We start from the raw sequence: 119429 nt of genomic DNA, 5'->3' as shown, positions 1-119429 counted from the left end.
GGTGTCTGTCATGGTGGCATGAAGCCACCCAGGGAGGTTCACTAAGTGCTAACATTTTTCATGAAAAAAGAAAGGAAATTAACTATCAACATGAACACTTAAAACATTGGCCTGGGGCTTGAGGGAGAGCTCAGGGGTTATGAGCACTGGCAGCTCTCCCAGAGGACCTGGGTTTGATTCTCTGGGCCCACAGCTCACATCTGTCTGTAACTCCAGTGCCAGGGAATTCAATGCCCTCTTCTAGAAAAAGTGTTTTGCTTTTTCTTTTAAATCATATTTGTTCAAGCCAGCAATTTTACATGTTTCATACAGGTTTATTTCACACAGAAAGGAAAAAGCATCCGTATCTTTAAAGCTAATTTTAGTTTGTTTTACACACACATATCAACAGTAGTAGATGAGCCTGGTCATCACATGTATAAAATACCTTGGCCATGTCTTTAAACATAGATATTTGAATTCTCTCTTTAAGCCTTTTTCTGTGCCTCTTACTCAGAAAAACATTCTGTATTCCCTGCCACCTACCCCAACCCCCTCACCTTGCCAGGCTCACTGTAGTCTCCACAGTTTATTTTTGTTTGTCCTCTGGCAGTTATTGAAGTCAGAGGCCACTGCTGTTCACTGGCTAGCACACTGGCATCAGGGTGACACCCAGAAGTTACAGTGTCCTCAGTATTCTACTCAGGAAATAATACAGAGTCCACAACAAGCACCCAGAATTCCTAGACTAAGGAACTACTTTCTGAACTACAGACTTCGACTCCACCTCATCCAACTCCACTTGAACATAATACAACTGTTTTTTAAAATCTCAAGGAAAGAAACAGTACCAGTTGTATAAACCCTAATGCAGTAACCTAAGTAATAAAAAGAACAAGAAAACACACTTTCTCCAAAACCGACTAATACGACATACAAAATAGCTTAGAGCTAAATGGAATCCCCGACAGAGACCTCAAAAGAATGATTATAATTATGTTCAAAGAGGAAAATAAGCCCTGGATGAGGAAACCAATGAACAGCTGAATGAAATAAGGAAGACAATGAAAAAAATGAAAGAATTCAACAAGATAAAGAAATACTTAAGAAAAACAAGTCCAAACAAAACCTAATAAGCCAAATAAAAAATCCCCTGTGGAACATTTCACAAATAGAACGTATCAAGGACAGAGAGCTGGGCACGGTGGGGCACGCCTGTAATCCCAGTACTCGGGGGAGGCAGAGGCAGGCAGGTCTCCATGAGTTCGAGGCCAGCCTGGTCTACAAAGCGAGTCCAGGCCAGCCAAGGCTACACAGAGAAACCCTGTCTCAAAGGCTGGACATGGTGACACATGCCTTTAATCCCAGCACTTGAGAGGCAGAGGCAAGCGGATCTCTGTATCTCTGTGAGTTTGAGGCCAGCCTGGTCTACAAAGAGAGTCCAGGACAGCCAGGGTTCTGTGTAACAGAAAAATCCTGTCTTGAAAGACAACAACAACAAAAAAGAAAGAAAGAAAGAAAGTAAGTAAGTCTGTCTCAAAAAAACCAAAGCAGGGTTCAGGAACAGGTGCATACCGGCCACTCGAACACCAGACTCAGACTGATGGAAGGTTATTTGAACACTGAACAAGAACTGACCAGTCAGGGCCACAGCTTGCAAATTCATACTGTGACATTGGTAACAAGAACTGACCAGTCAGGGCCACAGTTGGAACTTGGGAATCAGAGGATGACGATGATCTGCTTCTAAGGCAGCTTTTTATAAGAAAAAGAGTAACCAGGTGGAAGCAACGGGGAGGGCAGCATCACATCATTTTGATCGGCTAAACATAAGAAGAATCGATTTGTTCTGAGCACAGTGTGACCAGGTGGCTAAACAAAGCACTTTAGGCTGATTGGCTGGGATGTAGGGTAGGGGAGCTCTTGGGGGCTTTCCAGCTCTCTAGGAATAAGGAACACAGCAGGGTGTTTTGGTCTTGACTCTAATAGAACATATGTTTATCTTTAACCCAAGCAGAACATGCATTTATCATCTAATTGCTTTTTTCTACAGAGAAAGCACTGGTTTCAGGCAAATAGGGCCTGAGAACTTAAACTTAATTTCACCTTCTGATCAAAATGGAGACTTGGATGCTAAAAGCTGGTGTCAACAGAAGAGCCATAGTTATGCTAGAAACTACAGCAGGTCTCAACAGAGGGGCTATAGAGTTTGAGCAGGCCGAGCAGGTCACAACAGAGCAGGAGCAGAAGGAGACTGTCCAAGCTGACAGAGATGGTAAAGGGACTGGAACAACCAGGCAAGGATTGGTAGAGGAGGGTAAGAGGGAAGCCGCAGAAACTCGGAGATAGGCATGAGGCACCGACAAAGCCAAACGTACAGGCTATAGGCATAGAAAAGGAAAAACCTTAGCCAGGCGGCAGTGGCACACTCCTTTAATGCCAGCACTCGGGAGGCAGAGGCAGGTGGATTGCTGTGAGTTCGAGGCCAGCCTGAACTACAAAGCAGTCCAGGACAGCCAAGGCAACACAGAGAAACCCAGTCTCAGAAAACAAAACAAAGCAAAGCAAACCAACCAACCAAACAAACAAAAAACCAAAGCTAGAAAACAGATGCCAATCCAGATACAAGAGGCATTTAGGACAGCAAATGCAAACATCGTATCATAATTACATACTAAATTACACACATAATTATAACTCTAGGTATATAAAATAAGGAAAGTATATTGGAAGCAGAGAAAAACACTAAACCACACATAAAGGCAGGTCCAGGAAGCTGGACAAATGGCTCAGTGTTTAATACTTGCTGCTCTTGCAGAGAACCCTGGTTCCACTCCCAGTACCCATGTGTGGCTCACAACCACCCAGAACTCCAGTTCCAGGGATCCAACAACCACACATGTGGTATACATGCATGCATGCAGACAAAAGCACTCATAAAATAATAAATCCAAAAGATTTGTAAGGCAAGTCTGTCAGATTATAGGCAAATTAGTTTATTAGATTAAACTCAAGCTTTAAAGGCCAGGTCTTGGAATAATGTATTTTCAAATTCTGATTTAAATGCTTTTAAAGAAATTTATAGGAATCGCAGGGGGTGGTAGTGCACGCCTTTAATCCCAACACTCGGGAGGCAGAGGCAGGCAGATTGCTATGAGTTCGAGGCCACCCTGGTCTACAAAGCGAGTCTAGTACAGCCAGGGCTGTTACACACACCAAAAAAAAAAAAAAAAAAAAAAAAGAAGAAGAAGAAAGAAAGAAAGAAATTTAGAGAAAAATAGATGGAACTGTAAAATATTATACTAAATAAGCTAGCTCAGGCCCAGAAGGACAAATGCTACCTGCTTTCTCTCATATGTGGATCTTAGCTGCAATTTTTAGATTTGTGTGTTTAACAAAGTGTCTATAAAGGTCAAGTAACAGAAAGGAAACATAAAAATGAGGAAGGGAAAAAGCCTTAAAGGGGGAGTGGATCATATAACACATGTGGAATGAAAGGAGGAAAGGATATAGTGGAAGTTAAAGGTCGAAGCAGGGAAGCCAGGCCACCTTTAACCCTAGCACTCAGGGAGACAGAGGCAGGCAGAGTTCTGTGAGTCCGAGGCCAGCCTGGTCTACAAAGCGAGACCAGTACAGCCAAGGCTACACAGAGAAACCTTGTCTCGGAAAAAAAAAACAAACAAAAAAAAACCGTTTTAGCCAGGGATGGGAAAAGAGGTGGGAAGAGGTGAGGTGGTTAAGCAAAACCAAAAGTCTTCATGGAAACTCACTATTGGTTTAAAAAAAAAAAAAAAAAAAAAAAAATATATATATATATATATATATATATATATATATATATATATATATATATATATATATATAAAGCTTGTTGTTGGTGGCACACACTTTTAATTGGGAGACAGAAGCAGGTGAATCTCTGTGAGCTCAAGGCCAGCTGGTCTACAAAGCTAGTTCTAGGACAGCCAAGCCTACACAAAGAAACTCTTTCTCAAAATATGTGTAATATGTGTGTGTAAATTTAAAAAAAAAAAAAAAGAGTCTGAATTTGAACACAGGATCCCTTAATGGATAGACAATGCTTTCCTCAGAAGAAATGAGTTACCAAATGTAAAGAAGTACCTGGCATAAGATGGCCCTGAGTTACTGACCAGGAAGTCCCCCGTGGTCAAACTATTGCCATTGCTCTTGCCTGCCCACTGGTAGCGAGATGGTAAAACCTGATTGCTGAAGACACAACACACTTTGGTTGGAGGTCAGAGAAACCAAACGGGAGCTGAGATGGAAACTCCCTCCCTGCTGACTATCTTTCATGGTGCTGGGAATTGGGCCCTGGAGGAGAAGGAGTGATCCATGAACCCACCTAACAGTGGACAACGGATGCTATGATGCCAGCCTACCAGGAATACTGCTGGTGCACTCACAGTGTGACTGTCATGGAGGTAACTATTACTTTCTGATTAGATTTGAGGCCTGCTCAGGGCAGTAGATGTATGGCTGGTACTGTAAACAGAGTCAAAAACACATGACTCAGGAGTTTATAGGCCCTAGAATGGAGCCTACTACTGTTTCGTTGTTAGCCTTCTAAATAATTATATCCATGGACTAGTGCTGCTTTCAACTTTGGTCGGAGAAGTTTCATTTGCAGTGAGCCACAGTCAGGGCAGACTTGAGAGTTAGTCCAAATGCTGAAAGCAAGCAACTGTTGAGTCTTTAGCCCTAAAGGGAACAATACACCAATGCCCCACACAACCCAAAGTGCATGGAACCTCGTAGAAGAGAGAGCAGAAAACATGTAAGAGGTGGAGAGGAAGAATGCTGAGAAATGTCTGCTGGACACTACATGGTCACTGGAGTCAGGAACTCACAGAAGCTGTGCTTACCTGCACAGGACCTGGGCAAGATCAAACCAGCAGGACTGGAGAGGTGGCCTAAGGGCACTGATTGCTCTTCCAGAGAGGTCCTGAGTGAGTACAATTCCCAGCAACCACACGGTGGCTCACAACCATCTATGTGATCTGATGCCCTCTTCTGGCCTGTAGATGTACGTGCAGGCAGAACACTGTATACATAATAATAAATAAATCTTAAAAAAAAAAAAAAAAAATCAAACCAGCAGCATCCCAGAATTTGGGGGAAGTTCATGAAGCTCCAACCCCAGTATGGCCCTAAAGATTGTCGTATATCCATAGGTCGACCATGTTCAGGTGCACGGCCCCATCCTGTGTAAGTACCACTAGTTAGAGTCAATGATTTATTAATAAAAAAGAAAGAAGCCAGGTGTGGTGGCGCACGCCTTTAATCCCAGCACTCAGGAGGCAGAGGCAGGCAGATCGCTGCGTGTTCGAGGTCAGCCTGGTCTACAGAGTGAGTCCAGGACAGCCAAGGCTACACAGAGGGACCCTGTCTCGAAAAACAAAACCAAAAACCCAAACAAAAAATGAAATAAAGAAGAGGCGAAGAAGGTACACGAGTAAGTATTGGGAGGGTCTGGAGAGGATCTGAATGTAAATATGTACAAAATTGTCAAAGAATACATTTTTTAAATAGCCAAAAAAAAAAAAAAAAAAAAAAAAGAAAGAAAAAGAAAAAAACAGCCCATATGGAAACCTATTAATTTGTAAGCCACTTTAAAAATAAAAATTAAAAATATTAAAATAACAGAAATAAAGATGAACAATAAAATGAAACAGAAAGTATTATGCTCTTGGGCAATGTGTCTTCCTGGCTGGGGAGGGTCCATCCTCTGTGTATACTGTGCTCTGTCTGTCAAGATATTGCTGCAAGCTCCATCACACACTTCCTTCGAGCTGGAGAGCCATCTCAAGGCAGCTTCCTGGTCATCACCAATTGCGCTTCAAAGCAGCCCTATGATCTTCAAGGGTTCCTGGGATCATCTGATTAGCCATGTGATTGGTGCATGCATATTGAACAGCTGCTACAACGAGGAGCTGATTCCTGCCTGCAGTGGGGCCTTGCCTTGAATCCCACCTAGGTTGTTGGCCCTACATAGTTGCCCATTCCCAAGGCCTTGCTTCATAACCTCTCTCTACTCTCCTCACAGATGGTCATGTCATAAATGAAGACTGTCCTAAACTACAGTACCCACCATCTTCCTTTACTTCTTGCGCATCTGTATCCCAACCATCAGATCTCTTGAGTATCTTAGTACAACGCTTTCTTCTCCTGGGCTGTCACCTGGAGGCCCTGTTCCTTTTTTTAAAAAATCAATTTAGATAGCTTGATGACAGAGGGCGTGCATGACCCATGGTGCATACATGGATATCAGAGCACAACTTTGTTGAGCCAATTTTTCTCCTTCCACTTTTACATGAGTACCAGAGACTGACCTCAGTTTTACTCAGTGTGCCACTTTATTGGCCCTGTCTACTGTCCATGGGCCTAACCAGTATAACTATGCCAACAATCTCCACAGCTGAAAAGCAGTCTAGAGTGATGTAAGAAAGAACTGAGTGGTGCTCATGTGTTAGAGCTTTGCAAAGTGCTAGGCAGATTTAGGGTGTTGCTAGTCTTGGCATTCTTGATGCAAGTACCTTGGGAATCATCATCTCTCTGTTCCCTGGATGTCCTGTGTGTCTCATCTCATCACAGGGGCTAGCCTTAGCTAGTGACATTCACAGTTATGTGACCTTCTCTGGATTCCCATAGTCCTGTTTTGCATTGTTCCTGGTGACATTTCCCAACAGGCTGGAGCTGCCAAGTGTGAAGCTGACCCCTCCATACATCCATACATAGTAGACAGATAGACAGCTAGAGATAGATAGATGGATGATAGATAGCTCTATCTGCAAATGGAAGGGGCTGACACACTCTTTTGGTTCTAATTTATTCATGTTTCTCACTGCCATCAGCGCCTAGAGCAGAAGTTCTCAACCTGTGGGGTCACGGCTCTTCGGGAATCAAACGACCTTTTCACAGGGGTCATGTATCCTATATCCTGAATGTCAGATAGTTATGCCTCACAACAGTAGCAAAGTTGCAGCTATAAAGTAGCAACAAAATAATTTTATGGTTGTGGGTCACCACAACAGAGAGGACGGGAGGGAAAGGGAGACAGAGGTGAGGAGAGTGAGAGAGAGAACAAATGAATGATGCGAGAGCGAATGACTGCATGACTGAGAGAGAAAATGAGAATAGGAATCAAACCCAGAACATCCACAAAAGCACAAAAAGCTTTTAACCGCTAGCTTCAGACGCCATATTTCTAAAACCACTCTGCCTTGTGCCCATAGAGGATGGGGGGGGGGGGGCAGTACTCCGCGGGGTGTCCTCTTCCGGAGAAAGGTCGAGTGAGCGCATTCTGGCTCCGACCTTTGGGGTGACGGTGGCAGCAAACCCAAGAAGCCGCTTGCTTAACTAACGCCACCTCCCAGCGCTGGCCCGCGCCAGGCCAGGTCTTTCGAGCCGTTCGCCGCAGAGCATGCCACCGCGCCAGCGGTCGCGTCACCCCCGCCCCGCATTCTGCAGTGACTAGCGAGCTGAGGTCTGGCCGCCAAGTCTGCGCAGGATTACCTCCGTGGAACCCCATAGCCGGTAGCAGTACTTCACCCTAAGTCAAGAAGGAGCGCTTCCCCTTGACCCGCGCGCCGGAAGTGACGTTGCCGTGTGGCGCGCTCCCGCCATGCTTTTCGCCGCCGTCTTGTGGCGGGAACCGCGGCAGCCCGGGGGACGGCGGCGACTGTAAGTGTCGGCTCTGGGTGTTCTCAGCCTGGGTGAGGGCTGGCGGGGACCGGGCTGTGGCCTCCGCCAGGCGGTGGTCACTGCGAGCCGCGGCTCGGGCGACACGGCCATCGGCAGCCCGCGGCGGGAGGAGGCAACCCGATGATGAGGTGTAAAGAAACTGGCCTTTTGCTGGACGGTCACCGCGTAGTGTGTTTTCTCCAGCATAGACCTGTGTGCAAGCTCGGAGCTACATGCTTGCAGCCGTTTACTTAATTTGCTCACGGAATCGGCGTTAGTCCGGTCTCCACATTTCATTTGGTAGCGGGTATGCCAAAGGTTGTGAAGCCAGACACGTCTAAGCACCAACTGTACAGCAGTGGGGAAAGAGAAAAGCAAGCAAGCAAACAAACAAACAAAATAGCATTGTCATCGATGCTAAGGGTTATCAGAGAAACCGGTGATTGGGGGGGGGGGAAGATAGATTAATGTGACGCCCCTGAAAACAATCTAGAAATGTGCTTATATATTGTAGTTAGGTTTTGTATAAATCTTGACATTTTCTCATTTTGAATTTATCGCAATAGATAGTACTATCCTTATTTCAAGATCCCACTTTTCCCTCCCCGCCCCCAAGTCTCTGAAGAGCAGCATCGGCCTTGTCAGTAACACCGGGGAGCTTAAGGCCCAGGAAGAGTACAGAGGCTTGCAGAAGTGGAAGAGAGGAGAGGCTTTCATACAGTTTAGTGCTGGGTGACTCGATGTTGGTCAACTGTTTATATTCGTCCCAGAATTCCTTACCTATATAGGTAGATATAAGCTCTGTAAGGACTTTAGCCTCTCTTATGACCCTGTTGACCCCGAGTGCCGTGCTTTCAAAGCATCCTAAACCAGGAAGTGATGCACCTTATTCAGTTAACTACTGAATGCTTTTGCACAAGCTGAGGTGTCACTCAAGGGGACCGTCCTCATGATAGTTTCTTTTTCTTTTGTCTCACACCAGGAGGGGAAACCATGCAGGCGTTTCTGAAAGGCGCATCTGTCAGTACTAAGGCACAGCTGACCAAGGACCGGGGGATACCTGCCACTGCAGGAAGCACTGGAGAAACCAAGAAAGCCAAACCAGTTCCCTGGGTAGAAAAATAGTAAGAACTGCTTGACCTTTTGTTGAAATAACTAATAAGTTACCTCTCTGATCAGTCCTATTCAGTTTTTTTTTTTTTTTTTTTTTTTTTCCTTAATGTAAGGGGGAGTTTGCTCTATTTAGATGCTATGTATGGCAGGGGGAAATCACCCAGTTATAAGTCTTGGGTCTTTGGACTGATAGTAGTTGAATTTAGTTCTCTTATTTTATAGACGAGCTAAAATTTTTTTTTTTTATAAATTGTACAGTTTTAGGGTCTTAGACACGGAAATGAAGAAAGCAACACTTCTGTGAGCTGGCTACAAACAGTGGTTCCAGTGAAACCCAGATTCGCACCCTCCCCTTTATTGTTAATAGTGGAAATTGGTGGGATTAGCGTAAGGAAATGAAGTTCTACTCAATTGTCATCAGCTGAGTGACACTAGAAGCGTTCCTAACTCTTAGTTAGATGTAGCCTCTGTGGTTACCAAGGGGTTTTCAGGTTATTTACAAGGCTAAACAGGGCCCACACGTTCTTTTGCTGTTTTAGTTTTATCAGGAAAATTAGGTGAGTGTTACATCTACGTCATCCCCACCCCCGCCTGCCCCAACTCATCCCATCGTCTGTGCCCCTCCCCCCCAAAAGCCAGTGCTTATAACAAGCTAGGTTTTGTTTCTAACTTATTGTGCACCCTGGAGAGGAAGGGTGCGTGTGCGCCACAGCCTCCATGGGACGCTCCGAGGACAGCTTTGGGGAGTTGGTTCTCACCTTCCACCTTGCTGACCCAGGCTCTCTTTATTTCTCTTGCTGTACGAACTGGCTCTTGAGCTCCCAGGCAGGACTCCAGCCCCTCCACTCCCACTGGAGGATATTGGTATTACAGATGTGTCTCACTAAATCTGACATAGCTATCCAGGCCCCATTGTTCAGATTTAGATCAAGAGCCTCTGAAGGCTGAGACGTAATTTACTTTTTTTCTTTTTTTAATTATTTATACATTATTCTGCCCACCACAGGAAGGCACAGATCTCATGACAGATGGTCATGAGACACCATGTGGTTGCCAGGAATTGAATACAGGACCTTTGGAAGAGCAGACAGTGCTCTTAACCTCTGAGCCATCTCTCCAGCCCCTAATTCATTTGTTACTGATGAAATAGCCATTTTACATGCTAGGCAAACACTCTACCACTGTATGGGCTGTTCTGGCTGCCTATACTCCAGCCGCAGTTCTTTTTTTCCGTAGTTCTATCCCCCCCCCCCCACATGTTTAGACTTTAGTGTTGAGGGGAGAGGATGCATGCCACAGCAAGCATGCCTTGACTGGCATGTACTAGTCAGGACAGCTTGGCAATAAGTACCTTTGCCTGCTGAGCCATCTCAACAACCCCAAAACTAGATTTTTTTTTTTTTTTTTTTTTAAATTAAAACGTATGTGGAGAATGAGGAATCCAGTTTTTCAGCTTCTCTGATCAGACAGCTCTGGCTATAAGCTCTTGCATGGTGCTCAGCCTGCTTCTCCTCTGCAGAAGGCTTTACATCACTATATATCTGCCATACTCCCTTGGATATTTTCATTGTTATCTATCTAATCCTAGGTGAGATTCTGGCTTTTTTTTTTTTTTTTTTTTTTTTTTTTTTTTTTTTTTTTTTAATTAATGTATTCTTGTTACATCTCAATGGTTATCCCATCCCTTGTGAGATTCTGACTTCTATAGCGCACACAATCATTCTTGCCCAGTATTAACCTGGTTTTTTTAAATATTTTTTTGTTTTGTTTTGTTTTTTGTTCTTTGAGACAGGATTTCTCTGTATAACCTTGGCTGTCCTGGACTTGCTTTGTAGACTAGGCTGGCCTCGAACTCACAGCGATCCACCTGCCTCTGCCTCCCAAGTGCTGGGATTAAAGCTGTGCGCCACCACCACCCAACTTAACCTGATGAATTACAAAAGAGTGGACCAAAGAATTTGGGGACCAGTGAAAGGGCTCAGTGGGTAAAAACACTTGCTGTGTAAATCTGACAACGTGAGTTTAGTCCCTGGAATACCATATTATGTCCCTCCCCCCTCCTCTCCCCACCTCCTTTCTCTCTCTCTCTCTCTCCCTCTCCCTGAAATACAACAGTATGCCCCCCTCTTTCACACACACACAGACACACACCAAATAAAATTTTTTGAATTATTTTAATTTTATTTCATATGAATTAATGTGTGGTCTGCGTATATACCTGCTCCCCGTATGTATACCTGATGCCCTTAAAGGCCCCAAAAAGAGCATCGTGTACCATAAGACTAGAGTTGTAGGTGATTGTGAGCTGCCATGTGGGTGCTGGGAATTGAACCCAGGTCCTCTGGAAGAGCAGCAGATATTCTTAACCACTGAACCATCTCTGTAGCCCCCATAAATCTTTCTTAAAAGAAAAATATTTTAGTAAGTTACTAAGTAGAAACCTTAATCATAGGTTTTGGAAGGACAACTTTGTCATAGTTTCTCTTAAAATTACTAATTAATGGCAGGATGTGGAGGCTCACGCATTTCATTTTGTTTGTTTTTGTGACAAGGTCTGACTGTAGCCTTGAGTGGCCTGGAATACACTATGTAGACCAAACCGGCCTTGAAACTCAGAGCTCTGCTTACCTCTGCTTCCCCTTTACTGGGATTAAAGAGGTGAGCCTCCACATCCAGTTCACTGAATTCTAAGTTTGCTCTGCAGTACAGGTAGAAGGCAAAAGTAATTTCACTCCAGTGTTCGTATTTGTTTCTGCCCACAGTTTCGTAGCTACTGTGTGAGAGCTACCCTCGGCATTTGGGTAAAAGGAACACATGGGTGTTCTGTGGCTCCCACAGTAGCTCCATAACCTCCCTTCCCTCCACCCTCCAGTCGTCCAAAGTGTGTGGATGAAGTCGCTTTCCAGGAAGAGGTGGTCGCAGTGCTGAAAAAGTCTTTAGAAGGAGCCGATGTAAGTGGACGGTGTTTGACGGCATTGGGAAATTAACATAGCTGTTCACCTTTTCTTTTAACCTTTGTCCATATTAAATACATGCAGTATTTGATGATATTTATAAAACCATAATTAGTTTGCCAGATCATCTTCTGTGTGGCATTATTATGTAGTATTAAATAAAGGTCACTCACCAAGATTGCTAGGACCCTTCCTCCATGAGCTTGTGTTTTATGAGAGGAAAGAGACTAAACAAGTAAACCAAGTAGGTATAAGCATGTTACAATTAATTACAGATGTGTGTTAAAAAAAAACAAGTTGGATTTTAAAATATATATAGTTGGCTGGGCATGGTGGCATGTGTCTTTAATTTCAACACTTTGGAGGTAGAGGCCAGTCTGCTCCACATAGTAAATTCCAGGCCAGCCACTGTGAGACCCTGTCTGAAACATGTATGTGTAGGAGCATATTTTTCTTTAACCTAGCTTTATGAAAAAGTAGAGCACTTATCTCTTAGAGCACTACATTTCCTGCTGTATGTAGGATAAACTTGTGTTTTAAATTATTAGACAACACAAACCCATTTGAAGAATTGCAGATTGGTTTGGTTGAGTGTTTTGGTTTTTTTGTTTGTTTGTTTGTTTTGAGGCTAGGTTTTATGTACCCTAAGCTAGCCTTGAGTTCCTAGCATAGCTGAGGATAAGCTCATATTTCAGATCCTCCTGTTTCTATCTTCTGAGTGACAGGATTGTGTGCGTGTGCCAGGATACCTAGCAGAGTAAGAGTTTTAAATTGTGTGTGAAGAAGTGTCCCTGTGTCTTAAGAGCTTAGGGGTGGAAAAAAGGAAGTAGTTTTTGCTTTGTCCTTAAATTCTGTTTCCTGACCCTGGCTGCCATTATTCATTTCTGACCTGACAGTACAGCTTGAGGAGTATTGCTTTTCCAGAATGACAGGAACCAAAGGTGTTTTGGAATTTGGGTTGTGTGTGGTTCCCCCCCCCCCCAGATTTTTGGAATATTTGCTCAGTTAGGCAACTTGGCATCTTTTTGACAAAATGTCTGATACAAACAACTTTAAAAGAAAAAGGGTTTTGACTTATAGTTCAGAAGTTTCATTGCTCATTAGTACCACAGGTTGATGATGGCCTTAGCATATGGGCCTTTGGGAAACATTTAAAACTCACGTATATTTGAGATGAGACACTCCCCACCCCAAATCAACACAGGATTTTTATTTCATACCTTATACTCATGCCTTGAGTTTTATCCAGTGGCATATGAATTGAGGGCTTTGTACCATCAAAAACAAAGTTGTAAATATCATACCACCCATGTAGGCAGTTGTGGATTAGTGTGACGTCATTACTGACTTTTTTCCTACTTCTTTGTTTGTTTGCCTTTTTGTGACAAGGTCTTTCTACCTGAATTAGAATTAATGCAGTAGCAGAGTACAGAAGCCTGAAATTCTAAGTGCAGACAGGAGGTTCAGGAGTTGAGGGTCATCTACAATTACATAACCATTTCAAGGCATATTTAAAACTTTAAATACTGTGATACCACTTTTCTTAAAACATTATTAGACATATGTACTCTCGATTAGGAAAGTCATTGCACCATTCCAGACAGTTGCATATTGTCAGTTTCACCTATTTTGTGACAACATTTAATCTGTAAAAATTAAATTTCAATTTCTGCAGCTTCCTAATCTCTTATTCTATGGGCCCCCTGGGACGGGCAAAACGTCCACAATTCTGGCAGCGGCTAGAGAACTCTTTGGGTAAGTTGAAGTTACATGGCGTCTCAGGCACCATGGCCAAGGCAGTAATTATAAAAGAAAGCATTTAACTGGAGCTTGCTTACGGTTTCAGAAGTTTAGTTTATTACCACTGTGGTGGGGAGCATGGCTGGATGCAGGCAGACATGATGTTGGAAAAGTGACTGAGCTACATACTGATCCGTAGGCAGAGAGCGAGAGTGAGAGAGTGCCTAGGTCTGGCATGGGCTTTTGAAACCTGCAAGCCCAGCCCAGTGACAGACTTCCTCCAACAAGGCCACGCCTCCTAATTCTTTTCACTTAGTGCTATTCCCTGATGACTAATCATTCAATAAAGGAATCTACCAGGACCTTTTTTTTTTTTTAAATGACAACACCAAAATGTTCCCCTCTTTCTCTGGGGTTCACTTTATTGCTGTTTGTTTTTCCTTGTTTTAAATCCCATGGTTCTGTTGTGGGCAACTTTTTTATTATAATTTTGGGGCCCAGAAGACAAGTCATATCCTCAGAATGATGCACATGTGTCTTTATGTGGCACTTGTCATGTACCTCGTAGGCCCTGCTATTAGTGGCCAGACCACTTCCTCGTCCTCAGATCCCCTGAGCATGAGCACAGTGAGTAGTAGTTGAAGTGTAATTTTAGGTACATTAGAAACCCTTTTTTTGGTGGCGCACGCCTATAATCCCAGCACTTGGGGGCCAGAGGCATGTGGATCGCTGTGAGTTCAGGTCAGCCTAGTCTACAAAGCGGGTCCAGGACAGCCAAGGCTACACAGAGAGACCCTGTCTCGAAAAACAAAAACAAAAAAACCCTTTTTTGGATCTGGAGAGATGGCTTAGAGGTTAAGGGTACTGGCTGCTCTTCCAAATGTCCTGAGTTCATTTCCCAGCAATCACATGGTGGCTCACAACCATCTATAATGAGATCTGGTGCCCTCTTCTGGCCTGCAGGAGTACATACTAGCAAAAACACTTCATAATAAATAAATCTTCCAAAAATAAAAAAAAAAAGTAGAACTAGTACTAGCTGTTCTAGTGTTTGAATTGTACAGGTCCTGTATATAGTGCTTTCTTTTAAGAATTTACAACAGCTGGGAGGTGGTGGCGCACCCCTTTAATCCCAGCACTCAGGAGGCAGAGGCAGGCAGATCTCTGTGAGTTCGAAGCCAGCCTGGTCTACAAAGTGAGTCCAGGACAGCCAAGGCTACACAGAGAAACCCTGTCTTGAAAAACCAAAAAAAAAAAAAAAAAAAAAAGAATTTACAAAGGTCTGGGCATGGTGGCACACACCTGTAATCCCAGCACTTGGAGAGTCAGAGGCAGTTGGATCTCTGTAAATTCAAGGCCACCCTGGTCTACAAAGCGAGTTCCAAGACAGCCAACACTACACGAGAACCCTGCCTCAAAGCAAACGAACAAACAAAAGACTTTTGAAAGGGGAAAAGTATAAGGAAATATGGTTCCAAGCCTGATGCTTTGTACGCGAGAGCAATCTTTGTTTCCCAGAGCTCTTATTCCCTGACTCAAAGATTCAAGCTGAACCAACTTTAGTGGTGTAATTGGAACAATTCGGCAGCACATTTTGGAATGAGTCATTCTACTTTATATATCTTCTTACACTATTTTAAAGACTGTGTTCATGGACAAACATTCTGCACATGGTAACAGTCAGGTTAAGGCCAACTTGGGCTACATGACAAGAACAGTTTCCAAAAGAATGTTGAGGGGGGGAGAATATTTGTAATACTCTTTTGTTTGTTTGTTTTCTGAGACAGGGTTTCTCTGTAACTCTGGCTGTCCTAGAAGTCACTCTGTAGACCAGGCTGGCCTTGAACTCACAGAGATTCAACTATCTCTGCTCCCAAGTGTTGAGATTAAAGGTATATGGCACCACTAACCCAGCAGTAATAATCTTTTAATTTGCTTTTTTGTTTGTTTTGGTTTGGTTTTTGTTTTTTCAAGGCAGGGTTTATCCATATAGCCTTGGCTGTCCTGGACTCTCTTTGTAGACCAGGCTGGCCTCAAACTCACAGGGATCGCCTGCCTCTGCCTCCCTGAGTGCTGGGATTATAGGCATGCCATTATGCCCTGCAGCAGTAATATTTTTGTTTTGTTTTTTGAGAAAGGGTCTCTTTGTGTAGCCTTGCCTGTCCTGGACTCACTTTGTAGACCAGGCTGGCCTCAAACTCACAGCGAACCACCTGCCTCTGCCTCCCAAGTGCTGGGATTAAAGATGTGCACCACCATGCCCAGCAGCGTAATATTTTTAAAGAACTTACTTTAATTGTGAACATCATACTTAGTTGTAATATGACTTTAAAAATGTGCATGCACTGAACTCCCTAAACGTTTAGACCCATAGAATATTTAAGAATGTATACTAAGAAAGAAAAATAAAGAATAAACTAAACCTTTGGCTTGAGAGATAGCTCAGCTTTATCAAAGGACTAGAGTTCAGGTCCCAGCACCCACATCAGGTAGCTCACATCAGCTCTAGGGGATCTAAAACACCCTCTGGCCTCTGTGGGCACAGGTACAGACACAGACGCACATGGTAAGTGATGGAACACTCCTATAATCCCAGCAAAATAATCTCACATTTGAGGCCAGTTTGGTTTTTCATCCCTGTAAATAGTGCACTAAAAAGTGGAAACAAGAGAATTGCAAGTTTAAGCCACTTTGGGCTACATAGAGAGTTCTAATCTAGCCTGGGTATGAGAATCTACTTTTTTTTTTTTTTTAAAGTTCCTAGTTAGGGCTGGTATATCTCAGTGTAGGTTGTGAATTCACGTAGCATGTGCAAAGCCTGCGTCTGATCCTTGCCCTATACAACCTACCCATTCATGGTTGTTTTTTGGGGAGGGGGGTGGTTACTTGCTTGTTTTGGTTTGGTTTAGCTTGGTTCTTGGTTTTTCTTTGGGGGAGGGGAAATTGAGATAGCGCTTCTTTGTATGGCCTTGGCTGTTCTGTCCTAGATTAGGTTGGCCTTGAACTCACAGCAGTCCACCTGCCTCTGCCTCCCTGAGTGCTGGGATTGTAGGCATGCACCACTGCACTAGGCTCTGTTTTTGGTTTTTCAAGACAGGGTTTCTCTGTGTAGACCAGGCTGGCCTGGAACTCACAAAGATCTATGTGCCTCTGTCTTCCAGAGTGCTGAGATTACAGGCATGCGCCACCACATCCGGCCTGCTATTCATAGTTTACTCCAGTAATTTTCCTAAAAGCAAGCTATTCTATGGGAATAAATCAAAATGTGCTAAATTATAACATTTAAAACTTGATAAATGAGCAGGTAGATCTCTGAGTTTGAGGCCAGCCTGGTCTACAAAATCCAGTCCAGGACACCCAAGGCTGCACAGAGAACTCCTGTCTTTGAAAAAAAAGGAAAAAAAAAAAACTCAATAAATGTCTAACAATTGAAGAATAAGTAAATTACCTAAGGAATATGTTAGTATGGTTTTAAGAGAAAATGTGTATTACACAAAAATGATAAATTAATGTAAATTTTTTTTAACATTTATTTTTAAGATTTATTATGTATACATTGCTCTGCCTGCATGTACACCTGCACACCAGAAGAGGGAACCAGATCACATTATAGATGGTTGTGAGCCACCATGTGGTTGCTGGGAACTGAACTCAGGTCCATTGAAAGAACATCCAGGGCTCTTAACCTCTGAGCCATCTCTCCAGCCCAATTTATTTGGGATTTTTTTTTTTTTTTGTCACAACAGTGTTTCTCTGGGTAGCTCTGGCTGTCCTGGAACCCTCTATGTAGACCAGGCTGGCCTTGAACTCACAGAGATTCCCAAATCTGCTTGCTTTTGCCTCCCAAGTGCTGGGACTGAAGGTGCCTGCTTCCTAGGTTTTTAGCCAGAATGTTAAATGCGTAGCTCTGTAAAGAAAGAACATGTGTGGGACTGCCTCTGTCTTGCTCACTAGGTGGGTTCTACAGTCCTGGGTTAAACCAGCATCCGCGCCAGCCGGGTGTTGGTCACAAACTCCTGTAATCCCAGCAGGCAGATCTCTGTGAGTTTGAGGCCAGCCTGGTCTACAAAGCAAGTCCAGGACAGCCATGTCTACACAGAAAAACCCTGTATCACAAACCCAAAAACAAACAGAAAGTAACACAGCATTGTCACCCAGGGCACTGTGCTCATGACGCTTTTCCTATTGACATAGGCCTGAACTCTTTCGGCTAAGAGTTCTTGAGCTAAATGCATCTGATGAACGTGGAATACAAGTAGTCCGAGAGAAGGTGAAGAACTTCGCTCAGTTAACTGTGTCAGGAAGTCGCTCAGAGTAAGTGACTTGTCTTACCCTCTCTAAAGTATAGTTCATTGTATTTGCTTAAATGTGGGCTGTGATTTGAATTTGGCCTCCAGCCAAGTATTGGAAACTTAATTTCCAAATTTATGTGGGAATGGTACTTAGAGGTTGGGTACTTGGTGAGATAACTTGATTAGAAGTTATCAAGGTAACTCCTCCTGCCAGGCGTGGTGGCGCACGCCTTTAATCCCAGCACTCGAGAGGCAGAGGCAGGCGGATTGCTGTGAGTTCAAGGCCAGCCTGGTCTACAAAGTGAGTCCAGGATGGCCAAGGCTACACAGAGAAGCCCTGTCTCGAAAAAAAAAAAAAAGGTAACTCCTCCTGCTATCTTTTTCAGATTACAAACCCTGCTTACCACGGTTACTCAATCTGGCCATGTTTGGTCAGAAAATCCTCAACAAATAAAATTTCACAATCTTGGGCTTCCTAATGTCTAGAACTGTGCGAAGTAAAATTTCATTTCTCTAAATTACTAGTCTCAGCTCCTGTGTTATAACAACACACACTAACTAGACTAAGACAAAATGCTGGCATGGAGAGTGCTTATGTCTAAAGTTAGTTGGGAGAGTGGGAAGTGGAAGGACAGCAGTTTAGGTTCCCTGCTCTTGATGCAGCCAGGCCCTGCAAGGTCTGGTTCTCCCTCAGCAAGTGGCCTTGCTTTAAGAGCCAAACCCCTCCCCTGCACACTGTGTTGGTTCTGCAGCTGGTTCTGCTCTCTCGGGTGGGTAGGGGACATGGCCCCTCCCTCCTGTTGTTCCACTGGTGTCAGCCAGGGCCCCATGCAGTAGCATTATGTATCAGTAACAGCCTGGCAGCATGAAGACTGAGGGTCGTTTTGTATGCTTCTAGTAGTTTCCTGAGTATCATAAAATGATCCTGGATAGACTGACTAAATGAACAGTAGAAGCCAAAAACAAAATTAAGTTTCGTTAAAGGAAAATGCTATAGGGAATAAAAACAAAGCAAAATCAATATACATACAGAAAATAAGAACCCACAAAATTGGAATAAATGTTTACAAATTATGTATCTTTAGAAAAGGACTTCTAGAGCCAGGCATGGTGACGCATGCCTTTAATCCCAGCACTCAGGAGGTAGAGGAAAGCGGGTCTCTGAGTTCAAGGCTAGCCTCATCTACAACGAGAGTTCCAGGGTAGCCAGGACTATTACACAGAGAAACTCTATCTTGAAAAAACAAAAAACAAAAACTCAATAAAAATACAACTACAAAAAGGGCAAAGATCATAGCCATTTCTCAACCACTACCATGGCTGAAAAAAAATTTTTTTAAGACAGAAAATAACACTTGTTAAGGAGAAACACTATAAACCTCACATATATTTATGGCTGGAATATACAATAGTAGAATCTTGGAAAACAGTTTGTCGGTTCCTTTAGAGAGTAAGCAGAATTGGGTTTAATTGAGTAAGGTGGCCAACAGTGAAGGAAGCCAGCCTCACAGACCTGCAACATGACTCCAATTCCATAGGGTAGAAAGAAAAGGTTATCCTCTGACTTCACAGGAATTCTGTGTACACACACATTTTTTAAAAGATAATTACCACATCACTCAACAATTGCATCCCTAGTATGCATGCATAAAAGATGAAAATTTGATTACCTAAAATGTGTATGCAACATTCATAATTATTCCTAGTAGTCAGTACACAAAAACATACGGAGCTCGTTAGTGGGTGAATAAAATATGACATACCCATCTGCCTACTTGGTAATAAAAAAAAGACGTAAGTATTGGTACCCACTGCTGTGTGGATTAGCCTGGCAAATACACTAAGTGATGGAACCCAGCTATAGACTGTGGTTCCAGAATATGCAGTGCTTAGGAGACAGGAAGTAAATTAGGGACTGGAGCTGGTCACCTTGAAGGGACTCCTGGGAAACAGCTGCTTTTTGAGGTGAAGAATCTAAATTTAGACTTGGTGATGGCTTTATAGTTCTTAAATATTATAGGTTCCTTCATACCCCTATCTTCAGTTACTTAATGTATGGGTAACTGGTTTGAAAATGACTACTGGAGAATTTCAGAAGCATGTGTTTTAAATTGCACACCATTCTCTGAGTAGCTTGTAGAAACAATGTCATTCTGATCTGTCTAGGATATAAATCATCTGTTTGTGGGGGGTTCTGCACTCTGAACTGGTGCAGTATGAAAGTGTTACAGTTACTCCCCTTTCTCTTCCTCACCCTAAAACACGAGAATAGTAATGTTATGGTTGTTAAATTTCACTATGTTTTCTCACTGTATAATTTTATTAATTAAACAATATAGATTTAGAGATGACTCAGAGGGAGAAGTATTTGCCATGCAAGCCTGACAACCTTAATTCCTTCTCCAGAACCCATGTAATGTTGGAAAGAGAGGACTACCTCTATTATGTCCACATGAGTGCTGTGGCATGGGTGCACCTACCCATACACATTAAACACAAGCCAGAAGTAGAATTCCAAAGTAAACTATAGTTCTATATGACCAAGAGTTTATAGGCTATGTACTACCACACACTGAAAGATACTATTGTGCACTATAACTAGGTGAGCTGTGTATTGTATCTCATTAAAGATACTGATCAATGTTCACCTCCTTTGTTTCTGACTTAGTGGGAAGCCATGTCCTCCCTTTAAGATTGTAATTCTGGATGAAGCTGATTCGATGACCTCAGCTGCTCAGGCAGCTTTAAGACGTACCATGGAAAAAGAGTCAAAAACAACCAGATTCTGCCTCATCTGTAACTATGTCAGTCGGTATGTAAACCTCCTAAGACGCATGCTAAGCAGACTATTTGAATTTGACACATAATAATGTTATGTATTTATGGGGCACCAGGTGACATGTCTGTACACACATTTATGTATAGTAATTGGGTCAAAGTCACTGTCTCTCACCTTGGCTTTGTAATGAGAACTCCAAAGTCCTCTTTCTATGCTGCTTTGAAATACACCATCATAGCGGGGCGTGGTGGCACATGCCTTTAATGCCAGCACTGGGGAGGCAGAGGCAGGCAGATCGCTATGAGTTCAAGGCCAGCCTGGTCTACAAAGTGAGTCTAGGACAGCCAGGGCAACACAGAGAAACCCTGACTCAAAAAAAAATTAAAAAAAAAAAAAAAAAAAAAGCAACAACAAAAAAAGAAATGCACCATCATAGCTGTTTTCAATCTTTTTCAGAATAATTGAACCCCTCACTTCTAGATGTTCAAAATTCCGCTTCAAGCCGCTGTCAGATAAGATTCAACAGAAGCGATTACTGGATATTGCTCAGAAGGAAAATGTCAAAATTGGCAACGAGGTGATTACTAATAATGATGGCTATAATTATTTTACAATACTAATCCTTTTGCGGAGGGTGGGTTGAGACGGGGTTTCCCTGTGTAACAGCTCTGGCTGTCCTGGAACTCGCTCTGTAGTCCAGGCTGGCCTCGAACTCACGGAGGTCCAACAAAATCAATGTCTAGATAGGACGTTTTTAGTCTCCTAAAGTGTAAAATGTATGTCCTTACCCATAATAGTTTAATATAATTTGCTTTTTAAAAAATATTTTTATTGCAGCTGGGCACAATGACACACGCCTGTAATCCAGCACTCTGGGAGGCAGAGGCAGGCAGATCTCTATGTGTTCCAGGTCAACCTGGTCTACAAAGGGAGTCCAGGACAGCCAAGGCTACACAGAGAAACCCTGTCTTGGGGGAGGGGGGATTGTTTTGAGACAAGGTTTCTGTGTAGCCTTGGCCATCCTGGACTCACTTTGTAGACCAGGCTGGCCTTGAACTCACTGATCCACCTGCCTCTGCCTCCCAAGTGCTGGGATTAAAAGCGTGTGCCACGTCTGGCCAAGAAAAGTTTTTAATTTATATGTGCATGTGCCTAAGGTTAGGGGTAGCCCCTGGAGCTGGAGTTACAAAGAGCTGTAAGCTGCCTGATACGGGTGCTAGGACTTGAACTCAGGTTCTCTCCAGAACAGTAGATGTTCTTAACCAGAGCCCTCTCTCCAGCCCCCTATGTATAAGTGCTCCATTCTATTTATTTTGATTCCTTTCAGAAGCAAAATGTCCATTTTGGACAGATGCTGTATCTCTATGAATCCAGCTCTACCCACACCTAGGGTTTTGTTCTGCTCATGTAGGTCAAAGGTTTACTCCTTACACTGGGTTCTGAGTATTTAACCCAGTTGTCAGGTTTGTGTGGCAAGCACCTTTACCCAGAAAGCCATCTGGCCAGCCTTATTCTCTCTTCAGGAAATAGCTTATCTTGTTAAAGTATCAGAAGGAGATTTACGGAAAGCCATTACATTTCTGCAAAGTGCTACTCGGCTAACAGGTGGAAAGGAAGTCATGGAAGATGTGATCACAGACATTGCTGGGGTTAAGTATACTAGTTACTTGTTAACCCTTCTGGCCATTCAAGTCTCTTCAAGCTAGAGACCTTGTCCTCATGATGCTAATACTTTTTTCAGGTAATACCAGCTACAACCATTGATGGAATATTCACTGCATGTCACAGTGGCTCTTTTGACAAACTAGAAGCTGTGGTAAAGGTAACTAAATTGTTTACAGAGAATGCTACTGGCTGGGCAGTCCAGACCAGCCAACCAAAACAAGTAAATTCTAATGGACATGACAATCACTGCACTCATGAACCCAGCAGTGGTTGTAAACACAAGTGGATGGACAATCACTTGAGATCCTACCCTTAACTGAGTTAACTATGATAGTTTAGCAGATCCATGTGGCACATCCCAGCACTCAGGAGGCAGGACTATCTACAAAGTGACTCCAGGGGCTGGCTGGGGGAGGGGGGTGGATACAGACAGCGTTTAACATGGGCATATATTTGTTGCAGGACTTAATAAATGAAGGACATGCAGCTACTCAGCTTGTTAATCAGCTTCATGATGCAGTTGTAGAAAATGAAAATCTTTCTGATAAACAAAAGTCTGTTATTACAGAAAAGCTTGCTGTAAGTATTGCACAAAGTCATCCTTAATGGTGGGTGGATGCCTTCTGGCCCAAATCTTGTTTTTCGAGACAGGTTTTCTCTGTGTAGCCTTGGCCATGATGGACTCACTTTGTAGACCAGGCTGGCCTCAAACTCAAAGCGATCCGCCTGCCTCTGCTTCCCGAGAGCTGGGATTAAAGGCGCCACCATGCCCGGCCCAAATCCTAACTTTAATTTTCCTTTGTAGGAAGTGGATAAGTGCTTAGCAGATGGTGCAGATGAACACCTGCAGTTGATGAGCCTTTGTGCAACAGTGATGCAGCAGCTAACTCAGAATTGTTGAAGACCTATTGTGTATAACAAATAAATGACCAAATTTATAAAGTGAATATACAATTTTATTTAACATTCAAACTTCATTAAGACATGTGCAATATGGCAATTTTACTGGGGATTTAACCCTACCTAGGATGATTGCTTGCTGAGGCTTAGCAACAGGGTCCAGTTCACACTTAGCACTAATTAAATACTTTATTGAATAAATACAATACCAACAAAATGCATTCAAATATTTCCTAAAAAAAATCACTTTAAAGGCCTTTCTAATCAGGCAAACACAATAAAGGCAGATATGCTAGTTTAACATAATTGGCTGATTTTATACAGCACTTATATCTTTTAGTCCACAAGTATATTATTAAATGATAGAGAACATCTAATACAACCATTTCTACATAACTAGTAAATGAATTTCTAAGAAAAAAAGATTTTACAGACCCCATCTTTTTATACCCACCCCCAACAGTCTAACTCTAAGAGGATAGGGCCAATGCCTTTCCTCACAAGAGCTCAGGACTAAAGTCGCTTTGCTATCAGAATCTGTATTTGTGATCCGTTATGAGCATTGAGACAAGATTCAAATATTCTCAAAGAAGCACAATGCACGTTGTGATCGCCTATTCAGCAACAGCGAGCACTGCATCCAAAACTATCTCATCCCAGGAATTAGATAAGGTCAGCCACATTCATGGGCATTTCCTCCACTGTAGTATTGTAGAAAGTCTCAATGTCACGAAGAATCCTCTTGTCTTCTTCAGTAACAAAGTTTATAGCCACACCTTTCCTCCCAAATCGACCCCCTCTGCCAATTCTGTGTAAGAAAAAGAAACCACAGTCAGGATGTTGCTTTAGTAATATTTAAAGCTACTGAATATGACGATCCACTTGTTAACCATCAGCTGCTGCTTACTTATCGGGGTAATAGTGCTTCTAAGTGGAGCACTAGCTGCTAAAACCAATATCCAGGTGGGAAAAACATCTTCCTTTGCAGTTAGTGCCAAAAGATTTCAAGGCTTGTCTGGCTGCAAAATGAGATAGGCGCCTTGAGCATTATAATAAAGCAGATGACAGTACTGTGTTTGGGGTGAAATTAAAGCCCATACCAAAGTGGGCCAGCCAGGAGCAGTTGTCAGCCTGGGACAAATGTAAACACCAGGGATAAAAGAAAACAGTTATAAAATCCATTTCGACGCACTTCTGGAACTGTAAAAACAAATGCTGCAAGGTTAACTATTTTCTAAAACTTACTTTTCCAGTGGGAAAACAAGTATTTGGTATGGTAACCCAAACTTATCACTGCTTTTTGCTCAGCTTTTCACACGTTATGCTCAAATTATTCAAACGTGTCACCTCCAAAACAGCTCTCTGCCTTCCTACAAAGTACCAGACAATACAAACCATCTAATCCTCCCTATCAGTAATACTAACATACAGAATTGCCTTGGGCTGGAACAACTTAAAATATCAAATAATCATGACAAAAGAAAATCAAATATAAATACCGACTCGCTCTTTATTCAAACAGTGAGTGCTGTTTCGCTTATGATTCCACGTCCTAAATTACGTCAACGCCGTTTCTGAGTGCCATCTCGTCATCAACTGCCGCTATCGACTCCTGTATTTTTTAAAAAGTCTTTTTTTACATCATATAACAAAGTACAATTCAATTTATTTAGGGATAAAAGCCACTATAACTAAACCAGGGAATCACTCAAAAATGCTACCAGCAACAACAAGAAAATCCCAACTATATAGAATCAATCACCAAGAAAAAAAGCACATGGCCACAAGAAAATCACTAAGAGTAAGGCTCAAACATAAAGACCAAAAAACTAAAGCAACCTAATCTGCATGTATGTACACACCACCTTAGCCACATTACAAGTTTTCCCACTTTGTTCTGACCAGTGTTCCCAAATACATTAGACCTTAGTAAAGTTACTATACTTTTACTGCAAACTATTCCCTCATTTGCTATTACCTTGGATGCAAAACACCGTAGGAAAAAAGTGTTTTAATTCTCCAATGTAAATATTGGAGATGCTTTCTTCTCACCTGTGAATATAGTTTTCACGATTGGTAGGCAGGTCATAGTTTATAACCAAGGACACTTGTTGCACATCAATCCCACGAGCCTGAAATATAAATGTGATTGTTAAATATACTGATTCAAAGAACTGGGCATCCCTCAATCAATGTAGGCCACAGAATAGTAATGAACTATACTAAGTGGTACAGCTCACTGTGGAGTGTGGTCATACTCATTCTGCCAAATAGCCTGAGTTGGTTAAGGTTATTTTAAAACCTTTCCCACAAATTTAGCTTTTGGTTATTTGGGAGAGGGGCTGGGAGAAGCAAGCAAGCAGACTTACCAACAAGTCAGTAGTGATCAGAACACGGCTTGACCCTGATCTGAATTCCCTCATGATAACATCTCTTTCCTTCTGGTCCATGTCACCATGCTGCAAATACAACAACCCTTAACTTAAGAATCTCTATTCAGGCATACAATTAATTCCTATCATGTATGAGACCAAGCGTCCCTGGCTGCTACAGGTGTAGAGCAGACAGGTATAGTTAAGAAACAATTGTTTTGAGCAGGGGGAACGACAACACAGCACTGAACAGCCATCTTGTAGTTAAATCCTGCTTAATGGATATAATTAGCATTACTAAATCCAACTCTTACCAGAGCAGAAACTGTGAAGTCCCTGGCATGCATTTTCTCAGTGAGCCAATCCACCTTGCGCCTTGTATTGAGAAAAATAACTGCTTGTGTGATAGTCAAAGTCTCATACAAGTCACAAAGAGTGTCCAACTTCCACTCCTAAAGTAGATTAAACAAAGTCACATAAAATTTCCATCTTTAAAAAAACGGTCCTAAAGTGGCTCTCACCTTTCTGGTAACTGCAACCCTCTAATACAATTTCCTCATGTTTTGGTGACTCCCTCACCCCAACTATTTTTATTGCTACTTCATGATTTTGCTGTGTAAGAGTCCTATCTGACCTGTCCACAAGAGGTCGGTCATGACCTGCAGGTTTAGAATCACTAAAGATGTATTGCACCCAATCTTATGACAAAGGACACTGGACATTAAGAAAGAGGTCCACCCCAGTCTTCAAGATCCAGTGCAGTTACTCTTCTTCTTGTGTGTACTCTGCTAGCATTATTACAAAAACCAAGATATAATCCTAGTTTCTGCAATTTTAGCACAGTGCTTATACAAGAAGGTGAAAAACTATTATTTAACAAGGAGACTAATTACCTCTCGCTCAACATTTATGTAAAATTGTTTGATTCCTTCAAGGGTCAATTCTTCCTTCTTCACCAGAATTCGAATTGGATCTCTCATGAATTTCTTGGTCACTTCTAACACATCAGTTGGCATTGTGGCAGAAAGCAACACAACCTTTAAAAGAAATGCTCGCTTTTACATTATGTATTTTGTAAACTTTCAGCTAATACTACAGGAACAAAAATGTTTGAAACCAAGCGTCTCTGCCTTACTATGGTAGAGCTAGGCAGAGATAGTAATGTATCAAATGCTTTCAGCAGGGGGAACGACAATAGAACACTTCAGTTATATTGTAACTGTACCTGCTGAAACCACACCCAGATGAGTAGAAATGAACCTTTACCTGAATGCTTGTGTTTAATTTTTGGAAAATCTCATAGATTTGATCCTTAAACCCTCGGCTCAACATTTCATCTGCTTCATCCAAAACAAACATTTTGATCCATTTTGGAGCTGTTAAAACAAAGTCATACCGCATCTCAAAGTTCTTGTAACCGTTTTTGAGAATAATAAAACAGGACCTTTTAAAGGCAATACTTACAAAGGTATCTTCTGTTCAGCATATCAAATACTCTCCCTGGTGTACCAACAACAATATGAGGGGCTTCAGCCTGCAACTTCTGCATTTCATTTCGAACATTTGTTCCTCCAATGCAGGCATGACAAGTTGCTCCCATATAATCTCCAAGAGCCAAAATTACCTTTTGGATCTAAAAGCCAAAAATCTCAAGTTATCACATTGTAAAGGTCAAAGACTAAGCTCTAAGGCATAACTGCACTATCTTGTATGACATAGCTTTTGTGCATGCATAACAAAAAACACATAATTCAAGCTAAAATTCACTCTTAAACTTATTGCTCCCAGGGGCTGGAGAGATGGCTCACCGGTTAAGAGCACCACCTGCTCTTCCAGAGGTCATGAGTTCAATTCCCAGCAACCACATGGTGGCTCACAACCATCTATAATGTAATCTGATACCCTCTTCTGCAGATAAAAGCACTCATATACAATAAATTAAAAAAAAAACTTATTGCTCCCTTCTGTCTTTTCAAACACCAACTAGGAACGAGAGGAAACAACATCTCTATGTTCTTCACTGTGTATGGCACAGAATGAAATTCTCATAAGGGCAAATTTTGGTAGTTTTTCCCCCACAAGGCATTAAGCCTTATGGTCTTACCAGAATAAAGCTTGCAGCTCTATTTCAAGTTACGTCAAAGCCAATATAGTGCTTTGAAAACATAGCATGCAACAGTTGCACCACAAACTACTGAGACAGTCAAATGTTTAACATGTCACTGCAGTTTTCATGTTGCACAACTGCATTCCAAGTTCTAAAATGGATACAGATCTAATCCACCCTTTGGGAAACCTACGGGTTCTCAAAAGCTCTGCAAGCCATACTTACAATACCCATTTTCTGCTTAGCTCTCACCAAAAACTCCCTCCATGCACAATTAAATTGGACCTGTGATAGACTAGGATAACTTATACAGCTTAACTTCTTCACAGTTGTGAAACCTGAAACCTATGCAACACGCAAGCAGTTTTTTGAACTACACTATCAATACCTGTTGAGCCAGTTCTCTGGTGGGGGCCAATACTAGTGCTTGGGTCTCCTTGAACTCAATCTCCAACTGCTGCAGGATGGAAATAGCAAATGTGGCTGTCTTGCCAGTACCTGACTGAGCTTGAGCAATCACATCATATCCTAAAAAAAGTAGGATACATATTTACTGATCCCACATCAAATTGTCACTTCTACTATATACACCATGTATTCCAGTTGGAACATTAAGTTATGCCCAAGTAAGTGATCAGCGAGAGTACTCTCCTCATTTCAGGTCAGTCCCGAAAGATGATTGCCATCATGTCACTTTAAGGAATACAAACAGGTGGTAGTACTTCCCCAAAGGTTACTTTCCCTCAGACATGCAGAAAACTTCTTCTCAATGTCAGTGAGCTTTACCTTTAATACAAGGAATAATAGCTCTCTGCTGAATAGCGGAAGGCTTCTCAAAACCGTAAGCATAGATGCCGCGAAGAAGAGACTCCTTTAAATTCATATCATCAAAGTTATCAACAATTTCATTCCAGTTGCTCTGTCAAAGTTAATAATAAAAACGGTGAGCGAGGCGGGAAAACACCTTCCCAAACCGTTTTAACTTTAAAAGTCTAAACCCATTTTCTTACCTCGATGACACCATCGGGGTCCATTCCCTCTGGGCCGCCATGTTCTCTGCTGGCAAGAACACTGCAGTTAAGACAGCATGCCCTTCTTCCAAGCCACTAGCAGACCCTAAAAGGCTGGCCCTCGCCACCCCGCGCCTCCTTACCCTCCGAGCACGTGTACTCTGCTGAAAGATGCCAAGAAATTGGCACTCCTGCTAAGTACCATTCGCTCTCCCCAATAATTGAGAATTAAACTCCTCGTGTATTAGACTCTTCCCCCACCCCCTTACTTAGTGCCCTAAGACCAGGCCCTCCCGATCGGAAAGCGAAGCTCTCGCGAGTGCTCCGCGCGCCGAGCTCCGCCCCTAACTCTGCGCAAGGCGGCGTGATTGACGCCGAGAGGCCCAGGCAGGACCATGCCAACGGTCCCGTCGCCCCGTTTACAGCCTGGTGCGACCGTCCCCATCTCCCACACCTCGACAGAACCCTAAGAACCCCAGCTCGCGCCACCGGGCGCAAATAAAGCTTCGGTGCCCGGTCACCCCTGCCCTAATCAGACTGCGCCATGGCACTGCTTGCCATGTCCCGCATGGGGAGGGGCAGCGGCCAAGATGTCACAATGTCTCCCCAAGAAAGGGCATCCTTAGCCCTCCGTTCTCTTACCGCTCCAGTATCCCCACCATCTGGAGTTCTACTATCACGGAAGCTTCTCGAAGGACACAAGGGGGCTTGTGTGTGTGCCCTATGGGAGAAGCCCGCATAGCTATACTGGGGCCGCCAAGCCACCCACCCCGACCGCGGGCCCTAGTGACCTTCACTGCGGGTCACGGGCCGCCCAGGGAGCACTGTACCTGTTGTAATCCGCGGAGCTACCAGACATGATCCGAAAACCCACTCAGCGCCCGACTGAAAAGACAGCCGGACGGCGCCGCCCGTTTTTTATAGGCTCGCGGCCGGATCCCGTTTTCCGCGGAGGAATTTTTTTTTCCCTAACCCTGTCGGGACGCCACGAAACTGTGCTCCTAGAGTTTGTTACTGCAGGTGAAATCCTAAGGGAGCCGATGACAAAACCCACATTTCATTATTAGTTGGTGTCACAGCGTCCCCGGAGATCCGCGGATCCCGTGTGGGACTGGGACTCTTTGCCTCCGGCGGAAGAATATTGCAGCAGCGCGTCCGCGCGCCGCGCTCCTCGACCGCCCTGTTCCTACGGGGTTTCCGCGGCCGTGCCGCAGAGGCCGGCGGAGCCGGGGGCGCCCTGGGCGGAAGCCGGGGAGGGGCGCTGTTCGCTGGCGGGCGGCGTCTCCAGGACGCAGCTCCGGGGCTACCTGCACGTCAGTGTGCCTCAGGGCCGGCCCCGCCGCGTGGCGCGCCCGAGCGGAATCGGGTCACGCAGCCCGTTCTGCTGCTGTTTAACGTGACGGGAAAGGACCACCTGGCGTTTCTCCCGGCCATTTAAATATCCATTCAGATCTGGAACGCGTGAATCCCCCTGCCGCGGAAAATGTCGGCCACCCAGCACATCCTAGGAAATCCGGTTTTCGCGGTCACTTTTTTTTTTTTTTAAGACGAGGAGTAAAAACGTGTGGTATCTTTAACTGATGTCCCTGGAGTGGCGATTTGATTTTCTTGTCTTTCTGGTCGTCTTTAGCTCTGGTAATAATTTTAACCTAACAGGTGTGGGAAATGATTGATAGAATCGTTACCGACTTTTACAAAGGACCGGTCATTCTTCATAACACAGAAATGTAAATGGATGCTTCTGGCAGATTCAGCCCTTAGCACTTCAAGGTTTGATTGCCTCTTTTTGTAAAACAAAACAAAAACCAGTATTTTAATCGCTTAATGTTGCTTACTGAAATTAATAGCAATACAGTTCTTATTGCCCGTAATAAACTTGCATGGCTGTTTGAGCCCAGAGATTTCTAGTCAACTCAGGCCCTCCTTGTTTAAAAATGTAAAGATAAGCCGGGCGTGGTGGCGCACGCCTTTAATCCCAGCACTCGGGAGGCAGAGGCAGGCGGATCGCTGTGAGTTCAAAGCCAGCCTGGTCTACAAAGTGAGTCCAGGATGGCCAAGGCTACACAGAGAAACCCTGTCTTGAAAAACCAGAAAAAAAAAAAAAAAAAAAAAATGTAAAGATATTTAATCATTGAATTTTAAAACATAACTCTCATCTCTGATCAAGATAGCATCATGAACACTCAAATTTTTTTCTCATTAATTTAGAACACTAACACCAAAGGATGGCTTACAGAAAATATTTGGCTCTAAGAAACATCCTTTTTTTATGATTACTTTCTGTTTATTGAGCGCGCACTTCCGGTGCCTGTGGAGGTGAGAGGGCAACCCTTGGGAGTTGGTTGGTCTCCTAACACGTGGATCCTACAAATTGATTCTGGGGATGGAACTCAGGTTAGCAGGCCCAATGGCCAGCGCTGATCCATTGTGCCAGCTTCAGATACCTTAATAAGAAAGACAAAACAAACCCCAAAAAACAAAGTTTACTTATTTGAAAGTTATTGTGACAGAAACTGTTACAAAATCAAGATGACAAAACAGAGGCCCGGTGTGGTGGCACAGACCTTTAACACCAGCCCCTGGGAAGAAGAGGCCGGTGGGTCTGGCTGAGTCTTAGAAGCTCCAGACCAGCAAGGGCTATATAATGAGTCCTTGCCTCTAGGAAGGGAGAGAGGGAGGGAGAGAGAGAGAGAAAGTGTGAGGAGTGAGTGTGTGTGTGTGTGTGTGTGTGTGTGAGTGTGAGAGAGAGAGAGAGAGAGAGAGACAAAATGGACTGACCATGTAACTTTACTGTTTCACTGAGGATGAAATAGGACAACACACTTGCCCATTGAATTAGTACTGCCATTAGGTGCCCTGAAGGATTTTTCTAAGTCTCTTAAGAGGAAATATTTAAGGGCTAGCCTTTAGGCTGCAGTTGTGGAAGAAGTTTTGTATTTAAAAAGTATCTTTACCCAGGCACAGTGGTGCAATAATCCCAGCATTCAGGAGGCGGTCAGCCTGGTCTACAAAGTGAGTCCAGGACAGCCAGGGCTACACAGGGAAACCCTGTCTCGAGAAACCAAAATCATCATCATCATCTCAGCACTCCTAGAGGCAGGTGGATCTCTTTCACTGAGTTTTGAAGCCAGCCTAGTCTACATAGTGAGTACCAGGGCAGACACCTACAAAGTGAAAACCAGTCTCAAAAATACCAAAAAATAATGATAGTAATGATAATTTAAAAATAAAAAAAGATAAAATCAAAGTATCTGTCATCCTATACTGTATTTCCAATAAATGTACCTTAAATGGCATCAAGTACCATGGGAGCAAAAATAAAGCATATATATTTAAGGTTTTGGAAATCTGCTGAGTTGTTTCCTCTTTTCAGTTTAAGGGAAGGGACTCAGCGTCTAAAATGAGCCTTCTCAAAGTTAGCTATAAATGCTCTTTAGCAATCTTGGAATTGTTTTGTTTTTGTTTTTCGAGACAGAGTTTCTCTGTGTAGCCTTGGCTGTCCTGGACTCGCTTTGTAGACCAGGCTGGCCTCGAACTCACAGCGATCCATCTGCCTCTACCTCCCGAGTGCTGGGATTAAAGGCGTGCACCACCACGCCCGGCTCAGCTATCTTGGAGGCCACTTATACTACAGATGATTTTAGAAAAACAAAAAAGCTGGGTATTGAGAGCTGGGGAGATGGCTCAGAGGTTAAGAGCACTATCTGTTCTTCCAGAGGTCCTGAGTTCAATCCCCAGCAACCACATGGTGGCTCACAACCATCTATAATGAGATCTGGCCTATAGGCAAACATGCAGGCAGAGCATTGTGTACATAATAAATCTTTAAAAACAAAAACAAAAAAAAACAATGCCGGGCATGGTGGTGCATACTTTTAATCCCAACACTCAAGAGGCAGAGGCAGGTGGATTGCTGTGAGTTCAAGGCCAGGACAGCCAAAGTTATACAGAGAAACCCTGTCTCAAAAAACCAAAAAAAAAAAAAAAAAAGTAAAAACTGGAGTGTGGTGGCACACACTTTTAATTCCAGCCCTTGGGAGGCAGAGGCAGATGGATCTCTGCGAGTTTGAGGATGGACTGGTCTACAGAGTGAGTTCCAGGACAGCCAGGGCTACACAGAGAAACCCTGTCTTGAAAACCCAAAAATAAATAAATAAAAGAGCAAGTTCCAAGCCACCCACTGTTGAACACCAATACACGTAAAATAAAATAATAAAAGTGTTTCAGTGATCAATTGATTCACAAAATTGTATGTAATTTTAAGAGCTACTTGAAATTTTAATAAGCTCACAGCCCAGCTGGGCGTGGTGGCGCACACCTTTAATGCCAGCACTAGGGAGGCAGAGGCAGGCGGATCACTGAGTTCAAGGCCAGCCTGGTCTACAAAGCAAGTCCAAAATAGCCAAGGGTACGCAGTGAAACCTTGTCTCGAAAAACAAAACAAAACCAAAAAATAAACTCACAGCCCACTACCTGCTGCTTTCTTAGTCTGTAATTTATCGGAAAAGAGCCGTTCTGGATAAGAACGGCTACCGCTGCCTACCTCTGTGTATTACTCAGTTGCCGGAGCAAATTAAGAAGACAGATTCCGCTTGTGTGCGGCAATGTTTCCCAAAGCCATTTAGACCATAGCATTTGTTGTCATGTTTTTCACAATAAGTTACATCTAAGCATTTGTGGGTCGACGAGAGGGCTCAGTGGGTACAGGGACTTGCTGCCAAGCCTGATGACCTGAGTTTGATCTCCCTATGCAGCCCTGAACTTGTAGCCATCCTGACTCATCATCCTGAGTGCCAGGATTGTAGGCTTCACCCCCACAACCCATGTATCCTTAAAACAAAGATACTTCATGTGAGCAGTGCATAGGTCAAATGCATTTGAAAGGTTTAAACTGTGAGCCCTCCTTTTTTTTTTTTTTAAGTCTCCCACCCCTCCCCACCAAGACAGGGTTTCTCTGTGTACCTTTTTGACTGTCCTGGACTCACTTTGTAGACCAGGCTAGCCTCAAACTCAGAGATATCTGCCTGCCTCTACCTCCTGGAGTGCTGGGATTACAGGTGTGTGCCACCATATCTGGTGTCCTTTTTTTTTTTTTTTTTTTTAATGAATTAATTTGTAAGGTTTTTATGTACTTGGTGTTTTGCCTGCATGAACACTTGTGTGAGAGTATCAGATCCTAGAATTAACAGACAGTTGTGAGCTGCCATGTGGATACTGGGAATCGATGTGGGTGCTGGGAGTTGAACCTGGGCCCTCTGAAAGAGCAGTCAGTCCTCTTAACTACTGAGCCATCTCTCCAGCCCCCTCCCCCCCCTTAATGGTAAAAAGAACTTGTTACTCATTTGTCCTTCTCCAGTCTTTTTTTTTTTTTTTTTGTTTTTCGAGACAGAGTTTCTCTGTGTAGCCTTGGCTGTCCTGGACTTGCTTAGTAGACCAGGCTGGCCTCGAACTCACAGCGATCCGCCTGCCTCTGCCTCCCAAGTGCTGGGATTAAAGGTGTGCACCACCATGCCCGGCCTTCTCCAGTCTCTTACTGCTCACCCCCAAGACCAAAGTAACCAACCACCTTTTGAATTTTGTTTCTTTCTTTTTCTTCTTTTCTTCTTCTTCTTCTTTTTTTTTTTTTTTTTTTTTTTTTTTTTTCTGTCTGATGGTCTTTTATTGAAATATTTTCTCATTGCTTCTTAACTAGCTGGGCATTCCACTGTACCACTGTTGATGTCATGAGGGTGGCGGCCATCCACATTGCAGCCCCCAGATTGTGCAGTACCCAGGATCTCCTTAATAGTTCCAGAAGCCTCCCTGGCTAAAGACCAGTGCCACATCTGCTTGGCAATGTTGACAGTCTCATCAAAAGTGATGTTTCCAGCCGGGTTGTGGTGGAACACGCCTTTAATCCCAGCACTTGGGAGACAGAGGCTGGAGGATCGATGTAAGTTCGAGGCCAGCCTGGTCTACAAAGCAAGTCCAGGACAGCCAAGACTACACAGAGAGACCCTGTCTCAAAAAAGCAACAAAAAGGAACAACAAACAAAAGCAAACAAACAAACAAACAAAACCCAAAGTGATGTTTCCACTGTGTTTAATGTTCTTCTGCTTCTTTCTGTCTCTTGGTGGCTCCTTGAGGGCTCTGATGATCAGAGCAGAGGCGGAGGGCACCGCCTCAGTCTGGGCCGGTCTGTTCTGGATGGTCTGTTTCACCGTAATTCTCAGACTTTTCCAGTCACTAGTAGCCTTGGCAATGTCATCACCGACCTTTTTTGGAGACAGACCCAAAGGACCGATCTTGGGGGCCAAGGCCGATGTGGTGCCGACCTCGCCTCCGGTGCACCTCAGGTACACGATTTTCATCTCGTTGGGGTCAAACTTGGGTGGCGTGGTGGAGGCGGCTGGTGTCGGATGAACCCGGATTCGGGAAGACCGAAGAAAGTGGCGCCATAGCCTCCTCCGAGCCGAAAGCCGAAAAGCGAATTCTATGTTTTCAACTGCTTTGCCAATATAGTCAAATCGCATACCAGTTCTAAACTTCAGGAAATAATAAGCTTTCGTCACGTAGTTAAAGTTTTAGGTCCTAGGACGGTAGGGTAGATTGATCTGCCAGTAACTTAGTTTTTATGAATGATGGTACAACTGGGGCTAGAAGATGGCTGAGCTGGTAGCCCAAGCATGCTGACCTGCGTTTTGATCATCAGAGCCCACCTGACAAGTATGAGGTATGTTGGGCATAGTGGCGCACTCCTTTAATCCCAGCAATCGGGAGGCAGAGGCAGGTGGATTGCTGTGAGTTCGAGGACAGCCTGGTCTACAAAGCAGTCCAAGACAGCCAGGGCTACACAGAGAAACCCTGTCTCGAAAACAAAAGGCTAGGGGTGGTGGGATGCAGCTGTAATCCCAGCTACGCCCAAAACAGTGCCCCCTCCCCCGCAGCCAGCTACCCTGGAGTACACAGCCAGGCAGAAGCAAGAAGAGACCCCACCCGAACAAAGTATAAGGAGGGGCGCTCTCAAGGACTCCTGAAAGCTGTCTTCTGACCCCCACACTTATGCCCATGTTCACACACACATACTCAAGCACACAACTTAAGTAGATTTTAAAATGTCTTAAATAGATCAAACAATTGCTTTACTTTAAAAAGAATTCATTTATTGTTGTTTTGTGTGGGGCGGGCACATGTTATGCAACAGAAGTCGGAGGAAAACACGCAGGAGCTGGTGCTCTCCTTCCATCATGCGCATCCTGACTACTGAGCTTCGGTCCTCTGGTTTGACTCCAGACATCTTTTTGTTTTGTTTTGTTTTTTGTTGTTGTTGTTGTTTTTTCGAGACAGGTTTCTCTGTGTAGCCTTGGCTGTCCTGGACTCACTTTGTAGACCAGGCTGGCCTCGAACACACAGCGATCTGCCTGCCTCTGCCTCCCGAGTGCTGGGATTAAAGGCGTGCGCCACCACGCCCAGCTGACTCCAGACAGCTTTACCTGCAGGGTCTGCTATACCTTAACCGCCTTCCTAAATGTTGACTAGGATGAAAGCAAAGCCAGGTGTGGCGGCACAGGTCTTTCATCCCAGCACACAGGAGGTAGAGACAAGATCTCTGTGATTTCAAAACCAGCCTGATCTACATAGCCAGCAAGGGTGAAGCCCTAGCTCAAGTAAAAGAGGAAGAAACACCTGGTCTACACAGCCGAGAAAAAGAGTTTGAGATTCACTGGCACAGAAACAACAAACTAAGAAAAAAAATTTTTGACATAGCTAAAGACAGTTGAAGTGTTGTAACCTGCGGTAACTATAGATCCTCCTCTGAGACTCTCTCTAGTTCCCAGCATAACTGTAGCTCCCGTGTTATCCCCTACTGTCCCTTTTAGCATATGAGAAGCCATTTTTTTTTTCTTCCAAATATCCATTTTGATCATAAGGGGAAATTAAGTTCAAGTTCGCAGGCCCTATGTGCCTGAGACTAGGATACAATTCAATAGTTCAATACTTGCTGCTTAGAATAAAACAATAGGTGACAAATGCATGCTCTGCTTGCATTAAAGATAAATGTATATTCTATTAGATTTAAGACTGAAACTAGCCGGGCGTGGTGGCGCACACCTTTAATCCCCGCACTCGGGAGGCAGAGGCAGGCGGATCGCTGTGAGTTCGAGGCCAGCCTGGTCTACAAAGTGAGTCCAGGATGGCCAAGGCTACACAGAGAAACCCTGTCTGGGGAGAAAAAAAAAAAAAAGACTGAAACTGTGTTCCATTCTCCTGGACCTGTGGGGAACTGGAAAGTCCCCTATAACTAACCAATCAACTTATAATGCTTGGTCTAGCTACTTAGACACGATACACTTGTAACAAAATTGATTATGCTTAGCTAGTCAAAATGGTGTAATGCAGCCCCCCTCTTGCTTCCTACACCTGGTTTGCTGGCTGTTACCGGGTTATGGTTTTTTTTCTGTAAAAAGCCTTAGAAACAGACCAGTGCCATAGTCTGGCTCCTGAGCCAAGATTTAGCCCCGCCCGGTCAGTTTTTGTTCAGAGTTTAATAAACTTCCATCCATCCGAGTTTAGTGTTTGAGTGGCCAATGTATGGCTGTTCTTGAACCCATAATGGAAGAAAGCTGGGTGGTGGCAATGACGTTAAACCCAGCACTTGAGAGGCTGAGGCAGGTGACTCTTTAAGTTCAAGGTCAGCCTAGTCTACAGATGCAGTTCCAGAACAGTCTCCAAAAAAAAATAAACAAGTAGCCGGGCGTGGTGGCACATGCCTTTAACTCCAGCACGCTGGAGGCAGAGACAGGCAAATCTTTGTGAGTTTGTTCCAGGACAGTCAGAGCAGTTGCACAGAGAAATAATTGAAAAACTAAAAGTAGTTAATAAGAATTAAAAATGAGATGCAGCTGTGTTGGATCTGTTTCTGGGCGCCAAATGTTGGATCTGTTTCTGGGCGCCAGATGTTGGCTCTGTTTCTTTACAATAAAATTTTATTATACAACCCAACTAGCTTATACAAGAAGGAAAAAGGTTAGGGACCAAAGAGTGAACCTTCCGGTAGCCGTTCCAGAGGACGGGTCCTTAGGTGTCTCTCTGGCCCGCGTGCTGGTCCAGCTGGTCCGCTGCTCTACACACTCTCTCCGCGCTCCCCCGCCCAGCTGACTTTGTTGTTCTCTCTTCCCCAACTCCCTGAGTCACGTGGGAAGGACCATCTCAGTCTCCCGGTGAGGGTCAATTAGAAAGACAATAGTCCAGGTGGGGTTCCCAGGTCGGGTTCCTGAATTCCAGGCCCAGGATGGCTCCACTCAGTCTGTCACAAGGTATTCATGGGGTGCCCCAAGGGTAAAGCCCGCCAAGACTGCTTCCACCTGTGACAAGGCTTATTCTTTCCCACACAGCTGTTTATTTTTACATAAAGAATTAAATCTCGGCTGAGTTTTTGATACTCGGCACACAGCATATCAGAATGTCCACAGTTGATTACTATTTGATTTATAACCATCATTTCTGATGGTTTGTTTTTATAAATATATAGTATAAGATAGCAGAAATGTGTTTAGGGTCATTTCAGAAACTGGTAGAAGTCCTATTGTACTCCTAAGGCAAAATACATTGCCTGAGTGTTAGGAACTTAAGCAGCCATTAAAAAAAAACATTTATTTATTTATTTATACAGTGCTCTGCCTGCATGTACACCTGCAGGTCAGAAGGGGGCATCAGATCTCATTATAGATGATTATGAGCCACCATGTGTTTGCTGGGAATCGAACTCAGCACCTCCCGAAGAGCGGCCAGTGCCCTTAACCTCTGAGTCATCCATTGTATATTTTTGTTGTCGTTTTTTGTTTGTTTTCTTTTCAAGACAGGGTTTCTCTGTATCCTTGGCTGTCTTGGACTCATTTTGTAGACCAGTCTGGCCTTGAATTCACAGAGACTGACCTGCCTCTGCCTCCTGAGTGCTTGGATTAAAGGCGTGTGCCATCCTCCTCCTCCTGTCCTCCCCCCTAGATTGTATTTTTTCATAGAATCTATTTTTGAAATTAGGACTCAATCTGTATCACACAGAAATCAATAATCCAAATGATGTTGATATTAAAGAAAAGAGTAATAAAACTGATGTGATAAAGAGCTAACAGATTTGCTTAAGAGACACTAAGTCAGCCGGGCGTGGTGGCGCATGCCATTAATCCCAGCACTCAGGAGGCAGAGGCAGGTGGGTCGCTGTGAGTTTGAGGCCAGTCTGATCTACAAAGTGAGTCCAGGACAGCCAAGGCTACATAGAGAAACCCTGTCTCAAAAAAACAAAACAAAACAATAAACAAATAATTAAATAGACAAGCTCTCTCTATGAAGAACAGGCCTCAAACTCACTGCAAGCCTGGCCCAGGTAGGAGGGAGGCAGGTGGGAGATACACACAATTTAGTATTGTCAGAATGATTTAAGTACACCAGTCTTTTGTTTTAATAATTGTTACCGGAAGAAGAGTTTTCCTGATAAGAGCGTAGAGGACTTAATGGTAGATGGAGAATTAGTGATGGTTATGACCAGGCTCTGCCCTACTTGAGTTGCCCACTAGAGGTTTGGCTTTGGTTTGGGAACAAGGGCCTAGCTGGTGATAAATCTCCTTTGTCATGGGAATGGAGCTTAAAGGCTGGTCAGTCCTGGTGAATAAACACACCCTAGCATCTAGATTTCCTTTATCTGTAGCAGGGCTAGATAGCACACTGCTTATCTTGGGGTATTACAGAGGCATTTGCCCTTAGCTAAATTCCACTTGTGTGACTTAGTGTCTCTTTTTATTTTATTTTTTTTATTTTTTGGTTTTTCGAGACAGGGTTTCTCTATGTAGCCTTGGCTGTCCTGGACTAGCTTTATAGACCAGGCTGGCCTTGAACTCACAGTGATGCGTCTGTCTCTGCCTTCCAAGTGCTGGGAAAGTTTCCACTTGAAATGTAGTTCTGAGTCAGCCTTCTTCTGAGTTGTGAAGTTTTGAGAAACTGTAAAATTCCAGCCGTGCTTGCCCAGTGGCCTGAAAACCTAAACTTCTGACCCCAGAGGCTTCTCCCAGTTCTCGGAACTGCTGACCTCAAGAGTTCCACCCTAGCCGGGCATGGTGGCGCACACCTTTAATCCCAGCACTCAGGAGGTAGAGGCAGACGGATCGCTGTGAGTTGGAGGCCAGCCTGGTCTACAAAGTGAGTCCAGGATGTCCAAGGCTCCACAGAGAAACCCTGTCTCAAGGGAAAAAAAAAAAAAAGAGAGTTCCACCCTAATTCCCAGAGTAGTTATATGCAAATTTGCAGATATCAGATGTCCTCAGAAGAAGTTCCTCCAGGCCAGATGTCCTAATGTCCATATGGATTCCAGTGATAAGCAACCCCACCTGCTTTGTGGTTTTTGCCTTTAAAAACTAGCCTGTAACAGCTACTCGGGGTCCTTTGCCTCCCGAGTGCTGAGGGACCCTGACACATCAACAATTGGGACTTCTGGTGTGTCAGTAATAAATTTTACCTATACCTCTCAGCTGGTGTGACTTGAGTGGCCTCTCGCGGCGACCCCCTTCCTGAATTGGACCCCCAAGGTCCAACATTTTGGACCAGGGTCCAACAGTTTGACCCAAAAGTGAAAAATGGACATTTTGCATCCTTTATTCCTAGGTCAAATAGACCTGCAGAGTCTTTGCCTGCTTTCTTCCTTTGCACACAATTACTCCATGAAAACTGTAGAATGCATAGGAGAAAACAGATGGGCTGTTTCTTCCAGCAATGTGGAGTCTCAAAAACTCTTCACTTAGTTTATATCTCTCTGGGGCCTTTGTTACCCCTTTCTGTTTATTAGGCATATCTTTTTGTTTGTTTGTTTGTTTGTTTTTGAGACAGGGTTCTTTAATCCAAAACAAAAAACTGTAGTAACCAAAGTAAAATGTACAAATATAAACTTCATTCTAAAGAAAATTAAATTGCTGGGTGGTGGTGGCTCTCATCTTTAATCTCAACACACATACACACACACACACACACACACACACACACGCAGTGAGACAGAGAAAGACAGAGACAAAGAGAGACAGTTAATAAAATGTAAATTTTTCTTAATTTTTCTTTCTTTCTTTCTTTCTTTCTTTTTTTTTTTTGGTCTTGGTTTTTTGAGACAGGGTTTCTCTGTGTAGCCTTGGCTGTCCTGGGCTTGCTTTGTAGAACAGGCTGGCGTCGAACTCACAGCGATCCACATGCCTCTGCCTCCTGAGTGTTGGGATTAAAGGCGTATGTCACCACTGCCAGGCGTGATGGCTTCTTAGTTTGTCCGCTAGTGCCAAAATGTTATTTTAAGCAATGAAAAATCCCAAAGGTTCGATTTTACCAATAAAGACTCAGGGCCATATGCTAGGTTGAAAGCCTGCTAGCTCAGAGAGAGAGAGAAAGCACCCAGGTGGCCTTCCTGCTTGGCTGATCTCCTAGAAGGGAAAAACTTACTAGCTCACCCAACCTTCCAGGAAGAAAAAGCCCAAAGCCCAAAGCCCAAAGCCAAAGAGCTTCCTAGCTCAGCTGACAGCGCAGGAGGAAAAGACCAGCTAGCTAAAAGCCAAAGAGCTTGCCAGGTCAAACCTCAAAAGCCTCTTCTTCTTATCCACCCTGTCTTAAATATCCTCCAACTCAAAGTCCCGCCTACTCTTTAATCCCCAATTCTCCTCCCCCTATTGACCTAGGATTAACTTTATTGAGGCCTGTGGACAGGAAGTCCTTGGAGTAAAAGTCTGTGCTAGGATTGAACCACTTTACAACCAGAAACTGGTTTTTACAATTCACAGTCTTGGGGGTTCACAACAAGATCAAATCTCCTGCCACAATAATGCCCTGCTGAAAAACTCCGGGAGTAAGTAAGGCATTGTGTGGCTGACGTCACAGCCTGTGAGGGCCTTCCTTAGCACAGATCTGAGGAGTGGTGCACCTTCCCATCAGCCTTTGAAGCCAAGGGTCCTTCTTCACCAACAGGTGCCCCTGCATCTTAAGTTTTTAGTTTCAGCAGACGCCTGTAGTTTCTGTGACCCTGAGGCTCTAGCAGAGAGTAACATTGGAATGCGGTAACTTTCCAGGAGAACGCTCCTGGCTGAGGCTGTCCTTCATCCTTTGCAGGGAACTGCTACCATGCTACCATGTCCCCACTGCACTCCCCATGCCCCCTGCCCCCCCCAGAGGATAAATTCATGGGTGGCCTTCTTTGTGGACTTGTGGCTACCCTGACAACCTCCTCTCTCTCTCTCTCTCTCTCTCTCTCTCTCTCTCTCTCTCTCTCTCTCTCTCTCTCTTGCTCTCTCTCGCTCTCTCTCACTCTCTCTCTCTCTGAGTTTTTCGAGACAGGGTTTCTCTGTATAGCCTTGGCTGCCCTAGACTCACTTTGTAGACCAGGCTGGCCTCGAATCCACAGCGATCCATCTGCCTCTGCCTCCTGAGTGCTGGGGTTAATGGCGTGCGCCACCATGCACCGGCTTGTTCTCTCTTCTTGATGAATGCATTTCATGCTGTGCTCACTGGTTTTATGTCAGCTTGACACAAGACAAGTCACAAGACAGGAAACCAACTGAGGAAATGCCTCCCTCAGAGCAGGGTGTAGGGTATTTTCTTTCCTTCTTTTAGTTTAGTTTAGTTTTTGAGACAGGGTTTCTCTGTGTAGCCTTGGCTGTCCTGGACTCGCTTTGTAGACTAGGCTGGCCTCGAACTCACAGGGATTGTCCTGCCTCTGCCTCCCCTAGTGGTGGGGTTACAGGTGTGAGCCACCACAATACAGAGTGTAGGGTGTATGGTGGCATATGCCTTTAATCTCAGCACTCTGGAGGCAGAGGCAGGCAGATTACTTTGAGTTTGAGACCAGCCTGGACAGTCAGGGCTATACAGAGAACCTTGTCTCCAAAAACCAAAGAAAAAAAGAAAAGAAATGAGACTTCCAGCCAGAATAAAACTGTAGCAGAGAGAAGAGCAGTGTTCTGCCCCCTGCTGCCCAGCTGTCAAAGTGCACCCTGGAACTTTCCCACCAGGAGATTTAGTCTACAAAGACTGAAACCTCAAATGTCTTCTCTACAGGGAGAAGACCAATGGTGTCTTTGCTTCTAGATGAAGTGTCTCAGCCTAGGCAGCCATTAAAACTGTAGTAAGCAAAATAAAATATACAAATATAAACTACATTCTAAAGGGAATTAAATTGCTGGGGGTTGGAGGGTAGTGTTGAGTCTCACCTTTAATGCCAGCTTGGGGCGAGGGGGGGGGGGGAGAAGGGGAGAGAGAGACAGATACAGAGACAGAGAGAGACAGAGACAAAGACAGAGAGACCAAGACAGACAGACAGAGACAGAGTGAGAGAGAAAGAGGGAGAGGGAAGGAGACACAGAGATAGAGACAGAGAGATACGGAGGGTTAATAAAATGCAAACTTTTTTTTTTGGACACAGGGTTTTGTGTGTGTTATCTTGGCTGTCCTGAACTCACTTTGCAGATCGGCTGGCTAGGATTACAGGCGTGCACTGCCACTACCCAGCTTCTTGTTAGTATTGTCAAAGAACATAGTTGGTCCAGATGTTTCAGATGTTTATATTTTGTAAAAAAAAAAAAAAAAAAAAAAATCTATCTTCAATTAAAAAATTTTAACTTTCATTGAATAATCCCCTTCTCTTTCAGTTACAAAACAAAGAGTCAAGGCAGGCCGGTGTACTTCAAGACAGCTCCAGGAAAAGGGAGAAGGAAAGAGGGGCCCGAGGGGAAGGGTGGGCCCCCTGCTGCTCAGCGATCCAAGCGAGTGGCTGTGCATGCACCAGAGGAAAAACAAAAGCTTTTAAAATGGGAATCTCCACTTTGCCTTTTGTCTTTTTGTACTAAGATTTTTTCGTTTGTGTGTCTTGCATACTCACAGCAAAGGATGAAGCAATTCCCTGCTAAGCAAGTTTCACATACTTGACCTATGACCTTGTCTGTCACATGCCCACATGATGATGATAGCAACTGGTTTACAGTTGTCATAACTGGAGATGCCTAGGAGTGTATGTCCAGGCTCAACCCGTGATTCCCGCAAGGGAATTCGATGCAGACCCGAGAAAGGATGAGGGAGTCCGTAGTATAGTGCCGTGAGACTGATGTCCCAAATACGTTCGCTCAGTGTTTAAGAGCACTTACTATCTAGCAAAGGCCTGGGTTTGATTCCCAGCATCCACATGGCAGCTCACAGCTGTCTGTCACTCCAGTCCCAGGGGATCTGACTCCCTCTTCCTGATTCAGCAGGCGCCAGGCACACATGTTATGCACATATCTTTGTGCAGGCAAAACAGTCATACACTTAAGAACAGAAAATTGGGGACTGGGGATGGGGTGCTGAGCATGACGGCACAATACCTGTAATCATGGCACTTTAGACAGTAAAGCAGGAACCCCAGCATGGAAGCCCACGCCTGTAATCCCAGCACTCAAGGAGGCAGAGGCAGGGGGATATCTGTGAGTTCGTAGTCAGCCTGGTCTACAAAGAGAGTTCAGGACAGCCAAGGCTACACAGAGAAACCTTGTTTCAAAAATAAAATTTACAGCCGGGCGTAGTGGTGCACGCCTTTAATCCCAGCACTCGGGAGGCAGAGGCAGGCGGATCGCTGTGAGTTCGAGGCCAGCCTGGTCTACAAAGTGAGTCCAGGATGGCCAAGGCTACACAGAGAAACCCTGTCTCGAAAAACCAAAAAAAATAAAAAATAAAAAAATAAAAATAAAATTTACCAAGAAGAGACTTGATACCCTATGAGCATATAAAGGGAGAGGAAATCCCCCTCAGTCACAGTCATAGGGGAGGGGAGTAAGGGGAAAATGGGAGGGAGGGAGGAATGGGAGGATACAAGGGATGGGATAAACACTGAGATGTAATATGAAGAAATTAATAAAAAATTTAAAAAAATAAAAATAAAATTTAAAAAAGTGAGAGGGGCGGGGGGATATTGGAGCAAGATTGCCATGAGTTTGAGGCCAGCCTGAGCTATAGAGAGATTATCAGACTAGGCATAGCTATCACATATCAAAACTGTCAAGACCAAAACAAATATAGAAAAATAAAGTATGCTGTCATTTTCTGAGGGAGAAAAGATCAAGTTTTCTTGCTTATGCATTAAACCACGTTACTCACAGAAGAAATCAGCATCGTGGGTTGAATCTTGAGAAAATATTAGGTTCAGGGAGATGGGGGGTGGGATTCTTGTGAATTTGTTGTCTATTCAATAATTAAACCAAGCCAGGCAAGGTGGTGCATGCCTGTAATCTCAGCAGTCAAGGAGCCATAGGTAGGCAGATCTCTGTGAGTTCAAGGCCAGCCGGGTCTACAAAGTGAGTTCAGGCCAGCCAAGAGTACACAGACAAATCCTGTCTCAAAACAAACAAACAAACAAACAAACAAACAAAATTAAATCAAGAGTTAGGTGTGGTGGTGCATCCCTACAATCCTAGCATTTGGGAGGTAGAGGAAAGAGAAAGCACAGCAAGACCTTGTCTCAAAACCCAAGTAATGGATGCCAGTAGGTAAAGCCACCTGTCACCTATCTGAAAGCCCTGAGTTGCATCCCCAGGGCCCACATGGCGGAAGGAGAAAGCCAGTTCTCACACATTGTTCTCTGATCCTCACGTAGGCAGTATGGCACTGGTGCAGCCAAACACACACACACACCCGAGCACAAAACAGGTAAGAGCCTGGAGAAATGACTCAGCAGGCGAGAGAGCACACTGCTCTTGCAGAAGAACAGCTTGGTTCCCAGCCCCCACCCGTGAAGGCTTATAACTCCAGCATCGGAGAACCTGATGCCTCTGGACTCTGCAAGAACCCGCACGTGCATGTACATACGGTCCCCCAACACACAAACGTATAGTTAAAGCAAATAAACCCACACATCATATGTAGTTCACAAAAACCAACCCATCAGTACAGTTCCTGAAGATACCAGTTATGGTTAAGTCATGACTGTAACATCACTGGGGATGCAAGATCAGAAGACCTGGCTCAAGGCTACCCTCGCCTACATTCTTACACTTCCCTCCCTCCCCCCTCCTCTCTCTCTCTCTCTCTCTCTCCTTTCTTTCTTTCTTTCCTTTTTTTTTTTGGTGTGTGTGTGGGGTGGTATTTTGAGACAGGATTTCTCTGTGTAATAGTTCTGGATGTCCTGGAAGTCACTTTTAGACCAGGCTGGCCTTGAACTCACAGAGATATGTCTGCCTCTGCCCCCCGAGTGCTGGGATTAAAGATGAGTGCCACCATACCTGGTTCTTTCTTTCTTTCTTTCTCAAGACAGTGTGCTGGGCTTAAAGGTATGCACCAGTACTGCCAGGCTAAAAATTTTATTTTATGAATATTAGTGTTTTGCCTGCGTGTATGTAAGTGCACTGCAAACATGCAGTGCCCATTGGTGCCAGAAGAGGATGGCGGATCCTCTGAAAATATAATTACAGACTCCTGTGAGCTACAGTGTAGTTACATCACCATTCAATACTGGCAATCCAACCCTGGTCCTCTGTAAGAGCAGCCAGTCCTCTTAATCACTGAGGCACTTATTCAGCTTGACACCCAACCAAACAAATGAGAAAGACCCTGAAAATTATGAAGAGGAACATAAATACTTCAGCCAAAGTCCAGTTGGCATCTCAGTAAGATCTACAGTGGCTTAGGATATAGCCTAGCAGTGTAGACTGGTGGTTTGTGTGGGCCCTGGGCTGATCATAGAAGTACAAACAAGAAAATGGTTTCTGTCTTGGCCATATTTTGGATTATGAAGGATGCTTCAGCAGAACAGCTTTGTAGAGCTGGACTAATTATTTTACTTGTTGTAGAGGAATTTTGATTCAGAACATAGTTGCTCCTGAAAGAATTCACATCGAAAGACCTTCTAGGTCTATGTGATTTATCTGGAATACAAACACACCTTTAATCCTGGAGACAGAGGCAAGCAGATCTGAGTTCAAGGCCAGCCTGGTATAGAGCAAGACTCAGGTAAAGAAAAGCTTAGGTAGGTCCAGGGGTGGTGGTCCATGCCTTTAATCTCAAACAATGAAAGTAAAGTCAGTTTGTAGAAGGAAGCACCCATGTCTGAAAGTGATGTCTAATTGAGTGGCAGAAAAAAGTGAAAGAAATCTGAGAAAGATTTGAAAGAATATCATATACCCAACTCTCATGAGAAGAAAGAGGAAAGGAAAGCTATGTAAGGAGCAATGCAGAGAGAAAGGAGGCAATCTTACTGGGACGGTAATAGAGAGGTTGCAGAGAGAGAGAGAGAGAGAGAGAGAGAGAGAGAGAGAGAGAACACTCAGGTGAAGACAGAACAAGCCAGAGAATGAGAATGAGACAGAAGATTAGGACAAATTGCTGGAGTTAGTTTGAGGCCAAGGCAGAGCAATTTTGGAGCTGAGAGAGAAGCCAGATTGAATAAGTCAGCAGGGAGAGGAGTTTGAGCCAGAACAGCTGAGTTGAACCAGCCATCCCAGACACAGTAAGAACAAGTAATGGTGAGCTTATTAAGCAGTAAGTCCCAGAGGCTGAAAACATTCTAGGCCTAGGTTAGATTGTATGGAGGCTGGAAACTTCCAGGACTAGGCTTAGGTTAGCAGACAGAGGCAGTAAGCTTCCCAGACAACAATTACCTCAGGAGAATAAAAGTTTTGTCTGTCTGTCTGTCTGTCTGTCTGTCTGTGTACCACGTGCATGCCTGGTGCATGCAGAAATCAAGAGAGGATGTTAGCAATCACATCAGCTGGACTGGCTAACATCAGGTTTCAGGGAGTCCAGAGCTCAGCAGCTTGCAGTCTGCAGGTGAGCCCTGGACGGACTCTGTCAGCCAAGTGAAAATCTGCCGAGACAAACATACACTAGGGGACAGCATTAAAATTTCCTAGTAACTGGGGAAGGTGGAAAATCCCAAGACCAGGAGGAAACTCCCATTTTCAGGAACAGGTAGGTGTACTTATCTGGAGTTTAGTTGATCTGTGGCAGGTGGATCCAGGTCTTAAGATTTTTGATCCCCTGAGGCGTATGTGAATTTTAGTTTACAAAGGAGGTATGTTAATAGTATCATTTTATTAAGATCTTTTTTTTTTTTTTTTTTTTTTTTTTTGGTTTTTTCGAGACAGGGTTTCTCTGTGTAGCCTTGGCCATCCTGGACTCACTTTGTAGACCAGGCTGGCCTCGAACTCACAGCGATCCGCCTGCCTCTGCCTCCCGAGTGCTGGGATTAAAGGCGTGCGCCACCACGCCCGGCTATTATTAAGATCTATATTTAGAAGAGGCAGTTAGCAGGTGTCTGTAAGGCAGCAGCAGTAGACTCGTGCCTTTGAGACCTACTAATGAGAAGCAGAAGTCTACATCAGGGAGACAGTCAAAGGGAAGTTAAAATCCTGAGCTTGTGACTGAATAATAAACAGTCGGTGCTCCATCAGCTTATCGGAGCTCTATTCATCAATGTTAAAATTTTATATATCTTAAAATATCTTCTCAGACCCTCCGGTCTTCTTAACTCACATTCACCAACCTTAAAACATTTTCTCTGACTCTTAAACACTTTCTCAGACCTGGAGGAGCTCCCCCCCACCCCAATAACTTGTATTTACCAACCCGAAAACACCCTTTTAGATCCTCATAACTTAAACTTTTATATCCTCAGACCTTATTTTATTTTTTTTTCGAGACAGGGTTTCTCTGTGTAGCCTTGGCCATCCTGGACTCACTTTGTAGACCAGGCTGGCCTCGAACTCACAGTGATCCGCCTGCCTCCCGAGTACTGGGATTAAAGGCGTGCGCCACCAGGCCCGGCTTACTCCCCATAATTTTTAAAAAGGATTTTGTTGTCCCTTTTTTTTCCCTTTAGGTGTAGCTTTAGTATATGAAGCCCCAATATCAACACATAAACAAATGTAATCTTCAATATCTTCTTTAATTTTTATTGAAAGGGATGAATGGCAGAGTGGCATTTAGCATTAATATTTTATATGCTAATTGCTTGAAAATAATCTTTCCTGCCTCTTTATTAATTATCAGGTAACTGACTGCCTGATATGGCTGACCATCAACTTGTGTCTCTTACTTATCCTTAACAATATGTAATAATTCAGTTATTTACATTTGTTTAGTTTTGAAGCAAATGTGGGATGCCAAATGAAGCCCAGTCAAGGTTATTTTAAAGACTACAATCATTCATGAGGCAACTGATCATCTGTATGTCTCAATTATCTTTAACAGTGCATAATAAAATGACAATAGCTGAACTGAAGTCCTCCAGCATCAAGATTCCATAACTACAGAGACTAGGACTTACCTGACCCCTACATGGCACATCACCAGAGAACACAACAGTTCCCTGTATGACCCAGTTTTATTTAAAAAAAAAAAAAAAACTTATTTCTTAATACTGCTAGTAAAAACAAGGAGGTTAAATATATATCTTTAAATCTGTCTTTGTTAGCCTGAAGAGACTTTATGAGCCAGTGACTCTCGTTTTTTGTTTTTTCTCCCTCGGGAGGAGTTTTACAGCTTGACTGACTAGTAGTCAGAGTGTTTTATTTTTTTAAAAGAGTTATTTATTTATAATTTGTACAGTAAGTATTCTGCCCGCATGTGTGTCTGCTTGCTAGAAGAAGGCGCCAGATCTCATTATAGATGATCATCAGCCACCATGCGGTTCCTGGGAAATGAACTCAGGACCTTTGGAAGAACAGACAGCGTTCTTAGCCTCTCAGCCATCTCTCCAGCCTCCAGAGTGGTTTTTTTTTTTTTTTTTTTTTTTTTTTTAAGTACAGAATTCAATTGGCAGGGATAGATGCATGTTGTTCTAAAACATAGATCAGATCATTTTTGTCCCTGGACATGTTTTAACCTATTCTTGGTCATGTTTAGTCATCATTGATAAACCGTGATAGAACAGAATTTTATTTTAAAGATTTAATTAATTATTTTGTATACAGTGTTCTGCCTGCTTGTGCTCCTGCCTGCCTGAAGAGGACAGCCGATCTCATTATAGATGGTTGTGAGCCACCACATGGTTGCTGGGAATTGAACTCAGGACCTCTGGAAGAGCAACCAGTACTCTTAACCTCTGAGCCATCTCTCCAGCCCCTAGAATTATTTTTTATAATCATGTTTTTATTAACCTGCAACCCAATTTTTAACAGTCTTGTAGTATTAAGGGTATATTTTGCCAAAGCATGACAGCCTGTTTCTGAGGCAGGTAGTTTTTGTGGTTTCAGGGACATTAGACAGAAAGCAAACATCCAGGCCAGCCTGGGCACATTGTCATGTCCCAAGAAGTGTATTGTCAACTTTTAATAGTCAGAGTGTAAATTGCCATTAGGCCCAAGAAAAGTTTGCAGGCCAAAGTTGCTGTAGTTATTATTAATGACATCACAGTGGCCCTCCATGAGCTAATGTTTTAAGAAAGGGGTCTAAAGATTTCACTGTGTGGGGCTGGAGAGATGGCTCAGCTGTTAAGAGCACTGATTGCTCTTTCAGAGGACCCAAGTTTAATTCCCAGCACCCACATGGCAGCTCACAGCTGTCTATAACTCCTGTTTCACGGGATCTCACACCCTCACACAGATGTACATGCAGTCAAAACATTAATTGTGACGCCCGCGCCACCGCAGTACCGAGTCGAGGGCGAGGGACTTTGGATTTAACTCATGCGCGCGCGCACGCACACGCACACGCACACGCACACGCACACGCACACGCACACACACACACACAGCGGTCCTTCGTGCTAAGAGAGCAGCAGCCGCAGCAGCAGTCTCGGCAGTGGTTTATTCTTCTCCTACCAGAGTTCCAAAGAGCCTTCTTATAGGCAGCAAAACGGGGAATCCTCCTCCCAGGTGAAATCCCTCAAGAGGTAATCGCACACCGGAGGAAAAGTCTCGAGGAAGGGAGGGGCGCGTTCTCAGAGCAGTAAACACGGCTAGCTAACCAAGATAAACACAGACATGGAAGCTGCTAGAAACAGGACATGAAACAGCAAGACAGGCAGGCAGCCCAGTTGTGCCTGGTTTCTACAATTAATGTACATTAAGAAAAAAAAAAAAAAAGATTTCACCGTGTGGCTTGTAGGGCATTTTTCAGTCCTCAGATGATGACTGGAATGACAAGATAAGCACAATTCCCAGATTTATTTCCAATTTGATGATAATAGACCACAAATTGTCCTGAGACAGAAGTTGTTAGAATCTGTTTGCAAGCTCAGAAGCTGAGGTGGACTCTAATTGAGCTGAACTAATAGCTTTAGTTTGTTAACATAAAGGTCGTATGTTTATGGATAACTCAGAACTGTTCCGATGCCCATGGAGGTGGCACCTAATCTGTGCCCAGGCCACCTTAAAAACATTGTATCCAATGCATCAGTGTCCGGGTCATCAAACCAAGGCTGGCTCAGATTTACAGGTTGATTTACCTGAACAAAAGTTCTCTTTTCCCCCCAAGAAAAGTTAATATAAGTGGCAACCATAGAAAAGGAATAATTTGTAGTAAAAAAGAACTATATCTATTTATAGATAGTCAGAGCATTTTTAGTTTATCTAGTTACCAAGATCATACACCAATAAAATTATTATAAAATAGTTGATAAAATTTAAAATGTCTTATAGGTTTATATATTTAACCACTTTTTTTTTTTTGAGACAGGATTTCTCTGTGTAACCGTGGCTATCCTGGACTCACTTTGTAGATCAGGCTGGCCTTGGACTCACAGTGATCTGCCTGCCTCTACCTCCCCAGTGCTGGGATTACAGGTGTGTGCCACCGTGCCTGGCTCTATTTAAACACTTTAAAAAAAAAAAGATATATTTATTTATTATTATGTACAGTATTCTGCCTGTATGTACCCCTGCAGGCCAGAAAAGGGCCTCAGATCACATTATAGATAGCTGTGAGCTACCATGTGGTTGCTGGGAATTGAACTCAGGACCTCTGGAAGAGCAGCCAGTGCTCTTAACCTCTGAGCCATCTCTCCAGCCCTATTTAAACATTTTTTAAAAGCTGTTTTTGCAATAAAGTATTTTTTCTAAGAGTGAAGTCATAGAGATAACCATAATCTTTAGAAGGCAAAACCAAATTTTAACAGTGTAAACAATTTAGTGTCTCTAAAATCAATACCAAGTGCATTGTTTTCGCGTTACAAAGTTTGGCTGCCAGCAAGAAAAATTCTTGTGTATGAACACACAGAAGGGCAGCTCTAATACTGCCACAGACATGAGGACAAGGCATAGAGCCTTTGATGGCAAAGTTCCAGAGACCTCCGACTGTCCAGCCCGATCTCTAGACATCCAGAGCAGCTGTTGAGGCTTTGCTTCACAAAGTTCCAAAGATCTCCAGCTGATCACCACTGCCCCTAAATATTCTGTATGGTTCAGGTATAATGTTGTTTAGAAATCTGTTCTGTCTCCTAAAACTGTTTTTTTTTCTCTCTCTCTCTCTATCTCTCTTTATTCCTCAGCCCATAGGAAATTCATACAGGGAAAACTTTTTCCCACAGAGAATGTTTAAAGAGGGCATCTGGCCAAAGGCTTGAGACAATGATAAGAGTTTTTTTGCTCTGACTGTGAGCACTCAAGCAGAAATTGCATGAAAGAAAGTTAAGACCTAAACTTAGCAGTATCTGGCTAAATACTGTTACCTGTAGAAACATTTCCTTAGAATCTGTTTTGAGAGCACTAGAAGGTGGGCTTGGAATGCCATGATTTACAGACATTTTACAATAGAGGACCCCTTGGCAGTTTGTTGAGGACAGGCCATATGGCCAGTGCTCAGCCATCTTGTCAGAGCCTACACCTTTAAGCTCCTATTTCTCCAGCAGTCTGTCATTTACCAGAAACCAGCTGACCCTGTCCTGGTTCAGCAGTTAGACATCTGTTGTGGTGTATTGTGGGAGACGGTCATTCTAAGACCCCTGAGCTCATAGTAAGAGCTACTCCTTTCTGGCTATAAACTAGCTTTTCCAGTAAGACACCTGGTAAAATCAGATTAAAGGCCAGCTGCCTGTGAGCAGCAGTTCCAGGAACTTTTTCCTGACTAACCACATCTTTTACAACTTCCCTTTCTCTCTGGAATTTCTCCTTCTTCTGTGATTATAGCAGTTGTAAAGGTAGACACCTGTTGGAGCATTCCAGACTTAGGTATCCATAGCAACCCTTGCTTACGCAAATACCCATGCTCCCATGACTATAAAAACTCTGTGAAATTTTTCAATAAACGGGGCTTGATCAGAATCCAGACTTGCCCTCATTTCTTTGTGTCTCCTGTCCCCCCACTTGTCTGCCCCCTCCACAGGCACCCATTGAAGACCCCGAGGGCTGGGACAGCAGTTACACGTAGACTTGGATAGCACACCTGTTGGTTTGGGACTGGGAGTAAGTAAACTTTTTCTTTATTAGAGAACATTTAGCTCAAGCTATGTCCCTACAACAATCTTGTAAACACAATGGCTTTAGCCCGGGGAAATTTATGATGGAACTTTTCTGAATATTGTTTAAGAAGTAATAATCAGGTTATGCTGACCATTGTGTGGAAATTAATTGACTTTTGTTGTATGCTTTGTTGTAGGTTACAAAACTTTTTGTATTTCCTTGTTACTCTGTTGAGTTTTGATTGCCCTAGTGATTGTGAAAGATGAAAAAAAAATTCATGATGTAATCTGTAATGAAAAAAAAACTGAACTTCATTTCAATAAAACACTGGGGTTGGCCCAAGGAGAAGGGGTAAGCAAGTAACAGACATGAGAGAGTAAGCTAGAGTGAGATGGGGAACAGCAAGAGAGTTTAAAAGATGGGTAACAGCAAGCAAGACGAGAGCTAGATAGAAAGATAGCAAAGAAGCAAGCAAGCAAGGAACAAGGAGTCAGGCAGACAGTAACCAAAATGTCTAAATTATATAGGAAGAGCCCTTGGACCAGAAAGTACATGGTAGGTGGCAGGCTATGCCAGCCATACTCTGTTAACAGGTAGGGACTGAGGGATGCTGGGAGAACCTGGAGGCCAGGTGCACTTTGATATGTCAAATAGGCACCTCAGCATGGGTCACAAAATATTAAAAAAATAAATAAAAAATTAAAAACTATAACCAAAGCTTCTAGTCATTTCCTTTGGCTTTGGGCTTCTAGTCATTTCCTTTGGTTTTGGGATTAAACTAGGTCCTGTAACTCCCCTGCCTCCCTTTACTTTCTTTTGGAGACAAGTTCTACACACACACACACACACACACACACACACACACACACACAATATAGAAGTTCTCTCTACATAGCCCAGTTTGGTACTGAATTTTCAAACCTCCTGCCTCTGCCCCCAAGTGGTGGAATAGGCGTGAACTTCCTTTTTTTTTTTTTTTTTTTAGTATATTTCTGCCTTTTCTGAATTACACTTTAAGATATAAACTATGAATAGTAAATATAACAATTCACATATTAGGAAACAGAAAAATAGTAATGAACATTTAAATAAATATATAAATGCAAAGTATCTCAGTACTATATTTTCTTTTCTTCTTTTTCCTGCGTCCCTTCTTCTTCTTCTTTTCTTTTTGCAGTAGAGCAAATGCAGATTTCTTAAGAAAAAGTGAGAATTCACAAGAGCGGTTGAGGCTGCAGAGAAGGGAGCTCTTCAGTACTATATTTTTTTCTGGCTTTTTAAAAAGATAATAAACTAGGCTGGAGAGATGTCTCAGAGGTTAAGAACATTGGCCAGGGTTCAATTCCCAGTACCCACAGGGCAGCTCACAACTGTCTGTAACCCAAGTTCCAGTGGATTGGACACCCTTACACAGACACACGTGAAGGCAAAACACAAGTGCACATTTTAAAAAGTCATAAACTTCCACCTTGTTTATATGTTTATTTTACATTGAAAATGTGGTGTGTGTCAGGAGTAGTGGCACACACGCCTTTAATCCCAGCACTCAGGGAGGCAGGGGCAGGCAGATTTGAGAAATCTCTCAGGTAATTTCCATAGTAACTATACCAATTTCTATCCCCACCAACAGTGTAAAAGTGTTCCTCTTTCCCCACATCTTCACCAGCCTTTGTTGTAATTTATTTTCTTCATAATGGATATTCTAACTGGGGTAAGATGGAATCTCAGATTGGTTTTGATTTACATTTTCCTGATGGTTATTGATGTTGAGCACTTAAATATTTTGTTGGGTTTAGTGTGTGTGTGTGTGTGTGTGGTGTGTTTGTGTGTGCACCATGTATATATCTGTTGTCGGTGGAGATCAGAACAGGGTGTCAGATTGCCTGAAGGTGGAGTTACAGATTGTTGTGAGCCACCATGTGGTGCTGGGAACGGGTTCCAACTCCGCTTCAAGAATAACAAGCGCTCTTAACCACGAGGTACCTCTCCAGCCAGTGAAGTTGAGCACTTAAAACACAAGTATTTCTTCCTTGAAAACTGATTCCATTTCCTTGCTACGTATTTTTCTGAGTTCTTCCTATGGTCTAGGCGTTAGCACTCTGTTAAATGTGTGGCCGGCAGAGGTTCCCTCCCACACTCTAGGATGCTTCTTCAGTGATCGACAGTTTCCTTCTCTGTACAGAAGCCGAAGTGCTCCCCCCCCCCCTTTTTTTTTGGTTTTTTTGCGACAAGATTTCTTTGTGTAGCCTTGGCTGTCCTGGACTCGCTTTGTAGACCAGGCTGGCCTCGAACTCACAGCCATCCACCTGTCTCTGCCTCCCGATTGCTGGGATTAAAGGTGTGCGCCACCACCGCCCGGCCTCCAAGTGCCATTTGTCAGCCGTTTGCCTTAGCAGCATTGGGTCCTACTCAAAAAGTCCTTACTCACGTTTTGCTTTGAGACCCTTGATCTACCCGGAGCTGATTTTTGTGTTGGGTAAGGGTTGCGGATCTTATTTTAGGCTTCTTTGTGTGGCTCTCCAGTTTCGCAGCACCATTTGCTGAAGATGAAATCTTTCCTCCAGTCTGGATTCTTGGCTGTAATTCTAGGGACTTCTATCTCCAGCGTCAGTTCTACCCCACTGAGCGGCTGGCCTGTGTTTATGCCGGCGCCACACTGGTTTTACTCCTATGGCTCTGCAGCAGGGTCTGAAGTGGGGTAAAGTGCTGCCTCCATTAGTGCTCTTTTTTTGCTGAGGATTGCGTTGCTTAACTGGGGTCGCTTGGGCAGGGATAGCATTTGGCAGGATGGTTATTTTCACAACATATATTGTAAACCCTGAGCACAGGCGGGTTTTTTCATCTTCTTGTGGTTTATTTCAGGATATTCTCCCTCTCTCCCTCCCTCTTTCCCTCCCTCCTCTCTCCTCCCCCTCTCTGTCTAGTTTTCCGAGACAGGGTTTCTCTGTGTAGCCTTGGCTATCCTGGGCTCTCTTTGTAGACCAGGCTGGCCTCGAACTCACAGCAGTCTGCCTGCCTCTACCTCTTGAGTGCTGGGATTAAACGTGTGCACCACCATGTCCTGCTCCAGGATATTTTCTTTGAAGCTTTTCTGAGTGAGATTGTTTCCTGAATTCTTTCTCAGTATGTTTGTTTGATCATCAGTACAGGGAAAGGCTACTGATTTTATATATTAATTTTATATAATGCCACTTTGCTGGAGTTCCCCCCCCCCCAATAGTTTTCTGATAGCATCTTTTCTTAATTAATTAATTTATTTATCCACTTTACATCCCAATCATAGCTCCCTCCCTCCTCTCCCCCAGGCCCACCCTCCCTTCCCCCTCCCCGTCCCCTACTCCTCAGAAGAGGGGAGCCCCGCTACCCACCCCAGCTCATTAAGTCACGTCAGGACTGAGTTTGTCCTTTTCCACTGCGGTCTGGCAAGGCAGTCCCATCAGGCGGAAGTGACAAAAAAAGCAGGCAACAGAGTCCATGTCTAAGACAGCCCCCACTGCCCTTACTAGTGGACCCACATGAAGCCTGAGCTGCCATCAGTTACATCTACGTAGAAGACCGAGGTCCAGTCCATGCATGGTCCTTGGTTGCCGCTTCAGACTCCACAGGCCCCTCTGGGCCCTGGTTAGTTGACTCTGTTGGTCTTCTTGTGGAGCCCCTGTCACCTCTAGATCCTTTTATCCTTCTCCCCACTTTTCCACCGGACTCCCCATGCTTCGTGCAATGTTAGGCTGTGAGTCTCAGCATCTGTTTCAAACTGCTGCTGGGTGGAGCCTCTCAGAGGACAACTCAGTTTTTTGATGGCATCTTTAAAGTCCCTCCTAATCTTTTAACATTACATTTATTTATATTTATTTATTTATTTAGTGTGTGTGTGTGTGTGTGTTCATGTGCCATGAAATGCATGTGGAGGTCTGATTGGTAACTTGTAAGAGTTTTCTCTCTCGGGACTGAACTCACATCATCAGGACTGGTCATAAGCACCTTTACCCACTGGTCCATCAGGCTTACCCTAGAGTCTTTTATGTCTAAGATCCTATGGCGTGCAACCTGGAGTACTTCAATTTCTTCTCCTCTTCAGATCCCTTTTCTTTTCTTATTGTTCCAGCCAAGACTCCCGAGAACTATGCTGGCCAGCAATGAAGGGAACTGCAACCTTATCTTGCTCGTGATTATAACGACACTGCTTTGAGTTTTTCTCCACTTAGCATGATTCTGGTCCTGTACTGTGTTCCAAAGCTCTCGTTCTTGTTTGTTTGTTTGTCTTGAGACAGGGTGTCACTCTGCACCCCTGGCTGGCCTGGGACTTGCTTTGTGGTGCACCAGGATGGCTCTTGAGTGCTGGGATAAAGGCATGTGTGACCATGTCTGGCGCTTTTCTTGGCTTTTTATTGAGGGGTATTAGATATTGCTTTGTGTTGGGTTAGGGTTAGAGTACCAGAGGGAGTTGGGATGAGGGCTCTATCTGTGGAGGGAACAGGTGTTCCAGGTACGTTCTAGAACTCTCTTTAGATCAGGCTAGCCTCAAACTCAGAGACCTGCTTGCTTCTTTCTCTCAAGGTCTTGGATTAAAGGCAAGCACCGACTCGCCTGGCTTGTTTTTTCTTTTTCTTTTTGTTTTTTATTTTATTTATTATTTTTTAAATTTTTTAATTAATTTATTCTTGTTACATCTCAATGGTTATCCCATCCCTTGTATCCTTCCATTCTTCCCTCCCTCCCATTTTCCCCTTATTTCCCTCCCCTATGACTGTTCCTGAGAGGGATTTCCTTCCCCTGTATATGCTCATAGGGTATCAAGTCTCTTCTTGGTAACCTGCTATCCTTCCTCTGAGTGACACCAGGTCTCCCCCTCCAGGGGTCATGGTCAAATATGAGGCACCAGAGTTCGTGTGAAAGTCATATTCTTTTTGTTTTTTAAAGACAGTGTTTCTTTATGTATCCCAGGCTGGCCTTGAACTCACTATGTAACGCAGGCTAACGTCAAACTTTCAGCAACTTTCCTTTCTCAGTCTCGCTAGTGCTGCGATGACAAATACATGCCATTGTGGTCACTGGGCACTTTCTGATAATAAGAAGTTGATAGACATCGTGTGGACATAGATTCTGTTCCATTTGGGTAATTACTCAGGGTTAGAAATACAAGTAAGCAAGTCTAGTTATTCCTAGCGTTGGTTTGGTGAGCGGAAGCAGGCTCAAGAAGAAAGAGCAAGTTCCTAGATCCGGCGGAAGTGCGGCTCACTAAGCCGCCACGTGGCCCCCGTGGTGTCTCCGTGGTAAGGAAGTTCTATCTAAGGGGAGAATGTTCCAGAATGGGAGTGTACGCTTCTGTGGCCAAACCCACGCTTTGGTGACAGCTTCGATGTGTACAAGATAGGTATGGCTGAAAGGAGACCACTGTGAACTCATAAAGTCTGAATTTTATTTCACCCCGGGAGCAGAGTGATGAAGGGACGTTCTTCCGTGTTATACATATCCCAGGATTCTTCTCGTCCCTTGCACTCAGGGCCGTTGCTGGGGCTATTGTGGCACGTGGGAAGATTCTGCCTTCCTCTCAGGTGCTGGCTCTGCCCTTGCCATTTAGTCTGCTCGTGTACTCGCAGAGCTTTAGGACCCTCTGTAAGTATAGTAAAACGCTGTTAATCTCGTTGCTCCTGCTCAGCTTCCGCAAATTGATGCACTGAGAATGTTTCCTGATGTCGTTGGTTCTTTATTTTAAGGTGTAGACAATGTTTGAAATGGAAGAAACACTCAAATCCTTCCAGTAATTTCAAACAGCAGCAGTACCCACATGCTGGTGTAGTTGTTTAAAGCCACGACCTCGTTTTTTTCTTCCTGCACTTCACTTTATTGCATCCTATATGTGTTTTGCTTTCTCTAAATTGAGGGTTTGTGGCAACTCTGCATTAAGTGAGTCCATTGATAATAATGTGGGCTCACTTCCTGTCTCACTTTTTTGTTTTGTTTTGTTTTTTGTTTTTTGAGTCAGGGTTTCTCTGTGTAGCCTTGGCTGTCCTGGTCTCACTTTGTAGCCCAGGCTGGCCTCGAACTCACAGAGATCCACTTACCTCTGCTGGGATTAAAGGCGTGCACCACTGAGCCCAACTACGTTTTGTTTACTCTTAATAGTATTTCAAACATTTTCATTTCTATGTGTTTTGGCTGTTTATTTTTAATACGCTAAATTTGTTCTTTGAGAATTTCATAATTCTCTCTCTCTCTCTCTCATTAATTATTCTTCTCCCTCACTCTGTTTTCTCCTTCCCACACTTGTCAGGGCCCCTTCTCCTTATAGGCCCATTTCTCATGTTAAGGCCGTGTGTGTGTGTGTGTGTGTGTGTGTGTGTGTGTGTGTGTGTGTGTGTGTTTGGTGACCACTGAATTTAACTAGACTGTCTCAGTGACCATGGGTATGGACTGTCCAATGGAGCCTAGTGGACTTATCGGTGGGTACAAAAAGCCATATCTTGTTTTTTTTTTCTAGGCAAAAGCACAGCATGGGTTGTAAAATGCACACTTCCCTCACATTTAAGGAAATGGGACATAATCTCTTTCTTTTTTTTTCTTCCAAAATCAATGGTCTTCAGTTGTCATAGCAAACAGATGAAGCAATTTTAAGGTGAAGCTAAGAAATTGGCTCATAAAATGTAGGAATGGAGTTTGCATCAAATCCCATGACATGCTTTTGTCATAATAAATAAGGTTGCCTTAATATTCTTTCCTTCCTTATTGTTAGACTTAGAAATTGTGAGAACTAAGGACTGCTCAGTCTAACCTCAGTAGCAGAAAACTCCTGCTTGCAGGCCTTGTGGCAAAGACTACTGAGAGACTAGTGAGGCCACCCTCACGCAGAAAAAGAATTCCAAGAACAAGCTGTCCAAGTGAGAGCCTCCTTGGATATAATTAACCTGTTTGAGACACATAAAGTCAAATAATTTATTCCCCTCCCCCATCAGCCTGTATTTCTGTTTTCTTATCTCTCTCTGACATCTGGATGTTTTGCTGTTATCTTTTCCCTATCTGTAAGCTCAGAATTCAGTCTCTTGATTTTCTAGACACAGAGTGCAGATGCCACAGTTCTGTATGGAAATGCTAATGTGCACCTTAAGGTACCCACTGGTTATCAGAGCAGTGAGTTCTGTCAGGCATCTTCTTGTATGGGCTTAGAAAGTGTGTGAGGCAGGCTCAGAAAGGATGCAGTGTTCTGGTAGTTTTTATTCGTCCACAGATTTATGAAGTCCCACTAAGAGGGTTAATGTTTCTAGGCTGTTCTGAGCCTCACGCTTTGCCGACTTATATCAAAATATTTATGCTTGGGCACTGGGGAAAGAGGCTGGGAAAGCGTGTGTAAAGATACCCAGGCTGTATAAGTTAAGAAAGAGCATCAAGGAGGTCAAAATCAGAAAAGCCTGTCGTTTCTGTGGTCGGATCCTTTCTACTAACTGGCTTCCATGGGCGTCCGGGACATTTGTGGGGAGTTGCTTCCGGAAAATCAGATATCAGCTTAAATGAAAGGCTATCTGGTTGTACGTGGATATCGGGGATTAAATCGTCAAGGATGTCTATGGCATATGGCGATGTGGTAGCCATCACACCAGTTAAATCTGAGTCCTGAATGCCAGAAGGGCTAACCGCTGTACTTGGCTGGGCTAGCGGAGGGTTAAGGGTGGGCCCTTCTGTTCCCCCCTGTGTCTGTGTAGAAGATGTTGTAGTGTCTTCAGAAGAGCTTGTCAACGGCTCTGTTCTGTGGTCAGTGTGCTTTCCGTTGCTTTTGTCTTTATTTTTGTGCTTGCCTTTGCCATGGCCATGGCCGTGACCGTGATGGTGCTTATGCTGTTTCTGGTGTCCATGGCCAAGGCCATGGCTCTCTCGGAACCGATGGCCTTGGTCATGGCCGTGCTTATGGCCATGGTCAATCTTATGTTTTGTTTGCTTTTCATGCAATGAGCCACTCCCATGAGTGGGTCCTCGATCATTTTCTGGATCCTGCTCTTCTTGCGGCCTGGCAATGAAGGGTGAACTTACACTTGTTCCTCCTTTTATTTCATGTTGGAGGAATGACCGGAAAGGTGAAAAGCCGGGAGGCCGTCTCATCATCCCAGTCTACATAGGAAACATTAACATGGACACATCGTCAGAACCGCGCTGTCACTGAAGAAGGAATAAGAAGTTGATGACGCCATCTTGGTTTACAATGGGGTGAGCCTTTGCCAGATTTTTAAATACTATATTAATTTTCTAGAAAAAATATATTAACTGCCGGGCGTGGTGGCGCACGCCTTTAATCCCAGCACTTGGGAGGCAGAGGCAGGCGGATCACTGTGCGTTCGAGGCCAGCCTGGTCTACAAAGTGAGTCCAGGATGGCCAAGGCTACACAGAGAAACCCTGTCTCGAAAAACCAAAAAAAAAAAAAAAAGAAAAAAAAAAAAAAGAAAAATATATTAACAATATTTCTTCTCTTTTGATGGTTCGTAAAATTTGTGGACTTTGTTGTAGTGCTGGGGGTCGAACTGAGGAACGTTGTATATGTCGGGATCTAACTCCAACACTGGGTTATATCTACAGTCCTGCCCTGACTATTAGTAATACTCTAAGGCTGAGTTTTTCGTCATTTAGAAAAGCTAAGGTGGTTAATGTACATAATCTCTAGGGTACATTATTTGATAACTGCGATCATTTCTGTTTTGTTTATTTGTTTGTTTTTCGAGACAGGGTTTCTCTGTGTAGCCTTGGCTGTCCCGGACTTGCTTTGTAGACCAGGCTGGCCTTGAACTCACAGCGATCTGCTTGACTCTGCCTCCCGAGTGCTGGAATTAAAGGTGTGTCCCACCACACCCGGCTCAGTCATTTCTATTACAATCATTTCTGTTTTTATTCTTAAAGGCCCGAGTGACTTTCTGCTTTTACTTTGTCTGACTGAGCCACCATAGGCCTTACAAGCTGGCCTGGGAGGCTTTTTACAGTGTGTTAGAGACGACACACAAACGACAAGAACCAGAACAAGACAGATGGCAGCTTGCACAAAAGTGCGGCTTTAAGGATGCTCCCCGCCTCCACTTTTCCCACCTGTGGGAAGGTGGCAGTTAAAGCCCGTGTTCAGAGGTAAAAGAACATGGGCTTCGGCATCAAATGAGATCTGATAATTGAGACAGTGACGGAAAAGGCAGGCTCTGCCCTTTGACCTGCACTCGATAATGTACACGCTAACTCCACTTTTCTGCAAACTAAAAATAACAGCCCCTGCCTCCCAGGACCCTAGGGCCTGATGAGAATGTTCAAGAAATTCGCTGTGCTGGGCGTGGTGGCACACGCCTTTAGGGAGGCAGAGACAGGCGGATTGCTGTGAGTTGGAGGCCAGCCTGGTCTATAAAGCGAGTCCAGGATAGCCAAGGCTACAAAGAGAAACCCTGTCTCAAAAAAAACCAACCAAACAATCAAAACAAACTCGCTGTGCAGAGCCTGGGATGAGGGACGTAGTGATTTATTCTGGAGCCTCGGAGCATTTCAAATCTTTTTTTTGTTGTTTTGTTTTGTTTTCTGAGACAGGATTTCTCTGTGTAGCCTTGGCTGTCCTGGACTCACTTTGTGGACCAGGCTGGCCTCGAACTCACAGTGATCTACCTGCCTCTGCCTCCCAAGTGCTGGGATTAAAGGCGTGCGCCACCACCGCCCGGCGCATTTCAAATCTTACTGCCCTATCTTTGGTGACTGACAAAGCACTAGTCATATTGGCGCAGTCTTTAAAGACGGAAAGGGGAGATGCGGAGTACTGCTTTTCCGAATTGAATCGTGTATGTGAACCCCCGAGAAGCTATTTTACAATGCAGGTTGGGATTCATTAAGGGTGGAAGGGGAGTGAGTCTGTCCACATTGCTCACAAAGTCCTTTCATGTACAAAGTAGAGCACAGCACGTGCTGCGTGCACCTCAGGCAGGCCACCGTGGAGGTCTGTGACTACTGTTAGTGCCAGGGCTGGCTCGTCACTACCAGCCATAGGGAGCACTGACAATGAGTTAAGTGACGGAGAAGAGGTCACCTATTCTCCTTTCCAGCCATAAAAATCGAGATGGGCATAGAAAGGTATGGCTTCTCACTATTTTCAGAAGGCAGCCCGTTCCCCAGTTTACTTTAGCAGTGATTCCTTTCCGATACCCAGAGTTGGCTTTTTGGACTATGCTGAATTGACCCCAAGCTGACCTTAGCGAAATACCTACCATTTCTAATGCTCGGCAGGTGACAGTCGGGTGGACTTTGTTCTCCCAAGGTCTCATGTACACGTTAGCATGGCAGTTGAGAATTTGCTAATTGTGAAAGAAGAAGCCAAGAGAAGGGTAAAGTCATCATTAGTCATGAGCTTTGTGAACAAGTGATCCTGAAAGCATCACATAGGTACAGCACTACTCACGCCAAAGTGATTGGTCTCACAACTTGCTGTCAATTCTGTGTCATTTTCCTTGGAACACATGGTTTCTCTGGCTGTGAACTCAATAAAATACTTTACTCCACCCACAACCTGTGAAATTAATTAGGACAAAAAAAGCATTTAGTGAGGATTTGTATAATAGAATATACTTTTTTTGTTTGTTCTAATGCGCTTAAAATTAGAATCTTGCTGGGCTTGAAGGTGCATTCCTTTGATTCCAGCACTGAGAGGCAGAGGCAAGAGGATCTCTGTAAGTTGGAGGTCAGCATGGTCTAAAAGGGGACCAGAACAGCCAGGGCTACACAGAGAAACCCTGTTTTGAAAAACTAAACAAACAACCCTCCCCCGCCATTTTTTGTTGTCTTGTTGTCAAATACTGAGTAGGTATTAAAAAAAAGATGTCTGTATGTATGCATGTATGTATGCATGTATGCATGTATGTATGTAAGCACTCTATTGTACATATGCCTGCATGGCAGAAGAGGTCATCAGATAAAAGAGGGCATTAGATTCCATTATAGATGGTTGTGAGCCACCAGTGGTTGCTGGGAATTGAACTCAGGACCTTTGGTTTTTTTTTTTTTTTGAATTCAGGACCTTTGGATGAGCAGCCAGTGCTCTTAACCACTGAGCTATCTCTCCAGCCCAGGTAAATTATTATGTAGATTAAATTATGCAGTTAGAAAAATATTTAAATTATCTATTGCTTCACTTATATATATATATTTTAAAGATTTACTTACTGATTATGTATACAAATCTCATTATAGATGGTTGTGAGCCAACATGTGGTTGCTGAGAATTGAACTCATGATCTTTTGAACAGTAGTCAGTGCTCTTAACCTCTGAGCCATCTCTCCAGCCCATCTTCACTTTTTTTTTTTTTTTTTTTGGTTTTTCGAGACAGGGTTTCTCTGTGTAGCCTTGGCCATCCTGGACTCACTTTGTACACCAGGCTGGCCTCGAACTCACAGCGATCCGCCTGCCTCTGCCTCCCGAGTGCTGGGATTAAAGGCATGCGCCACCACGCCCGGCTCACTTACATTTTTAATATGAAGAAACTTCTTAAATATTTAAACAAGTGGTTTTGCTGCATTTGCTGCATGCTTTTAATTCCAGCACTGGGGAGGCAGAGGCACGTGGATCTCTGTGATAGTTCAAAGTCAGCCTGGTCTACAGAGCAAGTTCCAGGACAGTCAGAGCTACACAGAGAAGTCTGTCATGGTCATGAACTCCCCTCCCCCAAATCTTTTGTCTGTCTGTCTGTCTGTCTGTCTATTTCACAATGTAGCCATGGCTTTCTTGGAGCTCACTATATATACACATCAGCTTGCTGGCCTCAGATTTACAGAACTCTCCTTGTCTCTGCCTCTTGAGAGCTAGGATTAAAAGCATGCTTCACCATCTAGGCGTGGTGGCCCACACCTGAAATCCCAGTATTCTGGGGGTGAGGGGGAGAGGCAGGCAGATTGCTGTGAGTTCGAGGCCAGCCTGGTCCACAAAGTGAGCCCAGGACAGTCAAGACTACACAGAGAAACCCTGACTTGAAAAACCAAAAAGAAAAGAAGAAAAAAAAAAGCTGCTCCACCATGCTCAGCCTGGGATTTATTTAGCTTTACTTATGTATATGGGTGTTCTTCATGTATATCTGTGCAACACATGCGTGCAGTCGTGTCCTCAGAGCTCAGAAAAGGACATCAGATGCCCTGAAACTGGACGGAGCCACCATGTAGGTCATGGGAACTGAACCCCTGTTGTAGTAACTATAAAAATATCTAAAAAGGTTTGTTATAAAATTAGCCTATAATTATTACAGTGGCTTTATCTAACCAGTTATCATAATCAATAAAGACACAGTAACTGGTGACATTTTAGAATAGCCTCATTTTACATGGGACTGGGACATGGGACTATAACTCCCATTATCTCCATTCCCCCCACCACCACCACCCCAGACAGGGTTTCTCTGTGTAGCCTTGGCTGTCCTAGACTCACTTTGTAGACCAGGCTGGCCTCGAACTCACAGAGATCTGCCTGCCTCTGCCTCCCAAGAGCTGGGATTACAGGTGCTTACCACCATGCCCAGCTTGTTTGACTCATTCTTGTCTGGGCCACTTCTCATGCAAAATCCCCAAATACTTGTTAATGTTCTTCACCTGGGCTGCTTTCCGCTACATATGCCGACCCAGCCATGTGCTTCTCCCATGCTAACCCATCACAACCTCTTTTTTCTTCTTCCTGCATCTGTCTCCTCTCTCATCTACCCAGTCATAGGCTTCAGCATCTCTATTTGGCCAATCAGGGATAATTGGGGACCATTCCTTATCATCACATGGTTACAGGAGATAGCTCAACATTCATAACAATGCCCATGGCAGGGCAGTCACCAGATCTCAGGGCATTGAAATCAGCATCTGAAAACACAGTTGGACCTTCCCTCAACAAACCCCAGTTCTCTGTAAGAGCAGTCAATCGTCTAAACCACTGAGTCATCTCAGCAGCCTTTCTATTTAAGTATTTAGTAACAGTTTTAGTCACTGCATAATGTCTATAAACAGTAGCTAATTTTGTGATCTAATTATATATTATAGAATTTAAATATATGTGTGTATATGTTTGGAGTATTACATTGTCATTGAAAAGAATGCATCTATGTGTGTTGACCTGGAAGGACAGTTCTTTCTGAAAAAAGGAAATATATAGCACTGATAGCACAATTCTATTTTGTAGAAAAGTAATGGAAACCTTTTCTAGATCTTTTATGTTTTCTTTTTAAGTGAGTGTTCTGCCCGCATGTATACCTGCAGGCCAGGAGAGGGCACCAGATCTCATTATAGATGGTTATGAGCCACCATGTGGTTGCTGGGGATTGAACTCAGGACCTCTGGAAGAGCAGCCAGTGTTCTTAAACCGCTGAGCCATCTCTCCAGCACACTCTTTATGTTTTTATTGTTTTGTTTTTGTTGTACTAGGGATCGGTGGGTGCTAGGACTCAGTTGGGGCTAGTAAGCTATATTCTCAATGTTTTAAGTTCTTATTTATTTATTTTTTAATTTGAGACATAGTTTCATTATGTAACTCAAAGTAGCCTGTAACAAGTGGTCCTCAACATCATGAACCTCCTTCTTCAACCTTCCCAGTGCTGGAATTATAGGTGTGAGCTACCATCGTGGCTTCCTGGTGTTGACAGCTCAGCTTAACTCAGAGCTTAGGGGGACAAATTTAACACACCTAGTAGAGTTTCAGGACTGCTTTCACACTGCCACCCACAGTGGGTTCCCCCCCCCCACAGTGGTTTCCTATGTATGAAATCTGAAGCTACTGTGCCCAAGTTTGTTTGTTTCTAGTGTATATTGACAGTGTATGTCAATATAAATTCCAAATGTATATGAAGTTAAAGAAAATGACTAATGAATTGATATTCATCTGAACCCAAGATATGGAGGAGCATTCTTAGGAGAAACATAGGGGGAAGAAGCCTAATGTAAAAGGAAAATGGTTAAATTGATAAACAATGATGAAAATAGTTTCTCCGGCTGGAGAGATGGCTCAGAGGTGAAGAGCACTGCTTTCTCTTCCAAAGGTCCTGAGTTCAATTTCCAGCAACCACATGGTGGCTCACAACCATCTATAATGAGATCTGGTGCCCTCTTCTGGTGTATATAATCAATAAATAAATCTTGAAAAAAAAATTGTTTCTCAAAAATCAGGGCAAGTGGCATGTAGCACGGTGGTGCATGCTTTTAATCCCAGCAGTTGGGAGCAGAGGCAAGCAGCTCTCTGTAAGTTCAAGGCCAGCCTGGTCTACATAGTGAATTCCAGGCCAGTCTAGACTATATAATGAGATTCTATCTCAAAAACTAAATAAAAATAAATGTGTTTTGGAATAGATCTAACCAAAGGAATCAAAGACCTCTACAATGAAAATTTCAAGATATTGGCAAGGAAAATTACAGAAGAGACTATACAGTGGAAAAGTAGTCCTAGATAGGGAAAATTAATATTATGAAAATGTCTACACTGCCAAAGTTAATACACATAATTAATGCAAAGCCTGTAAAAATTCCCATGTCATATTTCATAGGCTTAGAAAAAAATAATACAAGACCTCATATGGAACCACAGAAGACTTAATGGCCAAAGCAATCCTAAGGAATAAGAACAATGCTGAAGGCTTCTTGAAAAACCAAAAAAAAAAAAAAAAAAAAAAAGAAAAGAAAAACCAAAAAGAAAAATTCAACCTGGACTTTCCTTAAAAATAAATAAAAGAAAGAAAGAAAAGAACTACCATATAGCCCATGTATTTCATTGGTGTGCATATGCTCAGGGAACTCCACACCCTACCATAGAGATAGCTATATCACCATGCTTATTACTGTTTCATTATCATAGCAAAGAATTGGCACCAACCCAGGTGCTTATCAACAGACGAATGGATAATGAAAAATTGGTCTATACCATTATATTCCATACTCAACTCTAAAGAAAAATAAAATAAGACAAATCTGCAGGAAAATGCATGGACTTAGAATGTGTAATATTAAACAGGGCCACGCAGTCTCAGAAAGAAATATGCCACGTGTTTTCTCCCATATGCAGAACCCCGCCAATAATAATAATATATGTAAATAAATGTACATAAGATGAAGAGAGGAGAACAAGAAAATCTAAATATAAGGGGATGAGGAAGGACTGAGGGTAGGAAATGGACCCGAGCCACGAAACAAGACAAAAAGATAATTGTTTTTTAGTGCCAATTCTGTCGTAGACGTTTTTGATTTGGGCGATGAAAGACTACATAAAATCCATCCCATAATGAAAGTGTAAAGCTGAACGAGAAGCTTCACAGCATCTGTTTTATATCACATAGTTGCCAGCATAAAGTGTATTTTCATTGTTGGCTTTTTATTGAAGATCAGAACATATTGCCAAAGTTACTGTGAGGCCAAGCTGAGTGATTCAGTCAGAAGCTGAGAGAAGCCAGATTCAATCACTCAGCTTGGAGAGGAGTTTGAGCCAGGACAGCTAAATTGAACCAGCCAGCCGGAGGTTAGAAAGAAAGGTGAGTTTATTCAGCAGTAAGTCTAAGGCAGTAAGTCAGCAGTAAGGCTAAAACATTCTAGGCCTAGGCTAGATTGTACGGAGGCTAGAAGCTTCCAGGACGGGCAGTAAGCCTCCAAGACAATGATTGCATCAAGGAAATAAAAGTTTATTGTTACAAATGCCTTTGCCTTTATAAAGGCCAGGTGGTGGTGCACGCCTTTAATCCCAGCCCCTGGGAGGCAGAGACAGGCGGATCTCTGAGTTTGAGGCCAGCCTGGTCTACAGAGTGAGTTCCAGGACAGCCAAAGCTACACAAAGAAACCTTGTCTCGAAAAACCCCAAACCAAACCCAAACCCCAAACCAAAACACAAATGTGTTTATCATGTGAGCATCTCACTGGCCCTGCTGAGCAGTTTGACAGTTTACCAAGTCTTTTGTTCTGTTAATCAAAACGACAATGACTGTGGCTGCATACGAAGTCTCTTGTTATAGATTCCTAGAAATCCAAGTAGTAAGCCAAAAGTAAGAACTTTTAGGCGAGAATTCTACTAGATTTTGAAGATTGTGTCAGCTTCTGCAACAGCTTGGTTCTCTTTTGCTTACTTTTCTTTACCCTGTATCCGGGGAGTCTCTAGGGTGGGGAATCCGCCCTTGAATATTCTGTTTGTAGCCTGCCAGAGCTGTTAAGAGACTTTGCTTTTCTAATCTGGTGCCGCATGGCTGAACTTTTAATAACCACACAGAGTCACCGAGGACAGAGGGGATAGTAGACCTGACCCTCTGACCCCAGACCAAGGCAAATAGCCTTCCAGTGATAGAGTCCCTAGAGACATAGTTATAAGAGATGAAGGAATCCAGGGCCTAGGGAGGAGAGGGAGAAAGAACATGGCCACATGAGATAGGCTGTTAATGATGACTTGATGGCTGACCAGTGATGTGACTGAATCCAAGTGGCTTAGCATTTCTGTGTGTGTGTGTGTGTGTGTGTGTGTGTGTGTGTGTAGACAGCTATATAGTCCAAGCTGTTCTAGAACTTGTGCCAACTTTCCTGCCTCAGCTTCTGAGAGCTTGCATCATAGGTGTGCACCGCTCCTGGCAGAAATGTTCTTTTGAGAGATGTGTCTGGCAAGGCAGAGAATAAAAACCTTGTTTTTCCTAGCTGGGATTTTGCTAATTGCACGGTGCTTTCTAGTATCGTATAGCCCTTTGAAGTTTGGACTGTGTTTTTGTCATACATTACCTAATCTGAGTTTTGCCTCAGACATTTTCAAATATAAAACAGCTGAACTTTTTTGTTTTCGTTTTTTGAGCTGTCCTGGAACTTGCTCTATGGACCAGGCTGGCCTCAAACTCAAGAGATCTGCCTGCCTCCGCCTCCCAAGTGCTGAGATTAAAGGCGTGCGCCATCACAAGCCCAGGAAAAACCAAACATTTTAAAGATACTTGTCCAAGGCACTCACACACGCAGCGGAGTTGGGACTCGGAATTAAATCACCAAATCCTGATAGCAAGTACTGTTCTCCCAAGCAGAGCCAAGACCAGGGGTCAAATTAGCAATCGATTACACACATAGGCTATAGCTTCCCATCTTTGTAACCGTTTACTGACCTGTGAAGTCGCTTTTATCACGGTGCCAATCTTGAAAAAGAAAGTATGATTACTCTCTGCATTAAGCTTTGTGATGGAATGATTAAGTGCCTCTGTCAGTTCCGGGCTGTCTACAGGTATGTTCTTGGGGCAGCCAGGGCAATGCTTAGGAAGTGGTTGCACCAAATCCTCTCCTGAAAAGAATCAGATTTAAAGTCAGTAGATATACCCAAAGAGTAAGTCTAGTCTGGCTCCTGTCACTCACAAGCCCAGCATCCTCATCTATACAGGGTGCGAGATTAGCAGAGCAGAGTTACAGGAAGGTGGTCCATGAGACATTCACTTCTCCACTTTGCCCTGCTTGAGCCCAGATTTTTAGGGAAGCATGTTGGATCACGTTGACTTGACCCAGATGCTCTACTTGCTTTACTCCCCTGCCCTGAAACAAGACAGAGTCTCAATGTGTCCCAAGCTAGCCTTTAACTCTGTATGTAGTTGACCTAGAACCTCTGATCCCCGTGCTTCAGGTTCCTGAGTGACATGATTACAGGCGTGTGTGTTCTTGATGTAAACTGAAAAGAAATGTGTGACTTAGAGGAAGGTAATGGCGCGTCTCCTCTTGCTATAGTCACAAGGATTTGTAATGTGAGAGGGCCAGCCCTTTTATGGGAAATGCTGACCTAACCAGAAAAGCTTCCCACACACTCTCCCTCAGTCATACCACATGGGAAAGCCCACCTTTCCCTGGAAGGACTCCAGTGTGGGTGGTTAAAAACAAGATGCAGCTCTCTCCAACTCAAAACACCAGATATAAAGACATCTGTGTATAAGGAAAGGCAGCCGGCATTGTACCTGTACAAGGCTACCTTGTCTGGAGAACACACGTTGCTCCTTCTGTCTTTGTGCTGCCTTGCCCAGGCCCCACGGATTCCCCGTGGCTCCATATATGCTTTCTCACCTGGATAAAGGTTACAGCTCTGGGAGAATTCAGCAATTTTTTGATTAATATCCACATAGGCACTATCTCTACACTCACCGACATCCTGGAGGTTCAAAAAGCACAAACAGAGATCAATTTTGAAAGCAAAAGACTAGTTAAAAAAAAAAAAAAAAAGACAGTATGCCTACTTTACAAATCATTGCATAGGGAAAAGGAAAAAAGGAATAAAAGCTGAAAGCAAAACAGAAAATCAGAAACACACGACAGTATAGAACCAGAAGTGAAGAGGGACAGGTATGAATACAAATGCCCACTACCCAGTGAATGCATAAATGGGTTACGTGTGTGCACGTGAGCGCACAAACACGCAGACGCTTGAGGTTAATGAGAGGTCATTCTTTACTGGTTGAGATGGAGTCTCTCAGGGAACCCGCAGCTCTCCCATTCATCTGGGCCACTGAGCTCCAGGAATCCTCTGTCTCTCCTCCCCTTTGCTGGAAGCATGGGACTGCACACCCTCTCTAGACTCCGCCTCCCTGCCTGAGTGCTGGCGATTTGAACTCCTCCTGCTTCCACAGCGAGCGTTTTTTATTGGCTTGCTCTGTGCAGCCCTGTTTAGTGTCTTTTGATACTTAACTCTTTGAGGAAAAAATGTTTCCAGAGAGGCTGCACCCACCTATTTACTCCCACAGCAAAATACTAAAGTCCCTCCGAGTGTGGTGGCACACAGCTTTAATCCCAGCACTCAGGAGGCAGAGGCAGAGGCAGAGGCAGAGGCAGAGGCAGAGGCAGATGGATCTCTGTGAGTTCAAGGCCAGCCTGGTCTACAGAGCAAGTCCAGGACAGCCAAGCTACACAGAGAAACCCCTGTCTTGAAACAACAACAGCAACAATGTGTGTGTGTCTCCCATTTTTCAGCATTTCCCTCCATCCCCCCTTTCTTCTAGGAGATTAGGACCATTCTGTTTGCGTTTGCATTCCCTGCTGGCTAGTGGTCCTGTGGCTCTTCTGATGTGTTTATTGGCTGCCTGGAAATAAAAGAGAGAAGATGAGGAAACAAGCAGAGAAGGCTGTCCCACTCCTAATCCCTGGGAATGTGAGTACTTTACTGTGACCCATGCAGAGTCCTTGACCAGAAACTTGGGGTCCAAAGATCCCCAGTGGACACAAGAGTGAACATCTCATGAGAAATGACATCTCCACGGAGCTTGACAGTCCTGTAAGTGCTATTAGCAAAAGGTGAAGGGCCATCATTAAACTTTTGCCTACTTACGCCACCGGGAAAGGATTTGCAGTCTTGATTCAGGAATAGATAATGCTTCTTTGAACAATTAGTTTGCTCAATTGAGTAGGTCACTTCGTAATTCAGTCCAGCCACCACCTGAAATGATTTTAGGTTGAGTGACTACCTGAAGCTCAGGGTGAACATTATTCACAGTGCATGAAAGTTATAAACATCAAATTAGACATAAGAAGTGTTCAAGGAATACAAGCCATCATTGTTACTAGGCAAAAGTATCACTGAATAAATATTGAGTACTGATTGTCACTCTTTCTCTCTGTGTCTCTGTCTCTGTCTCTGTCTCTGTCTCTGTCTCTCTCTCTCTCTCTCTCCCTCCCTCCCTGACATTTCTAAGTAACTGCAAATGAAAAACAAAACACAAAGACTCCACAATCTTTCCTTAGGGTATGTTTCTCCCTGTTTTCTGAAGCTGTGATTTTTCTAGACAGGAGCAGTGTGAAAAGGGAGTGGCCTTTCCTGGCGAGTCTTCTGGTTTCAGGTTACCAATGTCCTGCTTTGTTCTTGGCAGGCCCCCTCCCCACTCCCATGCTTGTCACCATCTGTCCCCATGCACACCACCATCCCTGTGCTGTACGTGAACCCAGGTGGGGAACATACACATCTCCCATAATGGCAAGTTGAACTAAAAGTAGAGAATGTTGCTGACTAAACTGAAGGATTCTTAAGAAACAGAAATTCTCAGGACAGGGTGAGCTCTCAGAAAAGCCTCAATAAAGGAACCAATAAAATGATCAGATTACAGGACACTCCAGTGCCATGCCAGTGTGTGGCCAGGCAGGTTCCTCCTGCTAATGGTTTGTTTTAGGAGACAGAATGCTAATCTAACAGATTTTTTAACCGTATCACATGCCATGAAAAATGGAAAAACCAACCTGTCTTTTGGCTTGTTTTACTTCTCTGAGAGCAAAGAGGTGGGAGTGATTTGTGCGGTTGTTGAAATGCTGGATGGCGTGTTTCAGAATGGGCTCCAGATCCGGGTTATCGGTTGCTATGGGGTGCACACAACCCAGACAGGTGTACTCAGTTGTCACGACGGGGCCCTTACCTTGACAAAGAGCAGACAAAGAGACAGCATTAACAACTGAAAACACATCTCATATTCATGGTCCTAAACCCAAAGGTCCATTTAGAATGATTCTGATAAACTGACTTTCCTGTAACTTTTGTATGAGTTAAAGATAATGAGAGTTTAGGACTCCTGTGTAGTCAGAAGCAAAAATAGAGAGTATTTTTATGATTTATATATATATATATATATATATATTTTTTTTTTTTTTTTCCTTTCTTCTCCCACAGGGTCTCCCACAGGGTCTCATATGTTCCAAGGTTGGTCTGGAACCATCTATGTAGCTAAGGCTGGCCTCCAATTTCTGATCTTCCTCTCCTTTTTCTCCAGAGGCTTCTGTGCCTGCTGTATGGGGTGATGGGCACTAAACCCAGGCCCTCAGGCATACTAACTTGTCAGAACATGGTGAAGGAATGGAGCCCTGTGAGGAGAATTCTGAGTGCTTGTGAGAACACTCCATGAACACAAGACCAGAGTCTTGTGACCTCAGATTCTTCAAAACACACAATTGTTCTTGAGAATGAGTTTTTGTGCTCCTCCCGGGTGTGTTGGAAAGGAGTAAGTTTACTTTATATGATTCATCATTGATTGCTGTTGTTATTCAATTAGATGCTTCAACTGTCTTTTTATTTTTTATTTTTTATTTTGCAGATTATGACAAATTTTATGGTTAACTGATATTTGATTTCGAATGATACAAAACACAGGTTAATAAAGAGACCATTCCTGGGCCTGGAGAGATGGCTCAGAGGTTAGGAGCGCTGACTGCTCTTTCAGAGGTCCTGAGTTCAATTCCTAGCCAACCACAAGGTGGCTCACAACCATCTGTAATGTGATCTGACGCTGTAATGTGATTTGATGCCCTCTTCTGGCCTGCAGGTGTACATGCAGGCAGAGCACTGTATACATAATAAATAATTTTTTTTTTTTTTAAGAGAGACCATTCCCTATGAAAGGGGTAGCCTTTCCCCCCAATATTTCCTCAATTTTGTGTCAATTTAACCTTCAAACTTTTCATTTCTTCTTCCTAAAAGTTTGAATCTTAGTTAGCTACAGTATGTTGTGGATACCAGTGTTCTTGAAAGTCTCAACGTTTTCAACTATCTTTTCTATGCCTTGTATGGAAAAACATATTTTTGCTACATGTGGCTTGTTTCTGTGATTACATACAGCTTGAACTCATGAGAACTTAATTCAGGTAGTTTGGGGTGTGTGTGGGAGTTCCAAGACAGGGTTTCTCTGTGTAGCCTTGGGCTGGCCTTGAACTCACAGTGATCCACCTGTGTCTGCCTCCCTGAGTGCTGGGATTAAAACCTTGTGCCACAAGCTAGGTGACATTTCTTAACCCTCAGAGTATAAACTGTCTGATGCTCTGAATAAAGCTGGCTACTGCATGAGACTTTAGTCTGCCTCACTTATCAGCTCCACTCTCCCAGGTTCCATCACCTTAGAGCATTGACATTAGCCATGCCATGTCACCGCGCCCCTATTCTAAGCATTTTAATGAACACAATAATTTACTCTCTCACCATTTCATAAAAGGGAAGACATTACAGATACATCATTATTTCTCAGTGTTAATGAAAGCTCTTTGATGCGTAACTCCATTTGACACATTTTCTATCCTTGACCCTGACAGATTCAATCAGATGCTTCGGCTCGTGGAGGAGAGGCCTCCCACACAAGCTTGTCTTTCCACTTTTTATGTCACACAAAATTGCTAAACTTGTTCAGCTTTAGGTTCAGGGTCTCATCATCTAAAACAAGCCACTGGCAGGTAGAAAGCACGTGGCTGCGTGCTGGCAGGAAGGCAGTCCCCTCTGTTTTCATATGACGAGCACAGAAGGCAAGAGGCTTTCTCGTTAGTCAGTCCAAGAGGTGCCTTTTCTAGATGTCCATCTGCTCTTGCTATCACATGCCAGGCGCTGAGTCAGGGTATGGGGAGATGTTAAGTGTCACTTCTGTGAAGGAATAGAGGTCAGGTAGAAAAGACAAGACTGTAGACAGATCATTTCATGGGGTTTGGTAAGAGCTAGGAAATATAGGAGGCCAGAACGGGCTCACAGGAGACATCTAAGAAAAAGATGAAGATGCCTCTACTAGAAGGAAGAAGGTGGCAAGAGGTACCAACATGACATGTGAAGGCAGAGGAGAAGGGACAGGCGGCCCTGAAAAATCAGGATGTGCCAAGGAACACTACCACGGGAGACTACATCTATTCGTTTTACCAGAGCGTCCAGCGTGACACAGATGGGGCCAATTTGTGTTATGGACAGTCAGAGAGAGGAGGCTTTGCTCCAGGAAGAAGTTATTAATGACATTTAGAGTCATTATCTATACCCGAAGTTCACAAGTTCAACTTCTGAGATGGCTCAGAGGTTAAGAGCACTGGCTGCTCTTCTCAGGATCTAGAGTGTCCAATTCCCACCAACCACATGGTGGTTCACAATCGTCTATAGTAATGAGGTCTGGTGCCCTCTTCTGGCATGCAGTTGTACATGCAGACACAACAGTGCATACATAATAAACAAATCTTTAAAAAGGAGGAGGAGGAGGAGGAGGAGAGACTTGCTGATCTGAGCACTGTAAACAAACTCTGAGCTAGCCCTTTAGTTTTTAGCTCTACACACAGCAAATCTGATGAAAGCTGTAGCCTCACAGAAAATCCAAACAATGACATTTACATATGATTTTAGGATCCCCATAGACCCTCCGAAGTGAATGAGGAATACTTCACTGTGGTGTGAGGAGGACCCACTGAATGGTTTGCAGTAAAACGGTGTTAGGTCTTTTTTTTTTTTAAATAGCTTTTTATATGAAATTACCAAGGCAAGTGCCCTAGCAGATAGCGCTGACAGCTGCACAGTGAGTAAGATATGTGGCAGAGACAATACCTCAGGATTCAAGGCTTCCTTACCACTTGGGAACACACTTCCTGGGTGCTCACTGTTGTTGGGTCTCTCCCTCCACCTCTGTCTCTCTCTCTCTCTCCCTACCCCTCTTTTTCTTTTTGGGAAAAGGTCTCATATACTCTAGGACCATCTCCAGCTTGCTACGTAGTTGAGGATGACCCTTCTACTGGTAATCCTCTTCCTGCCTTAACCTCCCAAGTGTGGGATTTACAGGTGTGCATTACCATACTTGGATGTCATTGGATCTTAAATGTGGCCCAAAGCCCAATTCAGGTCATTTGTTGCAGGAATAGGGAGCTGACAGCACAATTGGTATAACCTCATCAGACCGACAGTCTTGGGCTGTGCCGCGGATACCTCTGACCTCAGCAGAGCTCTCCTCATGACTGCTTTGTGTACTGCATCTCTACTGGTGTCCAAAAAGAATTAGTGAGTAAACATGCCAAAGTTTCTCTTCTTGTAGAGGAAGTTCAATCAGGACACTGGGCAATAATAAAACCATAGAATTTGATGGTAAAGATGGGAGAATTACTGATCAAAAGAGATGAAACCACAGGAGTGGTTGAGATGAGGAGGGCTGTTTTTCTTTTTTCTTTGGTTTTTTGAGATAGGGTTTCTCTGTGTAATAGCCCTGGCTGTCCTGGACTCTCTTTGTAGACCAGGCTGGCCTCACTCACAGCAATCCGCCTGCCTCTGCCTCCTGAGTGCTGGGATTAAAGGTGTGTGCCACCACGCCTGGCTAGGGCTGGTTGCTTTTTGTTTGTTTGTTTGTTTGTTTGCCTCCAGCCAGCTCTCATTCAAAAGAGAGTGTAGTAGAAGAAACAGGTTTTGAAGATGGGGAAAGTTAAGAAGGACATCATTCCTTTCCTGGGTAACTGAATGTTTTCTGCCTCATCTCATGTTTTAGTTTTCTGTTGTTGTTCTTGTTGTTTTGGTTTGGTTTTTCAAGACAGGCTTTCTCTGTGTGGCCCTGGCTTTCCTGGACTCTGTACACCAGGCTGACTTCAAACTTACAGAGATCCCCCTGCCTCTGCCTCCCTAGTGCTGGAGTTACAGCCGTGTGCCACCACACCTAGCTTCTTGGAAGAGCTGAAGTTCAGTGCCTTTGCAGGTTCTGTAAGCACAACTAAGGCCAGTGTGTGGAAAACTTGCCCCACGGCGATTTACCATAGCAAAGCCTAAGGTGCTGCTCCAGGGGATGCTCTGTGTCTTGCTCTCTGTCTCTGTTCCTCTGCCCCTCTCTTTGTCTCCCTGTCTGTCTCCCTGCCTCCCTGTCTGTCTGTCTTCTGTCTCTGTCTCTGTCTGTCTGTCTGTCTTCTGTCTCTGTCTCTCTCTGTGTCTCTCTGTCTCTGTCTGTCTGTTTGTCTGTCTGTCTGTCTGTCTCCTTCTCTCTACCCTGCAGAGGTCAGCTCCAGGGCAGTTTTCATGACTGGCATGCACCCATACATGCCCATCTCTCTAAAAGCCTTAGCACCTTTACACTATTGAAAGCAATATCTGTCCATAAGTTGATGATGATGACTATTATTATTATTATTATTATTATTATCATTATTATTATTATTATTTACTAATGACCTATTCTACCAACTGTGCTTCTGACTATTTGTATAACTTTAGGTAAGTTACTTAACTTCTCTGGCCTCAGTTTCCTCATTTGAAAAACCAGGATATAATACCACCCTGATGGAGCTGTAATGATTGGATGTGTTACGATGAGGCCCAGCCATTGCATCTTTAGGTTTATCATTTAATTTTCTAGCACACCAATCCTGTCAAGGATTTTATTATGTTCCTCCCGAGACTAGGAAAAGGAAAATCAAGATGATAAAAATTTGGAATGAAGTTGGTTGTGGTGGTGTGCGCTTTTAGTCCCAGCACTGGGGGAGGCAGAAATCTCTGTGAGCTCAAGGCCAGTCTGGTCTTCAAAAATGGCTTCCAGAATGGCTGGGGCTCAAGAAACCTTGTCTGTTATACAAAAAAAGCCAGGTGTGGTGGTGCACGCCTTTAATCCCAGCACTCAGGGACGCAGAAGCAGGCAGATCTTTGTGGTTCGAGGACAGCCTGGTGTACAAAGCAAGTCCAGGACAGCCAAGGCTACACAGAGAAACCCTGCCTCAAAAACAAAACAAAACAAAACAAAAAAACAAAAAACACAAAAAAACAAAAACACACACACAAAAAAACTAAGGGGGTTGGAGAGATGGCTCAGAGGTTAAAAGCACTGGCTACTCTTCCAAAAGTCCTGAGTTCAATTCCCAGCAGCCACATGGTGGCTCACAACCATCTATAATGAGATCTGATGCCCTATTTAGGTTTACAGGAGTACATGCAGGCAAAAACAGTGTATACATAATAAATAAATATTTTAAAAACCAACCAAATGAAAGAAACCTAAATAAATGAATAAAAATTTAAAAACTTCCAGGCTAGGGCAGACCCCAAAGCCCACACTCTCCTCCCTCCCTGTAGGGTGCTGTGTAGGACTGGAGGCAGGTTCCATGTTTCCTCATCCTTTGTCAGACACCCCTCACCCCCACCTGCCCCTCCTGACCTAACACAGGAAGAGTTAGGATACTTCCAGGGGATGAGTGACACAAGCCTGGCCCAATCCAAGAACCTGGCGCGGGGCTAGTCCGACCACACATCTACTATAATCCCAACACTGCAGATGGCACTGCTATTGCCATTGCCACCTTTTTGGAAGATGAAGTGGTCGGGGTTGTAGTCTGGGTACAAGGGACTAATGAACGCCGACATACCCCACCCCACCCCCAGGCTCCTACCCACTGCCCCCACCAGGACAGGTCCCTGGATGATCACCCACCTGGGGTAATCTTGCAGGTCTGAGTAGCTGTGGAGAATTTATTTCTTCTCTTCCCCACAGTTGCTGTGCATTCTCCAGTGGCCTAAAAGAAAAGAAAGAGGCCTTTTGCCCTAATTGTTATCTCTAATGGGCGCATCTATCTAGTGCGTTGTTAGATGTGGCTTTTTAAAAAGAAAATAAAGTAAGTTTTTTTTTTTTAAAGATTTGTTTTTATGTATGTGAATGTTTTCCATGGATGGATGGATGGATGGATGGATGTGTACCTGGTACCTGCAGAGTGCAGAAGTCAGGAGCAGATTCCACGGAACTAGAGTTACAGTGAGTGTCAATCTGGGTGCTGGGAGCCCAACCCAGGTCTTCTGCAAGAGCAACAAGTCCAGCCCTCTAACAAAATTGTGAGACTTGAGCATGGATATTTTTGTGTCCTAGTGATTGTTTCCACTGGCCACGGATCTTCACGAGCCAGGGACGAGGCAGAAGGACGAGGCTACTAAACTAGAGACCTGATGTAGCGTCCTATAGATGCTTCTTTGTCACATAATAGATGCTATGACCATCAGGCTAAGCGGCCTCTTTGATTTTCCTTTCAGTTTCAGTGGGTGTGTGCTCTTTCCATAAACTTCCGTTTAACCCCTTAGGAACCATCCTGCTTCCACTCTGCTCTCTGCTGGTTGTTCCCTCTGCCCTGGTGCCTCTCACTGCCTCAGTTTGCCCACCTTGTGGAGGTTGCTGTGGAGAGTCAGTGTGCGAACACGCAGAGAGAGTGCCTAACAGAGCAGCGCACAGTCTGTGCTTACACAGTGGGCTGTCCACTGTTAGCGGTGAATAGCGTTTTTTCATCTAGCTTTGTCTTGGTCCTCACTCACACTTACCCATGGTACTGAGTACCAGGAGCAAGGCTAGAGCTCACCCGGATGCCTCCAGGTAGCTCGGAGAGACCGACTGTGCAGGGCATAGCAGCTGCCACACAAGCTCACTGAGAGGGCAGGGCCCACGTGGCAACCCTAGTCTCCTAATCTGGTATGCAGTGCCCCTCTACAACGGTGCACAACCACAGTGCGAGAACAAACACACGGAGAATGCTGACATCCTAGCTAAGAGGGGAACGCAAGCCTGTGAGAAGAGCGGCTCCCTTCTCAGGCAAATAAGCTCCTCTCCCAGTGCAAGGCAACCATCAGGTTGTAGAGCTGGTGTTTCTTTAACACATCTACCATTAACAAGATCCTTTGTTTAATTTATCTTCTTTTTTTTTTTTTTTAAAGATTTATTTATTTATTATTATGTATACAGTGCTCTGCTTGCATGTACTCCTGCAAGCCAGAAGAGGGCGCCATATCACATTACAGATGGTTATGAGCCACCATGTGGTTGCTGGGAATTGAACTCAGGACCTTTAGAAGAGCAGGCGGCGCTCTTAACCACTGAGCCATCTCTCCAGCCCCCTAATTTATCTTTATCGTCCCATTCTTATAGTGTAAAGCACCTACTGAGGGAGGCTAAGCAGCAAAGTCAAGATTGGTACTGAGGCTCAGTATAGCTAAAACTCTCACGTGGTTCCTTCACTAGACCTTGAACTCAGCCCAAATATCTTTATGTTGTCTCTCTGGGGTCTGACGCACAAGCTTTGCGTGGTTACAAGGACCACCTTCTTATGAGTGAACGCAGCCTGTTTAATGATTGGCATATTCCTGGCTTTTCTTTCCTCTCAAGAACTCAGATATAACGTGGCTAAATTTTTTTTTGCATATTAGAAGGTTTATGAGCCGGGCGTGGTGGTGCATGCCTTTAATCCCAGCACTCAGGAGGCAGAGGCAGGCGGATCGCTGTGAGTTCGAGGCCAGCCTGGTCTACAAAGTGAGTCCAGGACAGGCAAGGCTACACAGAGAAACCCTGTCTCAAAAAACCAAAAAAAAAAAAAAAAAAAAAAAGAAGGTTTATGTGCATCCATCATAAACAGGCTCTGTGATATAAATCATCCCCTTGTAATAAAAAAAAAAGGGTAGCTGGTGAGTGGGCAAGAAAATTGGTGTATATATGAAACGGAATGCCATTCAGGCATAAACAATTAAGTCTTGCCACTTGCAAGGAAGGAACTGGAAACAAGCAGGTTAGTGGAAGCATCTGGGCACAGGACATCAAAGGCAAGCAGAGGGTGATGTCACAGGAACTAGGGGCAGAACTGTCCTCACCAGCCGTGGGAGTCGGGGGACAGCACAGGGCTGACCCAGGATTATGGAGTGACACTTAGATAGGTGTAGAGTAAATACAGATGACTTTTTTGTTTTGTTTTGTTTTGCTTTTGTTTTTTTGAGACAGGGTTTCTCTGTGTAGCCTTGGCTGTCCTAGACTCACTTTGTAGACCAGGCTGGCATCGCACTCACAGCAATCCGCCTGCCTCAGCCTCCTAAGTGCTGGGACTAAAGGTGTGCACCACCACACCTGGCCTGACAATTTTGTATTGTTCATTGCAGGAAGGCTAAGTGGATTTTGAATTTTGTTACTATGCATAAAGGGTTGATGACTGTCTGAGGTGACAGGTGACCCTGCTGTAAAAAAGTGCACAGGAACCAAATTGTCATGCATACCCCACCATGTGTACAAGTTTCATCTATCAGTTAACAGTTTCATTTAAATTTTATAGAGCCCCAAGGATTATATGGAGCAGGCTAGGGGATTTTGCATAAAGTTCATACTCACGGCTTCCTCAGCGTCCTTGTAGTCACAATCCTGCCAGGGAAGGCCACTCTGAACAGAACAGTTACTCTCCTTGATTTGGTACTTGAAGGAATAAAATGTCTCAGAGTCACCCTGAGGAAAGCAAAGGACACACTTGGAGTCACTTAGCGGGCCCAGCAGCAAGTATATGAGACCCGACACGTTGCAAACACCAGACCCACCAGACTCAAAGAGAGCCACATGTTTGTTAAAATATAAATGTTTTCATTTGCATAAATACTCCTTGGAAAGATAGTCATACTATGCTTGTATTCTTAATGATTTTAAAGCACTATCCATAGTATTAGCCCTGCCCTCTTTGTGTGTGTGTGTTTAATTTTTTGGTTTTTGAGACAGAGATTCTCTGTGTAACAGTCCTGGCTGGCCTGGACTCACTTTGTAGACCAGGCTGGCCTCTAACTCACAGCGATCTGTCTCCCTCTGCCTGCCGAGTGCTGGGATTAAAGGCGTGTGGCCCTGCCCTCTTTCTTTCTTTCTTTTTTTCTTTTTTAAAAAATAAGACCTGGTTTACATGTATAAATATGGTTTTTCAAAATGTCTAGCTGAATCTGGGCATAGTGTGACGTTTGTAATCCCAGTACAATACCTACTGGACAAAGACAGGAGATGTTGAGTTCAAAGCCAGGAGAGCTGTTGGGGTGATCATTTTGGGCCTTGTGTAAAGGTCATCTTTGTATTCTTTGTGTTATTCAAATGCTGGTGTCTGTAACAGCAGAGATTTGAGAACAGGCTGGACTTTGGTGCTGTTATTTTTTATGGAGCCATCACCTGTCTCAGTGTTTTGTTTTGTTCTAATTTTTTTCCCTACCAAGACAGAGTTTCTCTGTCTAATAGCCCTGATTGTCCTGGAACTCTCTTTGTAAACCAGGCTGGCCTCAAACTCACAGAGATCTGCCTGCCTCTGCCTCCCGAGTGCTGGGATTAAAGGCGTGCGCATCTTCTCCATCACTTTCTGACTGGTTTAAGAAAGAGCTGACTGGCCTACAGCAAAGGAGGGCCGATGAACAGGATAAGAGGAACTCTGAGAGAGAACCGGGCACCCTCAGAGGCAGGTGCGGAGGGGGATGGGTGAGGATTGGCCACCGAGATGCCGAGGACGACACAGGTGGTACAGAAATACAGAATGAGGCCCTGACTCAGAAACCTCAAGGGCCAGGGTGCAGCGTAGTGGTGGAGTGCTTGCCTGACATGTGCCCTGGGCTGCATCCCGGAGGGCAAGAGGACCACATGGCACTGCACTACAACACTCCATCCATCAGCCAGTGAAGACACTATCAGACTGCAGCCCCAGAGCTCCAGGAGGCAAAATGCGCATCAGGCTGGAGTGAGAAACAAAAGGCTTCATTTTACCCTTTGAAAACAAACAAACAAACCTACATCCATCAGGGTTTTCTTTTTATCCTCATGATGCTATGTTTCCTGCTGAAGTAACTTGACTAATCCAAAGAAAAAGTCTTCTAAAGCGAATTTTATTTGAAAACTTAAAAAAAAAAAAAAAAAACCGCAATTTCTTCTTACTTAAAAAAAAAAAAAAAAAAAAAAAAAAAATGTATGAATGCTCTGCCTGCAGGTACACCCGCAGCCCAGAAGAGGGCACCAGACTTCATTATAGATGTTTGTGAGCCAACTTTTGGTTGCTGAGAATTGAACTCAAGTCCAGTGCTCTTGACTCCTGAGCCATCTCTCCAGCCCTCCACCCCCCTTTTAAGAGTTTTCTTTTTAAATAACATTCACAGACTGGAGAGATGGCTCAGTGGTTCAGGGCACCCGGTGCTCTTCCAGAGGACCTGAGTTCAATTCCCAGCAGCCTCATGGTGGATATAAAGTGATCTGATATCCTCTTCTGATGGTATGCAGGTATACATGCAGATAGAACACACACATACACACACACACACACACACACCCAAAAAAAAATTTACCAAAAAACTCTTAAAGATTTTGTTTTTCTCTAACTTGTGCATCATGATTGCGTTTGTCTCCTACCTGAGTGCACTGGTGAAGAAATAAAGGTGTAGTAAAACCAGCTTAGTCGGTAAAGTCCTTGCCTAGCATGTACAGAGTCCTGGATTCGATTCACCAGTACCATATAAACCAGGTGTGGTGGCACATGCCTGTAATCATAGCACTAGGGAGGTCAAGGTAGGAGGATCAGGAGTTTAAAATCTTGTCAGCTATGTAGCAAGTTTGTGGTTAGTCTAAAGCTACATGCCTCACCCATCCCACCTCACCCCCCCCAAAAAAAATCAAACCCAAACTAAAGGAAACTAAAGGAAACATTACAGTTACCCTCAAAGAACAGCCCAGGGCATGAAGGCCAAGTCTCCTCTTATTCCCCGTATTCTTTTTTTTTTTTTTTTTTTTTTAGAGACAGTGTTTCTCTGTGGAACACCCTTGGCTGTCCTGCACTCACACTGTAGACCAGGCTGACCTCGAACTCACAGAGATCCGCCTGCCTCTGCCTCCCGAGTGCTGGGATTAAAGGCGTGCGCCCCCACACCCAGCTATTATTCCTCATATTCATACCCATACCGAACTCATCTTATGTAAGGCTGGGCGCTCACCGAGTTCACGGACATGGTGGATTCTCCAACTGCAAGCTGTATGAGTCGCCGCTGGAGTCCCCCACCATGCCTTGTCCCTTTCAAACGTCTGCATCTACTTCTGTTTCTTTCTTGCTGAAATATCTGATTTCAGGATCCCCCCCCCCCCCCCCCCCCCCCCGCCCCAATTCCAGAGAAAAGTAATTCTGCCTGATTTCACGGTTAAGCGACCACTCACCATTTTGGTGCCCTCGGTCACTCGGTCCAACACAAACTGGTTGCCGCTTTGTATCTCAGCGTTGTACTTCTTCAGCGCGGCATCCACAGCCTGAAATAGGTCCTCATCATCGCAGTCGACTTCCTGGGGTCCTTCTCCCTGCGTTAAACTCGGTAGGAGCCTGGAGCAGAGGACCAGGAGAGCGAGAAGCTTCATGACTTAAGTTTCTCTCCCAGAACCGGAGGGACGGAACCGAACTCAGAAGCTGCTTTTTAGCAGCCTCTGGGCTCTGGTCTCTCCGGCCTCTGCTCTCCCCGCCTGACTACTCGTGTCTCCTATGTGGATGCCTGTGGTCATCCACTGTTTGCCGTCTTTTCTGAGAGCAAATACGACCCTGCTCGCTGTCCAAGCGCGCTTCAGGCGGGAACGTTGCAACACCAGGGCTGTTGACCTGCTCGCCTTGGGAAAGAATGTGAGAGTGCACAGCACATTTCTAAAGCATTGCACAACTTTGTACAGTGACTTAGAGCAGAAACCAATAACAGAGGAGCTAAAACCAACAACCAATTCCCTTATCCTCTTGTGACTTTCCCGGACCAATTACAAAGGTATACATGAACAACCAGGACAAGGTGCAAACATCTCCCACTCAGTACTGCTGAGGGGGTATCGGGTGCATAGAAACTGGCTTCTGTCCGTTCTGGTGAATTCCTGAAAAGAGCAACCGTAGGAACATCAACTGAGTGCTGGGAGCTCCACTCAGGATTCCGGCACGTCTGAAAAACCCTGGGCGTCCTGTCTGGCCTCTGGCTGTGTCAACTTCTCTGCTGGGTTCTATTAGCTTCCGTGCAGAAGGGGGGGGGGGGGGTGCAGCAGCCGCTTTGCAGATAGAAGTGTTTGCCTCACAAGCCTGCTGCTGACAACCTGAGTTTGATGCCTGGAATTGACGCAAAACCTTTGGATGGTGACACACATTTGTAATCCTGGCATTAAATCTTACTTTAAACCGGGAACGTGAAGACAGGAGAATCATGAGGAAGCTCACAGGTTGACAAGCCTGGGGAACGAGAGCAGGAGAAACAAGGGCACCTGTCTTACCCGGGTGGACAGCGAGGCACCCGCTCCTGAGAGCTCTCTGATTTCCACATGTGGGCTGTGGCTTTTGTGTGCCTGCATTCATTCCCATCTTTCTGTCTCTCAGAAATACACCTGATAATAATAATAATAATAATAATAATAATAATAATAATAATAATAATAACAACAACAATAATAAAAAATAATAAAGGAAGGAAAGGAAAGACAGAGGGAAGAAAGGAAGAGAAAGAAAAAAGAAATAAAAGAAAAAAAATCCCAAAGATTGAATTCTGTGCAGTTGTTGGGAATCTCTAGTGTAAGGTGGAGTCTGCCTGAGAGGTCTGGTGGCCTGGAGCAGGGTGCCATCAATGTGGGTTGAATGGTGACCTTACAGTGGCACAGCAGGACCAGGTGCTTCCCTAGAGGATGCCAACCTGGCTCTACTGTGAACTTCTGTGTAACTGTGTCTGCACAGGCATGCGCATATATGCCAGTGTGCTCGTGTTTCATGCTTGGTTGAGTGCATGCCTGTGTCTCCAATGTGCGTATCTGGGTGTGAATGAGTCCTAGTTCATACGTATGCCCATGTGTGCGTGTGAGTCAGAGTCACACAACCTTTTCATCTCAGCTTCTTCACCTGAAGAGTGTGGAAATCATAATATCTTAACGGGCTTGTTTTTATTTTTGTTTTTTTCCCCCCAAAGAAATTCTTTTATTTTAATAAAATTTTAGGTGTAAAGACAGACACTTAAACATTCCTCTAAGTAAAACAGCCCATGGGTTGAAGAAGCAAAAAGAAGAGAGATGGGAATTGGGGGGGGGGAAAGGCAGAGAATGCAGGTCTTTGACTTTAGTCTCCCCAAAGTTATATGTGGAAGTAAAAAGTTTCTACAGTTAGCAGGGTTATATAAATTACATGAGTTGCACTTTTGTAAAAGACAGAATGAAATGTTCTGCACAAAACAAAAGACATGCCTAATCAACATAGCACATTTGTATAAGGCCACCAAAAGTCAGAAACATTAATAACAACAATAAAAAAAGCTTAGGTCTGTGGTAGGCTGAGTAAAGAGTGCAGAGTGGCACTCTAATATGCTCAAGATTGTAAATTACTCTGCAAGAACAGCAACGGCAGGCAGGTTTGTGTAGGAAGTCATGCGCTCCTGGTTGGCACATGATCTACTTTCTAATATGGCAAAACCAACACAGGCATCTGTAAAAGGTCACACGAAACCACTGTATCTACAAGAAAGCACACAAGAAAGCGCAATAGTTAGTGCACATGCACACCCACTCATGTCTGTGACAAAGGTCTAAGAAGGACCGCAGGTCTAAGGCAGGCCACTGGCTTCATTGAGCAAGAGCTGGGAAGCTGTAGCCAAACGAGGCACACCATAACAGGAAGTTATCACCCGGCTAGATGCACTTGCTAAGGCTGGACAAGCAGGTTTAAGGCCATCAAGTCTAAGCAGATATCCAAATCGTTTGAATTTTGTGATTTGTCTTTCAACCTGTGCCCAAAGCCTTCTGGCTTATAAAATCCCCAAAGGGAGAGAAAAAGAAAAAGAAAAAACCACGCAAGTAACCCATACAATGGAGGATCCTATGAAATATAAACAGCATAGAGAGCTGTAACTACGAGGAAATGAGGAAAGCCAGAGCATTTAAAGCCGTACAACTTGCTCACTACTTGTTGGAGCTAGCCCTACACCAGCTGGGCTGCACGGCCAATATGTTGCTGCTACACGTCCTCTGTGTAGGTGCACGTTAACCAAAGCCTCCGTGTGTGTGTGTGTGTGTGTGTGTGTGTGTTCCCATATGGTAACAGCACACACTTCAGTTACAGTACAAAAGTTTCTTTCTTACGGTTTCTAACAGGTGTGGATTTTACTTCTACTTAGTGCAGCTTAATATTTCCTAAGACTGTTTATCAGTGAATCCTTTATAGCATTGATTTTACTACTTCAAGTTTCTCCTACATCAAACTGACCCAGGTAACAAACATGCTATTAAGCAACAGCCATGTTACATCCAATATTTATGGCTGAGATTCATTTTATGAGGCCACTTTCAACCTAAGTGCTGTTTGCAGCATGTGTTTCTCATAACACACATGCATGTACTACACTTGGGTCAAGATCACGGAAAGTACACACTTTAAAATTACAGTTATTCAATGGTGGCATACGCCTTTAATCCCAGCACTTGGGAGGCAGAGACAGGCAGATCTCTGAGTTCGAGGCCAGCCTGGTCTACAGAGTAAGTTCCAGGACAGGCAGGATTACACAAGAGATACCCCGTCTGGGGGCAGGGGTTGGCAGAGTAAATTAGGTATTGGTTTAACCTGTAAAAGCTGATTACTTGGGAAATCCAAGGCTGGTAAGGTTGGTTGCTGTATTGTTCTCAAGAAGGCAGGTTAAACAAACCTGCTGAGTGCACAGTAGGACAGCAGTCTTAGGGCTTATGGATAGTATTAATTCTGTCTGTGATGCCCAGCAAAAGTTCCAGGCTCTTAGAATGTAAGTTTTTTTTTTAAAAATAGTATTTCATCACCATAGATAAGTTTCCAGGAGGAGAGGAAGGAGGAAGAGGAAGAAATGGAGGAGCTGAGGGACGAGAGGGTAGGGAAGTGAATACTACACTGTCATGAAGGACTTGGATCACTGTGGGTGTGTCTAGCAGGGACTCATAACCAGGACAGACAGGGGGCAAGCAATGTGGCTTTGGAGGAGACTGATCAGAGCGCTAATCCGAGTTCTGTGGTTCTAAGATTCAAGGCACGTGATCGGCGAAGGTTGCTTATGTCTGATTATGGTAGCCTATTTATTACACCCAGCCTTACTCCCCCATGAGAGACATCCAGCTATTTCTCAGTTTTTGCATTAAGTGTGCCCAGATGGTTGGATTTTGGCCAACAAAATGGAAACACAAATTATGTACACCACTACCAACCCACCCTTATGGTCCTCCATTCTTTGCCCATGTGAACTGCATACAAAGGACCTAGAAGAAAAATGGAGAGGGGGCAAATGTCACAAGAAGGGAAAAACTGAGGTTGACATTCTGAGTCGCCATGCCCTGGCTCCCATTCAACTGTAATATGAGACATAGTCAGATGGTGTGCCATTAAGGTACTGAGCTGTCCTGGTACAACAGCGGACACATTCTGATACAGTGCCATTACTTTTATGTGAATTGTTGAGGGTTGGCCTTGGTGGCACATGTCTGTAGCCTCAGTGCCTGGGAAAGGCTGAGGCAGGAGGATCTTGAGTTGGAGACCAGCCTGGGCAAGGAACGCCATCGCAAACAAAGTGAAAGGAGAAAGGCAGAGTGAAAAAGAAAAGGAGAGGAAGGAAGGGAGGGAACACTTAGCGGCATGGTTCCCACAGCTTCTGCTAGAATGTAAACAAGCTCCTCACAGGACTGATGCTTTTGTTTGCTTTTTTTTTTTTGAGGCAAGCCCTTTCTGTCATATAGCTCCGGCTGTTCTGGAACTCACTATGTAGATCAGGTTGGCTTCTGCCTTCTGAATGCTGGGACTTTAAGGCATGTGTCACTACACCTGGCTTGTGTCCTGCTTTTAATGCTATTTTTTGTGGGGGGGGGTCTGTAACAACTGCAATAGGATATGAATTAAAATGAACTGGGAGTTTAAAAATATCTATGATTTTCAAGAAGCATTTTCATCAACTCCAGAAATGTCTGTCAAAGTGCTTTATAAATTACACGACAAATGCTTCCGTGGGATAACACTATTTGGGGTTGTTAACTTGAGTTGCTTTATTTGTTCTTGGGTTCCCCCATACCACCACCACCCATTTCTCAACTTCTCACTCAAGCAACTGACCCTGTGTTTATGCTTCTGTAAAAGAATGTGGCTTCGTGGGGGCAGCGTTCAGCTGGCCTCCGTAGAATGGTCACGCTGGTTATGTCTGGCTGGCAAGTGGTCTGAGTGATGGCTGGAACCGGTCAGTGCCTGTGCCCTGCTGGCTGATCAGTACTTAGAGCACCAATGATCACTGTGGAAGGGAGAGAACATCTGAAATTGTATTAACTTGGCTCCAGGTGCTTGAGTTTAGACTGAAAAAAAAGGGGGGCGGCTGGGGGCGGGGGAAGAAGACTGAAGTGCAGGAAGGCGAGCTGTTTAGCACCAAACATAAGTAAGGCGAACTCGTCTGAGACTGGAGAAAAGCCAGCTTGTGGAAAAGAGATGAGGAGGACAGTGGGAGGTGGCGTCTAGGGTTCCTGAGATGCAGAGATCTGCCCTCCCTTCAGGAAGCCTGGGCCAGATCCCAGCAGGGCAGAGCCTTGCAGTGCATCTTGTCCCTTGGTGATCTTCTGGGGACTCCTTCATCCTTAGTTGGACATAGAAGTGGCAGATAAGGCAGCCTCATGGAGAGGTGCGCATAGACCAGTGGTCCTCTGTGTCCACCCAAAGCGGCACCAAGTGAGACTCTAAAACAGCGGTACAAATTGATGAAGGGCGAGGCAGGCTGAAGTGACTCCAGGAAGGGCCAGGGCGAGTCTCCCCTCAGCCCAGCAGAGCGCGCGTGTGAAATGGGGATTGATTGGAACATACGCGATATTTCCCGGACATGAGTTCTTGTTCATGGTTACTCGAAAACTTTCTTTGCAGTAGGTAGCTAGTTTGGTTTGGTTGCTTCATCTTTAGTTTTCCAAGACAGGGTTTCTCTGTGTAGCCCTGGCTGTCTTGAAACTTGCTCTGTAGGGTCAAGGGGGCCTCACACTCATAGAGATCCACCTGCCTCAGCCTCTCGAGTGGTGGGACTGAAGATGTGCACACCACTGCTGCCTGGCCAGCCAGTTTTACTAAATGCTTCACAATTGCATTTAGAGTAGAAATCACTAGGAGACATGGTGAGTCTCCTTTTAAAAATGATCCTGCCTTGGTATGCCCAGGGTGGGGGGTTGGATAAGCATGTCCCCATACGCTCAGATATTTGAACACTGGGTCCCTCTGTTTGTGGTGCCCTCTGGGGATGCTGAGGAGATATGGCTTTGCTGGAGGGATTATGTCACCGGATGCAGCATTTGAGCTTAAAAGCCCCATGTCATGTCTAGTTAGCACTTTCTGCTTTGTGCTTGAGACGTGAGCTCTCAGCTTTCTGCCCTTGCTGCCATTACCTCCCTGCCATGACGGACTTGCATCTCTTTGGAACTGTGAGCTGAAACAAACTCTCTCTTCCCCAAGTCACCTAAAAGGAAGCTAATACACCCAGTTACAGCATAACTGGAAGCAGAGACCCTAGAATCAGGGAGTTAATCCACAAAAGAGAGAAATTCTGAGCATCGGAGATTTGCCTCAACTGAGGCAACATCCAGTGACAGAATTCAACTCTGGTTACGGTATTGGCATCTTTCCTCTCGTTTCCATTTGTCTGTCCCGTGATGGCCTCTTTCCCATACTTTCCTAATGATGAAACCAAAGTTCAAACAGCTATACTTTTCATTTCTTACTGTTTGCATTTTATTTATTCAGAACATTGTCCCCTCCCCCCACCCCCATCAAGGAGTCAGGTTTTATTTTGGAGGCACAGATGCAAAAAACCTGTAAATTTGTGGAAACTCAATCTTGAATTTCCCTGGACATGACTCAGAGGGTGTCTGGGGGAAGGACTGAATCTTTGGTTGTCGGGGATCATTGCAATTTGGCAATGAGAAGCTGGGGAAATTGGCTTCAGGAAGAGCAAGAACTTCACCTATACGTAGTGGAGGGAGTCGGTAGACATATCCGATTTGTCCTTGGTGGAAAGGAAAGAGTCCTTTACCTGGACCCCTTTCTCTTGAGTGGCCATGGGGTGGGCTGTAGCCCCGGTGATACTGACCTTTGTGTTCTTGGCTATTGGGAGGTGGGTCACAGGGTCCGTAGTCATGGAAATCATGTCTATGGGGGCTGTGCCCATAGGGGTGGTGCCCATGGGGGTGGTGTCCATGGGGGTGGTGCCCATGGGGGTGGTGTCCATGGGGATGCTGTCTGTGAAGGTCATGTCCAGGAGGGTGGTGGCTATGGGGGTGGTGCCCATGGGGGTGGTGCCCATGGGGGTGGTGTCTATGAAGATCACGTCCAGGAGGGTGCTGTCCATGAGAAGGATGCTTATTACAGCTGTGATTACGAGGGTGTCTATGAGCCCTGTTGGTACCAAAAGGAGGGAGATGGCTAGGGGGTAGTTGAGTAAGGGATCCTTCTTGAAGTGGTGGTCTCTCTGAGTTGTCTTTTCCTTCCAGTGGAGGTGGGCATCCAAGTCCATACGTCTTAGGATGATGTTTGTCACAAAGAGAATGCTCATGGGTCTTCACGTCACTCATGTTTTTGTGATCCTGGTGAAGACAGAGACATGAATATAATTATGCTAAGATGTTAGATTGAGTTAGGATTGATTTCACAAATTGATTTAAGAAGTAGGACACCAAAAGAGACATTGGATTTTTCTAAATTATTATTTTATGTGTGTTGGGGTTTGCCTGCATGTATATGTCTGTGTACTGTGTGTGTATGTGTGTGTGTGTGTGTGTGTGTGTGTGTGTACAGTATGTGTGAAGGACAGAAGAAGGAGTCAGGTCCTCTGGAACTGGAGCTACAGACAGCTGTGAGCTGCCATGTGGGTGCTTGGAATTGAACCCTGGTTCTCTGTAAGAGCAGCTAGTACTCTTACCTGCTGAGCTGTCTCTCCAGCCCTGGTTCTTACTTTCCTTCTAGCTAAATTACATTTAAAATGTAAAAGAAAACTGTCATTGAATAGCATTATTATGTCCCAAGGGGATCACTATTTTGACAAATGAGAAAGATAATATCAAAGTAAGAGTGGTTCTTTGGATGGATTTTTATGCTGTTTTATGAAAAATTATATTATCCTTATTTTTATCACTTCAACGAAAAGTGATGAGACTCTATCAAAGAATGGTACGTGTCTGTTAAACTAGCATCTTAGGCAGGCATGGTGGCACACACCTTTAATCCCAGCACTCAGGAGGCAGAGGCAGGTGGATCTCTGTGAGTTGGAGACCAGCCTGGTTTACAAACCGAGTTCCAGGATAGTCAGACCTGTTATGCAGAGAAATCTCGTCTCAAAAACCAAACAAACAAAAAATAAAGTAGCATCTTTTGATGGATCTGACATTCCCAACACAGTCCCCATACACATTTCCAGTCACTTAACCTCTAATCCCTCATCTTCAGCTTAAAAACAACAACAACAACAAACAAAACAAAACAAAACAAAAAACCAGGGTCTGTCTCTGTGGCCCAGGCTGGCCTAGAACTAGGCTATTCTTCTATTTCAGCTTCACACATGTTAGAATTACAGTTGTATACAAAGAGACTTTGACTTTTAAAAAAGTGTGAGTGTGGTAGTGTACATAGGCTGCACACCACTGAGTATGTCTTTAATTCAGCCCTTGGGAGCCAAAGGTAGGCAGATCTCTTGAGTTTGAGGCCAGTGTGGTCTACAGAGTGAGTTCCAGGCCAGCCAATGCTGCGTAGTGAGGCTTTGTCTCAAAAAACAAAACAAATAAAAATAAATAAAGTTTATGGACCTATGTTCTTGGTAACAACAAATTTACTCTCTGTTTCTCTGTCTCTGTCTGTTTTCTCTCTCTTCTCTCTCTCTCTCTCTCTCTCTCTCTCACACACACACACACACACACATACACACACACACCCCACATGAGTCAAATGAACCAAATCTCCTATGTGTGAGAAATTATCACTTGGCCTGGTTCTGCTCATGACAAAGGATGCTCAGCCAACCTACCTCAAAGTTGAAGACTTCACAGTTTATATTGGTGTCTTGTGGGGTTTCCAAGTCAGACGCTTCTACACTGTAGGAAAAAACTGCTCTGCAGAATCCAAAGACCTACAAAGGGAGATGCCTGTTAGTGTACACAAGAGGAATATACAGTGAGTGTGTGTGTGTGTGTGTGTGTGTGTGTGTGTGTGTGTGTGTGTGTGGTGCAGGCGTGTGAAGGTTTCTAGCCCAGAAAAGCTTCAAATGAATAAAAGAAAAGGTGCTAGGCCTATAACTCCTGGTGGATTCCTTGCCTCATATGCATGACAGCCAAGCAAACAAGGCAAAGCTAAGGGCAATAGTATCATACACCCCATCATTAGTTTGCCATTGTTCCTAGTCAACACTTGGGTAAAGTACAGGCTCCGCAGTCTTTTTCTCGGGCTTCTGTGCATTTCTTCCATGAGCATTGCACACCTGTATGCAGTACTAGGGACTCATGTCCCTGCTGCTCTTAGTGTTTCTGCACCAAAGCCTGGGTTTCTTGTGCCTGAGAGAATGTGGAACAATGTTGAAGATAGATTTATGTAACTTGACATGCTAGGAAGGACAGAGCCACTGCAAAGATGGGTTTGCTTGGGTCCTGTTAACCTAAGTGTCTGCTAGCCCTAACTGGTTGGCATTCTGTGTTCCAGAAGCCCCTAAACCCATTTGTCAAAGGACATTTCTAGAAAAAGCTATGCATTGAGGCTGTCTGTACAGTTTTGAAGTCAAACAGACCTACATCCATGTGGCTTGAGCATTTACCAGCAGTGGGAAATAAAGTGTACAGAAGTTCTGAAATCCAGTGTTTGCAAATGAGCGTAACACCCAGATTACAAGCGGCATTAGTTATGCGCCGCGAGACTGTTAGCATCGCACTCTCCAGCCTTCATGACTCTGCAGTGGGGTTTTAGCAACTCACAAACAGCGAAGGAGAAGGGATGTCTTGTCTTTTGTGTCTCCTGAGTGGGAATCGACTGGCTCAAGTGGGAAATTTGAGCAGGTGGAACACGACACAGTGAATGTTTCCTCCCTTAAGGCTGGAGAAAGCGAATGGGCCACTAAGGCCCTGGGAAGCCTACAGTTGAGGCCAGAACAGAGGAGCCCCCATTTGCTAACACACTTCCAGCTAGGAGAGCACAGGTGGCTGGTTAAGATTTCAGGTCTCCTCATCCTGGCACAACGGAGCAGACACTTGCATCTCTTCAGCGGGACTGTCGCGAAGCTCAGCAGACAATAATATGCGAGGAGATGCTTTATAAACACCGAGACACCTCATGATTTCGTTAATTTCTCATCACTGTGACCAAACACCAGCTAAGCAAGGAGGAAATATCTGGCATAATTAGTAAGATGACCCATTATCCAACTGATTTGATTAGGGAAGAAGCCCGGCTGGAAAGACCTGAATTTTAACCCAAACTTGGTCGTAAGTCACGATAACACTCTCACTTTGTCATCTGGGATCCCTGCAAGGGTTGATGTGTGCTGTACATGGCCTTAGCATACGCTGGCTACTAGCTCACTAAGCCTTATCACGTGGCCTGGTTCTGCTCATGACAAAGGTTGCTCAGCCAACCTACATCAAAGTTGAAGACTTTTTTTTTTTTCCCCATAGTTGAGGACTGAACCCAGGACCTTGTGCTTGCTAGGCAAGCGCTCTACCACTGAGCTAAATCCCCAAGCCCTAAGCCTTTAGTCTTAATGAATGGGTCTTAGGTGTGTGTGCATATAATATCATGTATATTCTAAAGCCGTTGCCCCGTCTGCAAATCAGTGGGAACACAAGTGCTTGCTTACCCTCTAGGGTGCTGTGAGGGTCGGTAAGTGAACACACGTGTGGGAAACATTTAGAAGAGCCTCTTCAGACAGTGGGCGCTCTCCAAGTGCCTGTTTCACAGGAGGCGCGCGTCATACTTACTGGAGGGTACCTGGGGGAATGCTGTGTGGAACAGTTCCTGACAGAGAATTCCACATAGTAATTGGTTCTTTCCCCTCCTCTCTAGAACAGAGGAATCAACACACAGTTTCAGGAGCAGAGGAAGTGAAGAGGAAAAGCAACAGATACGCACTATACAACATCTTGTAAAGCACCATGGGAAATCAAGCGATGACTACACGTTGTTTTTCCTGTGTTTTCGGCCTGATAAAAAGGTATTGCGTCAGCGACAAGAGATCACCACGTCACAGAAACTGTAACATACAGGCATACGCATAGCAAGGAAACACACCCTCCCTCAACCCCAGATCCTCATTCTTGGGGTGTCGCTGTGACGGCTTCGTTTTGTTTTTTATTTATCTTTTTATGAGTGGGGTGCATCTGTGCCCCCTGTTACATGCAGCATCCCAGGAGGTCGGAAGAGGGGATCAGGTCCTCTGGGAAAAAGAGTTACAGATGGTTGTGAGCCATTATGTGGATCCTGGGAATCCAACCAAGGTTCTCTAGGAGGGCGGCCAGTGCTCTTGACCTGGGAGCCACCTCCCCAGGATCACTGCTACTGGTTTGATGTTTTTTTCCTTACAAGCTTTGTCCACATGTACAAGTATTACAATTAGTTAAATACATCACATACGTGGGCTTATTTGCCATGTATTGTTTGTCAGCCTGCTTCTTCTCTATTGCCAATGCATGGTAGTCCAGAACATTCTTCATTGCACACATTATATGCATCCCATTGCTTGAAACACCGTGCTCTATTTAATTTTCTCTTTTCAAAAATACTTGGCAGGGCTAGGGAGATATTTCAATGGTTAAAAGATTCAAAGGACATGAGTTCAATTCCCAGTACCCACATCAGGAGATGCAATGTTCTTTTCTGGCCTCTAGGGGCATCACTCACACACACACACACACAAACACACACACAGAAACACACACACACACACACACACACACACACAGAAACACTCCTATACATACAAATAAATAAATCTTGAAAATATATCTTCAAGAAAAAAAGCAAATGACAACAGTAACTGGCTGTTCTACACGACAGTCCCGTATAAGTGACACTAGAATTCTCGGTCTATGGGGCACGGACTTTCAGCATCACTTACAATGCTGGTTGTGGTGAGGCTTTTTCTGAGCCTCGGTATTCTACCTTAAGGAGGCTACCACTGCGTGGTTTTTAGTGCTCAGATCATCCAATGATACTCCGGTCTTTCCTTCTTTCCTTTTGATTTTTTTTCCCTGTCGGATAATCATTGTATCCTTATCCCATTCTCTCCTCACTAAGAGAGGTTATAGAAGAGCTGCAGTGAGTTAAAAGGCAGCTTCCCAGGTGCGGCAGGCGTAAAGGGGGTGCTGCTCCGCTCACACCCGCCAGGTTGGTGTAGTGGACACTCACCGCTCTTATAACCCTCTCCATCCGGTCCACTCTGAAAGAGGCAAAGTCGGTATTCTGCCTTTTGTACTTGTCGAGGGCTCTATTGGCTTGTTTTCTGTAGAGCTCAGCATCCTCAAAGAAATCCAAGAGTACAGGACTGTCTTTGGTGTTGCTCAGCGCTGAAGAGACTAGAAGAAGAAGAAGAAAGATGGAGATGCCACAGTGTCAGCGATGGAAGCGGCAATGCTATGCCAGGTCTGAATACAGCGCATGTCAGCGCAGCGAAGAGGATGACACTAGCTTCCTTATTTCAGAAGGACTAACTGAAGGTTACACTAACTTAGCCAGGCATCAGCACGGACACCCAAAATGCTCTTCCCTGCTGCTCTTTGTTGTGACCCTCTACCCATGATGCACTGCCCTGGCCTCAGACTCACAGCATGGCCTCCGGGGTGCTAGGAATACAAGTTTGTACCACCACTCTTTGCTTCTTTCTTTCTGGGTCGTTGACTATGTTCAATCATGCCGAAACCTGCCCTTTTAAAACTAATTCTTGCCAGGTGGTGGTGGTGGTGCACGCCTTTAATCCCAGCACTTGGAAGGCAGAGGCAGGAGGATCTCTGTGGGTTCGAGGCCAGCCTGGTCTACAAAGCAAGTTCAGGGCAGTCAGGTCTGTTACACAGAGAAACCCTGTCTCAAAAACAAACAAACAAACAAACAAACAACAGCAGCAACAACAATAATAACAACAACAACACACACACAAAACACGAATTCCTTTTTGGTTGGTTGGTTGGTTTTTCTTGGTTTTGTTTTGTTTTGCTTTTTTTGAGACAGGGTTTCTCTGTGTAGCCTTGGCTGTCCTGGACTCTCTTTGTAGACCGGGTTGGCCTTGAACTCACAAAGATCTGCCTGCCTCTGCCTCCTGATTGCTGGATTTTAAAGTGTGTGCCATCATTCCCCGCTATTAAGATTAATTCTTTTTGAAAAAATAAATAAGAAAAGTATGGATTCTAGAGCCAACACTGTAGAGATGCAGCTATAGTTAGTTATCTCTTTGTCATGCTCAAGGTGATTCTGAGAACACACCTTGGAATCTTTGCCAGCCCCAATTATTTTATCTCTAAAATAGAAAGTTTCACAATGTTTACTCATAGCCTTGTGTGAGATCAAATGAAATGGCCAGCACTATGTAATACAATATCCCACTACATTGCACACTATAGAGCAGTATAGAACTTTTAACTGTTGAAACCAATTCTTATCACCTGTTAAGTATTTTACAAAGAGTACTCACTCTAATTCTAACAAGGATTCTAAACGAGGAAAGCCTGAAGAGGTTAAGTCACAATTATTTTGGAGATAAAATATTTGGGGCTGGCAGATGTTCAACGGCATGAGCTTGGAGGCAAAACCTAGACGCAGTGAAGACATGATGCCAACTCCACAGCGTGGACTCTGAGCTAAGTGGTAAACGATGAGATTTGAACTCAATCTCAGGCCAGCCTCACCTCAGAGCTAAGTCTCTGGGATAGTGTGTACTGCCTCTTTAGATCCCCATGTCTAATATATTAAATCTCTTTAAGTGAGGTATACCAGATGTAGGCACCTGTCCTCTGTCTATTTTCAGGAGAGTGTGCGCTAATGGAGAACTCAAGGACAGGGCCTTTCTGACAGTCATAATGTTCCATAATGAATACCATTGTATGATCGAGTTCTTAATTTGGAGTCAATTAGCAATTCAGTAGGTGACCTTACCGGAACTCATGGTGCAGTTGTAGCCATTCACTGTAAGATCTTGAGACTTGTTTGAGTGTCTTGTGGCTATAACCTTACATTGTCCAATCACCTGGAAGACAGGAGGATTTTAATCCCTTATGGAGCTACGAGTCCAGCTCATTTATGAGGGAACACAGAAGTCATGTTGTACCATCTCCCTTAACATACATTTGGGGCTTTCTCCATCAGCCTTGTCACAGAGCAGCCTTGGGCTGGTGTGCTACATACCCATTGCTACCCCAAACTCTATGAAAGCACCTGTTTAAGTAGAGTTTGGCCACACCCCAAATATTCTCAAAGAAGACAGCACTACAGCCCCTTGGCGTGTGAACCTCTCACTTCTGGAACTGACATCCTGTGTCTGCTTATTTCTTTGTGCTCCCGCTTGTGACAGGGAGCCTGCCCTCGGTACCCACATCCAACATGCATAGCAAGACCTTACTCTTCACTGCAACTCACCATCACTGCTAATGGGAGCAGTCTTTGTGGCACACAATGCTTCATTGATAAATCCATATACTATGTGGTCCAGAAAGGATGCCAGAGTCTACCTACTCCTACTCTCTCACTTAGGTGATTTGCTCAAGACGCAACGCTGGTGATGCCAACCCTGGAGGCCGCAAGAGTACTATTTAGGGTTAATATCATCTTTATGATTTTTTTTTGAGTTTTTTAAAATATATTTTATTAATTTATTCATATTACATCTCATCCCTTATATCCTCCCACCCTTCCCTCTCTCCCTCCCATTTCCCCTTACTCCCCTCCCCTATGACTGTGACTGAGGGGGACCTCTTCCCCCTGTATATGCTCATAGGGTATTAAGCATCAGCAGCGTCCCCTACACTAGCCTAGCATGTGGCTCCCCTGAGTGAGCAGAGTAGATGGAAGAGCGATAAGGAACAGAGTGGTCCCCGTTACTTACTAATTCAGATGGCCATCTAGAGAGAGGGTGACAGTCATCCTGGGATAGGACCCAACAGTCAGATTCTTGCACATCTAGGACTAAGTAGTAGACGGTGGCATCTCCCTGGGGAGGAGAGGTAAGGAGCAGGTCAGTAGGGTGTGGGAACTCAGAGAGGTTTTGTTCTAGTTTGTTTTTGGGTTTTGTTTATTTTATTTTTAATGATTTGTTTATTCGTATTTTATGTGCATCAGTGTTTTGCCTGCATGGATGCCTGTGTGATGGTGTCAGATCCCCCTGGAACTAGACATACAGATAATTGTAAGCTGCTGTGTGGGTGCTGTGAATTGAACCCAGGTCCTCTGGAGGAGCAGCCAGTGCTCTTCTGAGTCATCTCTCCAGCCTGTGTTTTTTGCTTTGCATAAGAGCAGTTTCTTCCTTTCCCTTCATTCTCCTCCACTCCCCTCTCTTTCTCTCCTCTCTCCTCCCCGTTCTACTTCCTTGTCCCTTGCTCATTCTCCTTCTCTTTCCTTTTTAAGAACAGAATCCTAGGAGGTAAGAAGCCAGGCTGGCTTTGCATGGATCTTTCTGCTTCACACTCCCAAGTGCTGAGATTACAGGCATGCACTACTACGGATCAGGATGTTTCTTCTCTCACCTTTATAAAAAGCTGCCGCCAAATGGCCCATTGGTTTGGGTAGTCGGTGAGAATGCAAGCCTAGAGTTAGAAGTGACACTAGCCACTGCCTTGTCTGGTCTGGGGTTGTGGTCCTGTCCTCTGTTCCTGACCTCTCCTTCCTTTGTTACTCTTGTGTGACCTGTTCTCTTTTCATGATCCCTGTGGAGTTCCCTTGTTCTTCTCACTGGCTTCAGTAATCGTTTGCTTGGCTTCTGGCTATACAAATGTCAGTTGTATGGTCACAGGGGCTCATGCCTTTGATTCCAAAGCTCAGGAGGGTCAAGAGTTCAAGACCAGCCCAAGCTAGCAGCGGCAACAGAACAAAACAAGCAAGGAAAAATATAAATACATCTTGCGATGATCAGGTTTTTTTTCTTTTTGGTTTTTTTTTTTTTTTTTTTTTTTTTTTTAGCTTTGGTTAATCATAAACCAGGGTAAATGGTCTTTCCTTAACATGTCCCTCGTGTCTTGTCTATTCCTGAATCTTGGCCACTGCTTCCGTCTGGTTCTCATTTCCACATTCCCGGGACACATGAACTGCTTCTTATTATGTTCCTGCCTCAGTCTCCTCAATCTCATCGTGTCCCCTCCTCCATCCTTTCTGTACTGCCACTCAGAAGTAGCTCCATGCTCTTTGGTTCTGTGTCCGACAAATGCGGCCAAGGGCTTAGAGTGGGACAGACGGGCATTAAACTGCTCGTTGTCTTAAAGTCCCTGCATTCCTGTTTTCCGCATTTTGTCATGCCTCCCCGCCTCCAGTGCTTTGTGTGTCATCTGCAGTTGTCCGTGGTCTGCCTTCCTGCTCTCAGACGTTCCCCCAGAGGACAATGTACACAAGTGTTGTTGTTACTGTTATAGCTGCAGTGAGAGGGGCCGTGTCTCTCCACTAGTCCCGACTAGCCCATCAAACCCATTCTAAACAACCACATAATCTAAATGAAGACAATAAGCTTGCTTAGCCTCAAGACAAGCCCACGCTCTCTTCCAACCTCATATCCAACTGTGGCCTTCCCAGAGCCCCGGTGGCCTTCCATCATTCCCTACTGGCTTATTCAGCCACTTCACAACACACCTCTTTCTGACCCCCTGCTCTCCTGGAGGAGATGATGTGCTGGGGTACACCTACCCAAATCCCATCTACCCTCCAGAACCCACCAGCACGCTTCTCTTCTTCAAATTGCTCCGATATCCTTGGCACGCACACGACCACAAACTATATCCTATTTTTTACACTTGGACTGTGTGCATTTAGCAGGTTATTATTTCTCTGAGGTGCACAGCTAATTCTAGTTTCCTTTTCAAAGGGCCCAGTGTTCTATGGGCTCAGCATAGTGCTTCTAGGTACTTAGAGACTGATGCATATTAGTGACATCCCAACAGCAAAAATTAGTTAAGAGGCAAATGCAACAATTTAAAGCAAGTCTCAGAAACTAAACAGGAAACCTGACCAAAGCCATTAATTATAAAGAGCTGTCTGCTCAGGGGCTCCAGCTCCCTTTGCCTCTCTCACAGGCTCTCCCAGCTCAGTTCCTCCATTGGCCATTTCTCACCACTCTGTCCAAGTGAGCATCAGAGACTCGCAGCAGGTTGAAAGTATAGCCGTTCCTCCGCCCTTTATTGATCAGGTCTAGAATTTTCTCAGCCGATGACTCAGAATCATTACAGCTGGTGGGACGCAGGGCATGGGAACACTGCAGGGTGACCAGGACCAACACTGCGGTGAGCACCTTCATTGTGCTAACCCATCCTGGGCGTTGGCCCACCATAGCAGAGAATTCTATAGTGACACACACTCAATTGATAAAGGTCTTTATAGATTTTTGTTGTATAACTGGGGATGTTCACCTTGACCCCAGGTTCAAACATCTGTCAACAGTCTGTAAATGATTAGTGTAGAGAAAGTTGAGACATAACACTGATGAGAAGGTAAAACCATCATTTGCCCAAAGTTGGCTATGTGTGGTGGGCAACTGCTTTGGCGTGTGTTTGACCCTAAGCACTTATTGTGGGTGTGGGGATGGAGTTGGGAGTAAGTTTTCTTTTATCTGTCCCAGTTGGGAATCTCTACCATCAGCTGCATATTTATTATGGCACTAAAATTCCTCAGTGGGACACAACTGGATTATCTGAGGGAGCTGAGACACTCAACACCCTTGACCTTTGACTGTCATAGCCTTCAGCTGTGGCTGAGGAATCATATGGGGATTTCTAACCCTGACACTGTTGCTTTCTTAACTGTGTCGTGCTGTAGAAGCCCTTTGTCTTAGTCACTGTTCTATTGCTGTGAAGAGACACCATGACCTCAGCAACCCATATAAAAGAAAGTGTTTAGTTGGGGCTCATATACAGTTCCAGAGGTTTAGTCCGTTGTCATCATGGTGGGGAGCATGGCAGCATGCAGACAGACATGGTGTTGGAGAGGTAGCTGAAAGTTCGACATCTGGATCTGAAGGCAGCAGGAAGAGATAACCACTGGGCCTGGCTTGGGCTTTCGAAACTTCAAAGCCCATCTGCAGTGGGACACTTCCTCTAACAAGGCCACTCTCACTCCATCAAGGCCACACCTCCCAATCATGCTCAAGTAGTATCGCTCTTTGATGATCAAACATTCCAATAGATATGAGCCTATAGTATTGGGGGTGGGGTGGGGGTGGGGTGGGGTGGGGGTGGGGTGGGGGGGGGGGGGGGTGGGGGTGGGGAGAGTCTTACTTAAGCTCTTATTGCTGTGATGAAACACCATGACCAAAAGCAACTTGGGGAGGAAAGGGTTTATCTGACCTTCAACATTCGTCATTGAAGGAAGTCAGGATTGGAACCCAAAGCAAGGAACTGGAGGCAGGAGCTGATGCAGAGGCCATGGATGGATGCTATTTATTGGCTTGTCCCTCTTGGTTTGCTCAGCCTTTCTTATAGAACTCAGGACCACCAGCTCAGGACTACCAACGATGGGCCGGGCCTGCCCCCATCAATCACCAGTTAAGAAAATGTTCTACAGCCTTGACTACAGTCTTATGAAGGCATTTTCTTAATTGATGTTCCCTCCTCTCAGATAACCTTAGCTTGTGTCAAGTTGACATAAAACTATCCATCATGGGGGGGGTCATTCTTATTCAAACCACCACACCCTCTGACTTTTAGTTTCTTTCTTTATAAAGTGTGAATTGATAGCTCTTGGCATTACTGTGTGATGAAGAAGCCATGTCTATGTCAGTCAGAACATTCTTGAGCACAGAATAGGTGCTGAGTAATTGGTGCCAATTACTATCATTAGAGTTTGTGTTATAACTAGGGCCACTCCCATGCCATCCCAGTTACCTTTGGCTCTTAAAGCAAATCATACACAGAAAACAGTGGTGAGATGGATAAGGGCTGAGAACTTGGGAGACTATCCCATCTGGGGAAGGACTCAGCACTGGGAACAGGGCTGAATAGAACAGTCTTTATCCAGCCCCTCCAGAGTGTGGAACCTGCATGCTTGCAGAGGCTGCAGTTTCAGAGAGGATCCAAGAGAACCCACCTAGGTCTCTTCCTCACTGCTGCACATCGTGTCTTTACAGTGTCTCATCTCTTCCTGAACTTTCTCTACAGTGAGGGTCTGCAGCAATGGTGACTAACCTTGTCTTCAGGTTAGAAACACTCAAAGAACATTAAGAAAAATCCTGGTGTTGGACTGAGATACTTCTTGGTGGTAGGCTCTTGCAGAACATGTGCAAAGCTATGTGTTTCATAATCAGCAGAAGGAAAAATATCAGTGCAGGTGTCCGATCCCTTCAGTTAGAATTAGCAGTGGATCCAAGCACAGGCAGTTTTCAAATCTCCACTAATTCCAAAGTGCTGTCAAGACTTAGAAGGACTGGGCCTCTGTGCTCAGATGAAGACACAAAGGGAACTAAGGCAGAGGCACATTGATGGAGTCCATATGTGGCGATGCAGTGTTAAAAAAACATCTCTTTCAGGCTAAACCTCTGGAACTCACTGAGTCTCACAGCCAGAGTTAATAATAAATTTTGTGTCACTTAAGACCTAAGACCGCTATCCCACTGTGTATTCAGCCTGTTTATTTAACATGCTTTTAAGAAGACAGTGTATTAATTAAGCTTATTTGCCTAGGATTTCCCATGAAATCACCTTTTTTGTTTGTTTGTTTTGTTTTCCAAGACAGGGTTTCTCTAGGTAACCTTGGCTGGACTCCCTTTGTAGGTCAGACTGGCCTTGAACTCACATTGGTCCACCTGCCTCTGCCTCCTGAGTGCTGGGATTACAGGTGTGTACACCATGACCACCTGGTTGAAATCCACTTTTTACAACCTAAGCTAATGCATAGCTGTGGTCTAACATATACTCTTCACGCCCCTGACCCACAAGTAACACATGTGAGTTTGCAGGTTGAACATGGCCTTATTTAATCCACCATAAATGTTGGATGCAACACATGCATAGTGCTTGAGAAACAATGACATTTGTAATACTGTTTGTGGTCTGGGTAGATTGGAGTCAGTGATTTTAATCCCTGGTTAAAAATCTGTTAAAGATTTCTGTAACGTATTCCTAATTCTTTTCTCATGTAGTGGTTTTTATGTTCTTCAATAAATACAAAACAGAAGCTCTTTGTTGAGGACACACTGAGAGATGGGGTCAGACAGACTTACAAAACAACCTTCAGGCAGCACGGATTTAGACTCATTTCACAGACAAACAGGGATGAGGGCGGATTCAGGAAAGCAGAATAGATTATTCAAATCTGGCCTCTCTTGGTTAAATGACACCATGGGACATTGGGGATTTAGCTCAGTGGTAGAGCGCTTGCCTAGCAAGCAGAAGGCTCTGGGTTCAGTTCTCAGCTTTGGTGAAAAAAAAAAAGAAAAGAAAAGAAAAGAAAGAAAGAAAGAAAGAAAGAAAGAAAGAAAGAAAGAAAGAAAATGACACCATGGAGAAGTGCTTTGACTTCGGTCCTTAAAGCAACATGGATACATTATTGGTGACTCTTATTATTATTAATGTGTTCAAAATGGTATTGCTCACCAAAGGTCAAGGCTGGCTCTAGAAGTATAAAAAATACATTTGGAACAGTATTCAAGACTGAACTTTTAGAATTGCTTCCACTCACCTATGGAGACCCAACACTGTGACTCAGAACCACAGGAATAGCAGGGAGGTCAGAGAACAAATTTCAGGAGTTGTTCCTCTCTTTCTACTATGTGGGTCTTGGAGACTGAACTCAATGATGATTGGGTAGCAATGATGATTGATAGCAATGATTGATAGCAATGGTGATTGATAGCAATGGTGATTGATAGCAATGATTATTGGTAGCAATGATGTTTAGAAGCAATGATCTTTCCCCCCTGAGCTATCTCACCAGCCCAGCAGTAACTGTAATACCACACAACTAGAAATGCAATTAGTATTAGCATCCATTTTGAACACATTAATAATAATAAGAGTCACCAATAATGTATCCATATTGCTTTAAGGACTGAAGTCAAAGCACTTTCCCATGGTGTCATTTTCTTTATTTTTTTTTTCACCAGAGCTGAGAACTGAACCCAGGGCCTTCTGCTTGCTAGCCACTGATTATTTGACAAGGATATTGATTGGCTTGCTCACTTTTGAAGACTTAGAACTGAAAACTAGATAAACTGCATGCATCTAAGAGGTGAACCAGAGGAGAACAGGAACTTGAGTTTGGGTCTCGGAGGGTGTTGTTGTCAAGGCAAGAGGCACAAAGACATGACAGGATGTCTGCTTGAGGAAGTTTGAAGAGTAGACAAGTCAGCATGGCCCCAACTTAGAGTGTAAGTACATATAAAAGAAGGCTCTGTTTTGACCTTAAACTAAAGATGCTCTTAGCACCCAATTAGTAGATTGTAGAAAAGAAAGAGTGGTGGATAAGGAGGGGTGAGCATAGAAATAGCCTACTTCAGGAACTTAGTCAAGAGAAGAAGGGAGTGATAGTTAGAGGGAGTCACAAAGTCCAAGATTGGTCCTTCCTCTCGCTTCTTTCAGTGTGGCTTGTAGACTACCCTTAGGAAAATCCACTGCTGGGACTGGTGATGGTCTGTTTGCCCCCACATTTGTCTTTTGTTTGGTTTACTCTGTCTGGCCCTGTTTCTCAGGATTCCCAGGGATTAGTGAATGCCAGCTCAAAGAGCCACAGTGTACAGAAGACCAGAAGGAGGGAGGAAGAAGGCAGTGGTGCTTATCCAATTGGTCAGCCTCAGGTTCTCTATGCTGTCACCAAGGCTGCTTCCCCAAGGCAGGTCCTGATCCAAAGCTCAGCTCATATTGGCCTTGGGTAGCCTGCCACTTCTCTTCCTGTCATCTTGGCCTAGGATGCTAAAGGCCTTCTATTGTGGCTGTTCTCCAGGTATCTCAACGTCTTTTGCCCTTCCCTTCCCTGGCCTACTGGGTTTATCGCAGAGCCTCACTTATGCTTTTTAACCTGGGTTGATTTGCCCTTCTGCTTCTTGTCAGACCCTGATTGATCCTGCATGCATACGTGCATGTCTGCTTCCAATTGAGAGGGATTTGGTTCTGTGATTTCTTAAATATAGAAAAAGGGGGCTGGAGAGATGGCTTAGAGGTTAAGAGCACTGGCTGCTCCTCCAAAGGTCCTGAGTTCAATTCCCAGCAACCAAATGATGGCTCACAACCATCTATAATGAGATCTGGTGCTCTCTTCTGGCATACAGGTATACATGCAGACATAACATTGTATACAAATAAAGAAAAAAAAATTAAAAAAAAAAAAAAAAAGAAAAGAAAAAGGAAGACCACAGTTGAATGTCATGATGTGTACTTCAGTCTCTTCAATGTTTGTTCTGATGGAAAGTAGTGTGTCTGGTGTTACCAGTGGATGGCATAGGACAAACAGGCAGGCAGGTACGCATGCACTCACGCATGTGCACACATACACAAAGAGAGAGGGGGCAGGGGAGGGAGAGAAAGAGAGGGGGGGGGCATAAAATTCTCTTCTTTGTGTCTCTGTCCCACCGAGATGGCCCAATGTCAAGACTCCAGACCTTGAAGGTAGATGAAAAGGTGCTAAGGGTTGGAAAGAGTACAGGCAATCCAAGATAGTCCTTTAAGCATAGGGGAGGCAAAGAGGGGAGGAAATGTGTTTAGTTGTGCACACTTCATCTGTAAAGCCGAGCATACATATTTTCTGACATGATAAATGAGAGGTCAGAAGCAGGAAATGGGGTATGGAGAGTGTATGATATAGAAATCATGAGATCCCCATGTGTGGTGGGAATGTTGGCAGTGACGCAGTTGTTTTGGGATCACTCATGTTCCTGAACACCAATTAAAATGCTATTCATTCATGGGAATACTTTCACAGGAAACCAGACTGACCACCACACTTGAGTAACAACAGGCCAACTGTCTAACAACTCTAGCAGGAAGCCTATTTGTGGACCAAATTAGGTGGCCTGCCAAGAAACTATAGATTTTTTGACTACAAGTCACCACTTCTTCAAATATCCAGTCACTAACAAATGCTGCATTGTTCAAATACAATCATGCAAAGAAAGCACCAGAAATATACCATTAGGAAAAGCAGAGCTATGAGCTACTTGACAAAGAGTTCAAAGTAATTACTTAAAGAGAAATGTAGAGAAAAATTCAGGAGTTAGAGAGATGGCTCAGCAATAAAGAGCACCAGCTGCTCTTCCAGAGGACTCAGGTTTTATCCTAGCACCCACATGGCAGCTCACACCTGTCTGTAACTCCAGTTTTTAAGGCTTATGGCACCCTTACACAGACATACATGTAGGCAAAACACTAATGAACACAAACTAAAATTTATATGCATTATCTCTCTCTATATATTATATATATATAGAGAGAGAAATCAATGAACTTAGAAACAAAACAATAAGCATTTATGTTATCAAACATGGAGGAATTGAGCTGCTGCCCAATTAGAAGCTTCCCCTTACTGGCTATCATTCATGGTGCTGGAAGGGTACTCTGCACACTACTGGAGAAGAGAAGTAACTGTCAATCACAGCTACAAACTCTGTGACCTAAAATAGCAACTTGCCTGCAAGATGTACCCACTGGTGCAATAGTGGCACAGATATTGTGGCAGAAACCACCCACTTCTTGGGTGGATCTAAGTCCCACTCCACAAGATGGAACCCATACCCAACATCTTAATAAGGCAAAGAACCTGAGACTAGATAGGTCATGGGCCCAGGGGAAAACCTACTATCATTTTGCTAAATAATAAATAGCAATAAAATGACTCCAAGTGACATATTGCTATAGCTATAGGTTAGAGCATCCCTCAGCCTTCATCCGAGAGGCTTATTCTTGCCGTAGGTGGTAACCAACACAGAGACCCACAAACTGGACCATGTGCAAAGCGTGATTCCTTAGTAGGATGATGTCATCAAATTCCTCCCTTCAAGGTTCAGGAATCTACGTAGAATAGGAGGTGGGGAGACTCTACGAGCCGAGGTGGCAGATGACTGCAAGGTAGCATTTTCCATATTCAACAGGGCTAATGCCTATACGACCTCACAGAGATGGAGACATAATATACAAGACCGTGTACGCTCAAGCCACATACAATTATAGCACGGAAAAAGAAGCGGATATCTCCAACGAAGAAGCTATTTGCAACCGGGGACAACTGCTTGTATGGGGAAAATCAAATTTTTTTCAATGGAGTGACACTGGGTATATTGACCACACTCCAGGACAAACCTCATGCTCAGGAGCAGTTAAACCAGCAAAAAATGGGCTCCATGATTTTTTTTTTTTTGGATTGGTTTTGTTTGTTTCGTGCCTTTGAGGGGAGGATTGGTCTTGTGTGTGTATGCGCCTTTCTTTTCTTTTTTAAGAAAGAGAAAGAACATGAAGTTGAGAGTTGATTGGGAATGGAAGCAATATGGTCAAAATTGACCATATGGAAAAAATTTAATTACAGAAAGAAAGCTGGGGGCTGGAGGGATGGCTCAGTAGTTAAGAGCACTGTCTGTTCTTCCAAAGGTCCTGAGTTCAATTCCCAGCAACCACATTGTGGATGACAACCATCTAAAATGAGATCTTGTGCCCTCTTCTGGCATGCATACACACATGGGGGCAGAATACGGTATAAATAATAAATAAATAACATTAAAAAAAAAAAAAAAAAAGAAAGCTGGAGGGTATCTATAGTACCTCATCTAACAACACTGAATTTTTATCATTAAAAAAAAAAATACAAAAAGTTACTAGAGACGGACATCATGGTCACAAGCTACACAAAGAGCATTTCGGACAACAGTAGGCCTCATAGAGTACACTAGATCCGTTAGAGGGAGTCATCTATTGATGTTCTAGCTGGTCCGGCGGATGTGTATAATGCCAGTTCTGCATGAGTAAAGATGTTAAAAAAGGAAAGGAGGAGAAATGAAAGGTAGTCAGAGGCTGGGTGGTCTGTGCAGGATGCCACCCAGCACACAGAACCCACGCGACCAGTGTGGCCCATCTCCAGACAACATGTTGAGATCAGGAACCATCAAAAGGACACACTTTATTAGCCTGTCTACATTTGATCTTCTGTCTCGTTCCCATCACCTGTCATCTGGTGCAGGGGATCACACCCCTATGGAGCCCTGTTTGTGATTCTCAGGGTGGGAGGACCAGAGGGTTGGTCTCTGTAGCCGGCCCTGGACACACAGTGGAGAACTGTTCCTTTCCAGGGAAAGGCAGTACCACCAGCTTCTTTTCCTCAGGCCCCAGGTAGAGGAAGGAAACATCCAGCGTGTCCCCCTGGGGATTCGTGGTCAGATCCAGCTGCACGGGAAAGGCTTCCTCAGGATTCTTTCCCTTGGAGTCTTCAGGCTTCTCATCATCCAGGTCAGGGAGGTACTGGACAGATCCTCTCGGTGCACTTGTGGAGGGGGAGTTGGTGGGGTCCGCGCTCTGAGAGGCCTCATCTACTGTGGGGAGTTTCTTGGGCTCTTGTGTAACAGCTGAGTTTTCACCTCCAGGGACCTGAGCCTGAAGTAACAATGTTTTCAAATGCAGAATTAATTCTACCGGGAAATGCCTTGACACATCCTGTACCAGGCAAAGCTGTTTTGTGACTGCATAATTTTTTGTTTTGTTTTGTTTTGTTTTTTCGAAACAGGGTTTCTCTGTGTAGCCTTAGCTGTCCTGGACTCTCTTTGTAGACCAAGCTGAACACGAACTCACAGTGATCTGCCTGCCTCTGCCTCCCAAGGCGACTGCATATTTGTAACATGGTCTTGGATAGCCCAGGCTCAAAGTTTTTATCTCCTGCCTCAAGTCTCCTGAGTGCTGGGACTACAGGCACAACACCCATCTTTGCTTGGAGCCATTCTGAATGCTTAGAGAAATCAGCTACAGCAGTGGCCCTCAACTGTCCTAGTGCTGCGACCCTTTAGTACAGTTCCTCATGTTGGGGTGACCTTCGACCATAAAATTATTTTCGTTGCTACTTCATAACTGTCATTTTGCTGCTATTATAAATTGTAATGTAAATATCTGTGTTTCCCAATACTCTTAGGTGACCCCTGTGAAAGGGTTATTCAACCCCCAAAGGGGTCATGGACCCACAGGCTGAGAACCACTGAGCTACAGGGATGGGCCTCCTGAGAAGAAGATTAATATCAAAACAGGTAAGGGCCAACTGGAACCCAGACCTACGGGAGCTGGACAGAAGGTCTTTCATTTCAGAGCAGTGGTTCAGGGGGGCTTAAGGAGGTGCCCGGGGTCCCCAGTGAATTGCATTTGCTCCCAGGAGTGGCAGTGGGTGGCTTCTTTGTTTGTTTTGTGCCAGGCTCAGGATAGAGCCCTCCATGCAAAGTCCTCTCACTGGTCTTAGGGATCGGAGCAGGCAGGTGATGAGGGCAGCAAGACCCAGACAGGTAGGTAAGTGCTGATGGTCACAGAGCTCACAGGGTCAGAGGAGGGGAGAAACACAGGCTCCCAGGGTGACTGGAGCAGGTTACCTCACAACAAATACTTAGTATCTGTGGAGAGGGATTGAACATTTTCGTGGAAGTGATTGTCCCCGAGGCCAGGGAGGTTTCTTGGAGACACTGAGTTTAGTGCCTTGAAGGCTTTTCTCCTTTATTCTTCAGGGCCACTCTGCAACTAAAACAGAAGGACGCACTTCTCTCTTACAGGTATGAGCTTATATAGCCTCAGGAAAGGGGGTCCTGCCCCAAAAGGGGGGCATAGGAACCTAGAAATAGATTCCATTGAAAAACACCTGGGGTTATCATGATAGAGTTCAATGGGGAAATGTCACAGTCCTGCAAGCCTAGCGACCAGAGTTCAACTCCCACCCCCACCCCAAGAACCTGTGTGAAGGTAGGAGAACAAACTGCACACCGAGATGTCCTCTGACTCCACATGCCTGCCATGGCCCATGTGCTCATACATGTACATTGTGCAAACACAAAATAATAATAATATTTTAAAAAATAAATACCTGAGATTCGAAGAACTCACAAGTCACAGTGACGAGCCTTTTTAAGGGTCCTTGAATCAGAGAACCTTGGCAAAGACCAACAGGCTGAGAGAAAGGAAGATGTCCGGTGAGTACCAAGTCACCGGTGAGCAGAGATGCAAGCCCCTCATTTCCTGCATGTGTAGACACACAGCTGCACCATGCTTTTCTGCCCCTGCCTTGGAAAGGGGCAGGCTTGGGGCCAGTTCTCTCTGAATTATCTAAAAACCAGCCTAGTCTAGCTTGCTTCTGACAATGGGAAGAGTGGGTTTTAGGAAGGTGCCCCAGTGTCTATACACTGTCCACTGCCTGGCCCTGGGTCTGCCCTGGAATCAATTAGGAACTTAGTGCTCTTTTCTCAACAGCAGCCCTTAATGGGCTCTGAATGAATTTCTGTCTTCTCGGGCAAAACCACTCTCAGCTCCTTAACCTTTGATTTGAAAATAAAAGTGTTGTGTTTTTATTATGAATGTAATGAATGATTATTTAGAACTATATAAACAAAAAGAAAGAGACATGACCGGCAACTCCATGAATGGTTCTCATTGCCTGCAATTCTTTGATCCTTTTCTTCTGATCTCTCCCCTATGTACTATGGTTTTCATTTAAACACTAAGGTCATATTACTTATGATATTTTATTGTTATTTTGTCACTGAACAATATATTGTAAAAATCTTTGAATGGCAATTGGTAGCCTTCTATATTTTATTTTTCCTCAGTGATTATTTTTATAATGGCTACCTAGTATTCCTCTCTACTTAATAGTCTCTTTGTCAAACAACTAGATAGAATCTTTTTTTTTTTTTTTAACACTAAAGCTTTCTTTTCATATATCTCTAGTTTCTTCCTTAGAGAAATCCTTATGTGGTGGTTTGAATGAGAATGAGCTCATATTTTTGAATGCTCAGTTCCCAGTTGGTACAACTGTTTGGGAAGGATTAGGAGGTGTGGCCTTGTTGGAGGAGGTGTGTCACTGGGGGTAGACTTTGAGGTTTTCAAAACCCCACACCATTCCCAGTGAGCTCTCTCTGCCTCCTACTTGTGGATCAAGATATAATCTCTCAGAACCATGCCTCGTTGTCTGCTACTCTATGATGGTCATAGGTGCTAACCCTTTGAAACTATAAGGCCCCCAAAAAACTCTATCTTTTATATGTTTCCTTGGCTGTGATGTCTTATCAAAAATCCATCTAAACTGGTTTTGAACATTACTCTATACCTTCCTCTACATCACATGAAGAAAAGAGCAGAAATCCTTAAGGTGGGAAAATCCATTAAAGTAAAATGGTGGCCCAACCTTCCCTTTTCCTCTCCATTGCTGTGGCTCAGAGGATCTCAGAGAAACTGCTTGTGGCAAGAACAGCTGCATACTCCACACTATCTAGAACTTTCGGAATTGTCAAAATGTGTAGGCCTTCTGCTGTGAGCACTGGCGTGGACTATAGAGAACAGGTCTGTGGGGCTGTACTTCAGTGCCCGCACTCATTGGCTAGTCTGATGGCATCAGTCATCCCACTTTCTTTTAAAAATAAATATCTCTCCCTCACCCCAGCATCCTGTATGATTCCATTTGTATGAAGTGTCCAAATGGACAAAGCTATTGAGACAGAAATCGGATTCATTGTTTCTAGGGGCTTCTGAGGGCAGCAATGGGGAATGATTTAATGGAGGTGGGGTAGCTCTTAAGAGCTGGTAATATTTTTAAAAATTATGAAGTAGTTATGGTGGCACAGGTCTGTGAATATAAAACAAAAGTGGAATTATCTCCTTGAGGGAAGGAGAAGCAGCCTGTGTTCTGGGACACCCCAGTACGATGTGTACTCAAAAATATTGGTGATCTGTGAATGCCTATAGATTGCACAGACCTCCATTAACTCACCTCCGAGTCGGAGGGCTGGAGAGAACAACTGGCCTTGGAGTCAGTACATGGTGGCTTTTTGATCAAATACTCCACAAAGTAGGAAGGGCCAACCACCCACTGTCATGAAATAAGCGTTAAGAGATTAGCATCTTTCCCCAGGGAGGACTCAGGGTTTCCAATGTTCCTTTTGCAGACCTGATCCCGAAGCTCTGTCAACCCACAGACTCACTGTTCCTGAAAGTCCCCACAGGCACAAGACCATGTCGGTAATTTTGTTATGTAGGAGACGTACATGGGTGCCTTCACTGTTAAGGATGTCAAGGGCACCCCAGACATTTTCTCTCAGCCAGCTCATTTCCCCTTACGAAGATTGGCCTTTAAGTTTTTATTTATACAAGAGAGCTACCAACGCAATTGAAGCACAGATGAGCCCCTTATCCCATAACTCATGAAGCTCAACACCTCTCCCCCAGGCCTTAACGAAGAAGCCAAGGCCATCTTGCTAAATGCTCCACCATCAGTCAGACACACAGTGCACCTGTTTCACCCCAAACCCACACGAGACCAGGAGTCTGTTCTTCCTGCTTTAAGGTTGGAGAGATCAAGTCAAGTCACGGGGCTACCTGTGCAAATTCCAAGGGCTAACCAGAGCTGTAACATGAGCGAATGCTCTGCGGATCTGCTGGAAATGGGGCTGCAGAGAAAGGCTCCTGAGCCCTAAGCAGATGGCATGCCTAGACATCCTCTTCCTAACCTAAGATCCCGTGCAGCTATAGTCTGTGTAACTGGCCCGGGCATTTTAGTCTTACCTGGCTGGTAGCCCTGGTAACTTTGACGAGGGAGTACTGTTTTGAGGGGTTCTCATTGTTGAACTTTGCAAGTGACTCCGTGGCAGCTTCCAGAACCCTGGGGTTTGACAAGTCAGTGGGGCTTGGGCAGTCAGGGCATATTGACTGCATCTGTCTTCGAGAAACTATTGGGGAGAAAAGTTTGTAAATATTATTAATCTTCAGTCCTAATAATAGTCAAAAATCATACAACTATACTGGAGGCAAAATTATAATAAAATTATAATACCCAGAACTTGCAAGGACGCAGTGAGAATGGCATCTTTCATGGAAAGTATTTAGTTGTTGGCAATATGATAGTTGGCAGTAATAGTACTTTTCTTTATCTTTGCTTTCTTTCTTTTCCTTCCCCTCCCTCCTCCCTCCCTCCCTCCCTCCCTCCCTTCCTTCCTTCCTTCCTTCCTTCCTTCCTTCCTTCCTTCCTTTGTGAGACAGGTCTCATGTATGCCAGGCTGGCCTACGTAGCCAAAGGGAAGCTTTAACTCCCGATCTTCTTGCTGGAGGCTAGGCTTGCAGGCACGTGCCACTGTGCTTGACTTCTATGGCACTAGGACCCAAGCAGCCCCGAGCTAATGTCCAGTCTCCAAGCAGTATTACTTTTGTAACTAAAAAGAAATCAAAGCGAGATAGCCTTGCCCCATCATGGACTTATTTGCTGTAGGAATTTTGTTCAGAGCCACATAGGGCATGCCTAACCAGCAGTGTGGGCTATGCAGGGTCAAAGATGGCAATGAATGTGGTCCAACATGAAATTGTAAAATACACTTAAAACATGAGTTGTTTTCTTTTGTTGTTGTTGTTTTGTTTTGTTTTTGTTTTTTGCAATTCAGTTACACAGTCCTCGGGTATGAACTTTGTAGATGGCAACATTGTCTTTCAATGCCAAAAACAGTTAACACATCAGTCTCCTCTCTAGCTCACTGTCCTTTTTCATTGCTGCTCCTGTAGACAAGGGCCTTTGAAAGGCTGGCATTTCATTATCTCCACCACTTACTTATCTGTGGTCCTTAGCACCAAGAAAAAACCCTAACACATAATGAGTATTCAGTAGAAGCCTGTTAAGCAAGTGACATCGTGCTGGTGGAAGCAGACCACCTTTAGTTAGAAACTGCAAGTACATCAGAAAAGATGAGACCGGAGAATGGTGATGCTCTCAGTGCAGCTACGATCTCTTTGGGAGGAGCAGGAGATGGCAAGTGTATGATCATAGAGCCAGAGGAGCGTTTTCAGAGAAAACCTACTCTCTAATGAATATTTGGGGATGGGAGAGCTGTGCCCACAGCCTGCCACTTGTGCCTCATCCCCAACTCCAGACACCTGTGAAATGACTGGCACTATTCTCAGATGTCCTCTAATTTATTTCAGCCTGGTCCAGTGAGGAAGTGTAAGCTGTGGCAAGTACAGTGTCTGCTCTGGTGTGTCCTTCCTTCCTCGTGGCCATCTGGGGCTTGTTAGAAACCCTGGCTCTCAGGCCCTGGTGGGCCAATGGAATCAGACTACACACTTTAACAAGATTCACAAAGCGAGTGCATGCGTGTGGTCTGTTGAGTACACATTCTCTGTTTGCCCATGCAATGGACTCCCACTGCTCAGTGGCCCTCTACGAAAAGCAGGATCCAGAAGGAGTGCACACGCTTATTTCAGTCGACAGTTTAGTCTTATTCTTGCCTGTTATTCAGCAACTGTAAGGACATCTGAAACTTGATATAAATAAGATATAAGACTATATAAATCGTGGTCGCGCATGTTCTGTATTTTATGAGTGTTTTAGCCAAAGTGGAAAAAGTGTACACTAGGAAAGCATCATTGTGCAAAGAGCATCTGGGATGTCTCTTAAGGGGTCTGAGTTCTGGGGATACTCATGGGAGGGAAGCGGGTCAAGCAAGTGCAGAGATGGGGAAGTGTGGCGTGTGTTCGGACAACAGTACCAGCCAGCTGGAAGGGTGTCAGAACAGTGGCCCAGACAGAAAGGAACCTGGGACCAGCTGTTGATGTTGCGTCACTCCCTCAAGACAGACAATGTAGGATTTGGAGCAGGACATAGCTCTTGAGGGTGATTTAGGAAGGCTTTCCCCTGGGAAGAGGAGTGTGTAGCGAATGCTGGTAGGGAGGCAGCGCTGGGGGATTAAGCCATGGCTGCTTACAGAGCAAGCGAGGGAGGAGAGACTGCATGCCAACTTGATGAAGGCCTAGTTCAACACTCTGCTCTGTCTTCCATTAAGATATACAAAACCCTCTTGACTCTTACCTGGGCGGAGGGTGCAGTTATAAGCAACTAAGTAGAGCACTCTTCTTGGCTTGTTAATGTGAAACATCGCTTTGCATTGACCATAAACCTAGGAAAAACAAAGAAACACAATTGATGGTGCATGCATGCAGGGAACCATGAGTTTAAAACCACCCCCCACCGTCCCTCCCCCCCCAACCCTCCCCATTCCTTCTTGAGTAGAATTTTAATTTAAATGTAACAAGAAACTTAACATCAAGTTCTGTGCTTTTGGGTGGGAAGAATGGCTATCTATCACCAAACTGTTGCACTTTTTCCTGGAACACAGCTACCTTTCCAGGCTCCTCACACTTAGATGTGGGAACTTCTAACTGTGGGAACAGAGCCAAAACAGCTTTGCATTGCCACGCCCCACTGCCACATCAGCACATTTTTTTTGTTTTGCTTTGTTTTTCTCCATCTTTTCTCTTTCGATAGCCCAGTGAGCATGGGGACCTAGGGAGGCACAGGTTGGAGGTCTGAGGTAAGCACAGGAGAAAATGGGGCCTCCAAACCATGCCCAGAATCAAACTCGCTGGTCAGGAGCTTCAAGTTTGAAATTACGTGAGAAAGAAACTCCTAACCTGTGTGCTCCTGGGGGGAGCATGCACGTCTCTGTGAGTCTGGTATCACTACACCAACTATAACAAGAGGGCACACAGAGCATTTGTTTTTCACAACCAGGTGCACGTTGGTATGTTTGGTCAGATGATTACAAAAGGTAATTTGGATCAAAAGATTTACTTCAGGCTGGGCAGTGGTGGCGCACGCCTTTAATCCCAGCACTCGGGAGGCAGAGGCAGGCAGATCGCTGTGAGTTTGAGGCCAGCCTGGTCTACAAGTGAGTCCAGGATAGCCAAGGCTACACAGAGAGACCCTGTCTCAAAAAAAAAACAAAAACAAAAACAAAACAAAACAAAAACAAACAAACAAACAAAAAAAACAGAAAGAAAGATTTACTTCAAACCACTGAGGACCCATGTTGGCTTCCATGGCAGTCTGCATCAGTGCATGGAAAAGACCCCAGAATCATTGAGAGCCAGGTGAAAACTGAATCCGATGGTTTCAAGTCTTGGCAAGGCTGAGCTCAAGGCTGGAGAGATGGCTTAGTGGTTAAGACACTTGCCGTCCTTCTAGAGAACCAGAGTTTGGTTCCCAGTTCCCGTATCAGGTGCCTTACAACCATCTGAAAGTCTGGTTCTGGGCACGTGGGAGGTGGGGAGGTAGTATGGGGTGGGGGGGGGGATGGCAGAGGTGAAGGGGTAGGGGCCACCTTCTGGTCACTGCATGAATGTGGGACACACACATACCTGCAGGCAAGGTATCCATACACATAGAAAAATAAAATAATTTCTTTTTAAAGAAGAAAGGATGAGTTCTGTGACCCTTTAGTTTTTGTGTTTCAGGGTGCTCTCCCAGAGACCCCTGACAACCTTCACACCATAAACCATCCCCTTTCCTATCTGAAAACCTCACATTAATTTTCATTAAAACAAAACCAAGCAAAATAAAACAAGCTACTTTCCATTACTGCTGCTGTTTACCTTATTCAAACATCAGAATATCTCACCCCCGCCCCCTCACTCTGTCTCTGAGAGTATAAACATTGGCTCATGGGCCAAAGGATCTTAGGGCAGAAAACAATTTTGGGGAAACTTTTCAAGTCTATTCAGCAAGACCCCAAAAGGACATCGCAGGACAAACACCCACCCCCCGCAGCTAAAATTGGTTCTTTTCTTCATTATCAGAATTAGCACACGGGCCCATTGCCTTGGAGCTAATAAAGACAAAAATGAGCAGATGGCGGACAGTGAGCCCACCCCTGGGAATAAGTACTTACCGACTCGTGCAAAATCCTTGGGTAGCAGTCCTTCTGTGCCTTTCTGCTGAGCACATGGCAGCCAGTCTCTAAGACATCCAGTGTGAGGTAGAACAGAGATCCCATGTCGTCCTGCAGTAGGGTTGGAGAGATACCCGACCACACATGAACAATCCCAGGACAACTCTGCAGACCATTAGACAGCAAGCGGCTTCTTCCTGCGAAACCCGAAGCGCAGATGTGCCACAATGCTACTGAAGCCTAGACTCCAGACAGTGTAGAGTCACTCCTATCACTTGTTCCTATGGACAGCAAGAGTGTTCTAGCACGCCTGCTGACGATGGCAGAGCGCTGTGTTTTCAGGCTGGAAAGCACCTGTTGACAAATAGCCCCTAAGTTGCCACCCCGCTGCTGGCTAGTTGCTGCAGCCTGTCCAAAGACTGCCCCAAAGGCTGCCACTTGCCTGGAAGTGCTCCCGAACTCCATGCACTCGGCTGAGGCTCAACATATAGCCGTCCTTTTGGTCTCTGTTGATGTTCTGCAGGGCAAAGCCTGCAACCGCCAGCACGTCAGAGTCGTTACAGTTTCGGGGACGCAGGTGGAAGAAGGGGGGGTCTGGTGGCCCGGGAGGAGAACGAGCCATGCAGCATGCAGCCAGGGTGCAGAACGCCAGAAGCTGGATTAGACCCATTCTGTGGGGGAAAAAGCTCCAGGATATGTCAGTGTGTAGAGCTGCCGGATGAGCGCTATTGTGGGGCCCGAAGGGCTGACTCGAGCAGTTTTATAATTGAAATCAGAATGGCTGAATGTGACTTGAAACACTGTGTCCTAACGCCACCTTGACCCAAACAGCATTTTCTGAGTCAATATTTTGGACAGGGTTTGTTGGTGTTCTAACCTTAGACCCTGAGTGAGCTGTTCATGTGAATAAAATGAAGTTTCCTAATTGTTTCCCAATAATTGTAGCAAACATTTGATCAAGGCATAGGAAGAGCCGGCTTCTGTCCAGGTCTCTATTTGAGATGAAACCAAGGCGGGGCTAT

At 44.4% G+C, this 119429-nt stretch overlaps 6 protein-coding genes and 5 non-coding genes across 16 annotated transcripts; 1 reads left to right on the top strand and 10 right to left on the bottom strand.

Moving 5' to 3' along the window:
- The first annotated feature begins 7604 nt into the window (after positions 1-7604).
- On the top strand, positions 7605-23124 carry Rfc4 (replication factor C subunit 4). The gene is made up of 11 exons (XM_051150777.1): positions 7605-7680; positions 8663-8804; positions 11666-11744; positions 13423-13502; positions 17682-17801; positions 20448-20591; positions 21015-21135; positions 22082-22207; positions 22300-22380; positions 22686-22802; positions 23029-23124. The coding sequence occupies exons 2-11, from the start codon at positions 8674-8676 to the stop codon at positions 23122-23124; spliced, it is 1095 nt and encodes a 364-aa protein (XP_051006734.1). The 5' UTR covers positions 7605-7680; positions 8663-8673.
- A 33-nt stretch (positions 23125-23157) lies between these two features.
- Eif4a2 (eukaryotic translation initiation factor 4A2) lies at positions 23158-29562 on the bottom strand. 6 transcript variants are annotated; one of them, XR_007831100.1, is made up of 12 exons: positions 29443-29554; positions 28613-28661; positions 28389-28521; positions 27991-28130; positions 26960-27128; positions 26762-26871; positions 26389-26532; positions 25810-25947; positions 25493-25582; positions 25176-25255; positions 24623-24735; positions 23780-23931 (listed from the first exon to the last, which is right to left on the bottom strand). XR_007831100.1 is itself a non-coding variant. In XM_051150773.1 (11 exons), the coding sequence occupies exons 1-11, from the start codon at positions 29469-29471 to the stop codon at positions 23787-23789; spliced, it is 1224 nt and encodes a 407-aa protein (XP_051006730.1). In that variant the 5' UTR covers positions 29472-29562; the 3' UTR covers positions 23158-23786. The 6 variants fall into 6 exon arrangements, 4 of the variants coding, with proteins under 4 accessions (XP_051006730.1, XP_051006729.1, XP_051006731.1 ...); XR_007831101.1 differs by having other exon boundaries at positions 23783-23931; positions 24627-24735; XM_051150773.1 differs by lacking the exon at positions 24623-24735 and having other exon boundaries at positions 23158-23931; positions 28613-28658; positions 29443-29562.
- LOC127193543 (small nucleolar RNA SNORA4) lies at positions 25315-25452 on the bottom strand. The gene has a single exon (XR_007831177.1). It is a non-coding gene; the product is annotated as a small nucleolar RNA SNORA4 (small nucleolar RNA).
- Positions 25644-25772, bottom strand: LOC127193534 (small nucleolar RNA SNORA63). The gene has a single exon (XR_007831169.1). It is a non-coding gene; the product is annotated as a small nucleolar RNA SNORA63 (small nucleolar RNA).
- Positions 26178-26355, bottom strand: LOC127193502 (small nucleolar RNA SNORA81). The gene has a single exon (XR_007831144.1). It is a non-coding gene; the product is annotated as a small nucleolar RNA SNORA81 (small nucleolar RNA).
- LOC127193535 (small nucleolar RNA SNORA63) lies at positions 26602-26726 on the bottom strand. Its single transcript, XR_007831170.1, has one exon. It is a non-coding gene; the product is annotated as a small nucleolar RNA SNORA63 (small nucleolar RNA).
- Positions 28231-28298, bottom strand: LOC127193503 (small nucleolar RNA SNORD2). The gene has a single exon (XR_007831145.1). It is a non-coding gene; the product is annotated as a small nucleolar RNA SNORD2 (small nucleolar RNA).
- A 4734-nt stretch (positions 29563-34296) lies between the features above and the next one.
- LOC127193242 (60S ribosomal protein L12-like) lies at positions 34297-35125 on the bottom strand. The gene is made up of 2 exons (XM_051150534.1): positions 34682-35125; positions 34297-34473 (listed from the first exon to the last, which is right to left on the bottom strand). The coding sequence occupies exons 1-2, from the start codon at positions 35123-35125 to the stop codon at positions 34297-34299; spliced, it is 621 nt and encodes a 206-aa protein (XP_051006491.1).
- A 24958-nt stretch (positions 35126-60083) lies between these two features.
- Positions 60084-84941, bottom strand: Kng1 (kininogen 1). Its single transcript, XM_051150771.1, has 10 exons — positions 84587-84941; positions 81767-81877; positions 79070-79151; positions 73137-73309; positions 72235-72342; positions 70980-71064; positions 70043-70215; positions 63373-63480; positions 63182-63268; positions 60084-61069 (listed from the first exon to the last, which is right to left on the bottom strand). The coding sequence occupies exons 1-10, from the start codon at positions 84779-84781 to the stop codon at positions 60338-60340; spliced, it is 1854 nt and encodes a 617-aa protein (XP_051006728.1). The 5' UTR covers positions 84782-84941; the 3' UTR covers positions 60084-60337.
- Positions 84942-91099: 6158 nt separating this feature from the next.
- On the bottom strand, positions 91100-101913 carry Hrg (histidine rich glycoprotein). Its single transcript, XM_051150770.1, has 7 exons — positions 101668-101913; positions 99460-99564; positions 98514-98604; positions 96777-96943; positions 95351-95431; positions 93415-93516; positions 91100-91981 (listed from the first exon to the last, which is right to left on the bottom strand). Exons 1-7 carry the CDS (start codon positions 101881-101883, stop codon positions 91184-91186), a joined length of 1560 nt encoding a protein of 519 aa, XP_051006727.1. The 5' UTR covers positions 101884-101913; the 3' UTR covers positions 91100-91183.
- A 7699-nt stretch (positions 101914-109612) lies between these two features.
- Positions 109613-119078, bottom strand: Fetub (fetuin B). Its single transcript, XM_051150769.1, has 7 exons — positions 118850-119078; positions 118408-118518; positions 116550-116637; positions 114263-114426; positions 113472-113570; positions 111573-111656; positions 109613-110113 (listed from the first exon to the last, which is right to left on the bottom strand). The coding sequence occupies exons 1-7, from the start codon at positions 119075-119077 to the stop codon at positions 109739-109741; spliced, it is 1149 nt and encodes a 382-aa protein (XP_051006726.1). The 5' UTR covers position 119078; the 3' UTR covers positions 109613-109738.
- Positions 119079-119429: the final 351 nt, after the last annotated feature.

Source organism: Acomys russatus, chromosome 8, assembly GCF_903995435.1.
Source record: "Acomys russatus chromosome 8, mAcoRus1.1, whole genome shotgun sequence".
In the NCBI taxonomy this organism is placed as follows: domain Eukaryota; kingdom Metazoa; phylum Chordata; class Mammalia; order Rodentia; family Muridae; genus Acomys; species Acomys russatus.
The sequence above is the reverse complement of the archived record's forward strand: the minus strand, read 5'-3'. Positions and strand labels throughout refer to the sequence as shown.

Excerpts from the sequence above, each read along its gene's own strand:
- Eif4a2 (XM_051150772.1), bottom strand. The coding sequence starts at position 29,471 with ATGTCTGGTAGCTCCGCGGATTACAACAG. Across the intron at positions 28,522-28,612 it reads ACCCCGATGGTGTCATCGAG|AGCAACTGGAATGAAATTGT; the intron begins GTAAGAAAATGG and ends TAACTTTGACAG. Across the intron at positions 26,533-26,761 it reads AATTAAACACAAGCATTCAG|GTTGTGTTGCTTTCTGCCAC; the intron begins GTAAAGGTTCAT and ends TTTCTTTTAAAG.
- Hrg (XM_051150770.1), bottom strand. The coding sequence starts at position 101,883 with ATGGTGGGCCAACGCCCAGGATGGGTTAGCACAATGAAGGTGCTCACC. Across the intron at positions 96,944-98,513 it reads CAACTGCACCATGAGTTCCG|TCTCTTCAGCGCTGAGCAAC; the intron begins GTAAGGTCACCT and ends TTCTTCTTCTAG. Across the intron at positions 95,432-96,776 it reads TGGAGAGGGTTATAAGAGCG|AGAGGAGGGGAAAGAACCAA; the intron begins GTGAGTGTCCAC and ends CCTCTGTTCTAG.
- LOC127193242 (XM_051150534.1), bottom strand. The coding sequence starts at position 35,125 with ATGCGATTTGACTATATTGGCAAAGCAGTTGAAAACATAGAATTCGCT. Across the intron at positions 34,474-34,681 it reads ACATTAAACACAGTGGAAAC|ATCACTTTTGATGAGACTGT; the intron begins ATCACTTTGGGT and ends CCGGCTGGAAAC.
- Kng1 (XM_051150771.1), bottom strand. The coding sequence starts at position 84,781 with ATGAAGCTTCTCGCTCTCCTGGTCCTCTGCTCCAGGCTCCTACCGAGT. Across the intron at positions 73,310-79,069 it reads GACCTGCAAGATTACCCCAG|GTAAGGGCCCCGTCGTGACA; the intron begins GTGGGTGATCAT and ends CTCTTTGTCAAG. Across the intron at positions 63,269-63,372 it reads GTGAGACCAATCACTTTGGC|CAAATTCTCAACTGCCATGC; the intron begins GTGAGTAGTGCT and ends TTTCACAATTAG.
- Rfc4 (XM_051150777.1), top strand. The coding sequence starts at position 8,674 with ATGCAGGCGTTTCTGAAAGGCGCATCTGTCAGTACTAAGGCACAGCTG. Across the intron at positions 21,136-22,081 it reads ATGTCAAAATTGGCAACGAG|GAAATAGCTTATCTTGTTAA; the intron begins GTGATTACTAAT and ends TTCTCTCTTCAG. Across the intron at positions 22,381-22,685 it reads AACTAGAAGCTGTGGTAAAG|GACTTAATAAATGAAGGACA; the intron begins GTAACTAAATTG and ends TATTTGTTGCAG.
- Fetub (XM_051150769.1), bottom strand. The coding sequence starts at position 119,077 with ATGGGTCTAATCCAGCTTCTGGCGTTCTGCACCCTGGCTGCATGCTGC. Across the intron at positions 116,638-118,407 it reads CAAGGATTTTGCACGAGTCG|GTTTATGGTCAATGCAAAGC; the intron begins GTAAGTACTTAT and ends TGTTTTTCCTAG. Across the intron at positions 111,657-113,471 it reads TCCAGCCCTCCGACTCGGAG|CCTGTTGGTCTTTGCCAAGG; the intron begins GTGAGTTAATGG and ends CCTTTCTCTCAG.